Here is a 124,988-nt window from a genome sequence, read left to right on the forward strand (position 1 = left end):
CTTAGAAGCCAGAGGAGTGTTTGGTGGGTGGTGACCTAAGTAAGTTCAGCTAGATCTGTCACGCCCAGAGGTAGGACTCCTGAGGGCTTCTGTGTGGGGACACCCTAGACCTTCCTAACAGGACAAGACTAGAGGCAGTCAGGGTTGATGAAACCCAGTCCCACAGTGGGGCCTGAGCAAATCTCACTGCATCCGTTTCCCTCTTGGTCTTTAAAAGGAAGCATTTGGATGGGTTGCTTTCAGATTCACTGCTCTGTCTGCAAACCTGTGACTCCCTCTGGAAGACATCACCAATGGGGATGAAGGTGGACGCTGCCATTTGCTGAGTTTCCGAGTAAAGACTGTGAAACTATGACAACCAAACGGACACTGTATACTGGAAAGGTTCAGGATACACTGCCAGGATGAGAGCCTGAAGAAGAAAAACGAGCACCCCACCAAACCATGCAAAACCCCTGAAAATAAAACAAACAAAAAAAAGAAACAAAATACAGCCAAAACAATGGGGAAAGGGATAAAAAGAAGAAAAAACAAAGAAAAACACAACTACAAAACAACAAGAATGAAAAATAGGAAACAAACGTAACGCACTTCCCACGACCTCTCTTTAAAACACACTTAAGGTTCAGTCTCCGTAGAGACTGTCAAAAATTGCCAGTGCCGACTATATTTCAAGTCGTCACGGCGGGGTATTGGGAAAAGTTTTCAATTAGCAATAATCGCGCCTCGGATAAACCTCATTGGCTACGATACTGCCACTGCGCAAAGCTGGAGATTGTATCCCTGAGCCACATTTCCCGACGGATGAAAATGGCTTTTTCACTGAGGGTGAGTGACTGCTAGCGACTTCATAGATCTGACGAGTTCCCGGGCACGCAGTTATATCTAAGGCCTGTCTACATGGGAAGCTTCTTGTTGGTGGTCCATCTCGTGTAAAACGTTGAGATTTTGGGAGACAAAGCACATTCGCTGGGGCTGCTGGGGACTTCTATGCAAATCACCATAACGTCACAAAGATAACCACATTGACTTGAATTTTGAATGAGAAACAGCGGCGGTAAGTCAGCGAAAACAAGTGAGTCAGAGAAACGCAAGGGCTAAAAGGAGCATTCCGAAACTAAATCTAAAAGCCAGCGTGATCTAGAGAAAAAAATGCAACGAGAACAGGAAACAAAAGATAAGCCGCTTCACAGTCCGAACATTTCGAGAAAAGAAACGAAAGAGACATTGAAACACACAAAAAAAACCCTCAAAAAACTTGGCAAAAATGAAGCTTTAAATAATAAATCTAAACGAAACCCTAAGAGAAGCGGAGTTCCTAAAAACCGAGAAGACAACCCACAAGACTCTTTTTTTCTTAAACCAAAATGTCCAGTCTCCGTAGAGACCGTCAAAAATTGCCAGTGCCGACTATATTTCAAGTCGTCACGGCGGGGTATTGGGAAAAGTTTTCAATTAGCAATAATCGCGCCTCGGATAAACCTCATTGGCTACGATACTGCCACTGCGCAAAGCTAGTGAAAATGCTCCCTGTGCATCATCCCGAATAAGCAAGATTCCTATTTCAAAAAAACGAGTTTGCGTCTAATGGAAAAACCTTTCATTACTGTTTGGAAGAAAATTACACAACCATATAAGATTTCTCGGAAACACACTGGCTCTTTCAGAAGCGTTCTTGTTTTATTTCACTTACCTAGATTTTGGTGGAGAATGAAGCAAAGCATTATGGGAGGAAGCATGCTAATAACCTAATGCAGAATATGAATTGGAGCAGATGAAACATGTGCTCAATGTCAGTGTACTGTTCACTTGACTCCCAATTCACGGTGTAACTAGCTTCTCCAAAATAAGTTGTTTTATTATGGTAAAATATACACAACATAAAATTTACCATTTTAACCATTTTTAAGTGTACGGTTCAGTAGCACCAAGTACATTTACATTGTTTGCAACCATTAGTACTCTACAGCTCCAGAAATTTTTCATCATTCCAAACTAAAACTTTACCATTTAAACATTAACTCTCCAGGTCCCCAGGCCCTGGCAACCTCTAATTCTTTCTATCTCAATGAATTTGATTCTAAGTACCTCACACAAGTATCCAATATTTGACCTTTTGTTTCTAGCTTGTTTCATAACAATGTTTCTTTTTAAGATTTCATTTATTTTTAGAGAGAGGGGAAGGGAGGGAGGAAGAGAGGGAGAGAAACATCAACGTGTGGTTGCCTCTCGCGTGCCCCCGCCCCCATCAGGGACCTATCCTGCAACCCAGGCATGTGCTCTTACTGAGCACGGCACCGGTGACCCTTTCATTCACGGACCGGTGCTCAATCCACTGAGCCACACCAGCCCCGTGAACACTGGCACACCAGTACCAGTGTGAGTCCTTATTTTCAATTCTTTTTTGTGTACACCCAGAAGGGGAGCGTCTGGCTCATATACTGATTCTGTGTAACTCTCGCTCTCACAGCCTGTGTTCTCTGCAAGAGGACAGCTGTTGGAAACCACTGTATGGTTTTGTTTCATCCCTGAACTATATTCTCCAAGATACTTTTGGTTTCTGCTACTCATTAAGATGCAAATAGTAGACCCTGAGAAAGCAACATTCTCCTGAAATTTTTTTTTTTTTAAATAAAAAAACTTCAAACAGCCCTGGCTGGGTAGTTAAACCAGTTAAAGCACTGCCCGGATTTGCCAAGGTTGTGGGTTCAATTTCTTGACAGGGTCCAAGAATCGACCAATGAATGCATGAATAAGTGGAACAACAAATCGATGTCTGTCTCTCTCAAATCAATAAATTTTTTAAAATTAAAAAAAAAAAGAATCAACCAGTGAATGAGTGGAACAAATTGATGTTTTTCTTTCTCTCCCTAATCAGGCAATAATTTTTAAACAAATAGAAAAATTTCAAACATGAAATATTTAAAGCATTGCTCAGTGAATGATATTCATGTACTGGGCATCTAGATGCAAAAATGAACATTTTTAAAAGGTCTGTGTGATGCTGATGTGGTTTATATTTTTCCCCAGCTGTCAGTACCAGAGTACAAAAACCAGCAGAAAAAAAGAAAACACTAACAATCTACTTAATTTAGATTTTATTTTATTTATTTATTTATTTATTTTTAGAGAGAAGGGAAGGGAAGGAGAGAGAGAGAGAAACACCATTGTATGAGAGATACATTGATCCGTTGCTTCTCACACGCCCCCAGCCGGGGACCTGGCCCTTCACCCAGGCGCGTGGCCTGACTGGGAATCAAACCAGCTTCAGTTTATAGGCCAGTGCTCAACCCACTGAGCCACACCAGCCAGGGCAGATTAATTTACTTTTTAATTTTTTTACTTTATTTCTCACCTGAGGGTATGTTTATTGACTTTGGAGAGAGAGGAAGTCGGGGAGGGGGAGACATCGCATCCATGTGAGAGAGAAACATCAAGGTTGCCTCCTTTATGCTCCCCATGGAGCCCACCACCTACATGTGTGCCCTGACCAGGGATCAGATCCACAAACTTCCGATGTGCAGGGCCACGCTCCAACCAACTGAGCCACCCAGCCAGGGCTTACATTTTAAAAAATTAATTGATCTTAGAGAGACAGAGAGGAGACACACATCAATTTGTTATTCCACTTACTTATGCATTCATCATATGTGCCCTGACCAGAGATGGAGCCCGTGTCCTTGGCGCATGGGGACGACACTTAACTGAGCTACCCAGCCAGGACTAAATTAATTTTCTTTGATACAAACAAGGACTTAAGTCATTAATTCCTGATGTGGTGGAGTTGTGGGAAATAAAAATACTAGGGTTATTCAAAGAACTTAGCCCTTAAGAATGTCTTGATTAGGTGGCTCATTGCATCCTGTCAGTGGCTACAAGGGAAACTGTGTGTTTCACCAGCTGTCCTGGATGACCTCCTCCTCCGCAGGTGACTGTGAGAAGAATGGAAAACTCAACTAACTTCTCTACAGAACATGAGATTCTTTGGGGCCTGAAAGCCCAATGGTTGTGTATTCCTAGCCAGTTTCTATTAACGATGCTCATTTCACTTGGAGAACTAAAAAAACAAAACAAAACATGAGCTTGAAATCTTTCATAATAAAATTCGGCTGGGGTTAAAGTCTTTCATAATAAAATTAGGCTGGGGTGGGAGGAATGTCACTTTGGGGCATTCCATGGCTTTGATCAAACACTCACGCGTGCAGGAAACGTTTTGGATGACAACTGCTTTGACCTAGTAAAAGTTTCCAGCCTACATTTTGGCCCGTCCTTTCAGCCAGTGTGGACAGGTTAAAGAAGGTACAAAAGGCTGCCATGTCAGGTGGTTCTCCCAGCTGCAGGGACCTATCCGAGCTGTTGCTGAAGACACTGCTCTCAAACGACTAAGCTGTTACTTTGCCAATATTTACCTCCATACCTTTCATGAGGACCAGGAATCAGACCCCAACTCCAGCCTTCATACTGTTCCTCTGGGCTTCAGCTCATCATTGACTGGGGGAAGTGGGTCCCAAGGTGATCTTCAAGTCTCTGCTAGCTGCCCTTTGATCATGTTCTAAAACACTTACAAACTGATCCACATCTCATTTAGGTGATGCTACAGAGCTCCGGTTCTCACAGGCTACACATTAGAAACAACTACTAAGTTTGTAAACCGACTTGATGCCCAGGCGTCTCCCCAGATCAATTAAACGTCTCTGGTGGTGAAAACCAGGCGTTGTGTTGGTTACTTGAGCAGCAATAAAAAAATACAAGACAGAAAATAGCATTGGAGAAGTCAAGTGGGTAAACATGTTAGTTCCTATATATTGGATTTGACTTTAATTGTTCATTAATATGTAAAAACATCAGTTTTTCAAGTACTTGGGAATATACTTCTTGACAACCCACAGCAAGGTGGGAACTTGATTCTGTCACAGTGAGTGGAAAGGATCATTAACACTGAACTTGAGAGTGAATCAAATCTAAAACCATTATTAAGGCTCCTATTTTGAGAGAGAATGAACTCCCTAGAGCAGTTTAGGGTACGATTTTGCCCTGAGGACATTGGTGTGATACTCCAAATACTTCTCAGAGAAGACAATGTACTAGCTTAGGTAAGCACCTCCGATCAAGGTTCAAAACCTCTGACCAGGAAAAGCTCACAGAAGGGCACGACTGTGAAACCTGGAGAATTGTGGGACTTGTAGTTTTTCTTCCATTATTTCGGCTTTGTAAACTACATTTCCCAGAATGCAAATATAGCCAGTTAGTCCCAACTGTCCGGCTTTGCTGCGTCCCTTACGCTGCTGTGAAAGGTAAGTGTGCTCTGTGTGGGCTGCGGGTTTCTAGAAGTTGTGAAGTTCTTGTAAGATATTCCATTCCTCCCTTTTGCCCTTTGGTGGGATCTGGGAGAGAGCCATTCTTCTAACAGAGCCTGTTTGCAGAGGGGTTTCCCAAGCCCTTTGGTCTCAGGAATTAGGACTCTGTATTTGTTTAACTGTTCGCATGTTGCTGTGGAATGTCAAGGAGAAACCAGGTCCTGAACCTAGATCTAGAAATGCAAGCATAAAATAATGTCTACCTTTGGGGTGCGTGTCGCTACAGAATTTCTGCACTCTATCACGTAATACCAAAGCCTTGTTTTTTACAGCCAGAAAGCAGACACGCAAGGGTAAAACATCTCGCCAGGTCTAACTACTGCTTGCTGTGTGCAAGTAGCAGTTAGAAATTGAGGGTAAACGAAAAGCATATGAGAATAAAGAAAAGTGTGTAGGTGCTTAATATACTAGTAAAGTAAAAAGCCAGAACAGTCTGAGCAACAACCTCATCAACACCTGGTATACTAGAACTCAAACGTGCTTCCCTTAGCTTATGAAGAAATAAGACAATTCTAATATATAAAGTGGGATGTAGGTTTATGGAACACAGAGTTCCCCAAGGAACAGTATGAACTAAAATACTCATGTAAATATATTCCTCTAACATTAAAAAATTAGTAAGCCCTAGCTGGCACAGCTTAGTGGGTTAAGTGCCGGCTGCAAACCGAGGGGTCGCTGGTTCAGTTCCCAGTCAGGGCACATGTCTGGGTTGTGGGCCAGGTCCCCAGTGGGGGCCACATATTTGATATTGATATTTCTGTTCCCCTCTCCCTCCCCCTCTCTAGAAATAAAATCTTAAAAAAATAATTAATAGTAATTTCTTAATACCAAACACCCAATTAAATTTTCCAATTGACTCATAACTGTCATTTTAAAAGTTTATTTGGCTCAGGACTCGAATAAGGCCTACATACTATTATAGTCTTTTAATCTATATAATGCCCCCCCCTTGTATCTCTGTATCTCTAACTCTTGCAATTTATTTGTTGGGAAAAACTGATTTGTCTGTCCTGTCCAGTTTCCCATAGTCTGGACTTTGCTGATTGACAAATGGTATCACCTAAGGTCTAGAGACTTCATCAGAGCCAAGGTTAATTTTATTTTTTTGCCAACATCACAACATGGGTAGTGCTGTGCCCTTCCAAGAGGGTCATCATTCTGTTCTCTTTTGTAATGTTGATGCTCAGTGCCTAGACCCTACCTTTGTTTTTCAGCTATAAAAATGAAGTTCTGAGACAGGCTCCTTCCCTCCAGCTCCTGTAACTACTGATCTTTCTGTCTATATGGATTTGCCAATTCTGGACATTTTTATGTAAGTGTAAACGTATGATTTTGTCCTTTTGCCACGGATGGGCTTCTTACACCTACTGTCTTCAGTGTTTCTCCGTACTGTACTATGTATCAGAGCTTCATTCATTTTTATAGCTAAATAACATTCCATTGTGTAGACAGACCACATTTTATCTGTTCATCAATTTACTACCTTTGGTTTTTTAAAAGATTTTATTGATTTTTAGAGAGAGGGGAAGGGAGGAAGAAAGAGAGGAAGAGAAACACCAATGTGTGGTTGGCTCTTATGGGACCCCTACCAGGAACCTGGCCTGCAACCCAAGCACATGCCCCAACTGGGAATCGAACCTGTGACACCTTGGTTCACAGGCCCGCACTCAATCCACTGAGCTACACCGGTTAGGGCTACCTTTGCTTTTAAAAAAGTTTTTAAAACAACTTAAGAAACTGGGGGGAAAAAAAGCCAGTTTCTAAAAAACAACAACCCCCAAGCTCACAGGAACAGACTGATGGTTGCCAAAGGCCAGGGTGTGGTGGGATGGGTAAAAGTGGTCAAAGGTACAAAATTCTATTTATGAAATAAACAAGCCATGGGGATGTACTGTACTGCATGGTGGCTACAGTTAACAATACTGTATTGCATATTTGAAAGTTGCTAAGAGGGCAGATCTTTGAATTCTTCATCGTGAGACATAAAAAATCCTGTAACTGTGTGTGGTGACAGATGTAACTGGACTTACTGTGGTGATCATTTCACAACATCTACAAATACCGAATCATTATGTTGTGCACCTGAAACTAGTGTGTTGCATATACATTACACATGAATACCTGGAACCTGCATGTTGCATGTCAATTATAGTAAATAAATAGATTTTTCACATGAGGTTCCTTTCTCTCCAGAATGAGGATGAACTTGGGGTTGACCTTCAGGGCGGCAACAGGCTGCTGGAAGATGAACCTCAGCCAACAGTGCTCACGTGGACCCGTGGGGTTATTTGTGCCCCCAAGTCCTCCCGTGGACCCCGAGAAGGTTAAAGAGCTACAACGCTTCATCACGCTTTCCAGGAGAGTCCTGGTGATGACAGGGGCAGGAATCTCCACCGAGTCAGGGATCCCAGACTACAGGTCTGAAAGGGTGGGACTTTATGCCCGCACGGACCGGAGGCCCATCCAGCACCGGGATTTTGTGCGGAGTGCGGCAGTGCGCCAGCGATACTGGGCGAGAAACTTTGTGGGCTGGCCTCAGTTCTCCTCTCATCAGCCTAACCCCGCACACTGGGCCTTGAGCAACTGGGAGAGACGCGGAAAGCTGTACTGGTTGGTGACCCAAAACGTGGACGCCCTGCACACCAAGGCGGGGAGCCAGCGCCTGACAGAGCTCCACGGATGCATGCACAGGTGCAGGAAGGTCTGGACGGTGTGAGTGCGCAAATGTGGGCTCCGTACGGCAGGGGCCTTGGCTGTCTTGGTCACTGCTGCCTTCCTTAGACCTTGGGAGAAGGGTTTGGGAGCAAGCTGTTTAATTTGCTCTCAGCCAACTCAGTGAGCGAGTGGGAAAGGAAGGAAAGCCCAGAAAGGTACAGTAATGAATGGGTCACTGCATTGGGCGGCCGCTCAAACCAGCGAGGGGCCCTCTATCTATGGCACACTTCAAATTCTCACTGAACACCCAGGATGCTGGGGTGTTTACCCACCGTCTCCCATCCCTCACCGGTCAGGGATCAATCTTGGGGAATTAACTCCCTAACAGACTCTGCTCCTCCAGAGGCAGCTTCTGTTGCCACAGGAAGCTGCTTAGAAGAGGACTGTGGGCAGCAGCCTCTAGCGGTCCTGAGGGGACTGCCAGCAGAGCCCCACAGCAGATGCTACAAACTGTGCATCTCTGGTGCGCAGACACGTAGACAGTACAGTAAGCACACGGAGCCCCGCAAACAGTGCTGGAAGGAACACGTGGAGCCCTGGCAATAATGCATAGCTAGCTGGAGACCACTTCCTTACCTGTAAGCCCCAGAGGTCCTCCTGTGAACCGTAAAGTATTTATTGGGTGCCTACTACCTGTGGTGTGTGGTGGTGTACTACCTGGCGTGGAGGGATCATAACCTGAGTATAAAACCTGGTCTACTTTATATTTGAGAACTTTGTAATCTGCTTGAGGGTGACCCAAAAATAACATGTTCAACGACAAACAACTCCACACATGATTATTGAATTGGGTGGTCCTTGATAGACATGCTTTACGAGTTTAGAGAAACAGATTTAGTAAAGATTGGAGAAATTGGGAGCTTTTATGGGTAAGGTAAAGCTTGGGACCAGCTCAGATTTGACTGGGCAAAGGAGGGGGAAAAGAGCTTTCTAAATGAAAGAAATTTGTAGAGCCCAGAAGAGACTTGTGGGGAGACTAGTATGAAATCAGATGTCTGGGAAATCAGATGTCTAGCCCCAACTCATGGGTGCACCCGAAAATCTCGCAGTGCAATCTGGGGCTGCTGTGAGACCTACGGGGAGTATTAGCGGTTTCTGAGCGAGGAAGCAGCATGATAAAAATAACATTGGGGAAGGTGACACAAGGTTAGAAAGGGGCCCAGGGTCAGCCTGAAGGACTCAGATTAAGGAGACAGCAAGGGAATGACAGAACTAATGATGGCTAGGCATCCATTTAAAAAGCCTCCCCCCCCCAAATCTTTCCCATTTCAAACATCCACAAAAATAAAGAGAATACTATAATGAACTCCCATATACCACTACCCAGATTCAAAGATTTTACATGGCTACTTATCCTTTCTCTCCATTTCTGCTTAAATATTTTAAAGCAGGTCCAACTGCTTATCATTGCAGAGGAGGCCTTTTAAATAAAAAAAAATCAATGAAACCCAATGGCTGAATAGATATAAATGGAGAAAAAGAGTAACAAGTCTTCCCCAAGGGTTTCAGCCCAAGTAACTGGACAAATGACAGTGATAGAGAAGTTGGGGGGGGGGGTGTTGCACAGGTGGTTGAAGACAGAAGGTGAACCTAACAGGTCCGTCAAGAAGCTTTGGAACCGGCCCTGACCTGTGTGGCTCAGTGGATTGCGCATCACTTCCCGTGAAGCGAAAGGTCGCTGGTTCGATTCTGGTTGGGGCCCAAGCCTGGGTTGTGCGTTCGGTCCCAGGTCTGGTGCGTATAAGCAGCAACCAATCGATGATCGATGATTCTCTCTCACATGGACGTCTCTCCCCCTTCCCCTCTAAAAATAAATAAACAAAATCTTTTTTTAAAAAAGATTTGGAATTGAACTGCAGTTTGGGAGAGAGGGCAGGAGTGGAGTCCTACACAGAGGAGGAAACCGTGAGCGCAGAAGCATCGAGGCGGTAAAAACAGAGTTGCTGGGAACGTAGCAGGGAGAGAGGCGGGAGGATCGAGCAGCAGAGGAGGCACCAACCAGACCACGTTTGTTCTTTCTCTCAACAGCTCTTCCTTGGGAAGTGCTCTAGGTGATGGGCACAGGGCAGTGGTCATGAGCAGTGGTCTTGCCAAAAGAGGCCAAGGCCCAAAGTTCCTGACCTCACAGAGTCCATGTTCTGGTTACTAGAGAGGTGACAAGAAGACACCATGTCATAGGCACTAAAGGGAGACTGTTTTTAAAGAAAGGATGGTGACGATGGCCACACAGCAGATGAGGACAGCAGGGAACGGAGGGAAAGGCTGGTTTGGGCACTGAGGCAATCATCTGGTGAGGAAGTGACTGTCATGCTGAGGATAAGAATAAGCTGGCAGAAGGCAAAGTAGGGGTTGTTTGGTTAGGAAACAGACGTACATGTTCTAGAAGGTTGGCGGTGGAAGGAAGGTGAGAAATGGGGTGGCTAAAGAAGTCACGAGAAGCTGTTCCTAAAACTGGGTGACAGGGAAGGGGAGTGAGGACGGAGGGGCTCGGAGCAGTTGGGATGAACTATCTTTGGCAGTCACGTGCCTCCCCCGGACAGACCACTCAGTGGGCCTCCTCTTTGGTTTCAGGGTCCTCTGCTTGGACTGTGGTGAACAGACTCTGCGTGGGGTGCTGCAGGAGCGCTTTGCGGCCCTGAACCCCACCTGGAGTGCTGAGGCCCACGGCCTGGCTCCTGACGGCGACGTCTTTCTCACAGAGGAGCAGGTGCGGAGCTTTCAGGTCCCATCCTGCGCTCGATGTGGGGGCCGCCTGAAACCAGATGTCGTTTTCTTCGGGGACACAGTGAACCGCGACAAGGTCGACTTTGTGCACAGGCGCGTCAAAGAGGCCGACTCCCTCTTGGTGGTGGGATCATCCTTGCAGGTATCCACCTTGGTCAGGGTGGCGGCTGTCCCCCTTGCCAGCCTTTCCCAGGCTCTCTGTCAGGTCCATCCCTTCCTGCATCTACAGATCTCTTACCTGTGCCTTCTCCTTGTACAGGTGTACTCTGGTTACAGGTTTATCCTCACTGCCCAGGAAGAGAAGTTACCAATTGCAATACTGAACATTGGGCCCACTAGGTCGGACCACCTGGCATGTCTAAAGCTGGATTCTCGCTGTGGGGAGCTGCTGCCTCTGATAGACCCACACTGACCACAGCCTGAGCCAGACGGTGGGACCTGCATTCGCATCCTGCTGCTGAAGGTAAATCCCTTCTCAGATGTCAAGATCCCATTCCCCTTCGTCTGAGTCTGAAAGCACTGACAAAGTGTACAAGGCTCCAGGCTCCTTAATGTGTGGCCATTCGTAATTTACCTTAAGCTGTACTGTTTGGAAGCCTAAATTCGAGGCACATAGCTATTTAAAACTATGTTCCAAAATCCGTGGTAACTTTTCAACTTTTCTCCATTTAAAAAAATAACAGCTTTATTGGGATATAATAAATTTCACCCTTTAAAAGTATACAATGAACTGTTTTTAGTATACTCAGGAAGTTGTACATGAATTACCACTACCGAATTTCAGAACATTTTCACCATCCCAAGAAGAAATCTTGTACCCACTAGCAGCCATTTTCCACCCCCCACTGTCATTGCCGCTGACTTCCTGGCAACAACTAATCTCTCTGTTCCTGCCCGTCCTAGACATTTCTTATGGTATGTATGTAGCCTTTTGTGTCTGGCTTCTCCACTTAATGTTCTGAAGGTTCATCCACATGGTGGTGTGTGTGAGTGCTTTGTATCTACTTTATGTAGACAGCTTTACCGAAACCAAACTCATATCATACAGTTCATTCATTTAACGGGTACAGTTTGTTTTTAGTATATTCCTAGTAGAATACCGCCACTTTTTTTACAGACTACTTTTTAGAGCAGTTTTAGGTTCACAGAACTGAGCAGGAGGCAGAGTTTCCATTTACCACTTGCCTCGTGCACTCACACAGCAGTTCTCGTTCACCCACTGAGGGACATCTTAGTTGCTTCCCATTTTTTGTCAATTATAAATAAAGCTGCTATAAACATCTGTGTGCAGGTTTTTGTGTGGACAAAAATCTTCAGCTCATTTGGGTGAGTGCCAAGCAGTAAGACTGTTGGATCATATGGTAAAAGTATGTTTCATTTTGTAAGAAACTGTCCAACTGTCTTCCAAAGTGGCTGCACCACCTGCATTCCTACCAACAATGAATGAGAGTTCCTGTAACAGCCCCTTTTAAAAATTGGGGTTTTTTTTAAAGATTTTATTTATTTATCTTTAGATGGGAAGGGAAGGAGAGACGGAGAGAAGTATCAATGTATGGTTGCCTCTCATGCATCCCCTGCTGGGAACTGGACTGCAACCCAGGCATGTGCCCTGACTGGGAATGGAACCACAATTGTCTGGTTTGCAGGCCTGTGCTCAATCCACTGAGCGACACCAGCCAGGTTAAAAACTATTTTAACCATGCCGTGGCTGGTGTGGCTCAGTGGACTGAGTGCCAGGCTGCAAACCAAGGGGTTGCCGGTTTGATTCCCAGTCAAGGTACATGCCTGGGTTGTGGGCCAGGCCCCTGGTGAGGGGTACACAAGAGGCAACCACATGTTGATGTTTCTCTTCCCCCCTCTCTCTCCCTTTCTTCTCCTCTCTCTAAAACCAAGTAAATAAAAATCTTTTAAAAATGTAAAAAATTATTTTAATTCAATTATATATACAGAGAAGTGCACATCTAAGCAGGTAGCTTGATGAAGACCTAACTCCTACAGCATCTAGATCAAGAAACAGAACATTACTAGCACCAAGAAGTTCCCTTGGCACAAGCGCTTTTTAACTAGTTTCTTAGACTTATTGCAGAAGTTTAGATGATGCAGATAAGTAAAAAGAATACAAATTACCCATAACCTCACCACTGAGATGACCAAAGTTGAACATTCTGGTATAACTAAATCTGTTTTTACAAATAGTGAATCATAGTGTTTTATTCTACCCTATCATATAGTTGCCATATTTATGTGTCTTAAAAGCTGTACGTTTTTTAATGGTAGGCTGATGTTCCCAATCACTTCCCCTACCCTACTCTTGGCTTATCTCGGCAGGAATTTGTTTTATTTCTTTTCAGATCCCCAAGGATTCATCCTTCCTCCCTCTAACTAATCCAAGTTCAGAGTGCAGCCTGTAGAGGGCAGCAAACCAACGTCTCTGCCAGCCGGTCTCCTAACCTGCAGTTTCAGAGCCAAAGAGTTGAGATCTTCAGGCTGATGAGATTTGCCCCTGAAGAAAGACTTTTTCCAAGCAGCAGCTTCTCCTGATAGGAAAACTGCTAAACTGCCTTCACTTCCTTTTTATCTCATCAGGCAGAAGAAATGGCCCAAGAAATATGTAGGTCAGAATGGTCTTCAGAGTAATAACCCAGAGATCGCACTGTGTGTGGAGGTGTGGACAGCGGGGAGTAAGGGGGGAGGAAATGACTTAATTTATAATTCTAAATGGTTAGATGCATTTAGTGGAACCATTTTGGTTTATTTCCTGAAAAGATGAACTATGTTATGAATGAATTTATTAACCAAGGAATAAAGGAATCCTTTTAAAAAATAGCACACCAGTTGTGGGCTGTATGTTTGTATCTTTTAATCGGCTAAAAGCAAATAGGAGTTTGTGACGTGGTTCTCTAAGGATTTCTGCTTCGTTTCAGCCAGAATGAGACACCTGCCTTGAACCTGGTCTATAGAGAGGAAACAGTGACTTCCCAAGTGGGATCTTAAATTGATTTGTTTCTGCTGGGGAAAGCAGGAAGCCTTGGGTGAATGCTGCGTTAGCCAGAAAGAATCATTGTACCCCGGCTAAAGCTTTCTGCACAATCTCATCAAAAAGTGAAGCGGATGAAAGGATCACAGCCTATTCTGTGATTGTGGTCTTTTGTCTACAACTAGGGCAAGCAATACATGTTCATTCTGCACCTGCCTAGAAAGCAGATTTCAGTTAACTGGGAAAAGCCAAGATCTTGAAAACACAAAGAGTTCTTTTTCACCTGCACAGCTGTAGGTTCGCCCACAGCCATTAATTAATTCTGAAGAGGTGTAAGGTTGTTGTAAATCTCATTCCAGTTTTTTTTTTGCAAATGGAGATCCTTTTGAGCCCGATTTGCTCAATTATCCAGAGTCAATACCAATAATTGTATTCCATCTGCGTCTTTTGAATCTCAAGCCATTCTTGTCCACAAATCTCATGAATGGTTACAGACAGGCACTACATTAAGATACAAAGGCTACAAAGATACAACTTCCTGATCTCAAGTGGCTCACGGAGGATATGCTATTTCCCCCACCCTTATTCTCTAAAAGGAAATGACAGAGTCACACAAAGATTGACAGGATAGGAAATCCATCCCCCATTCCTTTTTGAGGAAATTAAGACCCAGACTTACCGAAGGACACAGTACACAGATTCAGAGCCAGGACTGGAATCCAAGTAGATTTTCTTCCCAGTTCTTTTTAAACAATGCTTCTCATTTGAAGATGACAGTTAGAAAGAAGTCAGCCTGGAGTAGGAGTAGGAGCAGAAGCCGGCCGCATACCTGACCGAAGAGACCAGAAATGGTTAAATGTGGGCAGTGGGGGGTGAGGTTGCAGGGAGAGGAGGCAGGCTCTTTCATCACCGAATGTTGGCACAATGCGAGAAACCAAGTCTCGCGGGCCTCAGGAATGTTCCTTTTTTCCCCTCATATGTCTTCCTGAGATGGAATTCTCTCCATAAAATTTGTTTCAAGAGGAACTTGACTGTTTCCTGAAGGGTCTCTATACTTCACATCTCTAGCTTCCCACCAGCATGGCATTCCTAACCCACTCCAAGGGCCCTTGGTTGGAATGACAAACACCTTCTAAGGGGCAGTATCAGGTTGTCACTGCCCTGGTTACCTGGTTCCCATTGCATAAGCCCGGCTGTGGACATGACTTTGGTCATACTCCCCCTCAGCTGCCTCCACGGTTCTGCTCTGCTACCACCATTTTACTACGTAGGAGTCACCAAGGCAAATCGGGATACATAACACTTGAAAGGCCCTTGCCACTAACTCATGTTTTCTTTCTTATGCTGTCATAAGTTGAATATCCTTTTCTCGCTTGTCCCTTAAATCGCACTACTGAGCACACGTCCCAAGCACCATGAGAAGCATTTTACAATCCGTTAGCTCAGTAAGAATTCACCTCGAAAGAGACGCTTGGGCATGAATACGGGTCTTCACTGAGTAGCGACCTCCTCCTGAGAGGATCAAAGGAAAGATAAGAAATTCAACACTCCTAGGTTGGGCGATCACCTGTCCCACATTGCCCTGTACTGACATGCAGGCCTTTCAGTGCTCAAACCAGGATGAGCCAGTCACCTGGCTGTTAGGAACAGCAGAGGCTGCCACCAGACATTGGTTGATTCCACACATTTTATCCTTGTCAAGATTCAAGATGGCACTCCAAGACCCAGATTAACTTTTTTCCCATAAATTCTACTTCATGAAAACAAAACAAATTAAACCTATGCACGAAAGGAGAGTGCCAATTTGTGAGAAAAGGAATAGAACAAAGAATTTAAACTCCTCGGGGACAGATGGACTTGGATTTCCATCCATGTCCTGCTACATACTAGTAGGCAGGCGAACTTGGGTGAATTGTTTTATCTAATCTTCAGTCTTTTTATAAACGAGGATAATAGTAGCTACCTCACTGGGTTATTCCGAAGACTAACAGGGTAACGAAGCGTGCGAAGCTCACAGCAGTGCCTGGCACACTGCAAACAAATGTCAGCCACTGTAATCCGAACGTGGGTGGAGGGCAGGATGGTGGAAAGGCGAGCCGCAAGACCTGCCAAACCTTTGTGCCCGAAGTGCTGTTTTAACTACACTCCCAGGAACCTTCCTCAGAGCCCTATTTCCTTTCTGCATCCCTGTTCTTTTTTTTTTTTCAAGATTTTATTTATTTGTCTTTAGAGGGGAAGGGAAGGAGGGAGAGAAATATCAATGTATGGTTGTGTCTGGTGCATCCCCTGCTGGGAACTGGCCTGCAACCCAGGCACGAGCCGACTGGGAATCGAACGGCAGTTCTTTGGTCCGCAGGCCCTCGCTCAATTCACTGAGCTACACCAGCCAGGGCTTTGTTTGTTTTTTTAAAACTACAAAAGTTTTGCTTGATGCAATAAAGCCTTTCTAAAGAAAATAAAAAGTGATTATCCTTCCTTCTCCACTCCCTTGGGAAAACAACTTTTATTAAACATTACTACACAACCAACATTGTATGAAGCATTTTACAACTCATTGCTTCACCTACCGTGATTCCTACAGCCTACCCTACCCTACCTATAATCCTACACACTATTATTTCTTTTGAAAGATGATGATCCTTGCCCAAATGTCACTTAGGGTGACCAGGTCCGTGCAGCTCTGGGCTCGCTCTCCCTCTTTAACGCATGAGAAACCCGATGGGGTCACTGAGCAAACTCTACTTTGGGAGGGAAGAAAAGCAAGGCTCAAGAAACTTATAGAAGTGACCCAAGTTAGGTCCTGTAAGATGAACACGCATCCACCACACGGGAAAAGGAGAAGCAACCCAAACGGAGAGAACAGCAAATGCAAGCGTGGGGGTCAACCCTGCAAATCCCTTCACCTAAAAAAAAAAAAAAAAAAAAAAAAAATCCTGAAGGTGGGGGCGGGGATTCAAGTGTTCACTTGGGACGCTCCGGAGGCCCTTGACTCCGAGCACAAGCCACTCGCCTCTGTCCCGGGCCGTTCCTCCTTCTCGCCACTGATTCCCAGGACCCTACTTTCCCACCCCACCCCCACCTCCCCGGAATAAAAGCACAGACGTGCCCAAGTGGAATTTGGCAGGGGCCCTGAGAGAAGAGGGGCGTGTGCACAGGGCATGAGAACTCCAGACACGGACGAACACGGAGGGAACGCTAGGCTCAACGTCATACCCACGTGCGTTCGTCTTCTCGTCACACAGTCCCCACCCCGAACTCCGTTCTCGCACTGCCTCACCTCCCCTGGACGCCGCCTCACGCGACCCTTACCAACCACCGCGCCTGCGCCGGCGTAGACACCACACCCAGAGAGGCGGGGCTTGAGCTAGGGAGGCGCGAGGCAATCAGGGGACTCGCTTTTGTTAACAATGGAAAAAGGTAGCTCGGAGGTCACGTGCTCACAACGTGCCCAATCACCGTTTCATTCCGAAGTCCACCTGGTGGCCAGCCGATGGACGGGATTGGACGCAGAGGGCCACGTGATTCGAAGAGGTAAATACGGCCACGTGCTTTTTTTTTCCTCGATGTGGCGAATTGTACCTCCTTGTATCCTCGTTAAACGATTATTTAATAAGCGTGTGAGATGTGCTAATCTCTGTGGCCCCAAACACTATGATATAGTCCCAGGGTCAAATTGTTCTCTGTCCAGTATATTTGTTTATTCGTTTAAGTCATCCCAGAAGCTGTTCTAGTGTTTCCCGTTTCCTGTACTGAGCACTAAGCAGATGCTCATTGAGAGATTGTTAAGGGGATTTTCTCTTCTTGTCGCCTTCTCACCCTCTCTCCCGAGTATTTCAGTGCCAGTGTAGTCATGAATCCTAGCAGAGAAACTTGGTCGAGCAACTTAGTGGTGAAGAGCTCAGGCGTTGCCTTCAGGCAGATCTAGTGAAAATCCTGATTATGCCACATGTGTGATCCCAGGCAAGTGATTTCTCTGAGCTTTTAGAGTCTCGTGTATAAAATGGGGGCAATAATGTCTCAACCTCTCAGACCTGGTTTGAATAGTTAATGAGATGAGCTGTAGAATGCCCTTAGCACTGAGTGATATGCAGTAAATGTTCAAGAAGTAGAAGCTGTTATTTATTATGACTGCAATGTGAAAATCAGCTTGTAGAGTGTGGTGAAGTCTTTGAAAGGCTTAGAAAAGAATTGTAGGAAAACCTGTTTTCCGTAGTCGAAAATGGAGGCAGAGAAATCAGAGGAGGAGAGATTTGGTTCCAACTGCAACAAGAGCCACCTCTTCAGGCAGGTAGGCTAGTAGTTAAGAGTGTGTGCTCTCTTGGACTTCTTGGGTTCAAATCCCTTCTTTGCTACTAACTAGATGACTAGCACTGGGCAGGCAACCTTTCCTATTGAACCTTAACTTGGAAAGGTAGGATTTGCTAATAGTGTCAAAACTTCATGGGATATCCAGAGAATTTTGAGACATGCCATCCTCACACACAGTAAATACTCAGTGGTGGTTCATTGTTTGGGTCTCATGGTGCTCACATCCTGGACACATCCTGTGTGATTCAACTTCCAAGGCTGGAAGGAGTGATGCTCACAAAGGACTAGGAAGAGACTTAGTCATGTTTAGTAGCTAGAGAATAAATGAATTTCCAAACATGAAGCCTTTCAACAGCGTGCTTTACTGGAGCAATATAAAGGTGAAGTGGAAGGTGAAGGTCACAGGGATGATGCTTTAAAGGGGCAATACTTAGTTTTCACAGTACTTCTCATCCAGATTCTTGTACTTCTTGTTGTATGAGGCCTTTGAAAAGCAGATGGCAGCAGTGCGGTCACAGTTGCAGATGAAGGCCTGACATGGTTTGTTTTTGCCTGGAAAAGAGCAAGAGAACTGAGCCAAGTTGGATCTTGCTTTGCACAACCCACGGGCAGGAAAAACTAACTGGGATAATTCAGTCACTATTCCGTCAGTGCAAATTTAGGGTTGACAGATGAAGCAATTAAAATACCAGAATTTCAGATAAATAATGAATGCAGTGTTTGGGACATAAACTAAAAAATTGTTTATTGTTTACGTCAAAGTCAAATTTAACTGGGCAACCTGTGTTTCATCTTGTGGTCCTAGGTGTGAGTGCTGCCTTTTGAAAAGTCTATTTTGCGCCCCAAAATGAGCTCCCTGCTTATAAAACCCATAGAGCTGCAGATCTCCAATAACATAGGCAGGCAATTATAAACCATATGGAAAACACTAAACATACACTTACGGCAGCGAAGTATTTTACATTTCAACTTACTGAAGTTTAGTAAGCCGATTTTTCTACCTTAGAGCACATATTTAAAAAAATAGAGTCCTGGCTGGTGTAGCTCAGTGGGTTGGGAACAGGCCTGTAAACTAAAGGGTCTCCAGTTCGATTCTCAGTCAGGGCACATGCCTGGGTTGCAGGTCAAGGCCCCAGTAGGGGGCATGCAAGAGGCAACCACACATTGATGTTTCTCTCCCTCTCTTTCTCCTTCTCTTATTCTCCCTCTAAAAATAAATAAATAAAATATTTAAAAATAGAATATTATACAGACATTTAAAAGAATTCAGCATGTCTATCTGTGGAAATATTTCCAAGATTTTATTAAAGGAACAAATAACTAGTAAAGCCTACAAAATTTGAAAGGATGTATATCTAGCTGGTTGTCTATGGGTAGTAGAATTTTAGGTGCCTTCCACTTTCCATGACATGTGTTTCTATAGAGTCTGATATTTCATTACTTTGGCCTTGTCTGCTTTTGTAACCGAAAGAAACGGCACAGATAACATTGAAAACGCACGTGAACTTCATTATCCATAATTTGACTGTGCAGCTCTGCTTACCTTCCTCAATCTCATTGAAATTTTGTTTTTCTCTGCTCCTTTCTTTTAAAAACCACAAATGCTTTTTTTTCCCCAGTGAATGTCCATTAAAGCATAAATTAGTGATTAGATTATAAAAGTGCACAGTGAGGTGGTTATTTAGCAAGTTATTGTTAATGACTATGAATAAACATTCTGTGATACAGATTCCTTGACCTGGTTGGGTAGGGAGGGCAGCTGCATTAAAGATAAATCATTTGCACCCTGACTGGTGTGTCTCAGTTGGTTGGGTGTCATTCTGCAAAGCAAAAGGTCGCTGGTTTGATTCCTGGTCAGGGCACATGCCTGGGTTGCGGGTTTAGTCCCCTGGTTGGGGCACACGAGAGAGACAACTGATTGACATTTCTGACGTCCGAATGTTTCTTCCTCTCTCTCTCTCTTTTCTTAAGATTTATTTATTTATTTACTTATTTTTAGAGACAGGGGAAGGGAGGGAGAGAGAAAGGGAGAGAAATATCAATGTGTGAGAGAAACATTGATCTGTTGCCTCTCTCACATCCCCATCCATTGCAGCCCAGGCACGTGCCCTTACTGGGAAGCAAACCAGCGACCTTTCAGTTTGCAAGATGATGCCCTGAGCCATACCAGTCAGCACTCTCCCTCTTTTCTCTCTCCCTCCCCCTCTCTAGATAAATAAAGTCTTTTTAAAAAAATAAATTATTTGCAAAACTGTATGTTTGCGTGTTTCCTCGGGGGAATGGGAAGGGCAAAAAGGAACATGGCGGCATGAAGCTGTTTATCTTTTATGGTGGTGGGATTCTGGATAACATTTTTCTCGGCACTTTTGGACTTGAATTATGGTTATTCTGATGTTTGCACAGGAGGGACAATCCCCTTCATCTCTCTGAATTGTCTACTCTTCAGAACTGCTTTCAGGGAGGCGGCACATTTCAGCATAACTGCTGCACAGTTTATTGGTTAAAACCAGAGAATTTAACTAAAAAGCAACTGAGTTCAAATGCTGACCCTGTCACTCATCAGCTGTGTGATTTGGGGCAAGTGACTATTTTCGAGCCTCGGTTTCCTAACCTGTAACGTGGGGTTAATAAAACCCACCTCACAAGCATACCTCACCTAGTACCTCGCATGTGATAAGAACCTAATCAATACTAGTTCTGAACTCTTTTCATGAAATAACCGAACAGTATAACATGGCAGTTAAGAGCAGAAGCTTTAGAGTTGTACACACCTATGTTCAAAAACCAAACACCACTATTTACAAGTTGTATGCCCTTGGGCAAATGGCTTAGCCTTCTAAGCCTTAGTTTCTTCAACTGTAAAACAGAGATAATAATGGTACACTTCCTGGCACCGAGAACATAATCAATAAACGGTAGCTATTATAACTATTGTGTCCCCTCTGGCCTACTGAGGGCCCACAAACCAACAAGGGGGTAAACGTACTGCTGCAGGTGATCTCTGTGCCAGAACATGAGTAGGAGTAGGATTTGGTGTACGGGTTGTCCAGCAGGAATGTGCAGCTGTCCAGCTTCTTGGCTTGGTCGTAGCAGTTGTCGTGTCTCTGGCAGCACCTGGGGAAGGGCAGGAACAGAAGAACTAAGGCAGGAGCGGGTGCCTGGGCAGCAGGTCAGCCTGCACGTGCTCTCTCAGAACAGGTGGGGATGTGTTGAGCTGACATGCTGCGGGAGAGTTTGGTTCTTTGGCTTGAAAAATGTTGTCTCTTTATCATGTTTTTTGAAGGCGATTTAAAAAATAGTTGCAGGAATACAGTCCATTCTTATGTTTTGTGTTGCAACATTCTGCCACTAGAGGGCAGCAGCACCCACTACCTCACATCGACGTTCCTTTTTTCATCCCCAATAGGGAGTGTTGGATTCAATATTCTCTTGGCACATACTCGTTTATATGACAAGAGGTGAAAATACGTTATCCTTAGAAAATATGCAAATCCCCTTTCTGTGCCTCTTTGTGATATCCTTGGTTCGTGCCCTAAACTCCCCCCCCCCCCCCCCAGCACTGCACTCTCCCTGCAGATCAATCACTCACGCGTCCAGCTCATCCACAGGGGTGCCGGATCCACCCAGACCACAGTAGCAGCCATAGTTGTTGTACTCTTTCAAGGGGTGGCTTCCAGGGATCGCGCACTTGATCAGCTTGCGGAACTGCCACACCGCCCGCGGGCTGATGCCGTCCTTTGCGGCGGCGCCCACTGCAGGAAGACACAGCTGGAGTTCAGATTCGTCCTGGTGCGCTCTGCCCGCACCCCAGGCTCCCCACTGCCTGCCTGCTGCTCGCTCAGGCCTCACGCTGCCCCCCACCCCGCCCCCGCCCCGGGCTGCCAGCTGCCTCCTCAGAAGAGAGCTGGACAAAACAAACCTGGCAAAGTGACTACGGACTTTTACAATGAAAACTTAAAAAATATATTTTTAATTGACATCGAAGTCACATAACAAAGAATTTACTAGTTTAGCCACTTAACGTGTACAATTCAGTAGTTTTTAGTAAGTTCACTGAGTTACGAAAATATCACCACTAATTCCAGAACATTTTTATCATTCCCCACAAGAGCACCCTATACCAATTAGCAAAAGCTCCTCTTTCCCCCCTCGCCTCTGGCAAACACTATTCTGCTTTCTGTCTCTATGAATTTGCCTATTCTGAATGCATCATATGAATGGAACCATACCATCTGTGACCTTTCGTGACGGGCTTCTTTCATTTGGCATGTTTTTGAGGTTCCTTTATGTTATAACATATATTAGTGCTTTTTTCATTAATTTTTTTTTTACTTAATTGTTTCTTAGAGAGAGGGGATAGGAGGAAGAAAGAGGGAGAGAAACATCTGTGTGAGAGGGAAACATCAGCTGGGTTGCCTCTCGAACGTGCCCCGACCAGGGACCGAACCTGCAGCCTGACTAGGAGGTGAATCAGCGACTTTCTCATCACAGAATCACATCCCCCCCAACTGAGCCACCAGTATCATCTCTTTGTCCCCTGCCTTGCCCTTTGTTTGGTCTGCTGGGACACTGGAGTCTCTCCGGGTGCTCAAACCCCAGAGCAAAGGAGGGGCAGCAGCTGGTCACTGTTCCCTGTGAGCTGCGTCCAGGAGCAGAGGCCTGGAGCCTGCTCAGATGGGAGTGGCTGGCTACCCTGGCCCATCTCAGACCCCACTCCTGCTTCCCTTTTCTCTCTCTCTAATCCCACCAGCTCTGTGTTTGCAGAGGCCAGATCCGAATAAAGCTACTGTGCGTGTGTGTGCGCGCACACGCCTCGGACCAGGAGCGTGACTCATTCATTCGTCTCAGATCTCAGTCTCAGGCCAGAGTTTGATACCTTGGCGGCTCTGATACCATCGATGTTGAATAAATGAATGAAGGAAGGATAAATGCGGTGGGATTTTAATACCTCTGTTCTCATGAAGCCCATGTGGGTGAGGTAAAAAAAAAAAGGAACAAGATACAAATTGCAAGCAAAGATGGGTTGCCAGGAGGACCTAGTACCGAGGCAATATGGCAGCGAGAAAGAAAGGGGTCTTCTTTCTTAGTCTAGATGGACAGGGGGACTTTTTGAAAAGGGTTGTCTGAATTTAAACTTCAAACCTAAAAATTAAAAGGTGCCAGCTGGGGTGGGAAGTGGATTTGAGGAAATCCCAGTGTGGGAGCTCTTATGCCCTACAGGAAGCTCTGAAGAAAGACTCCAGGTCTGGCCAGCCCTGGGACCTGTGGCCCCCATCCCAGAGGGCTGAGATCTTAGCCAAGGAGGTGGAGGGAGCTGGAAAGACTTGCTTACCTGTGAGCAGAGCAGCCAGTACAAGGAGTTTCATCTCGTTCTGAAGCTAGCGAGAGTGATGAAGGACTTAAGGCCACCCTGCTTATAGTCACCCTGAGGCCCCAAGATAAGGCTGTAGTGTTTGCCTTTCTACCTGCTGACTTTGGATTGTCCTTGAGCTTATCTATTTTGGGTGAGTGACAAGTAAGCCCTGCCAGTAAGAGGTCATGGAAATAGTGGAGGTAATTGGTCATCAGTACTTTCTAATGAAAGTGGTTATTTCTGAAGTCTCACACCTTGGAATCTTGGCCTTCATTCCCACCCCTTGGCACTCAGCCCAGTTTCATCATTGGGGGTGTGTGTGGCAAAGCCATCGACCCCGTTGAACAACTGGGAGAAGAGGACAGGGAGGGAGTGACCGCTCCTCCCCGTCTTCTCACGTGCCTGGGTGTGAGCAGGGGGTCTCATCGAATGGTGCCATCAATCGGGCACTTTGCAGGTGAGAAAACAGATTCAGAGAGGTGAAGGAACTTGCTCCAGATCACACAGCTAGTGAATGGCAGAGAAGGGGTTCATACAGGTATGTCTGATTCTGAGGCACGTGTTTCATCCCCCCCCCACCCGTCATACCAATACCACTCCTTCCCCCATTTCCCACTGTGGGTTTGTAAGAAAACCCCCCAGAGAAAAAAACCCCAAAGTCTTGTAGAATGAAAAAGCATTTTAGAACTGTCCTATCCAGTGTCAGTATAACATTTTGGGGGTGAAATGCACATCGCAGAAAATTAACCATTTTGTTTTGAAAGCGAACAGTTCAGCGGCCTGCAGCGCCTTCCCAGTGTGCAGCGACCACCATCTCAATCTGGTCCCAGAGCATTTCCCCTCCCCAGAGGGAACCCAGTGCCCATCAGCCACCGCGCTCTCTCAACCCCAGGCAACTGCAGTCCGCTGTTCCTCTCTGTAGATTTACTTGTTCTGGATGTTTCACGTAATATGCACCTTTTTTAATAACTGATTTCTCTGTGTCTTCCCACTGAGTTCCCATGTGATCTCTGCAGTGACCCTGTGTTCGTATGTTATTTATTCACTTACTCATTTTTCTTGAGCAGAATTCCCACATACTGTCCGACCCACCCTGCCCCATCTGCTCTCATAGTTTCATTATTATTAACCTCATGCTACTATGGTAATTTGTTATGACTAATGAACCATTATTAAAATATTATTATTGTCAAATATAGTATTGATAAACCCAAACCCACAGCTTATTTATATTTCCTTAGTTTTTACCAAATGCTCTTCTTCCGCTCCACTCTCCAACCCAAGATAGCACATTCTTTTAGGTTGTCATGCCTGCTTGGGCCCCGCTGAGCTGTGGCAGTCTCTCAGACTCCCTTGTTGATGACCTTGACAGTCTGAGGGACAGAGGTCAGGTGTATCAGAGGGGGCTCCTCCGCTGGAATGTGTCTGATGTTTGATTAACCTGCAGGGCTGGTTACAGGTTTGGGGAGGGGGGCGCTCACGGAGGTGAAGTTCGTTTCCATCACGCGGCCGTTTTGTTGAATCATCTCATCCTGGAGGCACCTCAGTCACTCTCCAGGTGCGGACACCGCGACTCAGCCCGAGGTAGAGCTGCAAGTGGCCACGAGCAGCAACGAACCCACACCTGCCACTTCCAGCTGAACCCTGCAGCCTGGGCAAGGTTATGCTGTGTGTGAGTCAGCGCCGTGGCCTCCGCTCATGCCCTCAGGATCCCACCTCGCTGTACCTTTCCCTTGAACGTGAACCAGGGCCAAGGAAAAAGAAATCCATCCGGAAGGGCTTCTCTGTCTCATCTCGGGTCCAGGAGTCCCAGGAAAGGTCCTTCAGCTTATGAGCTAACACCAGACAGGTTTTAATAAGCAGACGGGGAAATGGAGGCCCAGGAAGGCAAGGCGATTGATTTTCTGCCACCTCTCTCTTCATCAGTTTCTGCATCTGTCCAATGGCAGCCATTAGCCACAAGTAGCTATTCAAATTCATTGCAATTAAAGAATATTAAAATCCGTTTTTCAGTTGCACAAGCCCCATTTCAAGTGTTCAACAGCTACACGTACATGGCCAGTGAGTGGCTGTTGTATTGGACAGCGCAGAAATAGAGGGTTTTCATCATCAGAAAAGGTTCTGTGGGGCGGCTTGCTCTTCAGGATGTCACAAAGCCGTCTCAGTGCCCGGCCGGAGACCAGTGGGGGCTGTGAGAGTTACGAGAGGGACAGTGGGGTTAGCTCAGAACCCCACATGAGCTGACGCATGGCCCTGCCTGTTCAGCCTCCGGAATGAGTGACAGCTGCTTAAGGAAAGGGAAGGGACGGCCAGCAGAACGCTCAGTCCCCCTTCTGTGGGTTCTTTGGGGGTCAGGATGACACGGAGGAGCAGGCACTGGTCCCTGTTGAAGGTGGCCTGAGAAAGGAGGTGTAGCTGGTAGGCCAAAAATCCTCTAAGGCCAATAGTATTAACTACCATTTCACTGAACACTAACTCTATTCCAGGTCCCGTACTAAGTACCTGGCACAGACCTCTAAGGTAGGTCCAACTGCAAACTCCATTTTAGAGCGAAGACAACTGAGGCTCAGAGAGGTTAAGAAACTGTCCCAGGGTCACACAGCAGGACCAAGATGTGAGTTAGATCTGGTGCTTATACTATAGTATCACCTCGTGACAGGGGATTGTAGTAGTGGGTGGGAGTGTGGAAAGCCCTTGGGGGCCCGAAGGAGGTTTACCCACTTCTCTCCTTCTCTCCCCACCGTCCCCCTGCCTCCGCCAGCTGGAGGCTTTCCACAAAGGCAGGCTGCACAAATTCCCATGTGAAATTCCTGCTGGGGCTTAGGCAGAGCACCTGGCAGGGGAAGGTCAGGCAGCTACTAGAACTTTCTTTTCCTGGAAAGAGACCTGCTAAATGAGACAATCCAGACCTCTGCAGGGAACACAGAGGTGGCCAAGGAATAGACTTGGCAGGTCACGGGGAACCCACTAAGCCCCTTTGTGCCATGACCTCCTGCTGCCCCACGTGCACGCACAGGTGTGTCCAGCACAGCTTCTCCCAGCCTGGGAAAAACACACCTTCCAGTGGAAAGAACAGCTAAGGATAGCTTCTTGGCTCCTTCAGATGACAGCATACCCACACTCCAGCAAGGTCACATCGACCTAGTTCCTAAAAGACAAGGCTCCTGCTTCCAGAAAACGTGTCAAGGCAGCTACCATTTGGTGCGTGCTTCTCTATGCTGGCCGCTGTGCGAGGGCTTTGTGTGTGTGTCTGTGTGTGTTTTCAGCCTAATCCCAATCTCCTGGCCTAGCTACTATTGTTTCCTCCTCTTCCCCTTTTCACAGATGATAAAAGAGGTTCAGAGAGCTTCAGTAACTTGCTTAAAGTCACACAGCTTGAAAGGTAGGATTTCAACCTGTGTACCTGCTTCTTAGTCCAGGGCTGCTAATAATAGTAATAAAATAATAATAATAATAATAATAATAATAATAATAATAATAAAATCAGCAGCAGCAGCAAACATCCCTTGAAGGCTGTGCCAGGAAAGATACCTTCCCACAGGCTAGGCCACGGTCAAGTGCTATTCCACTGAACTAGCACCTCCAAGTGTCTGCCAGGGGTTCCAACCTGTGGCCCTCGGGCCTCATGCGGCCTGGGATAGCCGTGAATACGGTCCAGCACAAAATTGTAAATTAACTTAAAAACCTTTTATTTATTTATTTTTGCTCATCAGTTTTCATTAGTGTTTGTGTTATTTACTGTGCAGCCCAAGACAACTCTTCTTCCCGCGTGGCCCAGAGACACCAAACTGTGGACGCCCCTGAACCTTTTCCCACACCAAAGCCACCCTCCTCAGCCTCTGGTTTTTTATGACGGACTTGTAACTTTCCCAGCAGCGTCCATTCTCTACCTCCCTTATCCATCTGGAGAAGTTCTTTAAATATTCTGGGGGCTGGCCTCACTCTGGACCGTTCGCAAACCTCTTCTCCCATCCCCCAGGCCGCCTTCCTCTCTGCTGTGTCCTTTGATGCACAAAAGTCTGTAAGTCTGACCTAGTCCCACACGTCTGTTTTTGCTTTTGTTGCCTATGCGTTTTAAACATATTTTATTTCTTTATTTTTATAGAGAGGGAAAGGGAAGGAGAAAGAGAGGGAAAGAAACACCAATGTGTGGTTGCCTCTCACACATCCCCAACTGGGGACCCGGCCCACAACCCAGGTATGTGCCCTGACTGGGAATCAAACCAGCAACCCTTTAGTTTGCAGGCCAGTGCTCAATCCACTGAGCTACACCACCCAGGGCTGCCTATGCTTTTTGACGTCCTTTCTAATAAAATATTGCCAAATCCAATGCCATGAAGCTTTCCTTGTGTTCTTCTAGGAATCTCATAGTTTCAGGTCTTACACTGAGGTCAATTCATTTTGAGTTAATTTTTGTAGATGGCACTTGGTAAGTAAGGGTCCAACTCCATTCTTTTGTGTGTAGCTTTCAATTTTTCCTGATTCCTCTCCTTGGAAACTGTCATTTCCACACTGGGTATCCTTGGCACCCTTGTCGGAGGTCATTTGCCCATATTAGTGAGGGTTTCTGGCTGGGTTGTCTTATCGTTTTCCATCAGCTCATCTGTCTTTATGTCAGTACTTCACCGTTTGGATGACTATAACGTTTGATATATTTTGAAATCAGAAAGCGTGAACCCACCAACTCTTTCAAAATTGCTTGGCCTATTTGGGGTCCCTTGAAATTCCGTATGAATTTTAGGTCCATTGGGGCTTTGATAGGTATTGCCCTGAATCTTCAGATTGCTTTGGGTAGTATGGACATCTTAACATTGTCTTCTAATCCATGGACACAGGATGTCTCTCTGCTTGCATCTTCTTTCTTTCAGCAATATTTGGTAGTTTTCATGGTACAAGTCTTTCACCTCCTTGCTTAAGTTTATTTCTACATTTCAATGCTATTGTAATATAATTGTTTTCTTAATTTTTTTCTGGTTGTCCACTGCTAATGGTAGAAACATGATTGATTTTTGTGTGGTTTTATATCCTGCAACTTTGCTAAATTCTTTTATTCTAAGGGGTTTTTTGGTGGAATCTTTAGAGTTTTTTTTACATATAAGATCATATTATCTGCAAACAGAGATAATTTTACTTCTTCCTGTTCGATTTGGATGGCTTTTTTCTTGTTTCTCGTCTAATTGCTCTGGTGCTCACCAATGATGTGTCAAAGAGAGGTGGCCAGACTGGGCTTCCTTGACTTACTGCTGTTGATGTAGAGAAAAGCTTTCAGTGGAAAATTTATTTATTTATTTATTTATTTATTTATTTATTTATTTATAAGCTCTTATTCATCTTTAGAGCAGAAGGGAAGGAGAGAGGGAGAGAAACATCAATGTATGGTTGCCTCTCGTGCATCCCCTGCTGGGAACCTGCCTGCAACCCAGGCATGTGCCCTGACTGGGAATCAAACCACGGTTGTTTGGTTCGCAGGCCCGAACTCAATCCACTGAGCTACACCAGCCAGGGCACTTTCAGTAGAAAATTAAAAAAGAAAAACAATGTACCATAATACAACAATCACACCTATCAAAAATAAAACAATTTCTAAAGGCCTTAGTCTCAAGATGTCTTTTAGTTTTTCCAAAATCATATCCAAATATGCTATGTTTTCTTGTTTGGGAATCAAATATTGTTCTGGGAGAAAAATAAAAAGAAGGGAAGGGAAAGCGGGGTGTCACTGGAGTCCCTGGATGCGAAGGCACAGAGACACCAAACCGAGCACCGTTTTCAAATAATTTATTAGGAATTTAAAACGGAAAATAAAACCTGGAAAAAGAAGTTACAGATGTGGAGAGAAGAGACACCGGAGGGTGGTAACTTGCTGGCTTCAAAACACCGTGTAACATCTTTTTTAAAAAAAATTCCCCAAACAAATCAGAAAACGGAATTTCAAGGCCCTGAGCCCGCCCAGGGGCGGGCCCAATGGGGTGGGGGCGGGGAATCACAGGAAGGGAGTAGGGGGAAGCTAAGTCTCTCATGACTCGGCTCAAATGTGTAGAAAATTAAAAATAAAAACCAATAAAATGCAGCTTCTCTTTTATTAGGAAACATTAAAAAAAAAAAAAAAACGAACACGAACAGCCGCGCATCTCAGTAACAAAGATTATTGCTTTGTGTTCTCAGGGCTAATAGGTTAAGCACCTCACACAGACAATTAACTCTCCAAAGGGGGTTTTAAGAATGGGGACTGGGACTGTGATAGGGAAGGGAGCTTAGGTCCCCAGCCTCAGACCTGGGGACAGAGACAGAGGGGGTGACAGGTGGGCTTCCGCCCTGCCACACCGGCCAGGTCCCTCGCGGTTCAGGAAGTCAAACCCTGAGCCTCTTTTTCCTTTGAAGGGGGCTTAGGGGTAAGGGGCTGCCAAGGGGCTCTGGCCATGGGACCATCTTGGTGGGATACTTCAGTGAGAGAATGTGGGGGTTCCCTGAGAAGCCCGTTGCTTTCCCCTGGGGTCCACCCCTTCCCGAGCGCCCCGATGCCCACTCATGGGGGCTCAGAGCAGAAACCACGAAGGCCTGACCTAGGCAGTGGGCCAGGGGAGACCTTTGGAGAGTTAATTCATTTCCAGCAGTGGCTCTGGGGGAGCCCTTCTCTTCCCTCGCCCCTTGCCCCTTCACCGGGTTTCCGGGGTGAGCAGGCCCAAGGCCTTGACCCCTAGGGCCTGAGAGAGCGGGCCTGCCTCGGCCACGGAAGAGGCCTGCAAGCTTACAGTAACGGTGTCTGAGGAGGGGACAGAAACGCGGGAGGGAGACCTTTGCCTGGTGGGGACAGGCGACGCCCTCGCCCCCAAGGAGTCGTGGAGAGGGCGGGGCTTCACCTCACAGTATTTACATATGATACAGGACGGGATGGTTCCAGGGGCTCGGCCTGGGCTACGCAGCCCTGTCCTCCTCTCCAGGGCCGGAGGGAGGTGGCCAGGGGCCCACACCCACACAGACGCTTTGTTCTCAGCTGGTGAGGCGGCGCCTGGCCCCTTGCCCCCTGCGGCCTGGGGCTTCACATTCACAAACCTAGAAATAGCTTTAAAAAGTTTCTTTAAAAAAAAAAAAAAAAGGAAAAGAGAAAAGGAGGGAAAATCAGAATAAAAAACCCGGGTTAGGGCTGCAGCCTGCGGCAGGCCCCTCCGCCCTCGCTCTAGCTAAGCACAAATACAAAAGCCTTCTGGGGTGGGTCCTACGGGGCGCGGCAGAGAGGGGCGTGCAGACCCAAGAGGGGAGAACCAGGGGGTGGTGGGGGCAACTGGCTAATCCAAAATAAATAAAAGCGGGCAGGTGAGGGAGGGGCAGAGGCGGAAGGGGGAAGATTAGTAGGGGAGCCAGACGTTGTCCAGGGGCAGCAGGGCAGGGGCCGGGGGCCCCGGGAGTGGGGGCGGGCAGTAGCGGTCCGAGTCGCTGCAGGGAGAAGGGGCGGCGGCTGCGGCTGAGGTGTCCCCGCCCCCTCGCTGGCTCACTTGTGGTCCTCAGTCAGCTGCAGGCTAGGGCACTGCAACACAGCAGGAGGTTGTGGGGGCCCGGAGGCTTTCTGCCCCCAAACCCTCTGCCCCGCACGACACATGTATTCTGCCCACATAGGCCTCTTTTCCTAATCACTTTCTACGTGAGCGTCGTTCACATGCTGTGCACCTTCCGTTCCCATTTGCAAAGCTTTCTCTAGCTTTTAAATGACTGGATTTATTCAAACTTTATTCTCAGAGACGCCTTCTCTGACCCCCTAAAGTAGGTTCCTCTCTCACAACTTACAATGATCTCACTTGATTTTTGTCTGTAGAATGAGAGGAACCTTCGGTCTTATACATCCCTCTTTCTTGGGACATTGCTCAACAAATAGTTGTTTGAATGAATGAATAAAAAGAAAAAATCGGCCCCCCCAAATTAGCCCTGACTGGTGTGGCTCAGTGGATTGAGCCCCAGCCTGGGAACCCAAGGGTTGCCAGTTTGATTCCCAGTCTCAGCACATGTCTGGGTTTCTGGCCAGGTCTCCAGTAGGGGGCGTGTGAGAGGCAACCACATTGATGTTTCTCTCCCTCTCTTCCCCTTTCTAAAAATAAATACAATTAAAAAAAATTATTTTATTAAAAAAATATTTTTAAAGAGAGGGAGAGAAACATCAATATGTGGTTGCCTCTCCTGTGGCCTCCATTGAGGACGTGGCCCACAACCCAGGCAAGTGTCCTGACTGGGAATTGAACCGGTAACCCTTTGGTTCACAGCCCATGCTCAGTGCACTGAGCTACATCAGCCAGGGCCCACCTCTCTCTGTGTCAACAATATTCTGCTTTCATGGCTGTGTAATATTTCATTGGATGTATACACTCACGTATTTGACAACTCTTCTTTTGCTGGGCGATGCAGTTACTTTCAGTTTTTAAAATAAATGCCCAGAAGTGGAATTGCTGGGTCCTGGGGATGAACGTTTATAAAACCTGGATATACACTGCCCGACTTTCGTTTGGAAACAATGAGCCTATTTGCACCGTTTCTCCCGCAGCCTCATCAATGCTGGGCGTTAGCAGTCTAGAAGAACTCTGCCTGACAGGTGGAACGTGCTGGCTTATTGTTTTCATTTACAGGGTTTGTTTGTTTGTTTGTTTTATGCGGCAGGGTGAACAGCTGTCTGTGTTCATTGACCATTGCTGGTACGAAGGTCTGTCCCCGCACTGAACAGTGGGCTGTGTGAAGGCAGGGACAGGTTCTGTGTCCCAGACCGGCCCCCCAGTACCAGCCTCCGCAGTGGCATCCCCACCCCAAGGCCCACCTCCTCACCTCCTCACCTCCTGCCACCTGTCTCCTGCTTCAGTGGTACCCATTGGTGAAAGCTGTGGCAATCAAGGGGCCCTGGGAAGAAAAGAACGTGACTCCTAGGTTCCTGGGGGGGAACACAGAAAGCCTGGGGCCTCCTTCTTTTCTCCCGCAGGAAAGCTGAGGTGAGACACGGCCCTTCTCTGGTCCTGTCCATGTTACTCCCCCTGCAGACTCACTGTGAGATTCTCCAGGGCAGGGCCGGGGACCTGTATATTACCAGTACCCTCCTTAAAATCAGGGCCCCCAGAGCTAGAATCTAGCCTCCGTGGGGACAGAGATGGTGAGTCTCATTTGCTCAATACCCCCAGACCCCACCTAGGGCCCAGCGTGCGGAGAGCAATCATTAAATGCCCACTGAGGGAATGAGGACCCCTGTCCTCCCCCTTGGTGACTCTCCATTCATGATGCCTTGCTTCCCTCTGCCCCTCAGACAGACAAGGCCTTTCCTTCCTCCAACTTTAGGCCTCCTCCAGGACTGGGCACTCACCCCAAGACTGTGGCCGAAGCCGGTGCTGGGGGCGGGGCTGGCAGCGCTGATGTAACTGCTGACCCCTGAGTCCTGGTTGGCTGCCCCATAGAGCTCAGCCATGGGACCGGGGCTGGTGGTCCCCAGGAAGCCCCCTGTGCGGCTGGGAGTCGAACCTGGAGGGGGAGCCATCGTCCAGGGGTGAGAGCCTGGCAACCCAGAAAGAAGATGGTGATAGCCCTGGAGCCTTCAAACCTGCCCTGCCCACCCTGACCTTGACCCCGCCCTCTGCCTCATCCCCTCCAAATCCGTCCACCCCACCAGCCCTAGCCCAGGCCTCCCTCATCTCCTGTCTGACCACGGGGCAGCCTCTTCGCCGATCTCCAGGCCTCGCCACCTGAGCTCCTTCACACCCTTCCCCACGCTGCGCCTGTCTGCCACTTCCTAAAACCCACATCCCTCCATGGCTGAAAACGCCCCGTTTCTCCTCGGGAGACACTGGTTCCTCCGACCTCGTTCTCCCCGCATCTCATTCCCGCACTCCGCCTGTGCTCACTGGCAGCCAGGCCTTTGCACCTGCGATTGCCTCTGCTGGGAACTCTTTCCCTTCTCTTTGCTTTCTGATCAAAAGTGAGGTCGTTCACCCTGGATGCCTTCCCCAGAGGCCTGTGAGCTCCTCTGGGGATCCCCTGGCACCTGCCTTCCCCCAGAGGAGCAGCATCGACCTCCAGAATTACTGCCTTTCTAATACCTGATGCCCCTCCAGCCTTTAAGCTCTGGAGGGCAGAGCCCAGTCTCCGTCCTGGCTGGTCGGCCAGGTGCTCAGTTAACACTGAGCGAATGAATGAATACGGAAGCCCCTCTGAAACGGGGTGGTGGTGGCTGCCCCCCCTCCCCTCTACACTTCTCTGCACCCTCTTCCTCACTTCCTGCGTCCCAGGAGGCCTCACCTGTCCCTCGAACCACAGCCGCCGCTGCTGCCGCTGCCGCCATTGGTCCGTAAGCAGTGAGAGGAATGGCTGAAATGAAAGGTACGGACACTTCAGCGTGGCAGGTGAGGGGGCACAGGTGGGTGACGGAGGCCCCCCCGGGCAGGGCCTTAGCCCACCACAGAGGGGCCAGTGCAGTCCCAGGGTCAAAGCAGGAAGAACTCTCAGGCTGCCATCCGTGCTCTGACCCGTGGGGGGGATGGAGACAGGTAGGAGAGAGGGTGGCTGCCCAGCGCTCAGCTCAGGCTAGGTTTCCCCCTGGACTTAAGGGCACGGCTGAACAACCCAAAACTCAGAGAGGGCGAGGGTGGGGCATCTCACCCTGGGCTGCCCCCTGCTCCAGAGAGTGCCCTTGGCCTAACAAGGGGCCACCCAGCCCACAGGCACCGGGAGCTCACGTCCCTCTTCCCACCCCCAGTCAACTGGAGTGAGGGGCTGATACGGGCCCGGAAAGCCAGGCCCTTTGCCTCAAGGTGCAGCCGACGCTGAGGTGCAGTTCGGGGCCCAGAGCTCCCTGTGTGACCTGGCCGAAGCCAGGCAGCAGCTCAGGCCACAGTTCTGCTTTGCAGCGACCCCCTGACCACCAACCAGCCCGAAATGACCACTCCCTCCCCCAAATCCCTTCAGCCCCTTTTCTCTGATCCCCTCTTCATACACAGAGATCTTACTATTCTCTTGTTTGTTTTCTACTTCCATCCCCACCTCCACGGCACCTAGCACCCTGCCTGGCACACTATAGGTGTTTAGTAAATGGGCCCTGAAGGAATAGAAGGAACCTCCGGGTGGGCTGGAGCCTGGGGCTGGGAGTAAGCGCCCCCTACTGTTTGGTTCTGCCCCTGCATCCCTTGAGAAGCTACAGCTCAGCACAGAGCCAGGGTCTGCAGAGCTGGCATCAGCCCTCAGGAACATCAGCCTCCCATCCCAAGACATGCCCCTTGGGGCTGTTTGAGTCACACTGAACTGAACCTGGGCTAGGGACACCAGAAAAGGCCCCTGAAAATCCTTTACATGGCCACTGGGCTGGGGATTAAAGTCTAGGGCAGAGGACAGAGCAATTCCCACACAGTATAGGAACCTTGCTGAAGAGCTTCGTACGCCTGGCTTCTTCTTAGGCAGATGTCACCTCCTTTGAGAAGCCTTCCCTGACCACCCTCGTGAAGGCATTCCCCTGCCTCCAACTCCAACCCCTTACCACATCTCCGTTTTATTTTCCCCATGCAATTTCTCACTCTCTGAAAGTATCTTGTTTACTTGTTTACTGCTGTCCCCTCCACTAGAACATCAGGAAGGACCTTCTCTGTCTCACTCACTGCTGTACCTCCACTGCTCGGAGCAGCATCTGACATGGTAAATACCTACTAAACGCATGACAGACACACCCCTGTCTCCTGAGAGCCAGAGAAAAGTTCAGACCCTCTAGGATAGACCTCCTCCCTTGCCGAGACATCTGCAGGGGACACTTCCTCCCTCAGTTCTTTAAAGGCAGGGGATGGACCATGAGGTCTGTTTTTAGGCACCTTGAGGCATTTTCACAGAGCAAAGTCAACGGGGCCCAGCTGAGCAGGTGCTCGCCCCAACTGTTAAGGATCATTCCTTTGTATGGTAAGTACTTGTTTCCCTCTCTAGACTGCAAGTTCTGTGATAGCAAGGCTTGGTAGAATGTCCCACACAGTAGGTCCTCAACACAGAGTTTGTCAATGAGTAGAAAAGACCCCCCCCATGCTGTCTCCCCCATTGCTGGTCAAACCCCACTCTATTCAGGGAAGAGCCTCTATCACCCCCACCTCCAGGGCTCTCTACTCCCTCCCTTTTCTTCACCCCATTTTTCTCCTCCCTCTTCTCCACTTTGGGGGACCCCTGAGCACCCCTTGGAAGGAAGGTCTCATTTAAAGCAGCATCCATCCTCCACACACGGCCAGGTTGGGGGGAGAGTCTGGGGATGGGGTAGGGGGGAAGCAGGTTGAACACAGAAACCCCTCGCAGCCCGCCTCGTCTGTCCACGCCCTGCCCCTCCCCTTGGCCTTGACCCCAGCTCAGAGCTGAGCTGACTGGCCCTGAGAAAGCTCCGGTTGGAGAAATGACTCTGGTGGCACCTTCATCCCACTTGCTCAGAAGTCCCAAATGGGCACCCAGAGAGCTGGATTTGCCCCTCAAATAGGTCTCACTTGGCGTGCAGTGGTTTAAAAATGTGGAGTTTGTTGCCGACACTTGAAAATAACTGGAAAATTCATTTGAGAGCAAAAGCCGGGTTTCTGGCTTCTCCTGGAAAATGAGACCTGAACATCCTGGGTCTGTATGCCCTCCCGGCAAGGGTCAGCTCTGGCACGGTGTGCGGCCATGCCCACTCCAGTTTGCCGAAGTCCCACCCGGCCCCCGTGCTCTGAGTTTGAGACCCTGGCTTCTTCACCACTGGGTCCCGGAGCCTGCACGGTGTGTGGCACATGGGAGGTGCTAGATTAATATTTGCCAAATGGATGAATGAGTGGCTTTGCCTCCATCTGCCCAGCTTGGCCCCGTGCCCTACCCTAAGGGCCATACTGCTACACAGGCCGGCCAGTGCCCAGGCAGAGTCTGCTGCACCCCCACAGCTGGAGGGCTGGCGGGCAGGAGAAAAGGGGCCCAAGATAACTTTCCCCCCGGGAAGGTCCCTGAGTCCTTCTCTGCCTCCCCATGTGGCCTGTGAGGGGTATGAAATCCGAGCGACTGACCTGTAAGCTCGGGAAGGACTGGGGCGCTCGGGAGAGGGGTCCGCTCTACACGGAATTCTAAAATGAAAGGTAAAACAGCTTAGGAAGATGCAGGGGAGGCCCCTCCGGCATGGCCCAGGGAGGACAACAGCACCCCCAGGGACACTGGGTAGGGAGGCAGGCCATGCACGGGACCCAAGAACTGGGGGTGGGGAGAGCACGGTCCCAGCAGGCGAGGGCAGGGGAGGAGACGAACACGGGGAGGAGAGTCGGAGAAGATGGGCAGGGTTGCCACCTAGACCCTGGGCGCGGGCAGAGCTGCAGCCACCATGACCGGTGTTTTCTCAAAGGCTTGAGATTGCACCAAAACATCTCCCAGAGTCCTCCTCTGCTATTTTCTTCCGGGGAAGGAGGAGATGGGGAAGCCGCTTTGGTGAAAAGCGATTGACCCTACAGCAGGTTGGGCTCAGGATGGGTGCCCAGCTCCAGCCCTTTCTAGCTGAGTCATCTTAGCAAGTCACTTCACCCCTCTGAGCCCGCCCCCTCCCCCACGAGACTGTTGTCAGCATCAGACAACTTAATGGGAACACAGGATTCCAAGCTGGGCAGCCCAAGACTTGAATGATGCACATGCTTAGGGACCCTCTAAAAATAAGACCAAAAAAACCCCCACAAACCCCAAGAAGGCAGCAGCTTGCAAAAAATTTGATATTTGATATTTCAAAGAAAACAATATGAATAGTCATCACCAGAGCGTTCAGAACTTTGTCGGGCTCCCTGCCACTTATCTGAAGGCCCCATGTTACTGTCATTTTGAATTACAAATGAGGGTGGTGATCAGCATGCTTTTCAATTGTTTTTCAGCCTTGAAAGGTTCAGTGTTGCACATGGTCACTCTACAGGTGTCTAGGAAGACACAAGCAACGTGCCTCCATCACAAGCCCAGTGCCCTCTTTGGTGGAAGTGGCAACCCTGGAGCGGGGAGGGGAGGACAGAAAGGGCAGAGAGGTCGCCCTGGGAGAGACGGGTGCCATGCGGGGCCACGCTGGAGGTCCTACCCCCAGCTTCTGGGGAGGGGGTGAGGAGAGGGTGGGTGGGGAGAGGCGCTCCTTCCTCAGACATGCCCTTCCTTCCAAGCCTCCAGCAGGCAGACCCCCGCCCCCGCCTCAGCCATGCACCCCCAGACACCACCCTGAGGAGTGAGACTGCCTGGGAACCGGGGACACCAAACGGGACTTACCAGGGAACTGGTAGGTGTACCCAGGGGCAAGGCCTGTGTAACTCCGGCTGGCATAGGTCGTGGCTTGGAAACCGGGGTAACCTGATGGAACGAGGGGGCTACTGTCAGATGCCTCACCTACAGCTTGGAGCCTGACCAGCAGGGAACCACTCATTTCCCTCTTCATCGCATCTCACGAGTAACAGTCAGTCACAGGGGCCAAATACCTTCCACGTGCACTACTGAAAGACCTATTTTACCGGTAAGAAAACTGACACTTACTGGCCACGAATAATCCAAAGCCTTGCCGAGGCCCTTCGTGCGCTGGCTCTGGCCTCCCACCCTCACCCATACTCTGCCCCAGCTACACCCACCTCCCTGCTGTTTCTCAGATCCACCGAGCTCCTCTCCACCTCAGGGCCTTTGTGTATGCTGTTCCCTCTGCCTGGAACACTTGTCCCCCCAGGTTTTTATATGACTGGGTTCTCTTTAAAAAATAAATTGTTTTTAATCCTCAGCAGAGGACATTTTTTTCACTGCTTTTGGGCGGGGGGGAAGGGAGAGAGAAGCACTGATTGGTTGCTTCCAATATGTGCCCATCGCAGGACCAGGGATCATACACGTGTCCAGACCTGGGATCATATGCATTCGGACACGAGACTGGACCCGTAACCTAGGCATGTGCTCCAGCTGGGAATCGAACCCACCTTTCGGTTACTGGACAACACTCCAACCAACCAAGCCACACCAGCCAGGGTGTGACTGGGCCTTTTTCATTGTGTGAGCCCCGGCTCAACCGCCACCGCCTCAGAGAGGCCAGCCCCCAGGAGTCCCCCCACTAGTCACATTTATCACATCACCCTGGTTTCCCTTTCATGGCCCTGGGGATGCTTCTCTGAACATAAGGCAGGATTTCTGTTAAGTGCTGACTTTCTGTTTTCCCCGACTTTTATTTCTGTATCTTCAGCACCGGCATGGTGCCTGCTACTTAGTGTATGTCTAATAAGTATTTGTGGCTGTGAAATAAAAATCACGTCGCGAGTCATAATGGGGTGAAGGGGATTCAAATTCGGATCTGACTGGCTCCGAGTCACTTCACCACCATTCTCGCTGTTAAAGGGTTTCTTTTTCTGTTTTCACTCTTTCAATGGGGTGACAAATGAACCACCTTGAAAGAAAACGTTCTCCGTGTTCCAGATCAAAGGAGGCTACGAAGGCAAGACAACTAAATGCAAGACCGGATTCCAGCCTGGATCTTGTTCTGGGCGGCAAAAATATGCTATAAAAACATGACGGGGCCAGTGGATAAATTCAGATGTAGATTCGATTAAAACACTGTGTCAGTATAAAGGCATCAAGTTGATGATTATTATGTGGTTTCACAGGGAAAAAAATCCCTAATCTTAGGAAACACACAGTGAACTATCTAAGGGTAAAGGGCCATCACACACGTCATTTGCCCTTCCGTGACACAGGGGAAAGTCACAAGGGTACTGCATGTGTGCACACACATAGGTACATACAACATGCATACACACACATACCACAAAATGGTAAAACAAGTGGGGTACACTGTTAACAGCGGGTGAACCTGGCGAAGGGGTAAGGATGGTCTATGTGCTACTTCGTTTTTTCAACTCTTTGGAAAGTTTGAAACTGCTTCCAAATAAAAAGCCCAGAAAAAAACCCAAAACTTCAAGAGAAGATCTTGAGCCACTTGGAGGCTGCTGTCCTCATCCACCCCACCTGTGATCCTAATCCTGACCCTCCTGCCCACACTATGGCCCCCTCCTCGGAGTTCCCCGAGCGCACATCCTGTCTCTTCAGGGACCCAGCTCCATCTCCCACCCTCAGTCGTGGCCCCAAGTGTTGCTGATCCTGCTCCACTGCCAAGGGTCCTGGCAGCCTCCCCCCCCCTCTCCCTGGGGCGCCTACCTGACACCCAGGTGGGTTTAGGTTCCTTCTTGGGCTCCCACAGACTCCAGTCCCTCTGTGGGGACACAGCTAATTTACTCTCGTCCCCACTGGATGGTAACCCCATGAGGATATTAACTGAATGAATAAGCAGCAGCCTTCTTTTTCCCGCCCAAAGGCCTTTGCGTTTTTGTAAATGCTGTTCCTTCTGCCTGGCACACTTTTCCCTTCACTTTCCCTCCAATCTCCCATAACCAGCTCCTATTCAACCCTCACACTCAGCTTAAACATATCTTTTCTGGCTTCTTCAAGTCTTGGTCAAGTTCCCTATGACCCCATGCTCCCCTAGCACCCTATACTTCTCCACCCTAAATCTATTTATGTTCTTAATTATTTGTTTTCCCTGCCAGACCATAAAGGTCCAAGGAGAGTCACTGTTGTACTTCTTGGCACAGTGCCCGGCCTTTATAGTTGCTCAGTAACTATTCTGGATGGATGAACGGATAGATGGCCAGGACCAACTAAAGAGTAGCTGAACTATTCTTCTGGCCACCGCCAGAGGGCAGTGCCCCACAACAAAACTGCCCCACCTTGGGCAGGCCTGCCAGACCTGAGATCCTGGGTCCCCATTCCCGCCCAATGACTCAGAGACGAGGGCAGGCCACAGAGGATGGACAACACCCACGCAGCCCCTGGTAGCCCTGGGCGCTGTTCCGGGCAGGAAGAAGCTGCAGGTGCAGGCCTGGCACATACCCAACATGCCAATGCCTAGCATGAAGGCGTCCATTCCGTAGGGCATGACTCGAGACCTCCCCCGGGCCGAGCCGGTCGGGGACATCACCTCTTTTGGCTGAGCTTTCTTACATTCCACCTGCAATGAGAGCTGGCGGTCAGTTCCTCCCACAGTCCTAGGGTCACCAACCCTCTTGTTCCCCGGCAGGCCTTTTTACTGTTAAGTTCATAGTTATCATTTACAAAGCACTCACTGTGTGCTTGGTGGGTGCTGTGTAAATGGCTTTGCATGCAACAGCTCAGGAATGCTTACACCAACCTAATGATGAAGCTACTGTTGTCGCTCCCATTTTACGGATGAGGAAACTGAGGCTCAGGGAGGGGAAATTATCTGCCTAGTGACTAGGCTTGGAAGTAGTGGAGTGAGGATTTCAACCCATGTGTTCTTTCCCCCAACCCATGCTTTTTAACCTCCACAGGACACTGCCTGACTATCCAGAACTCCAGGGCCTGAGAGATCTATCCAGCTGGCTCTACCCCAAGGACTGAGGCCCCTCTGCCTGCCTCCAGAACCCCTGAGCACCCCTGGCTGGCTCAGCCAGGAACCTCGGTCTCTCTGCATCCAACCCCAGCTCACCATTTTGTTGTTGATTTCATGGAAATGGATTTCACACACTTTCTCCACAATGTCTTCACTCTCGAACGTGACAAATCCGAACCCTAGGGGGCAAGTGCAGGGTCAAAACACCAATACATCCGCTCCTCTCCTATGGGTGAGACGCTGGGAGTTAACAAAAGGCTTTGCCCACGCACAATCCAGGAACCTCTTGACTACCTCCTGAGACAGGGATTCTCGATCCAAATCGCAAATGTGAAAAACCAAGGCTTGGGGCAGTACGGTGACTTGCTCAAGATCACACAGCAAGTCAGAAAGCGGCCAAGCTATGATGCAGTTTCACTCACTGTGCCCTCTTCTCTTCCTCAGAGGCTTTCCAAAGAGGGAAGAACACACACAAACACTTATTTAAACTTACACAAATGTGTATAGTCACACTTGTATAGGTACACACACACACACACACACAGGTGGGTCCCCAAAACATAAAGGCCCTACGCACATATACACAGTCACCCTGATACAACAAATGCACACAAATATTCAGATACTGACACCCTCGAATGCAGACGTACACACACGCATAACAGCACACAGCCAACTCCCAGAACAGGTTAAAAAGGCCCACAGGCCTGAAGCAATTTGAGATACAGCCCTGCCTCCTCCTGGGTGTGCCCCAGGGACTGGAATGGGACTCTCAGAAGGCAAGGCCTTTGGGAGAAAAACAAGCAGGCTACGCAAACACTGCGGCCCAGATGCTCCCAGGTTCAGGGGCAACGGGACTGGGGGCTGGGCTCAGCCTGAAGGAGGGGGTGGAGGGCGGTGGCAGGCGCAGGCTGCCTGGGGCTTTGAGTCAGCAAGTCAGCCTGACCCCAGGGTGGCCTGGCCTGAGCTCTGGTTACCAGGACAAGGTAAGCCCCAGTGCAGACGCTGGCTGGGCAGACATAGGACAGGGTGGGGGTGGAGGGCTCAGTGGGGAGAGTCAGCTCCTCCGCTGCTCCTCTCGGGTGTCTGCAATTCTGCAAGTTTCTAGCACAGGAAACGGTGGGACAAAAGCCTTCTGTAAGGCCAGACCCTGGAGAGGATGCAGATCCTCAGGGATAGGATGTCAGGAGGAGAGATGAAAGGGCAGCTGTGACCTGCAGCCCCTCGCTGACCACAGGCCCCCCAGCCTGGGCTGGAAAGGGGGAGGGGCCATACTCACCTCGGTGCCGGTTGGTGGTTTTGTCGAACATCAGCATGGCGTCATCCACCTGAAACAGCCATTTTGTTGTTGGAGGACCCACCAGACACCAGGGGCCTATGACAGTCCCCAAGCAGGGCTTCTCGCCCTCTCCCCTATTGCCCAGCCCAGCCTTTATCTTAAACCTGCTTCCACTGCTGGGGGCTACTTTCCATCTGCAACCTCAACTGGACGCCACAGCAGCCCCCTTTGCACCACCAGATTCTCAAGAGATCAGCCTGCAACTACCAAGCACAGAATAGGTGCCTGGCACTTTGCCTCATCATCCCCCTCCACATACCCTGCAGGGCAAGATTCTCATTTTGCAGATTAGGACATGGGCTCTGAGAGGTGAAGTCACCTGCCCAAGGTCACACAGCAAATCCTCAGTCAAGTCTGGGAGGAGGCGGCACTGAATGGGCGGTGGAGGAGGAAATACGAGATCAAGACCTGAGATGGGGAAGCGAAAGCCTCTTCCCTTTCTGCAAAAGGCCAGGAGGACAGCAGCCACTCCGGCCAGTCTCAGCTCCCCTCTCTGGGTACAGATCTTTTCCTCTAATTGAGGTTTCCTTTTGCTACAGGCTGTAATTAAAGCAAGTAGAGTTCATTGCCTGGGCCGCTTGCCTCCCACTGGCTGGGGGAGGGAAGGGGCTGAGGAAAGGGGAGGGTCTACACTATCCCGCCTCCCTTGGACCCCAGGCTTCTCTTCCTGCTACTCCCTCAAGGCATCCCCTTGGATACAAGGACCGCCAAAGACCTTAGCTTCCCTCCTACAGTCCCACCTCCCTCCTTTTGCCTACATCTGGTGTGTTCTCCGAGCCCTCTTAATTCTTCAGCCAATGTCAGCTAACTCTTGGGGTTAAGCTAAGGTCTGATTCACCCTTGGTGGAAATCAAGGGTTGCCTCCAATACCCCTCCACTGTACTCCAGCTGCTGAGCGCCCCACAGACAGTCAGACACCCGAGGGACAAAGGAACACTTCCTGAAGCCGAGGGGCAGGGCCCCCCTCTCCTTCACTCTCTTTCCAGGCCTGTCATCCGCCACCTCCTCCAAGGAAAGGGCAGGCCCTGAACAGGGTGGTCCTCCAGCTCCCACTGGCGCCAGGCCGTACAGGGCCTCTGACTGCCCCCTGGGAGAGCCAGGACCCCACTGAGGCAGGAGGCAGCTGGGTCCTGGGGCATCTGGGAAGGAAATGACACCTCCCTCCCCAGGAAGCCTCCTGCCCTGGGGCCCTGGAGGGCGGGGGTCACCCTCACCTCTGTCCTTAAAGACCCATTCTAAGTCCCAGTCCCAAATCAGCTTGACTATCCCAACCAGAGGGGCACTTCAGGCTCGGCACATGGTCCCCACCTCCTAAACCAACAGAAAAGAGAAACCCACAAAGAAGGGTCGTGACAAAAGCACGGGCTTTGAATTGGAATCCTAGGTCCTGCACTTGCTGCTGGGTAATCTTGGACAAGTGGCTGTGTCTTCGTGACTCACATGACTCGTTTGTCACATGGGTGTCAGAGCCGCTTATGGGCCGAAGTTAAATAAGATGGTGCACTTAACACTCCGAACCCACAGTACCTGGATACAGTAAGTGCTTAATCAATAACGACTATTATTATTACGTTATTACGGAGGAGCCTGCCCACAGTCACACGGGGGAGGGAGGGGGCACAGCTGGAGAGAGCGGCCCAATGCCACTCACGGCCTTTGCAGGTCCCATCAGGACCTGTGTCAGCTGCCCCCCCTCAACCGGCTCACTGAGCACCTGGCCTTGTGCTCAGTGATTGTGTTTTGGACGGATGAATGAACTAAGAACTAATGAACTAACCTGCCTCCTCCCAACACTATAGCTCTGAGTTCCTGCCTGACTCACAGACTGATTTCAGCCCAGATCCACAGCCCTGTCCCCTCCTCTACTCAATCTTCCCAGTGACCATCCCCGACCTCCCAGAACCTTCAACCTGGGCTCCTGCTGGACAGAACCCTAGTGGGGCAGTGAGGTCCAGGCCAGGGTAGGGAGCGAGGAAAGTGGCTGGGGGCCCAAGGGACCCCCACCAGTGTCCCCTCCTGGGGCCAGCTGAGGGGAGGAAGGCTCCCAGCCAGGGTGTCCTTAATAGGCTTTGGTCTCCATGGGAACCCGAGGGCAGGGGGGCTTGGGCGGGGGGAGGGGAGACGGCCGGGGCCTGCTGACCAGTGGGAGCCGCCAAGTTCGGCGGCCTCTAAGCCTGAGTGGCAGCCATGGCGGCTGACCATTGTTCCCCCCTCGGCGGCGGCCCCTCGATCCGGGCGGGGGGGCCCCCCACCGCAAGGCCCTTGGCATTCCCGGCTGTCCCCCTCGCTCCCTGGCAGCCTATTCTCCGTCTCCCCCTGGCCTCCCCGGGCCGGTTTCACATGCCAACGCCGATTTAGGCCCGAACAAAAGACGCGGCCGCTGACGGCTTCTCCTGGGGCCCGGTTGCCATGGCAACGCCGGCCCCGGGGGCAGGCGGCCTCCAATCACAGCTGCTGGATCAGATTAGTGCGAGCTCTAATGCTCGGTGCTCAGACACAAAGACACCCCGCCGGAGAGAGCGGGGCCTGCTGCTTCCCAGGAGCGTCCTTCCCTCTGGGGCCCGGGCCGCCGACCTGCCCTCCATCCTGGACCCGGGTCCCCACGGGGCGCCTGAGCCTCCGCCTCTGGCCCCCACGCCGCCCGGCATCCCCGGGCCAGGGGACCTCCCAGCCTCTCTCCCCTTTTACCCTCGAGACAGGGGGCTGGAAACCCACTCAGTCACCAACTCACATCCCATTTCTCAAACCACCTTCTTTGCCCTTTGCCTAACAGGGAACTAAAAATACCTTGATGGGAAAGCAGAGACCCAGCCTGTGGCTGTCTCACAGCGGACTAGGTCAGGGACCCCAGGCTAAGCACATGGCATCCTCAGACTAAAACTTGGTCCTCTTTGCCATCTCACCACGGAACCTTGATGTTGACACCGCTCACCTTTCCGGGGATGTCCTATTGTCTCATGTCCCCACATGTCCTACTTCACAAACAGCCCAGAAATTAAAGCTGGGTGCACCTCAGAGCTGAGAGCCAATCCTTTGGGCCTGATCTTCAGCACCCCACAATGGGTGCGGGATCAGCACCCACCCCCCTGCCCTGGCTCCTGCCACAAGCTCCCACCTGTGTAAGCAGGGTGCTGAGTGCCATTGGGAGTCCTATTTATTGCCTCTTTATCGTCCTCACCAGGAAGGAGTGGGGGAAGGTGCAACCGCCTATGGCCGGACAGGTGCAAACTCCCAGGAGGCCAAGGGGGTGACTGGATTGAACTGGCTTCAGGAGAGCAGCCTCCCGGGGGAGAATAAAGATAAGCAAGAGAAAAACACAGGCGAAGGGCAACAACAAGACAGCTACTGTGTGGCTTCTGTCCCTGGGGATGTGTCCAGAGTGTGAGGCCCATAGACAGGCCAGGAGCCTGTACGGTAGGCTTGGCCTGGCCTCACCCACAGAAAGACCCACCCCTCTTTCACCTCGTGCAGGAACTGGAATGACCTGGCTGGACTTGGTTTACTTACTGACCGATTCGACGGGAATCTTCGCACCCCCCAGCAAGGCCCCCAGTTTGACCTACCTTCCCGAACTGCTCAAAATACTGCTTCACGTCCTCCACCGTGGTGTTCACCGACAGCCCCCCCACAAAGATCTTCTTCGTCCGAGTCACCATCTGTTAGCGGGAGAGAATGAGAAAGTGGGCATCTGAGTCCCGTGGCCTACTGCCACCAGCAGGGGCTCGAGCCCTCCTGCCAGGGTGCCAGCTGACAAGCTCTCCGTGGCCCCGGCTACCCAGAAGCCCCCCCACGCTGCAAGCTCCCCCTTGGACCCCCGCCTCTAGGTCTGTCACAGGCTGCTGTGCACCCCACACCCTGGCTGGCCCCAGTGTGCCTGCCTCCTGCCTCCCTCCCTGGGGTCCGAGTGGGGAAAATTCCTTCCCTAAAGACCACCCTGGAGAAGGGGGTGGGTTAGTGACCCAGACCTACAGCCTAACTTAAAGACCCCACATGTCTCCCCCTGGGAGAGGCCAAGGCCCAGCACAGGGTCCCCCTGAACTCCATGCCGACATTTCCTCATCAACCTCTTCCCAACCCAACCTTTGGCAGCCCTGTGGCCCCAGCCCTGTTTTAGGAAGAACACATGGTCCTAATTACCCCAGGAGCGCATGGCTAATCCACGGCAATTCCCAGCCCCATCCTAACACTAAAGCACCTTCTGTCACCAAACTGCTTAATGGAATTAACCCAATTCCGACCATGTGCTCGCCGGTGCGGCTTCCTTCGAATACCTGCTCTGTAATTGCTTTCAGGCCCTCTGCTGGACCCTTCCAGAGATGCCCCTTTCCTGTGTCTTAAAAACCTGTGCTGACCATGTGACTCAGTATCACCCCGCAAAGCGAAAGGTCGCCAGTTCGATTTCCAGTCGGGGCACATGCCTGGGTTGCAGGTTTGGCCCCCCAGACGAGGCACATACAAGAGGCAACCAATCAATGTTTTCCTCTCACATCGATGTTTCTCTCCCTTTCATTCTCTCCCTTCCCCTCTCTCTAAAAAATAAATAAAATCTTTTTTTTTTAAGATGCCCCTCTCCCTTCGCTGTGGCAGGAGCAGGGCACTGTGGCTCAAAGTCCTGAAGCATCTTAGTTCCCGCCAACCCCCTCGCAAAGAGGAAACGAAGGCCTCCTGGAGAGGGACCTCGTCCTGGGACACCTGGTCAGTCGGCACACACAAGGGTCATGCTTGCTGTTCTGTAACCAGCCGTCCTGTCTGTTCCCTACACTCAGCTGCTTAAACGGTAAGCTCTGGGTAGTTGCCCTGGGGCCCGGAGCAGAATCTCAGGCCGCTGCCCCGGACCAAAGTTTTGAGCGCTGTATAATTCGACTGTGCAGAAATCTGTGTCTCACACACAGAAAAATCTGCCAGAGCCCCAGGGGAAGACGGCAAACGGGAGGGCAGCCACGGTCACCCAAGTTGGAACACAACAGGTGACAGACTCTATGGTCCCCCTCAAGCCCAGCACCTCACACTCAAAAAGTGGGAGGGTGACTGAGGTCACAGGCAGCTCCCTGGCCCAACCTAACTCAGCCTCAGGGGTTAAGTCTGTCCTGGATTTGACCCCCAAAGGCACTGGACACAGAAGCTGTGATCTCTGAGGTCAGAATTCGACTCACGGGCCAAACCAGACTGGCTTCAAACACAGGACAATGAGTCCCCCGAGGGGTCCCCCTTCTCCCAACACATGCAGCCCCCTCCCCGGCCCACTCCAGAGCACAGATGGAACAATGACACATGGTGTCTTCAACCCACAGAGCAAGGACATTAAAAATTCTCCCTCCCCCCATCCCAGTCCACACAGAGGTTCCGGAAGCATCCTTCGTAAAAAGGAATGCTGGGAATATCACTGCCCTCCGTATCAGAGCTCCCCCCAGACAGAGACCCCCCTACCTTCGGCTGTGCTCGCCGAGGAAAGGCCACCTTGGGGTCAATCTGAAAGAGAAGGGACCTTGGTTATCACACTTCAGATGGGTCACCGCACAGCCTTCAGGCCTGCAGACCACCTCTGGTCCCAGGACGCAGAGGTGACAGAAGCCACCGCAGCCTCTAGCAGGAAAGTGTAGTGATTAAGCACTTGGGCCCGTGAGCCAGGCTACTGGGTTCGAATCCCATGTAGACTGCTTCGCAGCTGTGAGACCTTAGGCAAGTTACTTAACCTCTCTGAGCCCCAGGGTCAAGCTCACCTGCAAAAGGGGCAAAGACTAACAACCACCTCAAAGGGTCATCTGCAGGTTATATTAAGAATGCTTACAAAGCACTTAGCATGGTGTCTAGCATACAGTGAGAACCTCAGAAAGTAAGCAAAGGCTTATTCCTTTAAGCACCAGCTATATCGAGGGCCTTGCCAGCTTAACTGACTTCACACAGATACCTGTCTAGGTGAGGCATGCAAATTCATACTTTTGAAGTCTTGCAAATGGAAACTCTTTGCTTCAAGATAAGAGTTCATAAACCACCAGCAATGAACTCAGTTGTTCCCCCGATACTATCGGCATCTAACAGTTCTCCTCGAGGGTGCAAACAAACAGCTCCCCGAGAATGCAGCTAGGCTCGGGGTGAAGCGGAGCCCAGGCTTTGGTGACGCGCAAAGGCACGGGACTTGGACTCAGAAATTCTGGGCCCCTGGCCAAGCCTGTGATCTTGGGAACCTACCTGGCCCCTCTGAACCTCAGTTCCCTCATCTGCAAAGTGGGGGCAATCACACCCACTTTTCCCAGGGGCAGCTGGGGGAAATCAAATGAGATAACGTGGGTGAAAGGGGCCCTTTGTGAACTGCCCTTCACTGCGCAAACAAAGGTGCTATTACCAGTGGGCTACCTTTGCCCTTGGCCATGAACAACCAGAGAGGAAAAGCAACATGCACGTGAGGATCCCTGAGTACTCTACCTGTACTTAGAGATGGCAAAAGACAGGGCGTGAGACATTCTGATCAACGCAGAGCCTATGAAGTCAGTCATTCCAGACTTTCTTGGCACCCACATGGGCGGACACCAGTCAGAAGGTCACCAGCCAATCGCAGGTGAGATCTATCTTTTCCCAAAGTTCCTTCTGTTCCAAACTCAGCCTCATGCAAGGCAACTGGCTCTGGCTCCTCTCTGCCTGAACAGCACAAGCCAGCGACCAGCCTCCTCCAGGATCCCCCACTGGAATTTGCCCACAGAGAAGGGACCTCCGAACGTCATCTGGCGCAGGGCCTCCTCTCTCCCCGAGTCCCAGTCGGCCCCAGGGAAAATCACAGCTACCCGCTTTCCCTGTCTGAAGGTGTGATTTTGTATCTACTGACAGGTTGTCCTCCTAGACCTCCTGGAAGCAGCCTCCCAGCCACACGGCACACCTCAGAGAGTCCCCTTGCACAGACCGCAGCAGGGGGATGGTGCCTAAGCCACGTCCCACAGACCCACAGACACCCCACCCCTGACACGCCCCAGCTCCGCTCTGACTCACAACTGGCAACGTAAATAAAACCCAACAAATAAATAAAAGGTGAAAGTCAGAACCTAAAATAGACTCCCCACCATAAACCTCCCTCCCACCACCCCTCACTCAGGCCGGAGAATGCCAAACACAAGGCCCTTGCCCTTGAGTTTCAAATCTCAAAAGGATGCCCCACTCGCCCTCCTTCCTCCCCTCTCACCCTTATCAATCCTCCATTCCCCCACGCCCCAGCCCCTAAATCACAGCTTCCTCAGCACTGCAGAAGCCATCAGTGCATTCTGAGGACAGGGGATGGTAGGAGAACAGGCAGCTTGATGGCAGATAATCACCAAAAACAATAGGCCACTGTCTCTCCATTCGCCGCTTGGGTCACTCAGTCTGAGCCAAGAAGATCCTTTCAGAGCCCGCAAAGTTGAGGCCTGGCCTCGTTTGCTCATTACTGGGAGCAGGAGTGGGAGCCACTAGGCAGAGATAACAGGAGCCGGGGACAGGCGGTAATTTAACAATTTCTTAGGCACAACCAGCTATTGTTGCAGGTAAACAGGAGCCAGTGACTGACCCAGGCAGGGAGGCCCAGGGCTGGAGGAGAGTGGGGGAGTGTGGAGAGAGATCACACTGTCCCGGGTCCCTGGGCAGATGGTCTCCTCACTCACAGGTCACCCCCATCACAGAGGACCCCCCTCCACCATGACTTTCTCCTTTTCCCTCTCCCCTTGAGCCAGGGCCTGGGCCAGAGCCCCCTGCGGGACCCAAGACCCATCGCAGCAGTAGGACAACAAACTGTTCCAGGACTTTGAATTGCAAACAAGCAGCTAAGATCTAGCCCTCAGAAGGGTTTTTCCAGGCAAGCTAGCTCCCTTCTCCTAAATCCCTTCCTGGGCCAAGCAGGTCTGGGTCTTCCACACAAAGCAAGGAGCTCATTGACCAAAAAGCAGGCGAGTGTGGTGAGGGGGTTCAGTGAGGCTCGGCCACTGGTCTGGAATGAGGGGGTGTCGCTGAGCCAAATACTAGTTGTAGTTCACAGAAGCCACGGGGTGGGTCTCTGTAGCCCTGACTCACTCAGTTTGGGCTAGGGGAGGGACCTAGCCCCACCCCAACCTCCTCTCTGAGGCGTGAAGATGAGCGTGTATAGGGAGGGGGCAGTAGCTGCTTCTCCCCTCACCAAGGCTGGACGGGTTGGGAGACACAGCATCTCAGGGCAGGCCTGGGTTTTTTCTCCTCCCTCGCCCGTCAACTCTAGTGACAAAGTTTCAGAGGCTGGCAGCCCTTCTACTCAGAAAACTCCCTTCTTCCTTAAGGACCCCGTCCAACTGTCCCCTGGGGAGAGTCCTGACCCTCTCCTCCGGCGGCCTCCCTCTCCCAAAGGACCCCCGAAGCCCCGAGGGCCACTCACTGTTTTGGAGTCGAGCTCGTGCCGCGATTGCGCCAGCACTTTATCCACCCCCGCCTGGTCCATGAAAGTGACGAAGCCGAAACCCCTGCGCGCCGTAGTGAGGGAGAGGCAGATGGTTACAAGGCAGTGAGTGGCGGTGGAGGGGGGCGAGCCAGGAGCAGGAGGAGGGGGTGAGGGGCTCACCTGGATCTCTTGGTCAGGGGGTCCCGCATCACCAGACACTCCTTCACCTCCCCGAACTGGCCGAAGTATTCGCGCAGCCCTTCTGTAACCACACACCCGCCTTCGGACCAGCCCGGGCCCCGCGCCCTTCCCCCCTCCCCCGTCCTTTGCCCCTGGTGACCCCGGCGCGGCCCCGCCGCCCCCGCGCCAAGCAGCCTGAGCGCTCCCCACTGTCCCCCCACCACCTCCAGCCCTCACCCAGCTCCCGTGGAGCCTCCTGGCGCCCACGGGGGCCCCAGGAAGCCGAGGGCCGAGCTGGGCTGGAGGGGGGACGGCTCCGGCCGGGTTCCCGCCGCTCCGGGAGCCGCCTCACAAAAGTTTGAGCCGCAGGTGCGAGCGGAGTTGGCGTTGCCGCCGGCGGGTCCCGGGGGCCCAGCCCACCCCCCGATGCCCCCTGAACCCCTCATCTCGTCCCCTCCACCCGCAGGGCCGTGCGCGCTTGGCGATCGCCCTGCACTCTCGGGGTCCCCGGGCGGGGCGCGAAAGAGAGCGCAGAGGCGCCCGGGGTCAGTAGGGCGCAGGGCCGAGCTGGGGTGTCCGGTTCCGGGGCGCCGGGGGTCCAGGGTGCCCTGCCGGGCCGGCGGGCGCTCCCGGGCTCGCTCACCCTGCGTAGTCTGCCAACTGAGTCCCCCGATGAACATCTTGCTGCGGGAGGAGGAGAGACACAAAGGGCCCGCGTGAGCGCCGAGAGCCGGGGCGCAGGGGGCGCGGGCCCGGGCCCCGGGGAGGCCCGGCCCGACCCGGATCGGCCATGTTGGCGGGGCCGGGGCGGGCGCGGGCCGGGCAGGCCGGGCCGGGCCGGGCCGGGCCGTACCAGGGGTCGTGCGGCGAGTCCGGGGAGGCGAGGCCGGGCTGGGGCGCGTCAGTCTCCATCGGGAGCCGCGGGCGGCGCGGGCAGTGCAGCGGCGGCAGCGGCGGCGGCAGCGCTCGGCGCGGGGCAGATGAGGTGCGCGGCGAAGGGGGCCGGACGGACAGGCCATGCTGCCCCCTCCCCCGACCCCGCTCGGGCGGGCGGGCGGGGACGGCCGAGGGGAGGGCCCGCCGGGGGCCGACCTGCCGGCTCCTCCCCCCGCCGCCCTGCGCGCATAAAGCCCCGCGCTCGCCGGCGCGTCCGGGCGCCCGCGGAGGCGGCGGCGCCTGGACCCTGCTCTCGCTGGGCTCCCGGGTCCCCGAGGGTGAGAGAGACCCCGAGTCTCGATGCGGGCTGGGACCTGGGCGCGGCCGCAACCCCCACCCACCCCAGCGCGGGGGCCGGGCCGCGGGAACGCCCTCCCGGAACGAAGCGCTTCCCGGTACCTTCAAGGTAGCTCGGCTCCTGATCGGGGACCCCCCCAGTCCTCCCTCTCAGGCCCCCGCTACCCCGAATCTGAGAGATCCTCAATGTCCCTGGGTCGGGAGGGAGAGGGCCTCATGTCCCCCAGGCCCCTCGCGGTGCATGGGGTGAGAATCCCTCCATCCTGCCAGTCGGAGCGACATGCGCCCTCCGAACCCCCAGTTGCCTCGGACCTAATTTAGGGTTCCCTCTCAGCGGCTTCCAGCCCACTCCCAGTGTCCCATATCCCTCAGATCCAACCCGGGGAGCCCTTTCTGCGCCTCGCGTCCCGAGTGGGGAGCCTCTCCCCTCACCCCAGTAGAAACCGTATCAGTTTCCCCAATTACTCTCCATCCCTTTCGGTCCCGAATGAGAATCCCCCTCAGCTCTCCCAAATCCCCTCCGTCCACAGAAGCCCTCCCGCCCCAAGCCTGTGTTCCCAGGTTGCTGCCACCCCCACCCCTAGTATGGGGGGGTCTCCACGGTTTCTCTCGCTCCCTGGCGCTGGTCCGCCCCCCGCAGACCACTGTCTGGGTTCGGTGAAGCCAGTTCCGTCCGCTCCCCGGCCCCTCCCCAACCAGTCCGGGGCAGAGGCCAGTGGCTCCCAGAGACTCCCTTTTCCAGTGTCGGAGCCCAGAGGCTCAGCGGCGCGCCTTCCCCCTCCGATGACCCCCTTGCAAGCCGCACCCCATCGGACTGCAAGAGCCTAACTGCCTGCCCACTGCGTTTGGAGTCACTTCTGTCTGTGCATCTACTGCTCCCGAAGGCCGAACACCTTCGGTTCGCCCTGCTGATCCCCAGGCCCCCATCTTACGGGTCTCTGAGGTCCCCCCGAAGGTTCCCTCAAGGCTTCTGGTGGCCATCTCGCCCCACGCGAAAACTCCCTTCTTCCAGCCTGGGAACCGAGGGCAAGTCGATGCTGGCTCGCCTTGGAAGCCGGAGGCGGCCCTCCCTGTCCCCATTTGGCCAAATCCATATCCTCTCCTTCATTTCCCAACCCGGAGTCAAATCAGGAGGCTGAGGCAGCCAGCCACGCCCTCCCTCGCCTGAATTCCCATCCCTGCTGGGGGTCTCAGGGCCACACTAGCCCCTCCCCCAAACTCACCTCCCACTCTTTCCCCTCCCCTGTCTACCTTGGATCCACCCCGCGTAACCCCGTGACACCCCTTGATGACATCCCATCGCTTCTCACCTTGACATCCCTTCTCCAGCCAGCCAGCTTTTATTAATGTGCAGGGCAGCTCCGGGCAACGCAGCCCTGACCTCTGGAAGGGTGCCCATTACCCCCCTCTTAGTGCACGTTCCCTCCGCCCACCCCAATCACCACACGTAGGAGAACGTGAGAAACTCAAGTTAATGGTTTCCTCCAGACCTTCTGGGAACACTCAGCAGGTATATCCTGCCCCCTGTGTGTGCAACACCATGCCAGCTTGCTTTTTCCTGTTTTCATGCTCCCATTGCCCCCACAGTTTCTCAGACTCCCCTGGACTCGGGTTAGGGGGGCTTCTCCCACTAGGCATGTCTCCATCTCAGTGCAAACCAGAGCATCAGGTGTGCCCCGGAAGAGACACCGGGGAAGGTCAGTAGGTAGCATCTTCAGTGCTGGGGAACTGACTATTCCTAGGTCTACACCTCCTGTTCCTTGTATGCAAAATGGAGCAGGTGGGGATGTGCAAGGAGGGGAGAACCTAGGTGTCCACGAGCCTTGGTTTGGGGGCTGGTGCCATTGGGCAGGTGGCCTGGAGGGTAGGAAATGGGTAAGGGTCATTGGTCCAGAGCCAGCCAAGCCTACGTGAGTAGTAGACTGGGATAGGATCCACTTATTAGTGTCCCCACTCGGGAGGAGGAAGTGTGTACTTGTCACCCCCCCCATCTGAAGCACAGTAGTGTTGGGGGGGACTTAACAGAAGTCACCTCCTACTGCAAGTTCATCTCAGCCTCGCTGCTTCCGGCCACTGGGTGTGCACCAGGGGCAAGGAGTCCTCCTGGGGACAGCCCTCACAGGACAGTGCGGCTGTAGATGCAGGATCCTCGCCGTAAACTGAGGGTCTCAGCGGCGTTCAGGTTGCTGAACCTGCCATCTTCGGGGCAACTGGCCCAGACTCCAGAATTCAAGCATGAGAGGATGTGGTTCCGGTTCTTTCTGTCCAGTGCTCCACGCACTGAGCACCACTCACAGAATGAGAGAGTAACTTGCTTTATAGGGTTGGGTTTTTTTTTATATTTTATTTATTTATTTTTAGAGGGGAAGGGAAGGAGAGAGGGAGAGAAATATCAATGTATGGTTGCCTCTCGTGCATCCCCTGCTGGGAACTGGCCTGCAACCCAGGCACATGCCCTGACTGGGAATCAAACCGTGATCCTTTGGTTCGCAGGCCCACACTCAATCCACTGAGCTACAACAGCCAGGGCGATAGGTTTTTTTTTTTTTTTTTTTTTAATCTCTTCAAGAGTTGCCTCTTGAAGGGCAACTCTTAATGCCCGAGTACTAAGATGTGACTTGGCACATTTATTCCCTCCGCAAATATTTACTGAACGCCTGCTGCCCAGTGGACACTATCTTCAGCACTGTATTCCTAGCACCTATCTTTGTGAAGCTTGCTTTCTAGAGGCAGGAGTCAGATGATAAATAAATAGGTAAATAAGTAAGTAAGATGTCAGTTAGATGTTGGTAACTGCCTTGCAGAAGGAAGGGGGATAGGGAGGGTGGGAGGTGTGGGGGAGAAGGTGAGATGCAGTGTCACATCAGACAAGTTCACATGGGGCGGGGTGATGTTTTAGCAAAGACTTGAAGGAAATGAGGTGCATGAATCTACTGTACTATCCAGAATGCTCACTTAAGCAGAACGTCTGCCTCTCTTGAGTGCAGTGCTAATTGATATTCACAATTTGACTTTTCACTGCTCTAAAAACAATGGTTCCCCAAACTTCATGTGCTTAAAATATCACCCAGTGATTTTTCAGCAGACACAGGGTGAATGGGGGCTCTGAAAACTGCTTAAAAAAAAAAAAGCAAACAAGCCCCTCTATCAGATGAAGCTGATAGCTGAGGCTTTCCCTGGACCACTCTTAAAGAAACACTGCTCCAAAATAAAGTCTCCTAGACTGACAACAACAACAACAACAACAACAAAATTATAGGTAAATTATAGTCTATGTGGTTTTAGTGTTGAGAGTATTTCACTGTGTTCTCATTCTTTGAAAATGCAGTACCCAAGCAAAACTCTGGATTACCCAGAACATCCCATTTCTTGTCCAAGCAGGAGAAGGGAGAATTGATCATAACCTGGTTAGGAGCCAAACACATATAATCAGTCTGTTTTCACCCTCCCCCCATCTGGTCCTAATGTTTTTAATACTCTTTCCTTTTCCCAAATTTCTGAACACAACCAGCAAGTGAATGGCTGGGGTAATGAAAGCACTTGACCGAGAGACAATAGATTCACCACCACTGTTTCTGGTTGAGTCTAGAGAAATACCACTCAGCTTTCCAAGCTTCCGTGTACTCACAGAGTAGGACTTGCCGAAAGACTTGAGTGAGATCACGTATTTGAAAGCAACCTAAAACCTCTAAAGCATTCTGGAAAGGAAAAGAAACTCTTTGTGCTTTTGCAGATCCAGTGAGTTTGGTCTAATTTAGTACGGTTACCTTCTAGACAGGGTGGCAGTGGTAGCAAGATATACATATAGATCAATAGAATTAAGAGTCCACAAATAAATCAGTGCCTTCAAAAAATGGTGTTGGGACAACTTGGTAGCCATATGCAAAAGAATGAAGTTGTACAGCTACTTCATACCATGTACAGACACCAACTCAAAATGGATCAAAGATCTAAATGTAAGAGCTAAAACTTTAAAAAGAAAGATCGATCAACTGGACATCATTAAAATTAAAACCTTTTTGTGCTCCAAAGGACACTGTCAAGAAAGTGAAAAACAGCCCACAGAAGAGAAAAAAAAAATTTTGCAAACCATATACTTGATGAGGAACTTGTATCTGGAGTATATAAAGAAGTCATACAACTCAATAATAAAAAGGTATATTATCTGATTAAAAATGGGCAAAGGATCTGCAAAGCCATTTCTCCAATGAAGATATATAAACACCCAATAAGCACACGGAAAAATGCTCAGCATGATGAGCCATAAGGAAGTGCAAGTCAAAACCACAGTGAGATACCAGTCTATACCTCCTAGGACGGCTGTGTCATAATAAAAAAGGTAGATAATAACAAGCATCGGTAAGGAGGTGGTGGAATTGCGACCTTTATATGTTGCTGGTGCAACACCATGGAAAACAGTCTGGAAAAGCAGGTCCTCGAAGGTTAAACGTAGCATCACCCTATCACCTAGCAATTCCACTCCCAGGTATATACTCCAGAGACATGGAAACATGTCCACACAAAAACCTGTACGTGAAGATTTGCAGCAGCGTTGTTCATAACAGCTAAGAAGTGGGAACAACCCAAATGTGCATCACCTCTATACAACGGAGTGTTGTTTGGCCATAGAAAAGAATGCATTAGTGGTACCTGCTACAGCACAGGTGCACCTGGAAAATATTACGCTAAGTGAGAGAAGCCGGAAATGAAAGGCCACATATCGTATGACTGCGTTTACACGAAATGCCCACAGTAGGCAAATTCACAGAAACAGGAATAAACGGGTGGTCGCCTGGGGCTTGTGTGTGGAGGGGTGGAGTCAGGGGAGATCTTGGGGGCAATGCGTACAGGTTTCTATTTGGAGTAATGAAAATATTCTAAAACTGATTATGGGAGTGGCTGCACTATTCTGTGAATATACTAAAAACTACTGAATTGTGCCCTTTAAATGGGTAAATTGTATGGTATGTGAATTACATCTTGATTGAGTTGTTACCCCCCCAAAAAAATCACTTATCTATTATAAACTTTTCTCTGATCCTTGTGCCTATACATCAGAATGAATTTACCCTTTTTTCTCTCATAGCATCTTGTTTTTAACTTTCATCATCATCATCATCATCATCTAGAAATAGTTAAATACTTTCCATGTACCAGACACTGTGCTAAGCACTTTTCAGGGATTTTCCCATTTCATTCTCCTGGCAATTCTTCAAGGTAGAAACTATTGTATTTTTATTTTACTGACCAGGAAAATAAGTTTTAGAGAAGATAAGTACTTTGTGTAAAGTCACATAGTAAATAGAAAAATTAATAGCTAAGATTTATTGAGCAATTACTATATTCCAGGCACTGTACTAAGCACTGCTTCAGGAAACCCATTCCATTCTTACCACTCCATGAGGTAGGTCCCTATTTTCCAGATCTGGAAATAGAAGCATTGGGTAATAAACTGGCTAATAAAGATCAGAATGGTAGCAAGTGGGGAGAGCTGAGGCTGGAACTCAAGTCCGATGCCAGAATCTCCCCCGTGAACCAGTATGTTGCCTTATGTGCCTGTTTAAGGCATAACAACCCACTTATTATTTTAGATGGCTCTGGGCTGCCATGCTGGAATGAGAACTCTTTAAGGTCAGGAGCCCTGTGCTAAGCCTCTTTGCCATCTCCCCCACCTCCATCCTTACTACTCTCAGGCCCACGCTTTACATTAGGTGCTCAACTGTTGCTTATTAGTCACTGTGCCAGGACTGGAGGATGTGATGGTGAGTGAGACAGACAGCTCTCCACACTCTCACAGAGCTTACGGTCCAGAGACACATATTCACGGGGGTTTTATGTACATCTTTTTAACCAAGTCATTTTAAGCATTTCAATAATCCAACGCAGTCGGTTTTATTAACATACCTGTTTGAAGATGAAGAAACAGATTCAGACACCTGAAACGGCAGGTCCAAGGTCACGCGACCAGAAAGGGCATGGGGGCCAGTCTACGAAGTCAGCTCCACCTGATTCAAACATTGTGTTACATTGTCTCCACTTATCCCCCTGACTTTACCCCCCCCTGACCTGGCGGGGAGGGAATTAAATAAACTATTCTGCTTGCCCGGCTGGGAACACCCACAGTCTGTTCAGACGCGCTGACTCTCCCACTTTCTCACCGTCGCTTCCAATGACAGCCAGAGTCAGTGTGATGTGTTGGTGACAGAGGGGAATGCTCTTGGAGTTTCATGGTTGCAGCATCTGACGTTACCCTCTCTGCTGTAATTAACTGATTTAGTCTGGTCAGTTAATAACTCCATAATTCTCGAGCTGAAGACAAAGATGCTACGAGCATGCCTCCTTTAGTTTTGGGTGTGTGTGTGTGTGTTTTTAATGTTTATTTTCGGAAACTGAAACTGCAGACCTGGAGAACAGAAACCGCAGGTCTGTCGGTGGTGAATGTGGGGGAGGGGGTGCCAGGCTGTTGGCAGGGGCTTCTCCTGACACTAAGGCAGATCATAAAGATGAGGGGCTGGCTAGAGGAGGGTCCTCCCTGGGCTCAGAAACACCCACTTCCTCCAGACCACGTATTCAGCAATCCCAGGCAAATTATTTTTTGGAGTCGGTGAATGTAGCAGAAATGAACATTAGACAGGGAGGCAGAAGCCTGGGGCTCCCTCTCTGACCTTGAAGCAGACTCTTCCCCTCTCTGAGCCCTAGTTTATTCATCGGCAAAACAGAAGGTGGCCTGACTATTTTAGAGGTGGGAAATTGGTTTCAGTTCTTCTATTGATTAGCAGTGACTGGGGCTGGGCAATCACAGAAAGCTGTGATTGATTAGCAATGTCTGCCATGGATACAGATAGGGAATAATGAAAGATTCTCATAATACTTGCCCTCCCTAAGAGTATCCCTACATCTTTCCCAGTTTTGGTCTCCTAGAGGCTTTTGAACGAGAAGAGCAAAGATCAGGAGCTATGTAGCCACCCCCAGGGGTCAGGCAGCCAAGGGAAGAACCACCAAAGTGATAGTTTTATTAACAATGATAATACCTGATTCTGTATGTGGAGAAAGGGTCAGAAATGATTTACATTAAGCCATAAAGCATTAACCTCAAACCACGAACATGGCAGAGGTGGGGTGTGCATTGTGTATTAACATGGGTGTGGATTTTTTCTGTGAGGATGGTTCATCTTAACTGTCAAAAAAATAGCAAAAATAATTTGAATGAAACTATTTAAAGACTCGTTCAAGAACAGTCCTAGCAGCATTATTCATCATAGAAACTGGAAACGACCCAAATGCCCATCAGCAGGAGGATGGATAAACCATGACACGAGGGACTACTGCGCAGAAATATAAAGGAACAGGTGACTGATACACAAATGTATTTCAAAACCATTATGTTGGACAAAAGAAGCCAGATACAGCCCTGGCTGGTGTGGCTCAGTGAATTGAGTGCCGGCCTGTGAACCACAGAAGCCAGATACCAAACACACACTGTGTGATTCCATTTGTAAGCAGTTCTGGAATAGGAAACATTAATCTGTGGGGAGAGAGGTCAGAATCGTGTTTATCTTTGAGAAAAAGGGAGCAGATATTGCCTGAGAAGCAAGAGAGACTTTTCCGGAGGATAAAAATGTTCTCGTATCAGCGCTGCCCAAGGGAAGTAAGAGGCAATCCACCACTGCAAGTCACATATGTCATTTAAAATTTTCCAGTAGCCCTGGCTGGTGTAGCTCAGTGGATTGAGCACAGGCCTGCAAACTAAAGGATTGTGGTTCGATTCCCAGTCAGGGCACATGCCTGGGTTGCAGGCCAGTTCCCAGCAGGGGACTCACGAGAGGCAACCACACATTGATATTTCTCTCCCTCTCTCCTTCCCTTCTAAAGATAAAAAAATTAAATTTTAAAAAAACAATAATTTACTAAAAAGGCAAACCAGAAAGAATTTAAAAGGGGGCTAAGATGAGAGAGTAGGGATAGACTAACCAGGCAAAGGAAAGAAGCTACACTTATAAATCTATTGACCATCTCAGCAGGGAAATCTGTCCGCACTCCAGACCCCCAAGACTCGGCCAGAAAAGCATGAAAGATCAACTTTGGAGGAAGCTAATCAAGAGCTTAGTGTTCAGTTTCCAGCATTCTATCCTAATTCCCTAGTGGGTTACACATGACGGCTCATTAATAATAGCAAAAATAGATATTGACAACGTTGCCAAATTCTTGCCACGTCCTCAGGACAGTGCTGAGAACTTCCCTGCATGATCACATTTAATCCGCAGCCCTCTGGGGTTCATCCTGTTCTGGTCCTCCCATTTTGCAGACCCAGAAACTGAAGCTCAGTAACTTGGCCAAAGTCACTCCACTCAGAAGTGGCACAGAGGGGATTTCTTTTCTTTTTTGACACTGAAAATAAAAACACCGCTTCTATGGACAATTTTGGACACAACGGACCTCACAGAACAGCAGAAAGAAGACAGTCCCGAGATGTTGGAGTGTAACACTGCAGCAGACAGGTTAATGCTGTCCATCCTCATCCTCTCCCTCGGCACTCTCTGCTCCAACTTCCTCAAGGGCGGCCATGTCCTCACGGGCCTCAGAAAACTCTCCTTCCTCCATCCCTCAGTGGTATAGACTGGTGGACAAAGGCACACTTAGCAAACATCAGGCCAAACTTGTGTTCCAGGCAGGCCCTGGCCTTGGTGTTGCTCAGCGTGCACACAGCTCACCGTACTTCGGCCAGGTCTCCACCAGGCGCCACAGTGGGAGGCTGGTCATGAATGCCAACGTGAAGCCAGTGGGGCACCAGTCCACACACTGGATGGTACACTTGGCCTTGATGGTGGCAATGGCAGCATTGGCATCTTTGGGAACCAGGTCACCATGGTACAACAACAGGCAGAAAGCCATGTATTGATGTGGCGAGGGTCACATCACCATCTGGTTGGCTGGCTCAAAGCACGCATCGGTGACCTCTGCTACGGTGAGCTGTTTGTGGTAGGCTTTCTCAGCAGAGACGACAGGGGCACACGTGGCCAGAGGAACATGGATGCAGGGATAAGGTTGGACCAGGTTGGTCTGGGTTCGGCCACATCAACATTCAGGACTCCATCCAACCTGAGGGGAGCGTGGAGGGGAGGACACAGCTGGCTAATGAGGCCGTTAAGGTCCGTGAAGTTTGGGTGCTCAGTATCGAGGTTTCTATAAAAGATATTGGGATGGCCTTGTTGCCAACCACTAAGGGACAATCGCAGAGCTCCAGGGTGCTGTGGGTGGTGAGGGTGGAGTTGACCGGCTCAGCTGGAACTTCTTGCCATAATCGACAGAGATATTCTATCAGCCGGGAGGTGGACCCAGAGCCAGTTCCCCCAGCCAAAACCGTGGAAAACCAAGAAGCCCTGAAGACCTGTATGCTGATGTCCAGTTTCCAAATTTGGTCCAAGACAAGGTCAATGATCTTGCCAGCGGTGCAGTGTCCATGGGCATAGTTATTGGCAGCATCTTTCTTGCCTGGGATGAGCTGCTCAGGGTGGAAGAGCTGGAGGTAGGTATCCACATGAACTTCACCAACAACCCTGGGTTCCAGGTCTACACACACTGCCCAAGGCACATGGTTGCCAGTGTCTGTCTCACTGAAGAAGATGCTGAAGGAGTCATCTCCCCCATCCCAAAAGGTCTTGTCACTTGGCCTCTGGCCATCGGGCTGGATGCCGTGTTCCAGGCAGGGGAGCTCCCAGCAGGCACTGCTGATCTGAACACCAGCTTGGCCAGCGTGGATGCACTCACTTGTAACTGAGACTCGTAGAGCTCTGCAGGGCTGGAGGAGGCCAGGGGGCTGAGACAGGGACCTTCCACTGTCAGACTACCAAGGAGGAGAGTCTGGGGCAAGGGGGTGGGGGCAATGGGAAGAAGTCAAAGAGGGTATTTCAGCGTAGGTTTCCTTGGCTTCCAGCCTGACATTCTTAACCACTACCTCTATTGAAGCTTGAAATGCTTTCCTTGCTTTAAAAATAAATAAATAAGCAAAGAAGAAAAAGAAATAAACAGAAGAGGAAGAGTGGATTCAAGGTTATGTCTATAACTAACGTCACTCGCTCCCTGGCCTTCAGACGTGCTCTCCTGACGGGGGAGAGGAGAGCTGGGGTTGCACGGAGCCTCGGGCTACCTTCCCTGAATGCCCAAGGAAGCATGCGTCCCCGGGGAATGTCTTTCCATCAGGAGTGTCCCAATTTCAAAGAGGCCGAGAGCGGCTGCTATGGAGAGCCTTGCCTGTCCCCTTCCTCCTTTACAGAGGGAGAAACTTAAGAGACCCAAGGAGAGAGGCGCCTCGCCCAGGGTCGCACAGCTAGTGCTCGGTGACTCCATCCTTCCATCTTCGCTTTCCACCGACTGAATCAAACATGCCTCTTCCACTGTGGCGGGTACTTCGGCAGTGTCTAAACCAGAACACGCTTGCTGCCAGTTCTTGAGGAGTTTACACTCCAGTAAAGGGACACGTCACATCAAAGAATGTGGATCTTAAGAGACCTCTGGAGGGTCGTGAGAGAGAGAGAGTACAGCAGGTTGGAGAGGAAAGGGAAGACTGGCGTTTCAGCTGGATCGGAAAGCAGAAATCAAGGAGTGGGCACTCCCCAAAGGAGAGCCAGGGGGCACCCACGTGCACTGAATTGTATATTTCAGCCCAAATATTACCCTTCCTCTACCACCCTGCACGGTACCGGGTCTACATTAAGGCTCAACCATTTTTGGTTGACTGATGCAGAATGGAACTCATTCATCAAAAATGGAAAGAGAAGATTGCATCCATTCACTCAACACATATTTGCTAAATGTCTATTATGTTCTATGCACAGCACTGAGTACTTTACCTGGGACTTGAGTCAGATATATTAACTGTCCCAGGTCCTCCTCCCTCAACCTGACATAACAGAATAACAGTAGGAATAGGAGCTATAATTATCATTTATTGCATGTTTACAACATGCCAGGTGCTTTGCTCAGCAATTTGCATTAATTGACTCATTTGGTCTTTCCCCCCAAACTGAGGTAGGTTACATTTATTATCTTCACTTGACAGAAGAGGAAGCTCAGACAGAGAGGACATGTATCATCTTAAGACCACACAGCAAAGAACTAAAAAGGTAGGATTTGAACACAGGTATATTCTGAACCAGAAGGAATCCAAACACTTGTTTCCATATTCTTGCCTACGACCCAAGTCCATGCACTGCCTCATCTGCAAGTCGTGTGCGATTGCATACTTGAACTTCTGGCAGCTGTTGTTGCCCTCTGCCCCAGATAGAAACCCTGCAAGGACTGCCCTGCACAGGTGGAACGAACCAAACCTCACAGTGACCTGTAAAGCCCTGCACAACCTGGTGGCTGCCTCTCCAGCCTCACCTCTCCACACCCTCCCACCCTCCTTCCCTCTGGTCAATTGGCTTTTCAGAGCCTGGAAATCACCACTCTCTTTCTCCACTGCAGCCCTTTGAACAGGCTTCTTTTAGCCTGGAACTACCACCCTGCAGCTTGGAGCACCCTTCCCTCTGCCTGGGGCACTCTTCTGTCAGTCCGGAGCATCTTGTCCTCAGCCCAGCCTGCAGCCCCCTTTGCTTATCCTACAGCACCTTCCTCTTGGCCTGGCCACCCTTCACCAGCCTGGTCCTGCTTCCCTGGCTGGTGCATCCCACTGTTCCTTCTGTGTCCGGTCATTTCCCTATCATTCAGATTTCAGCATAAATGTCGTTTCCCCATGAGATCTTCCCTGATCAGTCCTCTGAGCCTTTATACCTCGTGCCTTTTCCTTGCTTCTTTTTCACCTGTGGTGCTTGCCACACTGTGTGTGTGTGTGTGTGTGTGTGTGTGTGTGTGTGTGTGTGTTGCTTGGTTAATGTCTGTGTATCTCTGGGTCGTAAGGTTCTCAGAAACAAGGGCTGTTTTCTTCTTGTTTGCTGTTGTATGGCTGGCATGTGGTAGGCACTTTATAAATCTTGATGGAATGAACAAATAGGTAAATAATGTGGCAGGCACAGGAGGCCTCAAATCATCATCGTCATCATCATCATCACTGTTGTTTATTGAGTTCTTATTGCAGGGGAAGCACTTCTGCACTATTCTGTTTATGCATTAAATAACTCTATGATGCATATACAATGATCAGCTCCATTTTACAGACAAGGATTCTGAGATTCCCAAAAGTGTTACCACTTGGCCAAGGTCATGTGACTGATTAGAGTTAAGAGAAAGGCCTCAGCCCTGGCTGGTGTGGTTCAGCGGACTGAGTGCCAGCCTGCAACTTGAAAGGTTCCTGGTTTGATTCTCAGTTGCAGGCCTAGGTTGCAGGCCAGGTGCCCAGTTGTGGGTGTGCCAGGGGCAACCGATCAATATATCTCTCGCACATCAGTGTTTCTCTCTCGCTCTTTCTCCCTCCCTTCCCTTCTCTTCTCTCTAAAAACAAATAAATACAATCTTCGCACACAAAAAGGCTCACCCCAGGCCCCCCTTGCGCTCCGGAGATGTTGCACCCGTCAGGCATCTCCTGCCCCTGAGAGCGCAGGGCCAGCTCCTCCTCCCAGCTTCCCTCTCCTCTCCCTTTCTTCTGTTCCTGCGGCGAGGGGCTCCTGCCTTGAATCCTTCCGCTAACAGAGCGGATCAGAAGGACTGCCAAGACTTGGCTCTTCAATACCGTCATCGTGATCACTGATATTGAGAGATTACCAGGTACCAGGAGCTGCATTCACTCCTGTCACCTCACGGGGCCCTGCCCCCACTAGCCTAAGGAGTGAGGACTATGATCTGAGGCTCAGAAGGGCAAAGCCCCTCGCCTGAGGTGACACCATTAGGAATTAGGGAGAGCCAGCGTTCAGACACGCCCTTCTGACACCAGAGTTTGCGACCCCGGAGAGGAAAGTCAGACCGGGTCTGGAGAGTTCACTCCCACGCCACACAGCAGCCATCTGCCTGGCTGTCCCCTAGGAGGACTGCTGTGCCATTAGGACCAGCAGGCCCCAGGGGGTGAGAGCCCTGGGAACGCTCAAGCTGATCCACCAGGAAAAGACCATGCCTCCTAGATGTATGTTTTCTATTTCATCCTCTGAAAATTTCTTCTGTGTATGTTTTATAACAAAGATATCCTAATGGTCTAATTGTATACTCGTAGATATTATGAATAAGTAAACCTGCATATATTAGAGATATGGGCTCAAAGATTGTTTCCTCTTACGAATGTATGATCACCAAAATTTGGAGCTCATTGGGTAAGACAGTAAGGACAAGGACAGAAACAATTATTACAGAATATCTGTGTGCAGAAGAGTGAAGTTAGGCCCCTGCCTTACACCACATTCAAAAATTAACTCAAAATGGGTCAAAGACTTAAAACTATAAAACTCTTAGTAGAGAACATGTGGTAAATCTTTATGACCTTGGATTTGGCAATGGATTCTTAGTTATGTCACCAGAGCACAAACAACAACAGACAAAAGAGATTAATTGGACTTCATGAAAATTTAAAACTTTCATACATCCCAAGGTTTTCACAATCAAGTGGAAAAACCTACAGAATGGGAGGAAATATTTGCAAATTATATATCTGATAAAGATCTAGTATCCAGAATATATAAGAACTCTTATAACTCAATAATAAAACAAACAACCCAATTAAAAATGGGCAAAATTCTTGAATAGATATTTCTACAACGAAGATATATGAATGGCCAATAAGTACATGAAAAATTGCTCAATATCATTAGCCATATGGGAAATGCAAATCAAAGCCACAGTGAAGCCCTGGCTGGTGTAGCTCAGTGGACTGAGCAGGAACGAGCCTATGAAGCAAAGAGTTGCTGGTTTGATTCCCAGTCAGGGCACATGCCTGGGTTGCGGGCCAGGTCCCCAGTAGGGGATACATGAGAGGCAACCACACATTGATATTTCTCTTCCACCCTTTCTCCTTCCCTTCCCCTCTCTTTAAAAATAAAAAATAAAATATTTTTTAAAAAAAGCCACAGTGAAATATCACTTCACATCCATTGGAATGGCTATAATAGAAAAAAATTAAGAAAATTACAAGTGTTGGCAAGAATGCAGAACAATTAGAACTTTCTGCGCATTGCTGGTGAGTATATATGTACAGTGGTGCAGTGCTGTGAGAAACACTTTGCTGGCTCCTCAAAAAATGAGACATAGAATGACCACATGACCCAGCTTCTAGATATGTACAAGAAAAAACTGAATACAGGTATTCAAACAAAAACTTGTAGCCCTGGCTGGTATAGCGCAGTGGACTGAGCGTGGGCTGTGAATCAAAGGGTCACTGGTTCGATTCCCAGTCAGGGTACATGCCTGGGTTGCGGGCCAGGTCCCAGTTGTGGGTACACGAGAGGTCACCACACACTGTTTCCCTCACTCTCCTTCTACCTAAAAAAAAATTAAATAAATGAAATCTAAAAAAAGAAAACTTGTACACAAGTGATCATAGCGGTACCATTCACAGTTGCCAAAGGATGGAAACAACCCAAATGCCCATCAACGGACGGACAGCCAAACAAAATGCGGGGCACCCTTCAGCCTTAATTCAGCCTTAAAAAGAATGAAGCACTACACATGCTACGCCAGGGATGAACTTCAAAAACATGCTAAGTGAAAGAAGCCAGACACAAGGTCACGTATTTTGTTATTCCATTTATATGAAGTATCCAGAATAGACAGAAAGCCAGTTAGTGATTGCTAGGGCTCAAGGGAGGAAGAAATGGGAATAAATGCTTAATGAGCATGGCGTTTGTCTTCGGGGTGATGAGAATGTTTTGGAACCAGATGGAAGGGATGGTTACACAACATCACGAAGTTACTAAATGTGACTAAATTGTACACTTTAAAACGGTTAAGTCCCAGCCAGGTGACTCATTTGGTTAGAGCGTCATCCTGGACACCAGAAGATTGTGGGCTGGATTCCTGGTCAGGGAACATACCTAGGTTGTGCGTTCAATCCCGGGTCTGGGCACTTCCAGGGGGGCAACTGATAGATGTTCCTCTCACGTTGACGTTTTTCTCTCTCTCTAAAATCAATAAACATATCTTCGGGTGAAGATAAAACAAAAAAAATGTTAAGTTAAACTTAACAAATTAACACAATTAACTATTATAAAAGAACCACATAAAAAAAAAAAAGAACCACATGACTGCGATAAGAAAATATATATTTTTCAAACAGCACAGAGTGGTACTAAGTGATCTCTTCCCCAAAGGAAATAAACACTGATGCTACAATTTATTACATATTTTTCTTCAAGTATTTTCTGTACATGTAGAAATGCACAACACGTGTGTGTGTTTGCACAAGTGGGACCATATTACACCCAGGGCATTGCCGTTTTTCCCTCGGCAATATTACCCGTGGCCATCCCACGGCGATAAATTCCTCTTAACATCTCCATTTTCTGAAAGGCCCACGTCTTTCCTCCTGTCTCCATCCTCAGCGTCCTGAGTTCCAGCTCCTATTCTGCCACACACTTGTCTGTGACTTTGACCTTCATTGTTGCCTCGTGACATGGTATTGTGAGGAGTCTCTAATACCCAGCAGGTGCCTGGCCCCTTGGGCTTTGTGAACATGAGAGCTACTCACTCGGTTCTACTCTAGGACCAGCTGAGAGTCCTGAAGACTAATGCTCGGGAGTCTAGACTCCCCCTCTTACTAACTGGGTGACCTCGGGGAAGCTCCCTAACCCCTCCGAGCCTCAGTTTCTGCAGCCGCATTGAGGACAGAAACAGTCCTGCAGACCAATGCCCGGGAAGCACCGAGAACGGGCCCAGTTCGGAGCCAGCGGAGTCACATGACCTCCCAGGAAGAAAAGGTGGGCCAGAGCCCTGGGTCTGTGGCCACCTGCCTTGGGGCAGGGCTCTAATGTGGGGTGCTAAGACGGGAAGGTGAGGCCGAGCTGGGCGGCCCTGGGAACCCAGGAAGGAGGCGAGGCTGGAGTGGAAACGATTAGAATGAGAACAAACTGGCTCCTGAATAGAAGCTTTTATTCCTGCCGGAGAGGGCTTTGTTCCCCAAACACGTGACACACAAAAGCCTCTACTTGAATTCGGGAACCCTAATTGGTTCTCAGGTGGGGGAGGAGAGGGGTGTCCGGATTTAGGGATTCCTTAAAGGGACAATACTATGGAGAGCTGGGCTCTCAGGGTTGGTGCTTATTGCCAGGGGGAGGGGCTGGGGTGGGGTGCAGGGGGAAGAGCAGGACCGGTGGGGGTGGGGCAGCTGTTCGGAAAGGAGGGGAAGGGGAGAGGAGGGGACGTGGGAAGAGAAGGAGAAACAGGGTGAAACTCTTAGGCCCTCAGTCCCTGGCCCAGTGCCTGGAAAATAGGAGGCACAGAGGGAGGGAGGGAGGGAGAGAGAGAGAGAAAAGAGAGGAAGGAAGGAAGGAAGGAAGGAAGGAAGGAAGGAAGGAAGGAAGGAAGGAAGGAAGGAAGGAAGGAAGGGAGGGAGGGAGGGAGGGAGGGAGGGAGGGAGGGAGGGAGGGAGGGAGGAAGGAAAGAAGGAAGGAAGGAAGGAAGGAAGGAAGGAAGTCCGTCCACATTTCTAACCAGGTGCCTTAAAGCCCTCCTGCCTGGCTAGGGCCCTTCCTCTCTCCCTAACCTCTTCCTACCCTCTCTCCCAGTGCTGCAAATGCACTGCGGCCTTTGATCCTCAGACATACCAACCTGGATCCTGCCCCAGGGTCTTTGCACTTGCTCTCCTGCCCCCATCCCATCTTCTCAAGGACCACTTCCTCAAGAGAAGACTTCTTAGACCTGAGCTCGACTCTAGTCCATGACCCGACTTCATTGTCTTCAAGGCACTTATCACTCACAGAACTTACTTGACTCTCATCAGATTCCAGCTCCAGGAGGACAGAATTAACAGATGATCTTGGGCTTAGCCGCATCCCCAGTGCTCAGCATAACGCTTAACACACAGGAGATGATCAAAAGACCTGAGGCTGGCAGGCTGGCCCAGTGTGGGGGGCGGGACGGGGAAGAGTAGTGGTCGCAATAACGCCGGTCACTTCCTGGCACCTGGAGCCGTTGTTTTTAGGGGCAATTGGGCTCACGCCTCCCTTAGAAATATTCTGGCTGAATGACCTTGGGAAAGTTACTTTGTCCCTCTGACTTCAGTGTACTCTCCAAAAGGTTCTGAACCCACCTCACGGGGGCGTTACAAGGGATGAGGAGAGAATTTGAGCACTGGGCAGGGACTGGCATCTAACGGGCTCCTGATAAACAATAGACATGTTGGTAGAAACACAGTAGATGTTTCTAAAGAAGGTGGAGACGGGACTCATCTTTCCTGAGCCCCAGCCATGGGACAGGCACTCTCATTTTGGCAAATGCTTACAAATACATTAATGTTTGAAGGAGCTTTTGATTGTCCCCATTTTACAGTTGAGAAAACTGAGCCTCAGATTGGTTAAGAGACTTACCCAAGATCACACGGGTGAGAAGCAGCAGTTAGGATTCAAACCCAGCTCTCTCACTATGCTCTGCCCATACTAACCCATGTGCCCCTTTTGACTTAAGGCGCTAGGAGGCAGAAGGGGCAAGGGGGGAGGTTCAGGACCCTGAGGGTGGGAAGAGGCACAATGAGGACGCTTAGGGACCTGCAAAGATGGGGCTGCCTCAGTGCCCTCCATTAGCACCCGGCCTCGGCTTTATTGTATCTATAGACACAGTCTGATTTCTGGAGCTGCAGACTCTGTGCTTCAGGTAGTTATTTGAACACCTACTCTGTGTCAAGCACCGGGATACGGGTATGAACAAGACATATCCCACAGTGTATGGATGGGGACGAGGAGGACAGAAATAGGAAGCATGGTGAAATCCCTGGTGAGGACAGTCATTTTCCCCATGGCCTGAGGTGGTGGCGTTCACACTTTGTCAGAGCTGAAGGTATTGCCAGGGCCCTTTCCTGCTCCCAGTTCCATCCTGGGCCCTGGGTGCAGGGGCCCTTTAAGAAGATCATGTCCCCACCCTTGCTCACCGCCCCCCCATAATTAGCCAGCTAAAGAAAGGGCTGGCTGGAAATGGGATTGTGCAGACCCAGCTTTGGGCCCCGAGGATGCTGGATCGGGGATTGTTATGCTAATCGCCTGAGATCAGCAGTTCCCGTGCCCTTCAGATGGCAGGTAGCGATGCGGGCTCTGCCCAGCGGCTGTGGCTGCAGTTCTGCCTTCTGCTCCCTCTCCCCCACCCCGTCCCACCTACCCCGTCAGACTCGCCCCGCCTGTCCTCCCACTTGACCCGTGGCTGGGAGGCTTGGCCTCTCCTAGAAATGTTCAGCCCAGCTCCTTCTACTCTCCAAAGAGAAACCGGGTCCTAAGCCAGCTGCTTGCCTTCGGGTTGGGTGCTACTGGGGGACACAGGCGGGAAGGAGAAGGAGCCCAGCTTCTCCTTAGAGCCTGCTTCCTTTTCCAGCCATGAGCCTCATCCTTCCAGGGCCCCTCCTGGCCCCCACCTCTGGACACCACATTGGACAGTAGCTTTGCCACTCACTAACTACGTCATCATGAGCAAGTGGGCTTTGCCTCCCAGGGCCTCACTTTCCTCATCTGAAAAATGGGTTGGTAGTAACGAGACCTACCTCAGAGGACTGAAATGAGGATCGAATGGGAGCAGCCACCTAAAATGCCCTGCTCATCAGTTGCTCCTGCTGGTCCAGCGCTGGACAGAAGCTCTCATGGGCAGCACCCACTTCAGGCCAGCTTTGTGTTAGATCCTTTCCAATGTCATTATCCCAGTTTGCCCTTTGACCACACTGTGAGGTCATTAGCATCATCACTCCCATTTTACAGATGAAGCGAGCAGGGCTCAAAGGCGCTAACTCACCCAGGATCCACCTCGAGCTGGTCTGCAGTTTGGCGTTGACCATGCAGAAGGTGAGCTTGGTTGACTGTGACGATATTCACATAAATCTATGTAATAGTTATATATTTAATGTGCAGGGGAAAAAATAAAACTAGCATTTCTAGTCTACAAATCTATAAATAGTATTGCTCAGGTTAAAGATATTGAAGTCCATACAGTGACAATTACAAGTCTGATCCTCACAGCTTTGCTCACAGCAACCACAACCTGGGGACAGCTGAGACGCCCACCAGTGAAAGAAAGGGGGCTCGAGTGGGGTGCGGCCGTACCGTACGTGGGATACTCCTCCGCTGGCAGTGAAAGAAAACCAACGACTGGCCCAAACCACAAGGTGGACGAATCTCACAGACCTAACATTGAGCGAAAGAAGCCAGACTCAAGAAGAGTCCATACTGCTTATACACGATTCCACTTATGTGAAGTTCAAGTCCAGCTGAAACCAATCTATGGTGGCAGAAGTCAGAATAGTGGCTGCCGAGGGCGGGCAGAGGCCTGGCAGGGGAGCCACCTGAGGGACCCTTCTGGGATGATGGGACTGTTCTCTATCTTGACCTGGGTGCAGTCACGTAGGTGTCAGTCACAGAGGTAAAAATGCACCCAGAGGTATACTTAATATTTGTTCAACTGGAGGTATGTAATGCATGCATCATTTAATCATTTGAGTTTAAAAAATAAATTCATTTCAAGAAAAATGGCATCTACATAGTAGTTCAAGGGGGGGGGGTGCAGATATGGCCAAAAAGCAACAGCTAAAAACCAAAACAAAGACAAAAACCTTCAGCAATTTAAGTTGCAAGACCCAGCAGATGAAGGGCTGGGGAAAGGAACTTTATTTGCCTTTCCTGCTCATAGGGTACTAGACAAAATACAGGACTCCTAGTTAAATTTGAATTTCAGATTAAACAAAAAATACTTTTTTAGTATAAGAATGTCCTATGCCATATTTGGGACATACTCACACTAAAAATATTTTTTGCTTTTGTTCGTTGTTTATCAGCAATTCAAATGTAATTGGGCGTCCTGTATTTTTATGTGCTATCCCACCCTCTCTCTACCCTCCCGGGATCCCGCCCTGTCTCGCCGCCCGGGTACCCACCGCAGGCGGGAGCGCCCTGCGCGGTGCAGTCACGCCGGGCGCAGCCTGGCAACGCCGCCACAAAGGGAGCCCGGGAGGCGGAATCTTTCCACATGCCTGATCAATGGGGGCGCAGAGACGGCGGCGCAAACAGGCCTCAGACAGCCGCACAAAGAGGAGGCCCCTGTGCCGCTCCCGCCTTCCATTGATCCCGGTCCTTTGTGGCTCGGACAACGGGGGTGCAGGAGGCGCTCGCAGGGACTGGGCCCATTCTTATTAGGGGGAGAAGGTCCGGGAGAACCCCCTCCCCGCTAACCTGCCTCGCCGTCCTCTCTCCAGTCGGACCAGGCCAGGGAGGGCCCTGTATTCCAGAAAGGTGTGGAATCGGCCTTTGGGGCCAGCCGCCTAGACCTCAGTCCACCCTGGTGGGCCTTCTCTACCCCGCCCCGTTACAGGCAGGCCTTGAACAGTCTTTGTTTATTTTATTTTTTTATTTATTGAGCAAATATTTATTGAGCATTTGCCCCAAGCCGTTCCCACTATCTCCTGTGCCCAAAGCCATTGAAAGCAGACAACTCCTCCTCCAAGTGTCACCCCTCTGGGAAAGGATCCCAGGCCCCTCTCCCACCCCCAGGGCCGGTAGGGAGTCCCCTCTCCCTCTGTGTGTGCCCCCCAGCTCCCCGCTCTTCAGTCGTGACAGAAATAGCTAACAACTCTCAAACACTTACTATGCACCTATGCCCGCTGTGCTAAGCATGTGACATCCTGTTTCCTTTCTTCCTCACAACGGCCCTCTGGGTTGGAGCTACTATGATCTCCACTTTCCAGAGGCAGAAACCAAAGCTTGGCATGGTCAGGTGGTCACCCAAGACCATACAGCTTGCAGGCGGCAGAGTGGGGGTTTGAACACCTGGACCACCGCGGCCTCAAATTCTAGGCTTTTTGCAGGATTCATTCCTGTGTCCCAGCAGGTGCATGCTTTTGATGTCACATCGAACCCGGTCAGAACACATAACGCACTACGTTAGTGTGTCTATTTGCCCATTTCCTTCTGTTTTCCACGCCAGAATGATTGCTCTGTGGCCTCAGCACAGAGAAAGTGCCCGGGTGCATCTGCTGACCTGAAATACTGAGTTTGAGAATATTTTGCTAGGCCCTGGGGCTGGGAATGGAGGGGAGGACCTAAAAATGAATGTGATACAGTTTCTGCCCACTAATGAGCTTGAAATCAGACACTCAAACAATGTCAGAAGGTTTGCAGGGCTCTGGAGTCTGGCACACAGTTCCCCTCCTCCCCTCTTTAAAGGCAGCTTCAGTGAGATATAATTTACATGCGACAGAATGCACCCATTTCAAGTGTTCAGTTCAATGAGCACTGACAACTGAATACACCCATGTAACTCGCCTCACTGTCAGACGTACATTTCCATCTTCCCAAAAAGTTCCCCTGTGCCCCTGGGCAGTCAGCCCCTGCCCTCCCTCCTGGTTCCCAGGCAACCACTGATCTGCTTTCTGTCACTATAGGTTAGTTTGCATTTTTCTAGACTCTCACATAAATGAAATCATACAATGTGTACTTTCTCATGTCTGCCTTTTTCTGCACAGCAGTCAAGTTCGGAGAGTCATTCATGCTCTTGACCGATCCCTTCACTTCAAATCCCTTCTCCACTCCTGACCTGGATCTTCAATGTCTTGATCTATAAAATGGCAGTGAATGCCATGAAGTTTTGAGGAGAGAATGTCTATGGAGTACATAGAACCTGTACACAGCAGGCACACAATAAAAGTTCTAGATTAGGATAGCTTTCCAGGTAGACTGCAAGCGCCATGATGTGGTAGGTACCATGTGGCTATCAGCATAACCTCTCAGTTACATTACAAGCTCCATGAGGACTAAGACCTTATCCATTTCGTTCACCACTCTTGTCTAATGGCAAGGGGCTACCATTTATTATGGATGGTGACTCGGGAGGCTCAGAGAGGTACAGCAACTTGCCCAAGATCACACAGCTAGTAAGAGGCAGAGTTGGGATTGAACCCAGGCAGCCTAGTCCTGGGGTCCTTACTCTTTAAAAATTACCATTATGGCTAAATATATGGGTCTCTGCTGTTACCCGTTATACCAAACTCCCTCGCAGGTCATTTTTCTCCTTTCCCACAGTCTCCCTGACCCTTCTCATTCTGTCATGCTCATCCTTTACCGACCTCCCTGCGGAGGCAGCGTAATGTGAAAAACAACCATGCTATTGCCGATATGTGTTTTTTCAGTTTGTGCCAGGCAGTCCTCGAAGCACTTCACAGTATGAATCCAGGTAATTCCCAGACCCTGCCAGAAAGCTCCCATGTTTCTCCCCATTTTACAGGTGAGGCAAGTGCAGGGTAGCCCCGGAGGCTGTGGTTTCGGGATCAGGACACCCTCCTCGTGGAGCCCAGTTTGGCCACCCTCTCCCTGGGACTTCAGGAAGTGTGCTCTGCACCCTGGCCTGCCGTTTCTCTGGACACCTCTCTCCTCTGACCCCTTGGCAAAGCTTCCCCTTCCTGCCCGTTCTAGGTTTCTTTCCCCAGTCCCTCCCCCGGCCTCGGCAGGCCCAAGCTACAATTTCCAAAGGAACTGAGTTCCTTCTGGAAAGGGGCTGGGACAGAGCCCCTCCTCTCCAGTCTTTTCCCATAAATACCCCCTGTGTGCAGCACCCAGGGGCCCCGGGGAGCCAGGCAGCTGACCTGTAATTAGAAACTTGTCTCCCTTCTCCAGCCAGGAGGAGGGAGCGCCCCCGTCCATAACAGCCATTTCGTTTGTCATGAACTATTCAGGAGAGGGGAATGAAGTTGAGCGGGGCCCCTCTGATGACCAGACATCTCAGACCCTGCCCAGAAGCAGCCTGACTCCCCCTCAGCTCTGTCCCTTTCACCCTTTCAGACCCCAAGAACAAACAATCCATGGGCCAGGCACATTGACAGAGGAGGCTCTCATGGGACTTGGTGAGGGAGGTGTGTTCTTCAGCTGAGGAGGGTGACAGGGACTTACCCAGGGTCACAATGCTAGAAAGAGGGCCACTGAGCTGGGATTTGAACCCAAAAGGGATGCTGGACGGAGGACTCGGAGGGGAAGAGAGCCCAGCAGGCTGTGCAGGAGAGGCGGAAGGTGCTCTCCTCTCTCTCCTTGCTGTGCCCCTTACTAAATTTCTGGGGTGAGGAAAAGGGGGATGATGTGGAGAACACTAACTCCTTGGAGCGCCAGCTGGGTGGCAGGCAGGCATTACCTGGCACACAGTGCCATCCTCACCACCTTTGAGGAAGGCGTGATGGTCATTTTGTAAACGTGGGCACTGAGATTCAAAGAGATTAAGGGAGGTTATTAGAAGGCACATACAGCCCTGGCTGGTGTAGCTCAGTGGATTGAGCTCAGGCCTGTAAACCAGAGGATCACTGTTTGATTCCCAGTCAGAGCACATGCCTGGGTTGCAGGCCAGTTCCCAACAGGAGATACACAAGAGGCAACCATGCACTGATATTTCTCTCCCTCTCTCCTTTCCCTCTAAAGATAAATAAAAAAATTTTTAAAAGAAGGCACATACAGTTGTCTAGAGGCAGAACAGGGGTCAAACCTAGCATGTCCCTCCGTGGCACACTCCTTTGCCAGCACCCTGATGGGTAGGAAGGCGGAGGCACCACGGAATCCAGTCTCTCAGAACCACATAGACCCTCAGATTGGACTCCGCTTGTCAAGCCTTAGTATCCACGGAGCTGGGTCCATGGTACTGCCATTACACAGTGGGTAGCCTTTGCAAGGTAGCCCTTTAGAAGGCTCAGAGCTTCTTCTTTGGCACAAAACTGGAAATTCGGAGACCAGCTCTATTTGTAGTTCCCAGAGAAGCCCAGAGGCCAGGATTCCTGGTTTCCCTTCTTACTCTCTGTGTGAGCTTGGACCAGTTCCTTTCGTACTCTGAGGACCAGTTTGCCCATTGATGAAGTTAGATGATGATAAGAAAGAAATATGGGGAATAAATAAGATAATGCATATAAAGCATTTAGCATGTAATTCTTGGCCCATAGTGAGCACTCAGTAAGAGTTAGCTATTATCATTGTTTATTATTATTGTTGTTGTTGTCATTATTGTTATTCCTGTCGATACACTCTCCTTAAGCTTGGTTAAGAGAGGCAGGAACCACCAGATAGTGAACACGTGTCTTCTTCTGGAAACAGCACCCAGTTTCCCTGGGGAACTCTCCCTGTACCAATATCAGTACTCTATCTTGAATGGAGCTCGGTGCCTGTGATGGAGCCTGACCACGGGATTGGTTAAAATACAGGCATATGACCCCATTAAAGCCAGTCAGCGGGAAGCCTGAGATTTTAGCTGGATAGAGACAGTCTCCTTTCCACTCCAAGAAGGAAGAAAGATTGGAGCTTCTGAGGTCTGCCTGGTCAGCTTGGCAGGAAGTGAGCAAGCAGCCACAGAAGAAGCAGAGCCAAGATATGGCAGGACACGGACTGAAATCTTTGAATGCTTGGATCCGGTTGTGAGCCGCTAAGTCATAATTATTATTAACTGTTAATTTTTTGTTTGTATCTGTTTGAATTGAGTTTTCTGTTGCTTACAACCAAGAGTCCTGACTAAATATGCCAATGCTATTTTCTCTCTCTCTCTCTCTCTCTCTATATATATACACACACACACACACACACACACACACAGTCACAAATATATATACGTGCATACATACCTTGGATTAAAATGACAGTGTACATTGAAGACTCGCTTCTAATTATTACTTTTGCTTTACAAACTTAGGTCAAGAGAGAATGTCCAGTAAGACTGTAAGATTCACAACACCTAGGTACAAATTATGGGCCTTTAACTCACTAAACTTATACTGTCATGGAGTCACAGACTTAGAGTCATGGCTTGGCTCTAACCATGGTTTTCCTTTCTGCTTTCAGGAAAACATTTAATTTCCACCCTGGGCGTAGTCGATCCCAGCTTCCTTGTGGTGCGCTGTTTCTGTCTGCCTTTTGTCTGCGTGCCGGTGGCGGCAGAGCTGGTAACTATCTGTTTACAGTTGCAGGGAGAAGCATTAATTGCCTTTCGAACCTCCCATTTCCCTCCGAGAGCTCCCTGCTTGCCTGTCTTCAACCGTCTCGCTTGTATTTCTTTCTCAGTTGTGTTTCTGCACAAAGAAAAATGTCTTTACAAAAATAAAGCCTGATCGCCTGCAAATACCCGCATCGCCTCTTGAGAGTAGGGCAACATGAGAGAAACACAGGTAGGCAGCCAGCTAGGTGCGTCCAACAGAGTTTACAGGACAAACTGCCACAGCCCAGAAATTTCTAGGCCAAACAAGGAGGCAGCTGTGAGGTGGCAGGACGAGCACTGGAAGGAGGCTGAGATCAGTATTGGAAATCTGGTTTTCTTACTCCCTTGCTGTGTGGCCTGGGGCAAGTTACTTTATCTTGCTGAGCCTCAGTGTTCTCCTGTATAAAATGGGCATGCTAGTCCCTGCTTGGGCACAGCTACTTGACAAAAAGCACTTTTCTCTGGAAAGGCACTTTCTCTGCCCTTTACTTGTCTAGTGTGGGCTCATAATCATAATCATAATCATAATCATAATAAAACTAGCATTTATCGAGGACTTCCTACAGGCTCGTCGTTATTTCAAGTGGCGTTTAGCCTTACAAAGAACCCTGTGAAGGAGTTCTGTTAGACTCCCACTTTACAGGGAGAAAGTAGAGGATTAGAGAAGGTAAATAAGTTGCTGAAGGCACACAGCTAAGAGGTTAAGCTGGGATTCGAACTGAACAGTCACTCTGCAGCCTTCTCCTACCCATAAATACATGGCCCCCAATGAGGTAATAGGGCCCAGGCAACCCCCTGGGAGCCAGGCAGAGCCAGCATCTGGGATTGCTGCCTTTGATGCAAAATACACCCCCCCCCCAACTCACCACTCTGCTCCACAGAGAGCTTGATGTTCCGAGTCCAGACCCTACCTACTTTGGGGAGGCACAGTGGGAACTAGGAAACGGCATTCGGCTTCTGAATCCAAGTCCCGCCCTCTCCCCCACCCGACACGCACTCGCGCCTCCTGTGTGTGAAGGGGAAAGAGGAGACACCAGGGAGACAGGTCCTGTGGGAACCTGAGCACGGTCTCCAGGTGCACAGACGTCCCCACGAGCCTTGTCAGTCACCCTCATGCCAGCAGAGCACACACTTACATGGGCATGCGCCTGTGAGGTCACACTCAGGGAAAACACAGGTTCGTGTGTGCACAGGTGTGGGCCCACCTGCATCCCCCTACTCCCACCCCCACCCGGCCACCTCCTGGCTGAGGTCCTGGGCTTGGCCTTAACCGCCTTAGGCAGTGTGTATAACGGTCAAGTGCACAGACTCCGGCTCCTGACTGCTGGGTCTGATTTCCGGTTCTGCCACATACCACCTGTGTGTGTGACTCCCCGCAAATCCTCTCGCCTCTCTGTGCCCCAATCTTCCCCATCCGGAGTAATAAACAGTATCTATTGCCTGAGATTCATGCCAGGAACTATACATATATGGCACATGTGAACAGCCTTTAAAAGGTTTATCTTTTATTCAGCAAGCCCAGTTCTATTACTCAGCAATTAAAAAGGATGAAATCTTGCCATTTGAGATGATCTGGATGGACCTGGTAGGTACTACGCTAAGTAAAACAGGTCAGACAGAGAAAGATAAATACTGTTTGATTTCACTTATACGTGGAGTCCAAAAAAAAAACCAAACCCAGAAACAGAAAGCAGACTGACAGTTGCCAGAGGGGAGGGGGAGAGGGGATGGATGAAACAGTGAAAGCGTGTCCTGACCGGTGTGGCTCAGTTGGTAGGGTGTCATCCCACAAAGCGAAGGGTCACTAGTTTGATCACTGGTTGGGGCACATGCCTGGGTTGCTAGTCATTCCCGGTTGAGGTGCTTATGAGAAGAAACTAATCGATGTTTCTCTCTCCCTCTTTCTCCCTCCTTTCCCCTCTCTCAAAAAAATAAATAAAATCTTTTAAAAAACTATAAAGGAATAAGTGGTATAAACTTACAGTTAAAATAAAGAAGTCACGAGACGTCCAGCACCGAGAGCATCATTGGCAATATTGTAATAACTTTGTACCGTGATGGATGGTTGGTAGACTTCTGTGATAATCACATCGTAAGGTATATCAATGTTGAATCGCTATGTCGTACACCTGAAACTAATGGGATATTGCATGTCAGCTATATTTAAGTAAAAACATGACAAAAACAAGTCAGGTTCTCCAGGAAGCAGACGCCGAGGTGGGGAGAGGCATGCAGACCTTCATCAGAAGGTGCTCTTGGGGTCAACGCCCTGGGAAAGGACAGGAAGGAGGCGGGGGGATGGGTAGAGGGAGGAGGGGCTGTGATTCTGCCTCTGGAGCCTCAGCCAACCGCGCCTGGAGCTCTGAAGCTGACTTGGTCCACCAGCGTTGTCCAGAGCTGACATGAGGGGCTTGAGTATATTCACCTGTGTTGACCAGTCTGCAGATATGACTTGCCCTGAGAAGAGGGCATGACCTTGGTGCCACGGTTCCCTTTAACTGTGGGAAAGCCACAGGGAGAGTCTCACCTACGAGCAGCCAGCCATCAACACCTCCCACAGCTGGGGAAACGCGTGCCTCGGTCCTAAAGGAGGCGCGGGGCACCATGGCATTTGCTACCCAGCCCCCCAGACCACAGCCCAGGGGTCTGTTCTTCCCCCTTCTCTCACCTCTAGACTCCCGACCAGGACCCCAGAAACAGTGAATCAAGGAACAGGAACCTCAGCTTTCCCGGGACTTGGGCTCCAGACCGAGCCGTTCACTTTTGCTTCTGTTTCACAGAACTTGATTCAAACCTCGGTACCCCACTTACTACGTCCTTAAATAACAATGAGTGGTGCTAACATTCACAAATGTGCTCAGGAGATAGGAACTAGTTCTGAGTCCTTTAAATGGTCCAACTCATTTAACACAACCATCCTATGAGGTGTGTATAATACTGTTCTGTGCTACAGAGGAGAAGACTATGACAAAGAGAGGTTAGGTAATTTGCCTACGGTCACACAGTTCGTGTGTGTTGGAACCAGGATTCCAGCTTGAAGAGTCTGCTTCCAGACTTAGTCCTTAGCACATCCCTGTGGTTAGTGGTTGCTGTTAATGTGGATGATGGATACTCATGGATGGGCAGAAGGGGGGTAGATGGGTGCATGGAGAGAAAAACTGACAAGTGAATGGAAAAATCGATGGCTATATGAATGGATGAATGAATACGCAGTTAGATGGCTGGCTGGCTGGCTGGCTGGATGAATACATTGATGGATGGATGGATAGATGGATGGATGGATGGATGGATGGATGGATGGATGGATGAATGGATGGATGGATACTTAGTACCCTAGCCCCCCTGAAATTTTCCATCCTCTTAGTTGCCTCCTGTCCTTGGCATCAGAGCATCCGGGTCCACATAACAGGGAATCTGTCCCAGCTCTGAGCAAGGAAGACGGGTCCAGATTTTTCACTGCCTGGGGCTCTGGCCTTCAGCCAAGAGCTGATAGGACAGGGTAAAGAAGATCTCAGAGGCCACGGCAGGACCCCAGGCTTGCCCTCTCTGTGGCCTGGGGAGCATATGTCTCGCTCTCTGTGCTCCAGAGGCCTCCCCTGTAAAGCGCAATGGCTGGCACTTCTGCACCAAACACCCTACAGTCCTTTGAGGTAGAAACTCAGGCTAGGGCATTTAGTCCTCTTTCACCTCCAGGGATGCTGCTTCCCACCTCATTTCTTCCAGGCGCGAGCTCCTTCTCCACCGCCTATGTGGGTAGCCTCCCCCCCAGAATGTTATCCTTCTTTGGGCATTTTTCTCCTCTTCTCCTGTCCCTGCTTTTCTGTTCATTTGAATACTTTACGCTCCTAACCAGGGAATGGCCATGGCTGAACACGCACTGGGGCTGCCCGGTTTCCTCCCTGTCTGGGCATGTGGCTGCTTAACTGCTATTTCCTTGCCTTTTTTTTTTTTTTTTTGAATGACAGACAGGCAGCACCCAGCCCTGGAGGGGTGACGCATGGCTGGGGCTGTGGTTCTGAGAGACTGTGAATCTTATTGGAACCCCAAAGCCCCACAGGAAGGGTTCCCAAGTCAAAGAACTTTGGAGCCCCTGCAGTCCCAACTCTGGATTAGTGTCCTGGAACCAGGAAATGGGAAAAATCCCAGCAATCTGAGCTAGGTGCTTTCTCTGACTGGGTAACTCACATCCCTTTTCTGCCTTAATTTTTCTACCTGTAAAATGAGAGCTTGACCAGTCTTTACACTCGTGCAAAGGGAATCAGATTGCCTAGTTCATTTCTCAGCTGCACCGCTTATCAGCTAACTTTCCTCTCTGTAAAATGGGGTCCTTCTGAGCTGTAAATGAGATCATGTCTGGGGAGTGCAAAGCACAGAGTGAAAGCTCGGTAATTGCTGGTGTTACTCCAATGTTAGAAAAGAGAAAGTGGAGAGCTGGCAGCAGACAGGTAGAGATATATAGTTATATTTCCAGGTGCGCCGCCCAATCTTGCCACGCCCAACCCTCCCCTTCCCACCTTTTCTCTCCCTCCAAAATGCCTTGGACTGATCACACAGTGAGATGCACAGGACCTCTTGTAGATTGTGGGTGGGGATTCAAAGAGTAAGTAACCCTTGAGAAATGACTTGACGATGCTTTTTAGGAGCCTGAAATAGAGGTGCGCCCTTTAGCCCGAGAACGCCAGCTGCTGAGATAGAAGGACATTATTATTAGATACAGAGGAAAAGATGTTAAGTATAAAGTGTTCATCTGGCTAATCACAAAAGCTTGGAAACAACTCAGCAGTCATTAAGAGATGAATGTTTGAGGGGAGCCTTTGCTTGTTTATTTGCAACTCATTTGCAATAACATGGAAAGGCATATGAAAATAAGCAAATGAATAAAAGAACACAAATTTACATACATAGAAAGAATGGTGTTAAAAAATGCCCACACCACTCCCCAAAGAAAACACCGTCAAGAAGCATTCGAAGTGTGTATGCTAAAATGTAAACAGTGTTCTTTCCGAGTCCTAGAGTTTGAGTGGTATTGATTTTCTAACTTGTCTACAAATACATCATTTGTGTGTATTTTTTGTTAGTGTATTTTTTAAGTCAAAAATATGTTTATAAATAAAACTAGAAGGAAGTAAAGCAAAATGTTAACAGCGGCTGTCTTGCGGTGGTATAGGGTCTTTCATCAACACTGTATTCCTTTAATGGGTTTTGTGTTTATTTGTGACATTGTATCCTCTCTAATGAACACAATTAGAATTATATATATATATACACACACATACATATATATATATAATAGCTAACTAAACTACATTGTTATTAGCTAGTTTTTTTTTTAAGATTTTATTTATTTGTCTTTAGAGGGGAAGGAGAGAGGGAGAGCAATGTATGGTTGCCTCTAGTGCATCCCCTGCAGGGAACTGGCCTGCAGGGAACCTGCCTGCAACCCAGGCATGTGCCCTGACTGGGAATCGAACCGCGATCCTCTGGTTCACAGGCCCATGCTCAATCCACTGAGCTACACCAGCCAGGGCTTTAAATTTACAAATATAATATGTGCTCCCATTAAAAGAAAAATTCAATCAGTATACAAAGGAATAAGATGAAAAGTAAAAGTTCTTGACCCGCCTTTACCCCTCAGTCTCCTTCCCCAAAGCAAATGTCACCGGTTTCACGTCTGTCCACGTATGTGGGGCGGTGGGGAGAGGAAGAGGGAGAGATTCACACAATATAAACGATCCTGAAACCTGCTTTGTTATTCCGCGCTCTTGGGGTATCTTTGTGTGTAGGATATTCTGTTATCATTGCTGTAAAACACCCCCACTGTGATGTCACACGATGACTTATTTCATTAATCCTGTATCAGCTGACCATCAGGGCTAATGATGAACACTAGGTTGCCGCCAGCCTTTGCATTTACTGCTGCGGCGAGCACATTTGTCCATGGCGTTCACCTTTTCCCATTCGTGTGAGTGTGTTTGTGATGGAGAACTTTAGACGTGCAGTCATGGGAGCCCAAGGGCTTGTTTCAAGGAGGTGCTATCATCCGGTGCTGGCCAGGTAGACCAGCTGGTTGGAGGGCCATCCGTATAGGCCAAGGTTGTGGTTCTGTGAGGGTCGGGCCGCATATGAGAATCAACCAGCGAATGCAGAAATAAGTGGGACAACAAACCCATGTCTCTCTCTCTCTCTCTCAAAATCAATGAATTAAATTTTTACAAACTAACAAGTTTATTAAAATACAGCTATCTAGTCACATAAATATATCTATATGTAAAACACATAAAAAGACAAAAGAATACCTCAATAGCTATGCCAAAAGAATTCATGTGGTATAAGCATACAAAACACACACACACACAAATATAAGTGAAAACCTTTGCATAGGAGTAAACCATCCAACAGCATAAACCTAAACATCCGGTGACTTTCTTTGAGGATCGTGGTGGTTTTATACTTTATTTTCTCACTGTTTTACACTGAATATAAATTTCTTTTCTAGTCAGAAAAACAACACCACAGATTTTATGAAAAACATCTTTTTTCCCTGTTTTTATTGATTTTTAAATTTATTTCTTCATTTTAGAGAGAAGGCAGGGGAAGAGAATGAGGGAAACATCAGTTTGTTGTTCCGCTTATTTACACATGCATTGGGTTGAGTCTTGCTTGTGCCCTGACTGGAGATGGAACCCACAACCTTGGCATATCTGGACGACACTCTCACCAACTGAACTACCTGACCAGGGCTAAAACATCTCTCTCTCTCTCTCTCTTTTTAATTACAAAAGGCAATACGCAGTCGTTGCAATTAGTCAAAAATGAACGTTAGGCAAAAATGTTAGTACTGTCCCTCTCCCCCAGATTCGGCCCCTTAGGAAAACAATGTTGGAGGAGTTCTGGTGAGAGGAACTCCCACACTCTTTTCTACAGCGTGTTATTTTCACACCGGAAAAGAAAGAATGAGTAAAAGACCTTTTTAAGAAAAGTTTTTGTTGTTGCTGCTGTTAATTTAAAGCCTCCCCTGTCCCTTTCGCAGGCCGGCCCCTCCCTTCCTCCCTCTCTACCGAGCGAGCTGTTTGCCCTCTTTCTGCATCCAAACATCTTGCCCTCAAAGGCATCCACTTGGGGCTCTGCTCCTTGGAGGCACCTGCGCCTGTGCCTTGGCCCAGGTTCAGCAGAAATCAAGGCCAAGCCTAGGAAGCACCCGCCCCAGTCCCAGCCCCAGCCGCATGGGGCCGGGAGAGCCAGAGCGCCCGGGCCAGGGGAGCGAGGGGCCCCGGGTCCAGCCTGGCGCAGAGCTCCCAACGAGGCCTCCCTCCCACGGGGTGGAGTCTGAACCCGCTCCCTCCCGCCCGCCGGCTTTCTCTAGGAGTAATTAAGAGTGAAATCCTCCTCCTGGTGACCCCGGTGCTCCCGGCCCGGGCTGATTTACACATGAAAGGTCTATGGAGGGCCCGGGCTTTCTCCTTTTCACATTCACAATGAGGAGCGGCCTATAAATAAAACCTCTCTGAGAAACAAGAGGCTTCAAAAATGCCTTTGTGCGTGTGTGAGCGTGAGTGCGTGAGTGTGTGTGTGTGCATGTGTGTGCGTGTGTGTGGGTGTGTGAGAGAGAGAGAGAGAGAGGAGAAGGAGAGGGATCCAGAGACCACCTAATAATCGCTGGTGTTACTGAATGGGTACTGCTCACTGTGAGTCAGGCATCATCCTTGCGAGACAGACTTGAGGGTCCCTGTTTTATAGATGAAGAAACTGAGGTTCAGGGAGAAGCCCTGTCATGAATTAGTGCCCACAGTGACTTCGGGGGGAAAAGCAGAGACAAAAAAATGGATGAGCATAAGATACAAATGATGTGCTATGTCTCTATTATGATAGTGGTTATAGGACTGTAATCTAAAAAGGGAGAATTTCACTCTATGTTAAGCATCTTGCAATAACCTTGACTTTAAAAAGTAAAATATTATAAAATGTGTACCGAAACCAAAGACACCAATGGGCCATGAGTGGGGGAGGTCCTCTGGATGGTTGGGGTCTGTCTGTGCCCTTTCTTCTAGCAAGACTGTCTCCTTATTCACTTCTGTATCCTCAGGGTTGGGGCCTGATGCTGGGGAAATGTAGATTCTCAGGAAATGTTTGCTTGCTTAAATGAATGAATAAGCTAAATAATTCCCTCTGGATCTATTTCTCTATAAAGTGAGAAACTGAGTAAACCCAAAGGCTAACTCCTCCCAATCAGCTCAGAAGTCACCTTCTCCGGGAAGCCTTCCAGATCCCCTCCCACTTCCAGATCGGCCCAGGAGCCTCTTCTGGGCTCTCAGAGCCAAGTTGTATGCCCATCCCTGCACTGATCATACTGTATAGATTTGTCTGCTTCTGCGTGTCCTTCATGTGAGTATTCAAGTTCTCGGCAGTAGGATCTGTGTTTGTTTTGCTCATCTCTGTGCTCCCAGTGCCTGGCACATAGCAGGTGGGGTATCTGGTGAATAATGAATTAGTGCATTTATTAGTTCTGGTCTGAGGTTCAAAACTGAATTATGCTGGTGTTGGCTGGAGCCAGGCTGAGGTCCAAGGCGACAGAAATGGGCCAGGGGACAGAACCAGGAAATCCCTACGCAACAGAGATGAGCTGAAAGGCCTGACTTCTAGAGCATGAAGAAAACAATCCTGCTGTGACCCCTGCAGGAAATCCAAGCTCCCTCCTGCACGGGGCAGGGGGCCCAGAAGAGAATAGGCAGACTCTTGAGGGCAGATGGTTGGGGGGGGGGGCAGCACTGGGAACTGGCAGTCTGCCTGCATCTATTTGAGGCTGGGGGCGGGGTGAGATGCGTGGGGCCCATGAATGTGGTCAGGTCCCGGCTCTTCTACTTCTTTGCTTATCGAGCAGCCTCACCAAGCCTCATTCTCCACATCTGTGTAGTGGGTAGGGAGTGTGAGTAAGTATACCTACTTCAACACATGTAGAAGGAGGGCAAAGGGGCAACCGAGATCCAAGGGCCTGCTAATGGTGTAGCTGCTCAGAGAAAGTGTGACACCCCCTAACATTGCTTTTCTTTTCTCCCAGATGTTTTTCACCCTAACTAGAGCTGCCACTCTTGAGTCCCTAATACTGAGGTTAACTATTCCTAGGGTCTGCTGGGCGCCTGCTATGTAGCAAGCCCTGTCTTGTGCACTTTACCTGGAGTTCCTCATTTCATCTTCACAGTCACATTGTCAGGCAGGGTTGTCGCTATTATTTTCCAGAGAGGAAACAAGCTCAGAGAGATGCAGTGACTTAGCCAAGATCTCTCAGCCTGCAGGCGGTAAACCTGGGATGGGAAGCATCTGTTTACCTGGGGGGGGCGCCACAATCCCCGGGAGTGCTCTTCCGAAGGCGGATTGCCGGACCTCACCTCGAAGCCTCTGAGGCCGAGAATCTGAGGTGGAGCCTGGGAATCTGCGTTTCTAACAAGTTTCCGGGTGATGCTGCTCCCGCTGGTCCTGGAGCTTACTTCGAGAACTGCGTCCTAATACTGCGGTTCCTCCACTGTCATTATCCCGATTAGGCGTGTAATGTCACGTCCCGACGATTACAACAGGCTCAATTCAAAGAATTGAAAGTCTAGTTATAGTTCATTTAGCACTTGGCACATATACTTTCATATACTTGGCACATAAAGGTGCGAAAAACAACTAGAAACTATAAACGAGCAGGAAGAAGGGCAGGATTAGCTCTGGTCTCACCGATTACTCAGAGAGATGGCTTTTTGTTAGAGGACCTTGTGTAGGAGAAGGTTCTAAAGGAAGTACTGTAACTCACTGGATGAAGAAGTCCCTGGAGCTGGCTCCCTGGATTAGCAGGCACTGGCCTTGTCAACTGCAAAAAATCCAGAAAGATGTAACGCCGGCAGCAGCTGCGGGACTCATCCCGGCCGTGTGGGCAGCCACTAACTCCTCCTGCTGAGGAGGCGATGTGACCGCGTGTTTACCAAGCGTCAGCGGGGTGGGTTCTCCAATCGGTTATTCTCGTTATTAAATCATATCATTGTATCTGACAAACAGATGACATAGGAGTGGGAAAGGAAAACCCATGTTTCTGTGGACACGGGTGAATGCTTTGGAAAGACTCTTCGAAAGTGAGCTGGTGCGCGTCATCATAAATTTGTCCAAACCCACAGAATGGACGTCACCAAGAGTGAACGATCATGAGAACTATGGACTTGGGGTGATAATGACATGTCAGTGTGATTCCTTCCTTGTGACAAGTGCCCCACTCTGGTGGGGGCATGTCGAGAATGGGGAGACTGTGCATGTGTGAGAGTTCGAGGCACATGCGAAATCTCGTGGTAATGTCGTGAATATAAAATGGTCTAAAAAGTAAAGTCTAAAAAGAAAGAGGAATAGGAAGGAAGGGAAGGGAAAGGAAGGGAAGGGAAGGGAAGGGAAGGGAAGGGAAGGGAAGGGAAGGGAAGGGAAGGGAAGGAAAGGAAAGGAAAGGAAAGGAAAGGAAAGGAAAGGAAAGGAAAGGAAAGGAAAGGAAAGGAAAGGAAAGGAAAGGAAAGGAAAGGAGGGAAGGGCAAAGCTGTATCCTGGGAGCCAAAAATAAACTTTTGTCATAAGCCACTGGGGGTGGGAGGAGTTAGTGGCCTAGACAACGAAAGACTATTGGGTAGGGATGAAGGTGAAATGCTAATCATCTGGACAACTAGAGACCTCAGATCTGCATCAACTTTCAAGAAGTCCAAACCAGAACTCCGGGGAGCGGTTCATGCAAGAGAGATGTGGGGGGAGGCCACCCAGCTGACTCAGATCAGGCTCAAAGAGAAGGCTTTGGCCCTACATCAAAAGATCGGTGAATTAATGTAGCGCAATAGGACTTTAAGTTAAAATGGAATATTTAGATCCTTTTGTAGTTCACGACAGTGGTGATTGAGTGTTCACGCTCCTACGTGAGCTGTGCCTCCCTCAAACCTCGTTAGGACATTAGCACATTACCTTTCTGACGTGAAAGAAAAAAAAGAATACTTAAAGGTTGTATTTTTTAAATCATTTTCTGCTTTGGTGGACTTTTTTGGTGAACTTACCAACTACTCCTCTGATCAGAGTGTATGAAAAAAAAACCCTACTGTAAGTTTTTTTTTTAATTTGAAAACGTGGAGGGGATGGTGCAGTTCTTAATTATTTATTGATGTCTGTTTCATCTCTCTCTCCAGCCAGTTTTATCTAACTAATATTAGCACAGCACTCTGCAGGGTACAAAGCACTTGCAAGTCTATTTTTTTCCCTTTCATTCTTACAAGTCTGGGCAGCAGTCATTGTTTCCCTCATTCTCCAGGTTGGGAAACTGAGGCTCAGAGAAGGGAAATAAAGGTTCAAGAAAAGCTACCAGTAAGGCATTCCACCGGGCGAGAACCGCCAGTTACTAGTGAAAGTGCCTGACCACCCCCAGGTCACTGTGTTAGCAAGAGAATGGGAATAAAAGCACCAGCCCTTCCCAGCTAAGCAGGAGGTTCCTTGGGGCAGGAGTTGGGAGATAAGGAATAGAGATTAAGATCGGACTCTGTCCGCATCCTGGCACACAGTAGGCCCTCAGGAAATAGTTGGTGCTCCGTGGACAAAATGAGGCATGAACGAACCTATAAACGAATGAAGTGAGAAACCTGGAGCCAGACCGCTTCTCTCTCTGGACTCAGTTTCCCCATCTTTAAGTAGTTGAAAGCTAACATTGTCCTCCTTAGGACAATGGACAGACAGACAAAATTTTATCCTCTGTTTCCGGATGTTCAGAGACCATCCTTTTGAATGTTCGCATCCACTGAACCCTGAGTGGGGATCCCGTGAACGCAAGGATCTGAGGTTTCTTCCCGCCCCAATGTCAACAATTGCAATGCAAACAACAACAACAACAATAACCATAACAGGACCCAGAAGTTTGGGGGTGTCTCCTCTGGACCAGGAACAATGCTAACAGCTCATTGAAGATCAATGAGCTGAACACCTCATTGAATCTTGTCTGGGCTCTATGAGGCAGCCATGATTAGCATTTCTGTTTTGCACATGAAGAAACTGAGGCTTAGAGGAACTAAACTTGCTCAGGAGACACAGCCAGGAAGTAGGGTCCTTGGTTTCCAGTTGAGCCCTGTGGACACCAGAGTGTGGACACTCTCCCACCTCCATTCCAGGGAAGTAGAATCATAATCCACGTGGCTCTTTCAAGGCCAAACTCCAGTTGCTGTATTTGGAGAATGTGCTATGATGCTGGCAGCCACTCATTCATTCAACAGACATGTTTGAACACCTCCTATATTCCAGGTACAGACCGGCTAACAGGGGCTCATGGTAGCCATAGTCCTTGCCTTCCAGCAGCCCACGGTTATTGCATCATTCCTCCGATGCCTCCCACACCGGATTCATGGTGCGAGCTGTCACAATGCAGATTCTCAGGCCCTACTCCAGACCCAGCATCAGACACTATGAGGTTGGAGCCTGGGAACCTGTCTTCCCAAGCTCCCCAGGTGACTTATAGACATTGAGGTGTGGAAACCCCTGGATGGAGGGAAAGGTGGCCTAGACAAGCAAAAAAGCAAGTCTTACGCAGGAAAAAAAAAAAAAAAAAGTGTTCTATGCAGATAATGGGGGTTTCCAGGGAAGCCTTTTTGGAGGAGGTAACCTCTAAGATGAGACCTGAGGGGTGAGCAGAAGTGAAGATGCCAGGGGTCAGAGGGTGAGAGGAAGAAGAGACACAGCCCAGATAAAGCCAGAGCGAGGGCGGGGGGGGGGGGCAGGTGGGGGAGAGCAACAAAGCAGAATGGTGCACCCGGGCGGAAAGAGGCCCCTGGCGCAACCTGGGGAATCAGGGGAGACTCTGAGTTTTCCAGTGCTTTCTAGGATACGAGCTTTTCAGCTGCATCTCATCTCAGATGAAGACAATGGGTGTGCGAGGGAATCGGGGCGGGCAGGGAGGAGGTGTGGTCTCCCAGGATTTAGAAGCCTGTTAGAGGTCTCTTATCAGCTGACTAATGGTGGGCGGAAGCCCAATCTTCCCTCCTCTAATCTGGATGCTGTTTTCACCTTCATTGTCAATGCTAAGCCTTTGTTTGTTTGAACTAAGTCCTACTATCTGGAGTCCTTAGTGCTTGCGGTAAATGGTGACATTTGAATAAGTGGAGGGGAATGGCTTTGTAATGGGACCCAGAGAACACCTGCTTCTTAGATCCACCTATCACAGAGGGATTGCAGGTGCTCTTCCTTCTCGGAATGACCCTCACAGCCACCAGTGGTGACTCAGCCTTGGGTGGTAGTAGGACTCTGGCCAGCCTGGATTCAAATCCCCTCCTGGCCACTTTCTGTCCCCTTCCAATACCTCAACATCCTCCTGAGACCAAAGAGGCTAATAGTACCTGCTACCTCCAAAGAGCTGTTTGGAGAGTGGGGTGAATTTTCCTATGAAATGCTTAAAAGAGTGTCTGGCACACAGTAGGACTTCAGGAAATGTTGGGTATGACCACCTGACTCACCTCCACAGGCTGGCTGGTGCCCAGGCTGGGCTGGGCAAGTATTTCTTCAAAGGGCTCACTCTCAAGCAGAGCTGGGAGCCTTTGCAGCCCAGAGGCCTTTGAGGGGCCCCTGTGCATCCCCCTGGTGTGTGGCTTCTGCCAGAGCCCCTCCCTGAAACAACTAGGCATCCTTTCAACACCCTGGAGCCCTCTCCCATGCTTTGGACCAAATGGAAACAATAAAGCTTTTCATAGAAAAGAAAAGAAAACAGAATGTTGGATATTAGGCAGACCTCAGAAAGAGTGCAAAGTGCTGAAGATACTGTGACAAAAGAAAAATGAAATGTTCTAACGGAACTTATACTTTAAGGAGAGAGATAAGTAACAAAGTAAATGAAGGAGAAACAACAACAGATGATGATTGACCAGCAGCACAGATGATGATTTGTGCTATTAAAAAGCGTGGCACTTGCTATGAAGAAAGAAGGGTTCCTTTAGAGAGTGTGACCAAGGAAAGCCTTTCCAAGGAGGTTGATATTTCAGGGGGAGCCACACCACGTGACAGGCAGCGGGGAAGAGAGTTCTGGGCAGAGGGCACAGCAGTTGCCAAGACCCTGGGGTAGGAATGAGGCTGGCTTGCTCCAGGAACTAACGGAAAGCCAGTATAGCCGGGCTGTGATCCTATCCTCGCTCTGTCCATTTCACAATGAGGGGAGGAGGCTCTGGGAGAGCAAACGACTGGCCCAGGGGGACACAGGAAGTGTTGGAGGCAACATCTGAACCTGGGTTTAGTGCGACCGGGAATGTTGTCAAACGTTTTAATGTCACCATTTCGCATCGGGGTTCAAGCTCATTCAGTGTTCATGAACTTGAATGGAGAACTTAAGTCTGATTTAAGCCTGAGAACAGGCTCTGTCAGTGGCAAGGTTCTACTAGGCCTCCTCTCACCCTGAGTCACTGTACCAACATCTGCCGATTTCAACACAGACGATGTATAGTGTTGGGATCAAAGCTACGTGCGTAACTGGGGGGGGGGCGGGGGTTAGAAATTAAGGAGAGAAACTGACCGTCCAAGGCCAGGCTCACGGGCAGGCCAGCCTCCCTCTTCTTCCTCTGCTGCTAAGTCTGTGAAGGAAAACAAGGTCACGGGTGCCATTGACATCTGCAGTAGCTCTAAAGGGTGAGCCCACGGAGCACTCAGACCTTGTAATGTATCTGTATCTGAAGTTTTTACAACAAGCCTATTTTCTTCTGGCATCGGAAGAAGAAGGACAGCAGCAAAATAACAATAGAAATATTTAGCGCAAAAATATTTTAAGGCAATTAGCGTTTATTACTGTGCAGCCTGCCATGAAAAATGCAGATGTGTGTTGCGGGGTAGTGATCACCCGGGTGGAGTTTAGGATACAGCCGTGAAGTACATAGGACTGTTAGATTAAAGACATGACATCATATTGCACGTGTCATAACTTCAAGAAACAGAGCTGCCTCGTTGAAAGGATATTGATTAAGCATCTGGTTTGTGTCAGTCACTGCGCTGGGCATTGGGATGGAGGAGTAAGCAAGACAGACAAGGGACCTGCTCTCACGGAGCTCCCAGGCCACTTAGAAGTCAGTGAAATGATGAGCACTCAGGAGGGAACAGCATAAGCAAAGGCCCTGAGGTTGGAAGGGGCTTGACCTATTTCAGAAACAGAAGACTAGTTCCAAGGAGGAATGAGGCTTCCTTAGTAAAAATGGTGGAGACAGGCAGGGATCGTATTCTTGAGGATCTTGGGGGTCGGAACAAGGCATCTGAGTTTTATCCTAAGGGAGCAGACAGCCACTGAAGGTTTGCAAAGAGGCGTGGTGGAATGGTGGATCTGCACCGAAGAAGGGCCACCCTGGCTGCTGTGTGAATAGGCCTGGAGCTGTAAAGAGAGAGACCAGCCCAGAGGCCACTGCAGGTGTCCAAGGGAGAGAGAATAGTGACCACGACTGAGCAGGGATGGAGAAGATTACACAGACATTTCAAAGTAAAATCCACTTGATGGTTCATTGAATGTAAGAATGAAAGAGGAGACTGGGAAAAAAACTGCCTCCTAGTTTGTTAGCTTGGGGACTGGGTGGCGCCATTATAAGGCCACCTACCCAATGACAAGAGATGCCTGAAATTGATAATGTAGTCAGGAGAGTCAGGCATGGAGGCAACCATCCACTTCACGTGGTACAACAAACTGAGCTAAAACAGACGCTGGCTGGGCCTCTGGGGGCAGGAAGCGGGGACAGGTAGATGCTGGGGAGCCTCCACAGGTGAAGAGATCACAGTGGATGGAGGAGACTGGAAGGATGACGACATGGTGCGGAGCTTGGAGAAGACCTATGAGGCTGACACACAGAGTGAGTGGAGGCGCCCCTGGGAGGCCCTAGGTGCCAATTGTAGGAGTCAGTGAAGAGAAATGACTTGGGCTCCAGGAGAGCAGAACCTGGTCCTTCCTGTATTTCAGAAAACAGGTGGTGAGTGTGTGAGAGGCAGTAAATGAGGCATTCGTCTCTGTAAAAAATAGCTTTGGAAGGTTCAGTAGAAAACTCTAGGATGGTAACCCTTGGAGTGAAACTCGCCGGCCAGAGGATAGGGATTAGCAGGCTTTTCCTTCTTTAAATTTTTTTTGGTGTGTGTAACTTAAACCATATACATGTATTATCTAGTCAACACTTCAATACTTAAATAATTATTATGAAAAATGTACTGATTGAAAGCAAAGACTTTGGGGTCATTCAACATGCCTCTGAACCTTGGCTCTGTCAGGCTTGTCTCTAGCTGTGTCAATCACTGCCTTGCTGAAGTTCAGGTTTTGCATCAGTAAAATGGGATAACTTTGTGGGTTGTTGGAAGTAGGGTTTTTTTTTCTGTTTGTTTTCGATTTTGTTTTGAGAGAGAGGAAGGGAGGGAGGAAGGGAGCAAGAGAGGGAGGGAAACATCCAAGTGAGAGAGGAACATCAGTGGCCTTCTTATAGGCGCCCTGACTGTGGGATCGAATCAGCAACCTTCCCCTCTGCGGGACACCGCCCCGCCCACTGAGCCATGCCAGCCAGTGCTGGAAGGTTTAAATGAGATAATAGATGTCAAGTGCCAGCACTGCAATAAGGATAGGCTAAATAGGTACTATTAGTATTAATAATTAATAATGGTTAGTCGGTTGGGCACACCCTCCAAGGAGGTCTCAGCTGACATACAAGGGTGGGTCAAGGGGAGGGATTTGGAATCAGACACAGCTGAGGTCTGGCTCTCTAAATGAGCACTACTTCGCTAAGCCACAGTGGCCCTCCTATGCAAAATGGGACGCTAACGCACCTCCCTCCGCAAATCGGGTGGGGGCAGTGAGTCAACTGCCAAGTGCATTGCCCTGTGAGTTATGTTATGAAGATAAATATTTTCAGGAAGGCCTCTCTCTCTTTGTCTCCCAGGCCCAGATGGCCTTTTAGTCACTCCTCTCTGCTCCCTACTGGAGGGGTGTGGGGGAGAGGGTAAGGTAGGGTGGGGGAGTATTTTCCGAGAAAAGAAGCTTTCTCTTCTTGTTCTAATCTAGGGAAGCTTCAGGAAAAGTCTCAGAGGCAAGGCCTTAACAAGGAATCCCTGAGGTCCCGCCCAACTCCCTCTATTCCTCTCGTAGGTTCCACTGCCCTCCCTCCTTCAGGGATCCGGAGACCAGACAGCCACGTTGAAGGTCGCCGGCACTACTCATCTCTCTAGCCAGACATGGGGGCGGCGCCCGCACATGTGGAGCCTGCCACCCACAGGGAGAGATAGGTACTGCAGGCGCGGGCGCCAGAGGAGCCCCCATGCTTGTCCAGTCACCTTTCGGTCAATATTGACTCAGTGCCTTTTCTGCGCCAGGCCGCCAGGCGGAGGAGGTCCCTGCCCTGATGGGGCTTACATTCTAACAGGACCAATACCAGCAACAGAAGCTGTAGTAGCAGCTTCATAACCTGCTTTTTGGTGAATGCCTTTGTTCTTATAACACAGTATATATTCATTGTAGAAATGTAGAAAGAAAATAAAAAATCAGACATAACTTTGGTTAACATGAGAATATAACCCTCACAGTATTTTTCTATGCATTTTACGTAAACGAAAATAGCCCTGGATGGTGTGGCTCCGTGGATTGAGCACCGGCCTGTGAAAGGAAGAATCTCTGGTTCGATTCCCAGTCAGAGCACGTGCCTGGATTTTGGGCCAGGTCCCTAGTCGGGGCCACGTGAGGCGCAACCAATCTGTTTCTCTCACACATTGATGTTTCTCTCCCTCTCTTTCTTCCATCCTTCCCCTCTCTCTAAAAATAAATAAATCAGTCTTTTAAAGAAACCAAAAATATACACGTCGTAATATTTGTAGCATGCTTTGTAGTGTTTAACAGCTTTATTGAGATGCATTTTTCATACTAAACACTCGCTTTGTTTTTCACTTACTGTAACAGTAGCTGATGGATAATAATACGATGTGAATTGCTGCTATTTGTTGAGTGAGGTGCTGAGTGTTTTTACACACATCATCACGTTCGGTCCTTCCAACAACCTTCTTAGGTAAGTGCTATAATTTTCTCCATTGTCTGATGATGAGGTAAAAGTGTCTTCAGACCAAAAACAATGCAAGCAGCACCATGAGATATAAACACTTATAATAGGGTAATTTACCTACAGGAATGTAGGGTTGGAGTGGACAGACGGCCTTCCAATTCTGCACAAAATATTCTCTGCTACCAGACCCCTGTGAGATTACTTTACAATTTTTTTTTAGAGAGAGAAACATTAATTTGTTGTTCCACTTGTTTATGCATTCATTGATTGATTCTTGCATGTGCCCTGATGGGGGATTGAACCCACAACCTTGGCAGATAGGGATGACACTCTAACCAACTGAGCTACCTGGCCAGGACATGTATTTAAAAATAGAATAACTTAGATACTAATGATTGACAAGACAAAGGCACCAAGGCCCAGCACATGCCAGGTGCCCTACCTCCTGGTGCTCGGAGATGGTCATAAACAGTAGCATCACTTGTTTGATATTTATCTCAGTTGTCATGCCAGTACTCTGTTACTAACAAAAATGCTTATGGCTACATTTTATGGAACACAGATAATCATCAACTAGAAGGCTTTCATGGGTTTGCTGAACACAGTGAGGTTGGTCACAGGTCACAGCATGCAAACTTAAAGGTGGAAGAAATCTGGGAAAACAAAGATGGCCTTAGCCTTGTTCATACCTATATCTGCACACCCATTCTTCAGATGAAGAGACTGAGGCATAGAAAGGTAAGTGATTTGTCCGGCAAAAGTAGCAGAGCCAACATTTTAATCCAGCTCTGTCTGAAAACCTGAGTTCTTAAGCATTTGTTATGGCTACTCTGTGCCAGGCTGCTTGCAAAGTTAGGGGGAATCTGAAAAACAAAACCAAAAACAAACAATGTGTGTGTGAAGGGGCATCACCTGGAGCTCACTGTGGAAATTGAAAAAAACAAAATGGAATAGTCTTCATATAAGGTAAAGTGAGCTTAAGCACCATCAGGGACCCAGAGACTTGGGGGCACAGTGCAACCAGGAAAGGCTGGTTGTAGGAGGTGAGGACTGGGCGAGGTATGTGCAGACTGAGATAGACAACAGAGTGGGAAGGGCATTACCAGCCAAGAGGGGCCAGCCTGAGCAAAGCCTTAGGTCTAGACAAGCATATGAACATACACAGGAACCAGAAAGGAAAAACAGTCAGGTTCTATGATAGTAGACAGATGGGTGATGCCTAGGGTCTGTCCTTCAAAACCTGACAGTCAGTTAGGAGAAAGGCTGTGGGGGAACCACAGAAATAAGCCACAGTTACCCTTCACTATGCACTCTTCACACGCCAGGTTCTCTGCCTATACTATACTGCTATCACCTTATGCTCACAACAGCCCTGGAAGATTGGCAGGAATCCCATTCATAAATGACAGAGTCTCCGAAAGTGTCTTGGACCAGGTCCTCCAGGCAGGGACAACTAGGGCCGGGAGACACAACCCAGGAGGCTCGGCGACCAGGTCTGGTGCTCTAACCGGCACCACTACACTTCTTCCTGCTCTGAATGCCCCTGTCCCACCCCAAAGAAACAGATGGTCGCACCCAGGCCCCCTACGCAAGCCTCTAGGGCTGCCCCAGCCTGGGATCTTTCAAAATGCAAAGCTGACCAGGTCTCTCCTTGCTTCAAACCAAAACTCCTCAGACCCTGAGGATAAAAATCCGAGCTCAGCAAGGCTTGCAGGACCCCTTAAGTTCTTGCTCTCTCCCTCCCCTTGCACCTCCAGCTTTAAGGCGCTGTTTGGGATTCTGGGTATAGCACCCAACTATTTTCTCTGTGGTGATGTCTGTCTGGAACACTCATCTCCCTCCCAACCAAAACTTGTCCCTGACTTACTCATGTTTATATGGAGAGAGATGCCCGTGACTTTGATACCATCTCCTACAGGAAGCCTTTCCTGGCTGCCCCTCCAAAGTCCACCTATGCCCCGCTGCTCTGCTGCCATAGACTCTCTGCTCACTCTGCCCCTTGTACTCATTTTGTGCCAGGCATTGTGCTAAGGTCCCTTGAATTATCGAAGCAGTGTTGCATAGTGGTTACATGTACAAGCTTTGAGGCCACATTTCTGGATTTGAATACTGACTTGATCACTTAAAGGGCTAACAGGCAAAGGACATAACCTCTCCTTGTGCCTCGGTTTCCTCATCTATAAAATGGGGATAAGAATAGCATCTATCTCATGGGAGGATTATAATGACCAAATTAATACATGAGAAGGGCCCGGTATATAGTAAGGGCTTAATAAATGTTAGCTAACATCTATTAGCCTGTTAAATCCTTGTGTTAACTTCAATTCATAGGTGAGGTCTAAGACATGACTTGACTTGCTCATGAGTACATAGCCAAGTCGCAGACCTGGGACTTGAACTTGATACCAAGGTCCAGGCTGTACTGCCTCCCACTGTCAAACCCATCACGCGAATTATAATAGCTGTTTACTTGTCAGTGTCTCCCTCCAGGCTGGGTGTTCCATGAGGGTCACAGCTATCTTGGCGCCCCAGCCCAATGACACATTTGAGATTCTAATTGGATGAATTAATGATGCTGTGCAGCTCAGGCAAGTTATTCAGAGGATTGAGACAGTGGTCACAACACCCTGGCTCCCCTGCAGCCTACATGGAAAAATGCCTCAGTGCCTTCTCCTAGGATTAGCCTCTTGGTGGACAAATATTCCCTGGTCCGGGAACTAGAGGTGCTCTTAGCTGGGAGAAACCACAGTGGAAGCAGCAGGCTGGATGCGCCAGATAAGCTTTCCCTTAAGCAAGCCCTGTCCTTGGCTACGCAGCCTCCCCCAGTCTTGCTCCGATACCTCCCCCATCAGCAGCTGTCCCCGTGTTAAGGTGCCCACCCACCAGCAACCTGCTTCAAGGAAATCAAGCATCAGAGAGAGAGCCTTAGTGGGTTCAGTGCAAACATAAATATCATCAGCTGCCAGAGAGGATGACGTCAAATCCAGGGCTGGCTGGCTGTGGCCTTGGGGCAGCTCCCTGCACAGAGAGGCCTGATGTCCTCAGAGTCACAGTGGTGGTGGGGGTAGAGGGTGGGGCACAGCACACACAGGGAACTGCCAGCTCAGTGCCCTGAGGATGCATTTGACGGTTCTGTCCATTCTCAAGGACCCCATGACTTGGAATATTTTTCTTTCTAAACCCACTGAGGTCAGAAATTAAATAGTTGCTCCTTTTCTTGTTCTGTGTTCAAAGCACCCAATCAGCATGAACTTGACAAGGTGACCTTTTGGAGTTGGCCTTGATCCACCCAAAGCAAAATCTGTGTGGCTGTGAGGTTAAAAGAATTGACTCAAGTCCCAGAATGCCTGGGTCCGCCACTGGTCTAAAGCTTTGTGATCTTAGGCAACGTCCTGCACATCTGAGAGTCTCAGGTTCCTCGTATGAAAAATGGGGAGAATAGTATCCATCTCATAAGAGATAACAGGTCATGATTAATGTATTTTTACTGAGTGTCTGTCCTGCACCAAGTGCTGGGGTGACACCAGTGAACAAAACATAGTCCACGAAGGAAGACAGGCAATAAACCAATAAATATTTAATAGGTCAGATGGTGCTAAGTGCTATGAAGATAAGTAAGGCGTAGTAAGGATAAAGTGTCAGGATCAGGAGGAGTTATCTCACTCGGGATAGTCTAGGAAGGCCTTTCTGGTAATATGAGTTCTGAACAGACCCCTGGTTGAAATATGAAAGCAATTCATGGGGAAATCGGGGGGGATACTCTTCAAACAGAGAAATGAACACGTGTCAATGTCCTGAGGTAGGAAAGGCAAGAAGGCCAACGTAGCTGGAGTGAAGTGGGCAAGGAGATGGGTAGAAAGGGTGATGTCAGAGAGGTAGCAGAGGGCAGGGTGTGGAGGGCCTGGTAGCCCACTGTAAGGACTTTGGCATTTACTTTGCGGGAGATGGGAATCCACTGGAACATTTTGAGCAGAGGAGGAAAATTATCTGACAGGTTTTAAAGGATTCCTCTAGCTGCCGTGTAGAGAATAGACTGTGGGGGGACCAAGTAGCAGAAAGACCAGTTAGGAAGTTGTTGCACTTGTCTAGGTGAGAGATAACATCTTTGATTAAATTGGTAGCAGTAGGTGGTAAGAAGTGGTCAGATTCTGGATGTCTGAAGGAAGAGCTGTCAGGATACGTAGACGGATTGTAATGTGTGGAGTGTTTGTATGTATGCATGATCGTGAGAGAGAGACAGAGAGAGAAAGATGACTCCACAGTGTTTAACTTGAAGAATGGAGTGGGCATTTACTGAAGTGGGGGAGACGATTTGGACACAAAATAAGTGTTCCGTAAATATTAGTTATTCTTTGTATTAATGATTTTGGCTTCCTAGGTTGTCTACACTCGGTGACCCAAGGCTTTGCAAATGTTGAGCATGCCTGGCAATAACACCAGCGGCATTATGCCTGAGCAGGTTCTCTGTGCTGAGCATGACACACAGAATCTTATCCATGTCACCCTGCACGGCATAAGAAAACCCTCTGAGAAAATGAGCATTTATTGCATTTTTAACATAGTCTAGGCATCAAGAATTTTTTACTTCCTCCTGTCTCTCCACCACTAGCATGTAGGCTGCATGAGAGAGAACTTATAGCTGCTGTGTACTACTGCACATGCCTGGAACATACTGGGAACATTGGTTAATATTTATCAAATGAAACTTCATTATTATAGATGGAGGGTGAATAATGTCCTAAGGTAGAGCAGAGTTTTAATACATATTTGTTGGATAATAAATATTTGTTGGATATAAAGGAGTGTTACATTCCCATTTTAGAGAAGAGGGAACATTGGGTGGCAGAGGAGAGATCTGACTCAGAATTTCCTGATGCCTGGGCTTGGACCCTTTCCATGGCCGCAATGTGGGGCCTCACCTCATATACTTTCTGGCTGCGTTTGAATAACATGCAAAAAACCCAGGCTACTCAGAGAAAGATCTAATGCTCAATCAGATTGTGAAGCTCTAGTAACATGATCCTAAATTTTTGTCTTCATAAAATGCATGACCTCAAAGTATTCATTTAATCTAACTTACCCAAGGTCACACAGGCTATAAGGGAAGAAAACAAGATGCAAACACAGTCTTCCCACACCAGTGTCCCTGTTTGCTTCCCTAATCAGGGTTTCTTGACCTGGTACACAAGGACTCTTTCAGAGATCTCCAGATGTACTTTGCAGTACCTCTGCCCCTCAACACTGTCTGCTAAACATGTGTGCTTAGGAGCAGGTGCATTTTGGGGGGAAAGAAATGATAGCTTTCATTATGTTATTTTTTTAAAGATCTTAGAGAGAGGGGAAGGAAGGGAGAAAGAGAGGGAAAGAAACATCCATTGGTTGCCTCTTGCACCCCAGGGGACCTGGCCTGCAACCCAGGCAAGTGCCTTGACTAGGAATTGAAGTAGCGACCTTTTGGTTCACAGGCCAGTGCTCAGTCCACTGAGCCACAGCACCCAGGTCCTTTCGTTATATTTTAAAAGTTGCTTATGATAAAAAATATATACTTTTATATGTACTTTTATCTGCACTCGCTGGTGTGGCTCAGTGGATTGAGTGCAGGCCTGTGAACCAAAGGGTCCTGGGTTGTATTGTCAGACAGGGCACGTGCCTGGATTGTGGACCGGATCCCCAGAAGGGGGCATGTGAGAGGCAGCCACACATTGATGTTTCTCTCCCTCTCTTTCTCCCTCCCTTCCTCTCTCTTTAAAAATAAATTAATTTAAAAATTATTTTTATAATATGTATCTATTTTTAAAACTTTTTAGATGAGTAGGAGAAAAAGGAAGAAACGGGGGGGGGAGACGCCAAATTTTGTTTCCCATTGCTGTTTATTCATTCATTCACTCACTCATTCATTCATTCAGCAAACTTTTATTGAGCACCTGCTATGTTCCAGGCACCATTCCAGAGCCTGGGAATGCTCCAGTGGGGCAAACTCTTGGCATCAGAGTTTATATGTATTATCAAGGGACACAGACAAAACAATAAAGCTTTTAACGATTATGTCAGGCTCCATGAAAAAAAACACGGGGTCAGAGGACGAGGAGGAGGACTGGCATTTTAGATAGGTGTTTTGTGCGGTCCACGCACTCCCACAAAGGGAATAATCACGGATGCCACAGTGCCACCTGTAACCTTTCCTTTGCGCTTAGCTTCAACAAGGTGGGGAGGTAGGGAAGGAGTAGTGCACACGGAAGGTTCAGGGCGCATGCTCCCTTCAGCTCCAGGGCTCCGAGTTTTTTGTTGTTGTTGTTGTTTTGTTTTATTTTTTTTGTTTTTTGACAAGGACTCAGTCAGCGAGGGAGAGTGCGCAGCCTTCTCCGGTTAAAAGGCAGCGCCCAATAGTAACTTCCTTTGAGATTGGAGTCCCGCCTCCACAGCTTCTCCTTCTGCTTCCGCTTCCGGCGTTGAGGAGGTCCTGGTCAAAAATGGCAGCGGCAACTGGTTCCCGAGTTTCTGCGCTGCTAGGTCGTTTCCGGCCTCAACTAGCACGGTCTATGTCAAGTGGTGCCCATGGCGAAGAGGGCTCAGGTACTGAGGCTGGAGTCTGTGGGGCGGGCTTCAGTCTCAACTGCAGCGAGCTGGTGCAGGGCTGTGACCTTGGCTTGAGGCTTAGGGGGAGGGGAATAAGACCTGGGCGGGCCCTCGCTGCAGGCCTGAGCTGTCTTGCCCCTTTGCAGCTCGCATGTGGAGGGCCCTTACCTTCTTCGTTGCGCTCCCCGGGGTGGGAGTAAGCATGCTGAACGTCTTTCTGAAGTCGCATCACGGAGAGCACGAGAGACCCGAGTTCGTCGCCTACCCCCATCTCCGCATCAGGTCCAAGGTACGCCCTTGTATTTTCTTGGAGTGTCCGTTCTCCGTTCATTCCAAATGCCCTCGTCCAAGTTCTAAATTCTCTAAAAGCGTGGATTCTGGGCCTGTATAATTTCTCATTTAATAATACCAATTTTTATTTTCTCCTGTTTTATGGAACGTTCCGTTCCTGAGACCTGGGGGGGGCGGGCGGGGAATGTCAGTCACTTCGCAGTTTCTTCTTTAAAGTTATACAGTAAATGCCCTTGATGCCCTTGAGTTTTCCTTTTACGATTCATACCACCTCTTCTGATACTGTTCTAAAACAGCTGGTGGTTGTTTAAAACTTGGAGGTTTGGGAAACTTTCTTAGAGTGGCAAAGTCGAATGTGGTTCAACTTCCTAGGACCTGGACACCTGGCAGGCACTAGCTGCAATGAATAGACTGACACCTTCAGTTCTCCTTTAGGCTATATATCTTTTCAACTATTTTATCCTTTGGCTGTTGATGTAGTTATAACATCATTGGTTTTCTGTTGTTTGCTGTATTCTTAACAAGATCCTCTTCTGGTTCTTTAATGACTGTTAGATCATTTAGTCCAGGTAGTACTGGCCTCATAGAAACTTAGGCTAGATTAAATTCAGAAAGAATTGGGCTGTTTGAGCCCCACTCCCACCCTTGAACAGTAGCATTAGAAGCCATAAAGCAAGGTTTGTCGCCCTCAGTACTATTGACATTTGAAGCTGGGTAATTCTTGCAGGGACAGGCTATTCTATTCTGTCAGTTGTAGCATGTCTAGCAGCATCCTTGGCTTCTACACACTGGATGCCAGTAGTACCTCATCCTGCCTCAGATGTCTCCAGATATTGCCCAGAGTCCCTGGAGGGGCAAAATCCTGGGTTGGAAACCACTGCCCAAGAGCAGTGCTTTTCAAAGGTAGCATGTGAGTGTTTTCTGCCCAGTACCAGACCTCTGCCATTCCCATACAGGCGATTTGAGGATGACACTTTCTGATATACCAGTTACCAGGCTTATAAAAACAAATTTGAGTTTGCTTTTCCTTTTATCTACTTCAAGGGTTCTCTTGGAAGTTATAAGAGCTCCCTTAAATTATGGTAAGGCTGAAGTACGCCAGGTAAATAGACTGATTTCCATTTTGTTTTATGTATTATCTGCCACTTCATCTGTTTAAGCAGTTCATGGTGATGCTGTCTCTGAACTATTTTTTGGAATGGCCTAACTGACATCTTCACTCCACAGCCCTTTCCCTGGGGAGATGGTAACCATACTCTGTTCCATAACCCTCATGTGAATCCACTTCCAACCGGCTATGAAGATGAATAAAAAGAACCTGGACCACTGCCCACTGGGGACCACAGCGCTGGTTTGGACCATTACTCTGCACATGGACCAGAAAAATACATGGGACCTTAAGCTGACCTTCTTTCCTAATATCAAATGATGACTAAAGTATACTAATCTTCCATCTCTTTGCTAATAGTAGGAGGTGGCTTAAATAAATAACTTAGTCATGAGCTCAGCTGCATTCATTGGTGGTGTTTTTCTCTTAGAATGAGCATTAATGTTATCTCTGTTTCTGCAGTGAAGAACTGGGGCCGCTGTTTAGTTTCCAAGTCCAATTCAGGCTTCTGGATAACAGTGCCTCTCCTTGGTCTCTTGTGCCTGGGGGAGGTAAAGCAAAGGGAGTGGAGCTGATCATCAGGATTGGGTCCTGACAGACACTGTGTGGCCAGTAGCTGTTGTTTTTTTAAGATTTTTTTAGAGAGGGAGAGAAACACCAATGTATGGTTGCCTCTCACATGCCCCCTACCAGGGACCTGGCCTGCAACCCAGGCATGTGCCCTGACTGGGAATCGAACCAGCAAACCTTTGGTTTGCAGGCCAGCATTCAGTCCACTAAGCTACACCAGCCAGGGTACGTGGCCAGTAGTTTCATCTAAAAGAGGTATTTGGTATTCTCAAGAGGAAGTGCTTCCTCTGTATCTCAGCTTTCTCCTATCCCATTCCATCAGCATTTGCTGCAGAATACTCCCTGTACTCAGATCATTTTCTCCCCTTGGAGGTTGGAAGGGTCAAAAACCTTTGGAGAAATAAAGGTATTATCTTTGAAGTAGCTGAGATAGTTGGAGGATGAAGTCAAAATAGCATGAGGAACAATAAACCAAAAGTTTTCTCTCAGTAGTAATTACATTAAAAGAACTTGGTTGGCCTGGAGCCAATTTTCTCAAGGCTCAACCAGACAGTTATGTGGTAAGATTCAAGAAGCTACGAGGTTTTGGTGTTAGCGAATACAGAAGACTGGCACTGCGCAAAAGTGAGACACATAGAAACCTAGGAAACATAGAAAACCATTTACAGTCACGAAAAAAGAATGCCTGTTGTCTCTGCCATTTGGTGATGTAACGACAGCCTACGCTTCCCTGTGGAGCTGTTGTGTTGTGGCCCATCTGAGTTCAGGACAGATGTACTCATCCTCATGCAGCTTGCTGTCTGGCCTCCCTCAGCTGGGTTCCAAATAGTCTTTTATAATCCTTGTAAAATGGACCTTAAAAAGTCAAAATATAAATGCAGAATGTTTTGAAATGACATTAGGGACTGGTTACGTTAAACTTGGAGTAGTAATCGGTAAAGAGTAACAGAATTGAGGCTTTCTTTAAATCAAGTTTTATACTACTGAACCAAATTAATGAAGATAGTTGTAGCAACTACATGACATTCTAAAGGATGTAAGTGCGCACCTGATCCTGACCTTTTCTGCCATTACATAAACATTTTAAGATATCTTTGTAACTGTAGAAATAAACTTTACAAGTCAGTGAGGTTTCTAATTGTTATATCATGCAACCCAGCTTAGATAAATCATAACTTTTTCTTCACCTTTACATTATAAGACAAAACTCCCCCCAGTGTATTTGTGGGATATGTGGGGTAATGGGGTAATAGCTATTCTATAAAGTGTACTGAGTTCCACGGGGCCAGTAATGCTAGAAACTAAATGTTACAGTTTATTCCATCTTCATGATTACAGACATTACAGGGCAGGGTGGGTAAACAAGGCAAATAAAGCAAACTCCTTTCTCCTCCTGTTTGACCAGATACAGCATTTTGGCATTTTGATGATACACAGGTTGACTTAATTAATTCATTGACTTAGGTCGAAAAGCTGGCAACAGCAAATCTTTGCAACGTAGGATCTTCCTCCAGCGACCTCAATGACTGAACTGTACTGTGAGCTCTGAGTGGTGCTCACTGTAACATTCTTGGAACTTTCATGTCTTGATCTTGACACCTCTTGGTAAGGCTGGGAATTGTTAAAAGGCCTCCTGGCTAATCCAGTCCACCAGCAATCTTAACAGTTAACTCACTGTATAAAAATAAAACTCCCAAGCATTGACTGAAACTGCTGTCCTGAGACCCCTTTTCAGAGAATTAGCTCCTGGAGAGGAAAGAGGCCCTAACCAACTATTTCTGTGACCGCCCCGCCCATACAGTATACCTACTGTCCTTCGAAGCATAACTCAGAAGGTCAGGTGACCATGATCATCCCAACAAGTTTATCAGTATTTACATACAAGTATATTTAAAGCTGATCCCAGATGAAGTATTGTAACCATAACCCCCAGAAGTCATTCAGTTTTAGTGCGAGTTCCTGCAAGATGCCCGTGAAAGCGAGAAATCGTCCCAAAGTAAAAAGTGATGGTTCATCATCTTTTACAAGTGAGAAGAAAACATCTAGAAGGAGGGAAACACCCGCCCCAAACACACACCAAACTCCTCATTAAATTGATGGCTCTCTTCACAGTCTTAACACCATCCAGAGTGCTCAATTTCCTGATTTGAGCAGTCCATTTTCAAGGTGACTGTCAAGGTCAAGAAGAGCTTTCAGGCTTTTCTCTACCATGGCCCATGAACTCCAGTCCTTCAATGGGGATCTCTTTCTCCTTTATTGCTTTCTGATGGGAGCAGAAAAACATTATAAAGGTCAATATGAAGCTTACTGACTTTGAGCAAGCTTCACTTCCTGTATGCAGACAGAATAAAGACAGCAACAACTGGAGTGAGGAAGGGTAGAAAGGAAAACAGACCAATGAAGGGATAATAACAAAAAAGGAAACCATAATGGCTAACAGGTCAGAGAGAGGCTACCACCCTGCCCCGCTCCCAAACAATAATGGAAAAGTGCACCACCGCAAAAATCAAGGCAACTCGATTCTAGCGAACTTGGCCTAATCACTTCCGATTTCTGGGCGTGAGTGTTCCACTTTTCAAATACGAACTATGCCTCTTCTGCAAGTTTAAGATGACCACTAAGTGAACCAAAGAATGCCCCTGTGCTCCGTAAAAAGTAAAGCGCTACCAAACATTTAACTTTGTCACCAGGAGAGATACCAGGCAGCCTTCGTGGTGGCGGCAGGAGAGAGAACTCCTGTCCTCTGCCACTGGCCTCATTGACAAGACTTTTCTCCACCCTTCCCGTCCCAACCCCCGCAAGATACGAGGCTTGAGGCCGTGACACAGCGGAGAACGCGGGGTCGAGGGTAGGGACGACGGCCGTGGCTCACCTGAACACACTGCTGGTAGCGCTTGAAGAGCTCGGTGCACGGGTCCCCGGAGGCGTCCCCCTTGAGGAACTTCTCGGCAAACCACCGGTTAAAGCACTGATCATACTCGCGCTTCATGTCAGTGCATCCCTCCCCTACGCTGTTCATGGCGGCGACAGTGGCGGCGCACTGATGTCATCATTCTTATGCAAGTCGCTCGGCTTACGTAAGCACGGTACGGAGGCCGAGTAGAGGAGAAATGTGGACGAGGGCTGCGCGGCTGGTCCTTCGAGTCTGGGTGGGTGGGCGCCGGGGCTTCACTTCCAAGGCAGAGCCTCAGGTAAAGGCTGGGAGGAGGGGGTGTCTGCACTCGTAGTGAAACAGCTCTGGAGGCTCAGCTTGCCGCACCCGTGACCCACACCCTGTTTCGCCCGACCCCTCCCCAGGGAAGTGGGCGAATCACCGCGGATGTGATCAAACACCTGGAGCGTCTAGCGCTTGTGGACTTCGGCAGCCAAGAGGCCGTGGCGCGGCTGGAAACAGCCGTCGCTTTTGCCGACCGGCTCCGCGAGGTGGACACGGACGGGGTGGAGCCCATGGAGTCAGTACTGGAGGACAGGTAAACCCGAGCCTTTCCCGAGGCGCCTCCGCAGCCATTGAGGGTGGCGATTAGTGTCTCATTTCACAGAGGGAGAAAGAGCTTTAGGCGAGTTGCAGGAACTTGCCCACGATCACCCCGCGGGTAAGTGGTTTCACTTTTCTCCTTATGTGTCCTGTCGCTCTCGTTTGAATACTTCAAGGCCTCCCAGTGTAACTAGGAACAAAATCCGAACTGCTTGTCACCCTCGAAGATTTAGTTCACAGACTCGCTGCCTTCCACTCGGACGTACTGCTTTTATCAGTTGAGCCACATCGGCTTCATTGCTGTCTTTCCAACACGCCACATTAGTTCCTTCTCTAGCATGTTTGCACGTGCTGTTCATTTGGTCTTGGACAGTCTGTCTCTTTGGCAGGTCTAGTTTATCTCCTCTGAAGGGCCTTTTCTGATCACTCCAAATTCCCAGTTCCCCTTCCTTAGCCTGTTGGGTTTTCTTCAAATAGTTTTCTTGCTTATCTTTGCTTATTTGTTGTCTCTTGCTATTAGAATGAGTTCATGTCTGATTTGCTTACTGTTGGATTCCCGTCTCAAATTTTTATTTTTAAAATTACATATTTTCTGATCTAGCGGTTCTCTACGGAAATATCTGTGAAAGTGCATCAAAATGTGTGCACAAAGTGTCCAGAGTATGCAAATCTGTTCGTAGTTAAAAAAAAAACCCAAAAACAATCTAAGTGTCCTCCGTGGCTAAATACATCATCATATAATACAGTGGACTGTTCAGCAGCTGTTAAAAATAAACTACATATGCTGACATGGAAAGGTCATTAAGATATATTTAATAAAAAAGGCACAGTTCAGAACATTGTGTACAATATTATCAATGCTTTATGTGTTACCTATTTTACATATTTGGGTGTATGCATTAAATTTTCTTTTGTTTCTTGAAAAGGCATGCAAGAAACTTACCAACGGTTAGTTTCAAGGAAAATGGGGATGCAGAGGGAAGTTTTAACTTTTCATTTTATACCAAGAGCCAAAACACACATGCCCAGGGCGTGGAGGAGTCACACAAGCACTGAAGTGCAGTGTAAGGCAGGAAGGAGGGGCGGGGTCTTAGACAGACTGACTGGCTCGATTACTGAAAGGGCACAGCCTCTACCCACTCTACCAATTAATTGTTGCCTAATCTTAATGTTTTTAAAAGATAAAGTTCTTCTCCAAAAAACAGACTTGTTTGCTGTTTGGCACAGCAGCTTTTTTTTAGTTAGGATGGATATGTAATCATAAAAATAGGGGTAATCTACAACTTTGTCCTAAACTTTGCCTGATGGAATTTTTTAAAAACATAAACTAAGGCCTTCCCTGGCTGGTGTAGCTCAGTGGATTGAGCCCGAGCCTGTGAACCAAAGGATCACGGTTTGATTCCCAGTCAGGGCACATGTCTGGGTTGCAAGTCAGTTCCCAGCAGGGGACACATGAGTGGCAACCATACATTGATATTTCTCTCCCAGTCTCCTTCCCTTCCCCTCTAAAGATAAATAAATAAAATCTTAAAATAAAATAAAAACATAAACTAGTTCAGGTGGGAACAAGATTACGTAAGCTCTGCGTAAACTGCTTCCTGGCTTCCTGTTCTGAACTCGTCTTTGATTCCTTCAAAGCTTTTATTTTGTATTTTGATGCTCAGGTCTACAGAGTTTAACTAATTTGTTACACAAAGTTACACAGATTTCTGTTTCAAAACAAATCTGATGTCATTCTTCTACCCAAACCCTTCTCAGGTGGGTTTAGCTTAAAGATGGAAGTTTCACCGCAGTAGGCAGAGCGTTCTTTAACTGACGCCCTGCCTACCTCTCCAAGACAATGCTGTCACTTTCAATTCCTCTAACTCCACATTCTTTTTTCTTCAAGGTCCTTGTCTGTACCCACCCACCCCACTTGTCCTTGTTGCCTCATTTCTAAAGATTCCAACCGCCCCTCCCCAGGACCTGCAGCTCTCATGATTTTCAGTGATGCTGGAACTTTACATGTATTAATACATCTGAGTGATTCTGGGTTCCCCGCCTTTCTACTCCCGTTCATCCACCTTCCAGGCAGCGTGTTTGCTATTGCTCATCATGTTCTCAGTATCTAGCACTGAGCAGACACTCAGTAAATGTTTGCTGGCTGTTCTTTACTAACATCTTTGGAAAAGTAGGGAACAGAAACACAAGACAGAATTTCCCAAGTCACCTAGAGGGTAAAGAAATGCAATTATTACTTACAGGAGAGTTTGTGGAGATGATGAAAGGGATTTGGGTCTGACAGCTGGAATAGTGACTTGGTATGCAGTGATACGCAGTCTTGCCATAAATTTGGAAACCAGTTTGACTTATGATTCCATTTCAGAGACGTGACATTAGAAGGACTTTCATGTTTTGAACATGTTGCCTATCATTTGGTTTGAACTAAAAAGCATTAGCATGTTTACATGCCAGGCACTAATATTTATATGCAAAACTCAGTTATCACAACCTTGGAAGGCAAATACTAGTATCTCTAATAGATGAAGAAACTGAGGGTTACAAAGATTATGTAACATGTCCCAAGGTTTCACAGGGAGTCAGAGATTTCCAAGCTTGGTGCTCAGAGCCTTACTGCTTTACCTAAGCCATCTAAAGTCCACCCCTGGAAACTTGATCATCCTCATCTCAAATCCAGAGACTGACTTAGATGTGACTTGAATGACATCTCTGATTGCAGCCAAATACTTCAATGCTTAGGATGTCTCTCAGAGCCTTATTTGAGTCAAAAACTCTTCATCGAAATGATTAGCATCATACTAGAAAAAAATTAGGAGAGAAAAGGCTTGTAGGTGATGGAGGTAATAAGGTGGTGTCCAGATAAGGACTCCTGGCAGCCTGAATCCAGGGAAGGGCAGAAACTGCAACGGCAGAGCTGTCCACTGTCAGCCCAAGGGCCAGCATAACCACCTGTCTTTCCTCCATGCTGCTGTATTGCTTTACATTAAGTGCTTATTATATTTGCATTTCCCAGCTACTGGTTTAAGTATCTGTGAGCTTTGGAGGGCAGGGATTTCTAGTTCACAGTTGAAGCCTTTCTCAATCCGGATTTCTCATCTGAACCCGAACACAGAAAGATCCAAGTGATTCTCTTCAGTTTGCCCAAGGGTGGTTCCTATGTACACTTGATTGTAAAAATGGCTGCCTTGCAGTACCTGAACTAAATTCTTTTGTACAGCTTGGACTGAGAAAGACGAGGTGAGGTAGGCACTTAAGTCAATCAGTGATTCACAGACACTGAAAGAGTTTATCAATTCCTGGCCAGTGTTTTACACGATTCCGGGGTCAAGAAAAGCTAACCGACATGCCAACTGAAGGGTCTGCATGGTGTGCCCCTCTGAGACCCTGGGTTCAGTAACTTATGATGAAGAAAACAGTGGTGTGGGTTTATTCTAGATACAACTTCATCATAAATAGTAATTAGGTGGAAATGTGTGACATTTCAAGGGGTGAATTTTGTTTTTCTGGAAATGTTACATAGGAAACTTGGTAACCAAATGAGTAAATAAGTCAGCTGTTACGAGATCAACTCTTGGCAAGCAGTAGCTTTTAACCCATTGGTGGCAGAGGTAGAGATTTTTCTCCCAGAGGCCAAGAAGTTAGCATCTTGATGTCTGTAGGGCGTAGGCAGGTTAAGCATGGTTATGGCAAGTAAAGTACCAGTTACACTCTGAATGAGTAGTGGGGACTGAGGCGTACTTGGGCGGTACTCACTCTAAAAAGGAGCAGTGCTATTCAGCACCCATCTCTTACTGACATTACATTATCTTTTTTTTTTTATTTTTTATTTATTTATCTTTAGAGGGGAAGGGAAGGAGAGAGGGAGAGAAACATCAATGTATGGTTGCCTTTCATGTGTCCCCTGCTGGGAACTGGCCTGCAGGGAACCAGCCTGGAACCCAGGCATGTGCCCTGACTGGGAGTTGAACCTACATTATCTTTTTAAAACATCATTTAATCTTCCCAGCAACTCTATGAAGCATTCTACAAATAAGCTGATGCATGGAAAGGAAAAGTAATTTATTCATGGCCCTGGCCGGGTGGGTTACTTGGTTAGAGTGTTGTCCTGACATGCCAAGGTTGTGGGTTTGATTCCCCAGTTAGGGCGCATACAAGAATCAACCGATGAGTGCATCAATAAGTGGGAAAACAAATCAGTGTTTGTTTCTCTCTCTTCCTCCTCTAAAATCAATTTTTAAAAAATGTTAAAGTAATTTGCACATATGCCATGTAAAGGTGGCTGTGGCAAAAACACTCATTGCTGTTGTTTGAATTCAGCTGTGATTTAGGAGCCCCCGCTCTTACCAATTTTGTTTTATTGCACAACAGAAATATAAACTCCAGAAAGTTCAGTGGTCACCTTCATGAGTATTTATTTTTGTTCTCCAAGTTTTCTTAAATAAACACATAATCCTTGTATGACTAACAAAAAAATACTAGTGGAACCTTCACTTTTTTTGGCAAAAAACTTCAGGACTGGAAAGATCACAGTTAAGACAATGCCAGATCCTGGAATGGACTCCAGCTGTCCACTCTTCAGACTATGAGTGAGTGCTTACTGTGTTTAGCCTTAGGCTAAGTGCCACCAAAAAAAACCCAACCTCAAAACACCCTAATCCCTTTCTTACAACTTAGCATTCTAGGCAGCCTCTGCCCAGATGTGCTTGTCACATCCTTGCCCCTTTGTCCCACTAGGTTTAGCCCTAGGCCTCTGCCTGACTCAAAACAGAAATAGCTTGCCTGCTCCCCTCTCAGTGATTGAGCAGACTGCTGGGTTTTGAGCCCAAATACCTGGAAGCAGGCTGAGACCTCCTGTCACGCACTCCTAAACCTTGAAACAGTAGTGAGATGTTCATCTCCTGTTTGGCTTCACTAGTTTGCCATCTGGATACTTTAATGAAGCATTAGGCCAGAACTGTTTGTGGTATATCTTGCAAGGGAGGCAACTTTATCTACTTCACAGGTAGCTGCAGTGAAAAAAAGCCCTTGTCTTAGAGTACCAGAACTCAGCACAGATCCCAGTTTTATCTCTTGAGCTAGTATCCTTAAGTCATTTACAGCCACTCCTGACAAGTTACCTGCCAGTAAGTTCTTTTCCCATCCTCCCAATCCTGCCAATTTTTGCCTATCTTTAGTAGTGACATCACTTATTCTGTGCACTCTGCTTTTTACCCAGGCTGTCCTACTTACTCCCTTGGCAAATTGTGCTTACCTGTTAGATTTAACACACTGTACTTAAATTGCCTTTAATAACCTATCTCCACCAAAAGCAATTTACCCTTAGTAATTATCCAAAAATATTTCAACATTATCAATCCCGAGGAATAACAGCCACTTACCGCACAGGTTGTTGGGAGAACCTAGAGTGTAGACTAATTTGATCCAGTGGTGACCACAGATCCTCCACCTTTGAGCAGTGACCAGCACTCAAGAATATGCTGCTCCCTGCTCCTCCCACCCGAGCCTCTCCACCCATGCCTTAGAAGTCCTGTTCTCTAACAAGGTAACCTTAAGCTTCTGGTTTTGTAGATGTCTTTACTTGAGATCCGACAATGTGGTAGAAGGTAACTGTGCTGAAGAACTACTACAAAACTCCCGTCGAGTTGTGGAGGATTATTTCGTGGCCCCCCCAGGTACGTGTTTCCTGAAGTGTTTAACAAAATTGTTCCACAGTAAACTAAGAACATAGGAGGAACTGTGAGGCCCAAATCTGCTATGTGAAAGCACTCTGAAAAGTATAAACTAGAATTAGATGAAGATGGTCAAAAGGTACAAACTTCCAGTTACAAGATAAATAAGTCTTGGAGATGTAATGTAGATGATGACTATAGTTAACAATACTGTATTGTATATTTGAAAATTGCTGAGATATTAGCAGTTCTCAAGAAAGAAATTATGTGAAATGACAGGTATTAAATAATCTCATTCTGGTAACTGGCAATATATACATGTATCAGATCATTATGTTGTACAGCTTAAATTTATACAGTGTTGTGTGTCAATTACATTTCGGTAAGTCTGAAAATAATAAAGACATGTATTAACAATTTTAAAAAGTATAAAGTGATACTGGTGCACCAATAATGGGGTCATGCTCATCTCTAGGGGCCGGTTGGTAACAAGAATGAGCAAACAGAACCGGGCTGGGGAGGAGTGTGTTCAGTAGCAAATCTGGAGTTCAACCTGTTCCTAAAGGGGCAGCTGGCATTCACTGCTTCTCATTCAGTGCCAGGCAAGGATGGGAGCCCATTTCCCCAGAGAACATGGACACCTGGCATTTTGTGTAGTACTTCCCAAATTTCAGGTACTGGCAACCAATTCAAAATTTAAAAAAGTAAAAGACCATGCAAATAAAACATACCTGCAAGCCAGATGCATCCTGTGAGCCATCAGTTTGCAGCTTTAAATTTCACTGCAACTATTTTAGATGGAAGCTTTAAAACAACTCTAAGCCAAAAATGAAATCTAGAACCTTGGGTGGGTTAAATTATTTTTCTCTCCTCTATAGATAAGAGTGGGTCCTTGGAGCTTCTGTACACCTCTAGATATTTGGGGATGGGACTAGCCTAAGCACTCAGGTAGAGATGGCTTTCCAAATGCCAACTTCAAGTTCAGGAGATCCACTCAGAGGAGGACTGAGCAGCCTCCAAAAACAAACATCAGCCCTCCAGCTCAAAGGTAACTTCTTTGATCAAGGTCAACCAGTCAAAGGAAAGCTCTGGTTGAAGCAAGGATGGGAAGGAAAGCTAAAAAAATTTGTGAACTCTACTCTTAACTCTGCCTCTGATTCACTAAATGACCTCAGTTAACTGTGGAAATAAGATCTCAAAACCCATCTCAGGGCCAAATGGTTGTCACTGTTTCAGCAGACATATCCATTGATCACATGCTATTTCTAAATGGAACCTTCTGTCAGGCTTTGCTTCTTAGGACAAAGTGAGTTCACAATCAGTCTTCCTTTCACTCCTGTATGCATAAAGATGGCTAATTAATCTGTCTCTGCTCCTTACTGAAGAGTGCATTAATTAGGTTTCACTTGTAATTGTGATTCTTTCAGATATTCATGGCGAGAAAAACAGGATAGTAGCTACACATATTTCCTTTGCTTATTTTCCATGACAAACCAAGTGATACGTTAGCTCAGTAGAGCCAGTTGGGCAGCAGGCTCAGCTATAACATCTTTTGCATTATTGTTTTCAAACAGGTAATATCCCTTTGCCAAAGCTGGATGAGCAAGAGCCCTTCTCACAGAGCTGAGTAGCTATCCCAGGAAGGGGTATCCTGTGAACACATGGAAGCATGACAGTATTTCGTTATTATGAACACTAAAGTTCCCACTTCCTTCAGTAACCTGAAAAAAAATGATGGTTAAAGTATTTTTTGGTAACTCTTCTGAAGACAGAATTGGGAAAGATTTAGCCAAAACACAGCAATGAGTTCCTGACACTAAAGGAAGTAAAAGGTATTGTTAATTTCCAAGGAAATGTTCAGTTTGGAAGACAACATCCCCCTTTCTGTTCTCCAACGAAGACTGTGTACCCAACTGCACTTGAGTGAATTTTTCTGTTTCTCTCACTGTTAGACACTGAATCTGATCACACTCTGTGACAACCTGAGCTGTCCTTTTTAGCTGCTGTTTCCATCAACCTGAGCAGTATTTTATCTTTACTGAACAAACCCAAAGTTGTTCCTGGGTACCCACTTTTTTTCCAGAGGGCTAACTTTTTGTTAAGGTCTGAAGAGTGATCCAAGCAGAATATAGCTTTGGAACTCCCGGACCTGGAACCATCCACCATATCACACAATGATTACATGCAAAAGGGATAATTAGTCACACCTAGTTTCTCTTTCTAAAAACATAAAAATGGTCCTGGAATAGCTAACAATCTGTATCGTATATTAAAAACTTGCTGAGGGTAGCCCTGGCTGGTATGGCTCAGTGGACTGAGTGCTGGCCTGCGAACCAGGGTGTTGCTGGTTCAATTCCTAGTTGGGGCACATGCCTGGATCGTAGGCCAGGTCCCCACTGCGGGGCGCATGAGAGGCAGCCACACCCTGTTGTTTCTCTCCCTCTCTTTCTCCCTCCTTTCCCCGTCCTCTTAAAATAAATAAAGTATTTTTTAAAAATTTGCTGAGGGTAGATCTTAAATGTTCTTACCACATATAGGATAGATATGTTTACGGCACTGGTGGTAGTGGTTTCACGGATGTATTCCTAACCCCAAACCCATTAAATTGTATGTATTAAGTGGCTTTTTACATGTCAGTCATACACCAATAAAGTGGTTTTTGATCTTTTTTTAATACAGCCCCAAGCCTCGGACAAAGTAGACCCCTACCCCCATGATCATTGGATTGAGAAGAATCCAAGATGGTTTGGGGTGGGAGGGAGGTGGCTTTAAAGTGTTTGTTGTTTTTAAGCTCACATGGCTCACAAAGAACGAAATGGTGGTTGTGGGGCGGGGGACAGTTCTGGGACTGTGTGAAAAGGTGATGGGATTAAGTACTAATTGGTAGTTTAAAATAGGGGATGTAGAGTACAGCACAGGGAATCTAGGCAGTAATGTTGTCATAACTATGTATGGTGCCAAGTGCATACTGGAAATACCGGAGGGAACACTTTGTAAAGTTTATGATTATTTAACCACTATGCTTTACATCCAAAACCAATACAAAATAATATTGAAAATAAATTGTAATTGAAAAAGAAAACCCATGTGGCAAGGATAAATGAGACAGATTTAGAAAAGTGACAGAACCAGAACTCAGAAATCTTTTCTTTTCTAACCAAATTGCCAAAGCTGACTCCCAATGATCTTTATGCGGCTGCCCACTTATAAAAGTGTGTTTTTATTCTTCCCATTCCCTGCCCTATCAGCAATGCTCACTTTTTTTTTTTTAAAGCAACTTAATTTACAAGCTTGGCCTTAAACTATAAGAGAACCCTGAACCTGCCCTTGGGATGGAAGTTCTCAAACTACTGTAAGAGCAACTAACTTTATCCACAAATAAAGTTATCCATTCCTGCTCTTTACCATCTGGGTGTAAGTTGTCACTTCAACTCAGTGATGTATATTTTTTTATTCAGTGTGCCTGTTTGGTGAAATCTATGAACTTTAATCAAGGACAACCACACATGACAATTACTAAACGTTTAAAATATATTTCTAAACAGAATGGGCCCACTCAGTCATAGTAACTGCTGATCTCAGAGCAGAACAACCCACAAAGACAGCACTGATTTTTCCCCCATAATCAGGGGTGAAAAATACACAAGTTCTTTCTGAAACAAAACCACAATTCCTGCAGTTGAAAATGTTTCTTTCACTGCTAATATGGCCCTGGTAGAAATTATGTAGTTTTATTTCCTTAAAAAAAAAATTTAAAAAATTTCCTAAGACACTAAATCATCAATCTGGAATGTAAATTCTGAGCACAAAGCAGCTCAGTTGCCTAAAAAATAAAGACAAAGTTCCCATCACCTGTTTCAGTAGGGCCTGAAAGGAGAGAAGTAGTGTGGGGAACCCCTGCTTTGGTATGGAGAGTCGCGGCCTCTTGAACCAGACCGAGACCGTGAGTAGCCATAGCTGGTGCTTCTCTCTGGATAAACTCGGATGTAGGAAGTTTCACCCTGAAATTTGAATACAAAGAAAAGGGGAAAATAAGACCCAGAAGAATAAAGCACACCAACACCTAGCACAGCTGTATAACAGTAATAGTTAAGGACTGAGCACTAACTATTTGCCTGGCACAATGTCACCTCGTCAAGCCCTCAGAATTCTGAGAGGTAGGTACTCTTTAATAGCCCATTTCAAGAACACTCTCAGCTCTCAATGGTGTGGCTCGGTTGGGCACCATTCCACAAAGTGAAAGGTTGCCAGTTTGATTCTGTCAGGGCACGTACGTGCCTAGGCTGTGGGTTCGACTTCAAGTCGGGGCATGTGCAAGAGGCAACCGAATGATGTTTTACCATATCTGAATTACTGCCACTAACCCCGAGAACCTAAGAACTGAAAAGGACCACAGAGATCATATATACACACACACACAAGGTACGGCAAAAGTAGGTTTACAGTCGTTTGTATGGAAAATAATAAAAATACAAGAATACATCTGGTGTTTTACATATTCACCACTCTAAACCTACTTTTGCCCCCCTGTATAGTTCAGTCTCCCGCCACTTCATATGCATATTGCGATGGGCACCTATGGAAGGAGTTAACCTGTATTCAGCGTCTCCCAGTTGTCAAAACCTGGGGGGTAGATTTTCTAATTATTTCCATGTTTTTTCCTCCTAGCAAGTCTTATAAGACAGTGCTATTATTGTGACTGTCTTGCATACGGAGGAACCAGGGTTGAGAGTAGCTCAGCTTAGCAGCAGGAATCATGTTTAGGTTGGCATTTTTCCAGGCCCTTTGCCTTTAGCCAGCATTTTCAGATCTAAAGATGCTTTAAAATGAAATAAACCAGATGCTCTCCAGCCACATGTAGTAATTGGATTTACCCTGAGGCTCTGCTATGCAGTGTATCTGACCAAGTGCTATTTTGTTTCTGCTCCAAATTCAAGTCTCAGGGCTTAGTCCAGGCCAAGGGCCTTGCTAAGCCATACAGCCTCCAAGCCATAAAATTAGGGAATATGTGAATCCTTAGAGAAAGAAATAGCCCTGGCTGGTGTGGCTCAGCAGATTGAACAACAGACTAGGAAGCAAAGGGTGGCCAGTTTGATTCCCAGTCAGGGCACATGCCTGGGCTGCAGGCCAGGTCCCCAGTATAGGGCAAGCAAGAGGCAACCACACATTGACGTTTCTCTCCCTCCGTCTCTAAATAATTAAATAAATAAATAATATGTATACAAAGCAAGAGGCAACCACACATTGATGTTTCTCTCCCTCCCTCCCTCTCAATAAATAAATAAATAAATAAATAAATAAATAAATAAACAAATAAAATGTATACAAAAAGAAATAGACCAAGATATTCATGTCCCCAGACAACCCTAAACCCCAGAGCAATCCAGGACAGGACAACCAGAAAGAAACATGTCCAACTGGTAGTCTAGGTATCTTATGGTATCGAAGGGTTAGTCAGAATCAGACAGACTGAGATATCCAGAGCAGCAGATGTCCTCCTTGAATGGAAGGACATCCAAGAAGGACATCAAGAACTAAGCCCCAAGGGTGAAGTGATCAACCACAATAATAAGGTTTGCTTAGTTTTCAGAAAGGATCCTGCACTACTTTGGGAAAGAAAAATGAAGAGTCAGCCCCAACAGTAGAACCTAGAAGGGCTGAGATGATGAAGCTGGCTTGCAGAGCCCAGACTACACCCAGAGGAGGGACAGCCATAACATTCAGGTTCACTGAGAGAGACTGCCAGTTATGAGAGGGATGCTATCACAATAGCTCACCACATTGTGACAGACTGTACCAGTATTCTCTCCAGGTTAAAAATACTGACTGCAGACTTCTCTTTATGACCCTGCAGGGCTTACTCAAAATGAATTTCCCTGGCTCTGTCCACTTAAAGATAGATCTTTAATGGTCATTAAATGGCAAATGCATGACCTGTTGGTACTTCTGCTAGGTCAGCTTTAGGTGCAGTGAACTGGGTACAAGCTCTTCAACAGAAGGTGGAGACCCACCTCATGAGAGCGGAATTTGGTGTCATCCAGTTTACGCAGGGCATATTCCATGTCTTCTTTTCTGAGATACTCAACCATCCCCATTCCATCCTTCTGTACATCTGCATAACACACGTCCCCAGCTTCTCGCATGTGATCCTTCAGGTCCTGCCAGCTTCCTGAGGGAGGAAGTCCTGGGCATGGAGAACATAAGAGGCCAACATCCTTCAGCTGTGTTAATTGCCCTGTTTAGAGCCAGCAGTACCTAGGGTCCCTTCTCCATCAATCACTACTTTTAAATCCTGAGGGTCCCCACATCACAAATCTTGGCAAGGAAGATTCAACTAGAGAAGAGCACTAAAGTATGTGTAGTAAACCACTTTAAAGAAACTGGTCCCAGGCTAATCTTCCAGAACAAGCCTTTCCAACACAGCAAGAACTCCATCTCATTACAGGTTTGCATCTCTTGAGAATTCATAGCCTCTCTTTGTCCTTCACAATTAATATCACACTTTCAAGACTTTGAGTTCTTTTTTCCATATAAAATTATCAGTACCAATGATTTCTTGCCTAACTAGGTCCCCAAGACATGGGAATTTGAAACCATCCAATGAAATAACCAAAGTGTAGCAGAAGGTAGCAACACAACAAAAATCTAAAGTTTGTTTGCTTTTTTATAGGTGTGATTAACCGACAAACTAGACTAAATACCTCTTAAAAGACCACCAATATTCTCCAATACAGTGGGGGGAAAGGTAAGACTCAGATGCTAAAACTAGTCGGGAGTAATACACCCCTACCTGATGTCATGAAAGGGAAATGTGCTCCTGCTCTCAAAGGCTGTGTTACCGTCCACAGCTCAGGACTGCAGCCATTTCCTAATAGTTTTCTAAGCAGGATTTCAGAGCAGCATGGAGAGAGAAAAAATATGACATCCTGAAGGAGTGAGTAGAGTTCTGGGGTTAAATTACTTACGAAGGGACACAAAATAGGCAGATACTGATAGTATCATTCTTAAGCACCAATGGGAGTCAGCTGTGACTGTAATATTCACATCTAAGAAGGTGCCAGGTTCCTCAAGACATTTCACTCCACCAGGGCCCTAAAACACCCCTGAATGTACAGAAGCACCCCAGGTCTTTACCAGTGTGGTAATATTTCAAAAGATGCATAAACCTCAGAGCTTATCATTTCATCACTGGTCAACACCAGACCTTTTATTCTACACTTTGTAATACAATCCCTAAGCTGCCAAGTTGTTTTTCTGTTTTTACATATGTCCAAAAACACAAAAACTGGCCTTTTTCAGGATCCAAGTTGTTTAAGTCTGGCTCCTGGAATGTCTTTTCTATCAAGTCAAATACCATGGGACATTCCAGAAGAAAACACCTTTAGAACCATCTTCAGTTAAGGGTTTTTTGCCATCATCTTCCCTTTCAATGCTAGAAAACTCTATAAGAAACAAGTTTGTTAGAACAAGGTTGCACTACCAGGGCAACTTCATCTGCAAGATACCTGCCTCACTGGCAAGACAGGCAGGTTTAGACTGTCAGTGTGCACAGGCTATAAAAAAGAAAGCCCCATTTATGCCATGCACTGAAGAACAGCTAACATTTCTTGAAGGCCAGACTGTACTAAATATATTCTACATTCATCATCTCATTTGGTTCTTCAAAAGAACATACCTGAAACAAGAACTCGGAAATCAGATCTTCTTGTAGGAGGCCCATTCCTACCACCACGGGGCCACCCACCGCGACCTCCATATGTTCTGGGGAACTCCACACGAAGCCGACACTGGCCATAATCATAACCATTCCTTCCATAAATGGCATCCTCAGCATCTCTGCAAAGAAAAGTTTGGTGTTAGTGCTGCTCAGGAGACTGAACGACTTCCCAGTGAGGGGCTTAAGTAACAAGTATCAAAGGAAACCTACAATGAGAAAATAAAACAGAATCTCTGATGCAATACTGCTTTGGTCTGAAGACCTTACAAGATATTGAAATTAAGCTTTACAGCTGTCACATACAGGGCTTTCTAGGTATGAAATGATAATAAATGAGTTAACAGATTACTTATAGGAGAACTAATTCAGAAACAAAAAGGAATAAATTAACCAATAACTGATTTTGCAAATAAAATAGTATTTCTCTAACTTTGGTGGACAGTTTCTCAAAATGCATACCACACATTAGTCCTTTAATACTCTCTCCTACAAGGCCTAATACTATTGAGTCTAGAGAAAGAAAAACCCATTTAAAAAGAAGTCTCAAAACACAAATGCAATTTAGTGTTTTGTGAGACTATAAAACTTTCTCAAGCATGTTTTCAGCATCGTTTGGAGAAGTTGTCAAAACCACTATCTGGGTACAGTTTTGCAAAAAAGAGAAAATGTCCTTTAGTCTTTCCTAGAGCTCTAGGACAAAGCTAGAAAAACAGAGATCAGGCTCCAGTTTACCCCAAGTTGAGTAACCAGCGCAGTCGGGCGGCTTCTAAGAACCTCCAACCGCAGTTTTGAAAGTTCCTGTCTTTTCCGGGCCGACGAAGTTTGCAAAATCACAAAGACCCCTTTGAACCGGTTCAGGGACGGAGAACTTCCAAACCCTCGCGCCCCTTAGCATTTACCGTACCTCCCTTATTAGAGGAGAGGCGTGAAACCAGAGACCCCCCCCGCCCAGGCCAGTTTCAAGAATTTTTTCCAAACCCGGGAGCTTTTGGAAGGTCTAGGTCCCGGCCTTGTGGGCGGGGCGCGCGCCGACCGAGCTCTGTTCCGTCACAGAGACCCCTGAACGATTCCCAAAAGCACCTACAGCCTCGCAGCCTGGGTCCCCCCTGGACGGCGCGTTCGACCGCGGAGCCGGGGAGCGAGGGGTGGCGACTGGCCACTCCTGCTCTTCGCCGAGTCTTCTCCCGCTGGTTCCGGGGCCAAGGTCCCCAAGCCCGGCCCGCTTCCCCTTCAGGGTGCCTCTCCAGCCGTGAGGAAGAGAATGATCATTCGTTCATTCGTTCCATCCCTGAGGCCGATTTGGGCGGGTTTGGGCCCCCCGAAGGCCCAGCTTTGTGTTTTTAAGTAAAGTAAAAACAAAGCCCAATAATAATAATAGAGGAAGTGACGCTAGCGCAAGGGACGGCCCGGAGTCCACGGTGAGGGGAGGCCACTGCCTCCACCCGGGGGCGCCGCAAGGGGTCTGTGCTGAGGGGGGAGGGGAGCACCGGAGGGGGAGGGAGCAGGACGAGGGAAGGAGGGAAGGCGGGGACCCGCGGCCGGCGGGCGGGCGGGTGGATGGAGCGGGGGCCTCACCGGGGGTCCTCGAAACGCACGAAGGCAAAGGGCACGAGGCCGTGCCGGTTCTTGAGCTCGATCTCCCGGATACGGCCGTACTTGTAGAACAGGTCCTCCAAGTCCTTCTCGCGCACGTCTGTAGGAAGGTTCCCCACGTAGATGCGCCCGTCGCCCTCGCCGCCGCGCTCGTCCGCCCAGCCCGACATCCGCACCGCCCGACGCCGCGGGCCCGCCGCAGCCCACGTCGCCGCCGCCGCCGCTGCTGCTGCCACCGCCTCCTCAGCCGGGGCTCCCCCGCAGCGTCCCCGCGGGCTCGGAGGCGCTCAGCCGCACAGCATTATGGGAATACGGAGCGGAAGCGAAAGGGTCGGAGGACACTCAAGGAATTCTCTTAAAGGGGACGCGGTTGCGAGGATTGCGCGTGCGCTCGGGCGGTCGGACCGCTTAGGTGCTGGCGGATCCCTGAGTGCCAAAAGGGAGGTTGTGGAATCCAGCTACTTGGGTTTAGTTCCCGTAGGCAACTCACTCAACAGCTGCATGGACTTGGGCAAGTGTCTCAGGCTCCCTAGACGTCACTTTTGTGCCTCTGTTGCGCAGCCTACCTCACAGAGGACCATGAGCTCTCACTGAAGTGAAGAGGGTGTAGCTGTCAATCGGCTTGCGGGGCTTCTGGGGGAGGGAGTCAGCCGCAGGCTCACCCCACTGCACCAGAAAAAGTCCCGGACCGCTGGGCTGGGCGGGGTCATAGCGGCCCTCAGTTCTCAGGTCAGTAGCCTTCTGGACCACCCTGTTCCCATTTTACAATTGCTTAGAACTGAGATTGTAAGACGGACAAAGATGGATGTAAGAGAGCTGAGATGGGCTCTATAGCTTGGACTTGAAGTTCATGGGAGATAGGGAGGGAATGAAAGGATCATAACTTTGGCAACTCTCGTTATAGAGTGCTTCCTATGATTTGTGCTTTTAGTCCCTACCAAGGATGGGGGGATTCCACTGTTACAGGTGAGGAAACGGAGGTCTCAGTGGGGGCAGGATTAGAACCCGGAGCCTGGCTCAAAACCTCTGCGCCGAGTCCTTCAGGAGCTCTGGTAGACTCCCATCTCGGGCCTTTTCGCATTTACATCCCATAGTGCAGGGCATTGAATCCGGGGATGTTACAAAAGTGAAGCCTTGCATCAGAAGAATCTTGATCTAAAAAGATTGGTCATATTAAAAGTGAAACCTCTAGGATAGATACAAGAAAGCAAATACAGGGGAATGTTAACTCTAGGACCTAGACGGTGTGTTCACGGAACCATTCTTTATAACTTGCTGTATATTTGAAAATTTTCATAATAAAACGGGGGGGAGGGTATAAAACGTGTTAAAAAACAAACTCTGGTCCTGGCTGGTGTGCCTCAGTGGACTGAGTGCCGGCCTGCGAACCGAGCGGTCGCCGGTTCGATCCCAGTCAGGGCACCTGTCTGGGGCCAAGTCCCTGGCTGGGGGGTGTGCAAGAGGCAACCTCACACTGATGTTTCTTTCCCTCTCTTTCCCCATCCATTCCCCTCCCATCTCTCTGAAATTAAACAAATAAAAATTTAAAGACAAACTCTGTTAGCCTGGCTAGGTAGCTAGTTCAGTTGGTTAAAGCAGTCTCCCAAAACACCAAGTTCGTAGCTTCAATCCCCAGTCAGGGCACATACAAGAATCAACCAATGAATGCACAAATAAGTGGGACAACAAATCAATGTCTATCTCCCTTTCTCTCTCTAAAATCAATAAATTAAAATGTGTTTAAATGGTTAAAAAAACGGTTAATGCTAGCATTAGGAAGGGAATAAAACCAAACATCTATTCTGATGGTAGTTGACTTTAATTATACCACCTTTTAGTCTTTTTAAATCAAAACAAACAAAAAAACTAGACACCTACACATAACTACTCAGTGTATCATCTTTTTGGAAGATAATACACTTCCATTCTAAATTGAATGGCATACATCCGGCCCTGATAATACACTCATTCCTCTTGATCCAGTAATTCCACTTGGATTTTATCATGAGGAAATAAGAAATCCTCACAATAAATTATCTGCATTCATTGTGTCCGGGAGGGGGAGACTTCCCCTACCACTTATGGCTGGACCAATAATAAAATTGACGTTAAGACCAGATTAACAGGAGAAAACACAATCTAATATGATCATAAATAATGATGCTCCCTGGAATGATGAAGCAGCCAGCTTTTGTAAACAAACAATAAACTTGTGAAGAAATGACAGGGCAAGGACACTTAGGTTTGGGTGCTTACCACTGAGGAATCTACACATAGTTGGGTTTGGGTAGTAAATTAGAAAGGAGTAACAAGGTTTGTATATGCAGTTTTGGGCCCTGGATTCCATAACTAGTGATACAATGTTTCTCCTGGTCCCCCTGCAGCAAGGAGGGCACTTTATAGGGGAAATTTATTCTGGCACTCGAGGAGACAAGGAAGGTCCATGTGCCCTTCCTGCTCTGGCTGCTGGTCAAGTAACTTTATTTTAAAGCAATTAATGTCGGATATTTGGAGGCAGCCTTCCCTGGGTCCCTGCAATTTCATTCTGTGAAATTAAAAAAAAATTAAACTAATTATAAGGGAGTGGTTCAATGCAATGATAATGAATCTTACACAATCACTGAATGATGTTTGGAAAGATATTAAGGTCACGCTAATTTAGTTTTAATTAAAGTGAATTAAAAGTGGTGTTTTATACACACACACGTATATATTCTGAAGGAATCTAGTAAACTGGTTGATTAGAATCTAGTAAACAGTTGTCCCTAAAGAATGCAATTGTGAGAAATTTCACTTTGGATGTCATACATTTCTGTGAAGTTGAAGGTGGTTATTTCGCCTATTTCATTTTTATATTTTGAAAAAATAAAAAGAAACAAAATGTATGAATTATCCAGTTCTATACAATTATATGTGTGTGTGTGTATGTGTGTGTATTCATATTTTGCAACAAGAAAGTATGGAAGATAATAACCTTCCCAATGTTTGTGG

The 124,988-nt window shown here is 48.3% G+C and overlaps 7 protein-coding genes, 1 long non-coding RNA gene, 3 other non-coding genes and 1 pseudogene across 18 annotated transcripts; 4 read left to right on the plus strand and 8 right to left on the minus strand.

Moving 5' to 3' along the window:
* Positions 1 to 629: 629 nt before the first annotated feature.
* Positions 630 to 770, minus strand: LOC119057501 (U4 spliceosomal RNA). The gene has a single exon (XR_005084105.2). It is a non-coding gene; the product is annotated as a U4 spliceosomal RNA (small nuclear RNA).
* Positions 771 to 1,375: 605 nt separating this feature from the next.
* LOC119057500 (U4 spliceosomal RNA) lies at positions 1,376 to 1,516 on the minus strand. The gene has a single exon (XR_005084104.2). It is a non-coding gene; the product is annotated as a U4 spliceosomal RNA (small nuclear RNA).
* Positions 1,517 to 5,244: 3,728 nt separating this feature from the next.
* On the plus strand, positions 5,245 to 13,619 carry SIRT4 (sirtuin 4). 4 transcript variants are annotated; one of them, XM_053669944.1, is made up of 6 exons: positions 5,245 to 5,294; positions 6,572 to 6,669; positions 7,551 to 8,069; positions 10,644 to 10,938; positions 11,056 to 11,259; positions 13,148 to 13,619. In XM_053669944.1, exons 2-5 carry the CDS (start codon positions 6,641 to 6,643, stop codon positions 11,206 to 11,208), a joined length of 996 nt encoding a protein of 331 aa, XP_053525919.1. In that variant the 5' UTR covers positions 5,245 to 5,294; positions 6,572 to 6,640; the 3' UTR covers positions 11,209 to 11,259; positions 13,148 to 13,619. The 4 variants fall into 4 exon arrangements, with proteins under 4 accessions (XP_053525919.1, XP_037012159.2, XP_037012161.2 ...); XM_037156264.2 differs by having other exon boundaries at positions 7,551 to 8,048; XM_037156266.2 differs by lacking the exon at positions 6,572 to 6,669 and having other exon boundaries at positions 5,247 to 5,294.
* On the minus strand, positions 8,736 to 17,069 carry LOC128628100 (uncharacterized). The gene is made up of 3 exons (XR_008392434.1): positions 16,987 to 17,069; positions 14,453 to 14,602; positions 8,736 to 9,876 (listed from the first exon to the last, which is right to left on the minus strand). It is a non-coding gene; the product is annotated as an uncharacterized LOC128628100 (long non-coding RNA).
* A 1,355-nt stretch (positions 17,070 to 18,424) lies between these two features.
* PLA2G1B (phospholipase A2 group IB) lies at positions 18,425 to 23,486 on the minus strand. Its single transcript, XM_037156270.2, has 4 exons — positions 23,414 to 23,486; positions 21,671 to 21,833; positions 21,068 to 21,195; positions 18,425 to 18,633 (listed from the first exon to the last, which is right to left on the minus strand). Exons 1-4 carry the CDS (start codon positions 23,445 to 23,447, stop codon positions 18,512 to 18,514), a joined length of 447 nt encoding a protein of 148 aa, XP_037012165.2. The 5' UTR covers positions 23,448 to 23,486; the 3' UTR covers positions 18,425 to 18,511.
* A 5,735-nt stretch (positions 23,487 to 29,221) lies between these two features.
* Positions 29,222 to 51,755, minus strand: MSI1 (musashi RNA binding protein 1). Of its 5 annotated transcripts, XM_053669932.1 has the most exons (15): positions 51,564 to 51,755; positions 51,354 to 51,394; positions 50,711 to 50,792; positions 50,528 to 50,612; positions 47,590 to 47,631; positions 45,726 to 45,818; positions 42,103 to 42,151; positions 40,920 to 41,002; positions 40,304 to 40,421; positions 37,658 to 37,738; positions 36,439 to 36,495; positions 33,692 to 33,760; positions 32,763 to 32,917; positions 32,245 to 32,308; positions 29,222 to 30,956 (listed from the first exon to the last, which is right to left on the minus strand). In XM_053669932.1, the coding sequence occupies exons 1-14, from the start codon at positions 51,620 to 51,622 to the stop codon at positions 32,267 to 32,269; spliced, it is 1,056 nt and encodes a 351-aa protein (XP_053525907.1). In that variant the 5' UTR covers positions 51,623 to 51,755; the 3' UTR covers positions 29,222 to 30,956; positions 32,245 to 32,266. The 5 variants fall into 5 exon arrangements, with proteins under 5 accessions (XP_053525907.1, XP_053525904.1, XP_053525905.1 ...); XM_053669929.1 differs by lacking the exons at positions 47,590 to 47,631; positions 50,528 to 50,612; positions 50,711 to 50,792; positions 51,354 to 51,394; positions 51,564 to 51,755 and adding an exon at positions 46,243 to 46,283 and having other exon boundaries at positions 32,763 to 32,950; XM_053669930.1 differs by lacking the exons at positions 47,590 to 47,631; positions 50,528 to 50,612; positions 50,711 to 50,792; positions 51,354 to 51,394; positions 51,564 to 51,755 and adding an exon at positions 46,132 to 46,236.
* Positions 51,756 to 60,442: 8,687 nt separating this feature from the next.
* LOC119057384 (tubulin alpha-1C chain-like) lies at positions 60,443 to 64,616 on the minus strand (annotated as a pseudogene).
* A 23,230-nt stretch (positions 64,617 to 87,846) lies between these two features.
* LOC119057498 (small nucleolar RNA U13) lies at positions 87,847 to 87,950 on the plus strand. Its single transcript, XR_005084103.2, has one exon. It is a non-coding gene; the product is annotated as a small nucleolar RNA U13 (small nucleolar RNA).
* A 13,475-nt stretch (positions 87,951 to 101,425) lies between these two features.
* Positions 101,426 to 103,367, plus strand: LOC119057477 (cytochrome c oxidase subunit 6A1, mitochondrial). Its single transcript, XM_037156273.2, has 3 exons — positions 101,426 to 101,571; positions 101,721 to 101,863; positions 103,093 to 103,367. The coding sequence occupies exons 1-3, from the start codon at positions 101,469 to 101,471 to the stop codon at positions 103,174 to 103,176; spliced, it is 330 nt and encodes a 109-aa protein (XP_037012168.2). The 5' UTR covers positions 101,426 to 101,468; the 3' UTR covers positions 103,177 to 103,367.
* A 1,468-nt stretch (positions 103,368 to 104,835) lies between these two features.
* On the minus strand, positions 104,836 to 106,601 carry TRIAP1 (TP53 regulated inhibitor of apoptosis 1). The gene is made up of 2 exons (XM_037156130.2): positions 106,416 to 106,601; positions 104,836 to 105,806 (listed from the first exon to the last, which is right to left on the minus strand). The coding sequence occupies exons 1-2, from the start codon at positions 106,560 to 106,562 to the stop codon at positions 105,723 to 105,725; spliced, it is 231 nt and encodes a 76-aa protein (XP_037012025.1). The 5' UTR covers positions 106,563 to 106,601; the 3' UTR covers positions 104,836 to 105,722.
* A 24-nt stretch (positions 106,602 to 106,625) lies between these two features.
* On the plus strand, positions 106,626 to 115,187 carry GATC (glutamyl-tRNA amidotransferase subunit C). The gene is made up of 4 exons (XM_037156129.2): positions 106,626 to 106,734; positions 106,841 to 107,013; positions 112,587 to 112,690; positions 114,262 to 115,187. Exons 1-4 carry the CDS (start codon positions 106,654 to 106,656, stop codon positions 114,312 to 114,314), a joined length of 411 nt encoding a protein of 136 aa, XP_037012024.1. The 5' UTR covers positions 106,626 to 106,653; the 3' UTR covers positions 114,315 to 115,187.
* Positions 115,188 to 116,204: 1,017 nt separating this feature from the next.
* SRSF9 (serine and arginine rich splicing factor 9) lies at positions 116,205 to 122,309 on the minus strand. The gene is made up of 4 exons (XM_037156128.2): positions 121,980 to 122,309; positions 120,363 to 120,523; positions 118,699 to 118,871; positions 116,205 to 116,688 (listed from the first exon to the last, which is right to left on the minus strand). The coding sequence occupies exons 1-4, from the start codon at positions 122,165 to 122,167 to the stop codon at positions 116,545 to 116,547; spliced, it is 666 nt and encodes a 221-aa protein (XP_037012023.1). The 5' UTR covers positions 122,168 to 122,309; the 3' UTR covers positions 116,205 to 116,544.
* Between the last annotated feature and the right edge of the window lie 2,679 nt (positions 122,310 to 124,988).

Source organism: Artibeus jamaicensis, unplaced genomic scaffold (assembly GCF_021234435.1).
Source record: "Artibeus jamaicensis isolate MK-2021 breed Jamaican fruit bat unplaced genomic scaffold, CSHL_Jam_final contig_525, whole genome shotgun sequence".
In the NCBI taxonomy this organism is placed as follows: domain Eukaryota; kingdom Metazoa; phylum Chordata; class Mammalia; order Chiroptera; family Phyllostomidae; genus Artibeus; species Artibeus jamaicensis.

Bases quoted from the DNA above. Each gene is read 5' to 3' on its own strand.
- SIRT4 (XM_053669944.1), top strand. From the start codon at position 6,641: ATGGATTTGCCAATTCTGGACATTTTTAT. The intron at 6,670-7,550 runs GTAAGTGTAAAC...CTTTCTCTCCAG, and splicing joins CCAATTCTGGACATTTTTAT to AATGAGGATGAACTTGGGGT. The intron at 8,070-10,643 runs GTGAGTGCGCAA...CTTTGGTTTCAG, and splicing joins TGCAGGAAGGTCTGGACGGT to GGTCCTCTGCTTGGACTGTG.
- PLA2G1B (XM_037156270.2), bottom strand. From the start codon at position 23,447: ATGAAACTCCTTGTACTGGCTGCTCTGCTCACAG. The intron at 21,834-23,413 runs GTAAGCAAGTCT...GTCTTCCTGCAG, and splicing joins ACTGGCTGCTCTGCTCACAG to TGGGCGCCGCCGCAAAGGAC. The intron at 21,196-21,670 runs GTGAGTGATTGA...GCCCTTCCCCAG, and splicing joins CCTGTGGATGAGCTGGACGC to GTGCTGCCAGAGACACGACA.
- MSI1 (XM_053669932.1), bottom strand. From the start codon at position 51,622: ATGGAGACTGACGCGCCCCAGCCCGGCCTCGCCTCCCCGGACTCGCCG. The intron at 45,819-47,589 runs GTAGGGGGGTCT...TCCCGCTAACAG, and splicing joins CTCGGCGAGCACAGCCGAAG to ATGGTGACTCGGACGAAGAA. The intron at 41,003-42,102 runs GTGAGTATGGCC...CTTGCCCCCTAG, and splicing joins AACCACCAACCGGCACCGAG to GGTTCGGATTTGTCACGTTC.
- LOC119057477 (XM_037156273.2), top strand. From the start codon at position 101,469: ATGGCAGCGGCAACTGGTTCCCGAGTTTCTGCGCTGCTAGGTCGTTTC. The intron at 101,572-101,720 runs GTACTGAGGCTG...GCCCCTTTGCAG, and splicing joins CCATGGCGAAGAGGGCTCAG to CTCGCATGTGGAGGGCCCTT. The intron at 101,864-103,092 runs GTACGCCCTTGT...TTCACTCCACAG, and splicing joins ATCTCCGCATCAGGTCCAAG to CCCTTTCCCTGGGGAGATGG.
- TRIAP1 (XM_037156130.2), bottom strand. From the start codon at position 106,562: ATGAACAGCGTAGGGGAGGGATGCACTGACATGAAGCGCGAGTATGAT. The intron at 105,807-106,415 runs GTGAGCCACGGC...TGCTCCCATCAG, and splicing joins GCTACCAGCAGTGTGTTCAG to AAAGCAATAAAGGAGAAAGA.
- GATC (XM_037156129.2), top strand. From the start codon at position 106,654: ATGTGGACGAGGGCTGCGCGGCTGGTCCTTCGAGTCTGGGTGGGTGGG. The intron at 107,014-112,586 runs GTAAACCCGAGC...CTGGTTTTGTAG, and splicing joins GAGTCAGTACTGGAGGACAG to ATGTCTTTACTTGAGATCCG. The intron at 112,691-114,261 runs GTACGTGTTTCC...GTTTTCAAACAG, and splicing joins TTATTTCGTGGCCCCCCCAG to GTAATATCCCTTTGCCAAAG.
- SRSF9 (XM_037156128.2), bottom strand. From the start codon at position 122,167: ATGTCGGGCTGGGCGGACGAGCGCGGCGGCGAGGGCGACGGGCGCATC. The intron at 118,872-120,362 runs GTATGTTCTTTT...CTCCATGCCCAG, and splicing joins TTTCCGAGTTCTTGTTTCAG to GACTTCCTCCCTCAGGAAGC. The intron at 116,689-118,698 runs GTGGGTCTCCAC...TTCAAATTTCAG, and splicing joins CCAAATTCCGCTCTCATGAG to GGTGAAACTTCCTACATCCG.